The sequence below is a fragment of the Bos grunniens genome, chromosome 18 (genome assembly GCF_055505025.1).
Source record: "Bos grunniens cultivar Pamir isolate PY7600 chromosome 18, Bosgru_T2T1.0, whole genome shotgun sequence".
Classification (NCBI taxonomy): Eukaryota; Metazoa; Chordata; class Mammalia; order Artiodactyla; family Bovidae; genus Bos; species Bos grunniens.
The window spans coordinates 16,573,097-16,704,449 of NC_141182.1; the positions used below are offsets into that span (position 1 = coordinate 16,573,097).

The 131,353-nt window shown below is 45.5% G+C and overlaps 1 protein-coding gene across 1 annotated transcript; it reads right to left on the reverse strand.

Moving 5' to 3' along the window:
* Positions 1 to 55,270: 55,270 nt before the first annotated feature.
* Positions 55,271 to 116,937, reverse strand: ABCC12 (ATP binding cassette subfamily C member 12). Its single transcript, XM_086349466.1, has 29 exons — positions 116,775 to 116,937; positions 113,226 to 113,381; positions 108,536 to 108,683; positions 108,023 to 108,256; positions 106,545 to 106,718; positions 105,981 to 106,128; positions 101,341 to 101,489; positions 98,599 to 98,706; positions 94,184 to 94,459; positions 90,269 to 90,340; positions 88,511 to 88,635; positions 86,590 to 86,662; positions 84,710 to 84,913; positions 81,366 to 81,500; positions 81,181 to 81,256; positions 81,026 to 81,121; positions 78,086 to 78,175; positions 77,285 to 77,388; positions 75,039 to 75,236; positions 74,173 to 74,399; positions 71,299 to 71,436; positions 67,639 to 67,825; positions 63,598 to 63,687; positions 61,768 to 61,957; positions 61,154 to 61,313; positions 59,833 to 59,911; positions 58,768 to 58,881; positions 56,166 to 56,330; positions 55,271 to 56,064 (listed from the first exon to the last, which is right to left on the reverse strand). Exons 1-29 carry the CDS (start codon positions 116,891 to 116,893, stop codon positions 55,972 to 55,974), a joined length of 4,128 nt encoding a protein of 1,375 aa, XP_086205592.1. The 5' UTR covers positions 116,894 to 116,937; the 3' UTR covers positions 55,271 to 55,971.
* Between the last annotated feature and the right edge of the window lie 14,416 nt (positions 116,938 to 131,353).

Here is a 131,353-nt window from a genome sequence, read left to right on the forward strand (position 1 = left end):
CAAGTCACTGTGTTTCCTTGCCCCAGTACTCCCGATCCAGAGTCCAGGCCTGGCCTAAGAATGTGGCCCCTTGTGGTCCTACGCGTAGAATGGGCAGACACCAGCCAGGATGCACTGTTCCCTCTTTGGGAGAGGAGGTAGGCTCTGTCCCTGGCTTCACTGGGACTTCATCATCTTCTCCAGGGCCCCCATCCTGTGCCTTCCTGCACAGAACAATCCAGAACCCTGGTATAATCCTGCAGAGTTCAAGTGCTAACTGTACTGCTCCTGAGCAATGTAACCCCGGGCACCTCCCTCCAGCTCTCTCTGACTCAGCTTTCTCATCGCTAAAGGGGAGACGATCATAATGATAATGTTCTGAGGTTCTGATAATGAATGTGCTGAGGGTTTAGTAAGCTGATACGTGTCAAGTCTTAGAATAGTGTCCAGCACACAGCAAGAGTTCAGTGTGTGTTAGCTTTATAGTTGTTGTTATGATTGCCTCTTACCGTGGTGATCTTACTATGCAAGAAGTAGAACAAGTTTTTACTTGGCTGCAGTGGCTTGAGCTATTATTATCATCCAGTAAATCTGCCCTCAGAGTTGAATGTCTCAAACCCAGAAGGCCTTAGAAATATACAACCCAACTTCCCACTTTACAGATAGAACCACTCAGGCCCAGACAGGCCAGATCTCAGGTCCTGAAACTCACTGGGAGTATGGATTCACCCCTCTGCCCCTGTGTTAAAGAGTGTGTAGGCACAAAGGCGAGCTCTGAGGGTGTGCTAACTTGATTTGTACTAAAATTTCCCTGCTTTTCTCCTGTGGGTATGACTGGATGTAAATTTCTTGCTGTCACGTGTACCTTCATCTTGGACCACTGTCGCAGTTAATTTTCTGTGCCAGCTTGGGCGGATCACAGGGAACCCAGATATTTGGCTAAACGTTATTTCTGGATATGTTTGAGTGTTTCCAGATTAGATTGGCATTTGAATTGGTAGAGTCAGTAAAGTAGATGGCCCTCCCCAACGTGGGTGGGTGGCATCCCATCCACGGAGGGCATGAGTAGAACAAAAGGAAGAGGAAAGGAGGATTTTTCCTTCCCTGCCTGACTGCTTGAACTGAGACTTTGGTCTTCTCCTGACTTTAAAATGAGAATTATACCATCAGGTCCCCTGGTTTTCAGCCCTTCCAACTCAATCTGAATTACACCAACAACTTTCCTAGGTTTCTGGTTTATAGACAGCAGGTCATAGGATGGTTCAACCTCATAATTATGTGAGCCATATATAGCCAATCTACATATGTGTGTATATGTAGATATTTATATAACCATGTATTTTTTTTAAACTTTTATTTTGAAATAATTTTAGACATAGAATTGCAATGATAGCATAATGTTTCCATATATATACCTTTCATCCAATCTCCCCCAATTTTAGTGTCTTATATAACCATATACAGTTGTCAAAACTAGGAAATTAATATTGATGTAATCAGTTCAGTTCAGTTCAGTCGCTCAGTCGTGTCCGACTCTTTGCGACCCCATGAATCGCAGCACACCAGGCCTCCCTGTCCATCACCAACTCCCGGAGTTCACTCAGACTCACATCCATCGAGTCAGTGATGCCATCCAGCCATCTCATCCTCTGTCGTCCCCTTCTCCTCCTGCCCCCAATCCCTCCCAGCATCAGAGTCTTTTCCAATGAGTCAACTCTTCGCATGAGGTGGCCAAAGTACTGGAGTTTCAGCTTCAGCATCATTCCTTCCAAAGAACACCCAGGACTGATCTCCTTCAGAATGGACTGGTTGGATCTCCTTGCAGTCCAAGGAACTCTCAAGTCTTCTCCAACACCACAGTTCAAAAGCATCAATTCTTTGGTGCTCAGCCTTCTTCACAGTCCAACTCTCGCATCCATACATGACCACAGGAAAAACCATAGCCTTGACTAGATGGACCTTTGTTGGCAAAGTAATGTCTCTGCTTTTCAATATGCTATCTAGGTTGGTCATAACTTTCCTTCCAAGGAGTAAGTGTCTTTTAATTTCATGGCTGCAGTCTCCATCTGCTGTTAACTAAACTATAGGCTCTATTTGGATGCCCTTTTTCTGTTCCAGAATCCAATCCAGGCCATCACATAGCATTCAGTCATCATCTGCTTAGTCTTTTCTAATCTGTGACAGTTCCTCAGTCTTTTCTTTTCCTGCATGACCTTGACTTTTGAAGAATACCACAGGCTATTTGAATTTGGCTGAAGATCTCTTGTGATTAGATGAGGCTGTAGATTTGGGGACATATACCACAAAGACGAGGAGTTCTTCTCATCCCATCATGTCAGGGGAGACCAACATGTCTTATTGCTGGTAATGTTAACTTTCATCGGTTGGTGAAATTGGTGTCAATTGTGTTTCTCCCTATAAAGTTACTGTTTTCCCCTTTCCATACTCTGTGAATTAGATGTGACTCACGGAACCCAGCTCACACTCAAGGATACAGGAGATAAGCTCACCCTCCTGGAGCAAAGCCTATCAAAGAGCTGGTATTCAGTTCAGTTCAGTTCAGTCCCTCAGTCGTGTCCAACTCTTTGCGACCCCATGGACTTCAGCACACCAGGCCTCCCTGTCCATCACCAACTCCCGGAGTTTACTCAAACTCATGTCCATTGAGTTGGTGATGCCATCCAACCATCTCATCCTCTGTCGTCCCCTTCTCCTCCCGCCTTCAATCTTTCCCAGCATCAGGGGCTTCGGCTCTTCACATCAGGTAGCCAAAGTATTAGAGTTTCAGCTTCAACATCAGTCCTTCCAATGAATATTCAGGACTGATTTCCTTTAGGATGGACTGGTTGGATCTCCTTGCAGTCCAAGGGATTCTCAAGAGTCTTCTCCAACACCACAGTTCAAAAGCATCAGTTCTTCAGTGCTCAGCTTTATAGTCCAACTCTCACATCCATACATGACCACAGGAAAAACCATAGCCTTGACTAGACGGACCTTTGTTGGCAAAGTAATGTCTCTGCTTTTCAATGTGCTGTCTAGGTTGGTTATAACTTTTCTTTCAATGATCAAGTGTCTTTTAATTTCATGGTTGCAGTCACCATGTGCAGTGAAAGCTTGTATTAATAGGCATATATTAAATCCACCACAGTAATTAATTAATATTTGAAATGAGATACTTTAAGGCAAATATCCTATTTCTTCTTAAATTTTCCCCATGAATTTTAGCATATATTGGTGGATTTTGCCTGCAGCAATGAGTACTGCAGTGCCCTAATAGTGATTTTCTATTCCCCTCACTCCTTCTCCAATTATTAATTGGAATTCTTCTTAAGGGAGAGTCAGCCTTTCCCCTCCATTCATTTATTTATTCAATCATTTTTATACAGGATGGGCTCATGACTATGTATTTTCCTTTTTGGGTTAAAATGCAAGGCCATTATTATTTATTTTGTTGCTGAAAGTGTTTTAGTTCGTTCACTGGGAGCTATTTCAGGTTGATGTCTGTGGCTTTTTAATATGATCCCAGCCTTTAGGGGTTTGGTTTTGGTTTGGTTTTGTTGTTTTGTTTTTCTTTCTTCCTGCGAACAGAAATATCTTGACTATTAATCCTACTGTTATTATTATTATTGAGCCATATATTAAAAAAATTTTTTTTTCCTTGCAATGAGAACTTTTTAAGGGTTTACTCTCTGTTTTTTAAAAAACTGTATTTATTTTTGGCTGTGCTGGGTCTTCATTGCTGCACATGGGCTTTTTTTGTGGTGGGCGAGGGCTACTCTTCAGCGCACAGGTTCAGTAGCTGTGGTGCACCAGCTTAGTTGCAGGTGGCACATGGAATCTTCCCAGACCAGGAATTGAACATGTGTCCCCTTCATTGACAGTGAACTCCTATCCACTGTACCACCAGGGAAGTCCTGAGCCATGTATTTTCAAAGCATCAATTAGACATGTTAGTCTTCAGCTCCAAACCTTCTAGTGGTTCCCATTGTACTCAGACTAAACCCAGAGATTTCCCTCAGCACATGCTGCTGCTGCTAAGTCACTTCAGTCATGTTCGACTCTGTGAGACCCCATAGACGGCAGCCCACCAGGCTCCCCCATCCCTGGGATTCTCCAGGCAAGAATACTGGAGTGGGTTGCCATTTCCTTCTCCAATGCATGAAAGTGAAAAGTGAAAGTGAAGTCGCTCAGTCGTGTCCGACCCTCAGCGACCCCATGGACTGCAGCCTACCAGGCTCCTCCATCCATGGGATTTTCCAGGCAAGAGTACTGGAGTGGGGTGCCATCGCCTTCTCCCTCAGCACATGAGCCCCTGTGTAATCTGACCTCACTTTTCTTGCTCTCGTTTCTTGCTGAACTTAGCTCCCTCTGGGTTTCTTCTTACACCTGTGACATACCTAGTTTGTTATCTGCAAGTCCTTTGCTCCTGGGGCCCCTCTGCCTGGAGTATCCTTGTCACCTTGGCTAGCTCCTTGTCATTCAAGCCGAAGCCCAAGGAGGCCTCCCTGACCATGAGTGAAGTGATAGGAATACCTAGAGGAGTGACTGAAGAAAATTTAATGAAGGCTTATTTTACAGAGGTACGGATGGACTTATGGGAACCAAGAAAGAAAAGTGAAGCATCAGGGATGAGCCAGATGGGGGACATTACTGGTCCCTGGCTTGAAGGGGCAAGAGGAGGAAAGAATGCCAACAGTGCTTGGCAAGAGTTGGGACCACAGGTTCAGGAACTCAACCACTGCCCAACCCATGGTCCGGCTGGGTCAGAGGTGGGTCCTGGAATGAACTGACCTTTGCCTCCCACTCTTTAATCTCCTGTGAGTGTCCTCCATTGGCCAGACCCAACAGGGAGAACAAAGAGAGGACATGTCTGCTACTGTACCCCACAGAGTTCAGCCTCCTGTTATACAGGGCAGGGGAGAGAACGGATCTGCAGGGGACGATGGAGAATATCACCATTCTGACCACCCAACCAGACCATGCCCATCATTTCACCTGGTTCGTTCCCCACCCTTCCGTGTATTTATCGCTATCAGAAATTGTTCCATTTATTTACTGCTTGTTTCCTCTATCCCCACCTCCAACATAATGTGATTTCTGTGGAGAAGAGGCCATCTTGTTCACCACCATATTCACAATCTCTGGCACGTTGTAGGTGTTCCAAAAAGAAAGGAAAGTGAAAGTCACTCAGTCGTGTCCGATTCTTTAGGATCCCATGAACTATACAGTCCATGAAATTCTCCAGGCCAGAATTCTGGAGTGGGTAGTCTTTCCCTTCTCCAGGGGATCTTCCCAACCCAGGGATCAAACTCAGGTCAACCACATTGCGGGTGGATTCTTTACCAGCTGAACCACAAAGGAAGCCCAAGAATACTGGAGTGGGTAGCCTATCCCTTCTCCAGGGGATCTTCCCAACCCAGGAATCAAATCGGGGTCTCCTGCACTGCAGGTGGATTCTTTACCAACTGAGCTATCAGGGAAGCCCATAAATAAATTCCATAAATAGTTGTTCGTAAATAAAAAGTGAACCCATGTTCAAAGGCCAAACCTCACGTTTGGGCCCATGGTACTACCAGCTGGCTCTTCTCCCTTCAGAATGCTTCTGTGGTAGGAATGATCTGTGTTGGAATTCCTCCAACACGTCTGCTCCACCCTCTCCTCACACAGTCCTCATCAGCACACAGAGCTGACTTTTGGTGCAGCATTGACATGCCATCTCTCTCCCCCTTCTTTCTCTGAGTCCCAGCTCCACTTTCCTCCTAACCTCACCATTCCTGTTTGAATGCAAGTGCCCTTCACCTTCCACTGCTAGCCAGTTTCTGTAGGCCTGTGCTGTCCTCTGAAGCAGCCACTAGCCATGTTTACCCAGCACTTGAACCGTGGCAGCCAAACTGAGATGTGCTAAGTGTAAAGCCAGATTCCAAAGAGTTAGCATGAATAAGAGAATGTGGATATCTCAGTTACATGTAAATGATAACATATTGCACATATTGGGTTAGATAAAATACATTATGAAAATTAATTTCACCTAATTTCACTTTTTAAATCTAGCTACTAGGAAATTTGAAATTACATATGCAGCTCACAGGGCTTTCCTGGTGGCTCAGTGGTAAAGAATCTGCCTGCAATGCAGGAGACCAGGGTTCGAGCCCTAGGTTGGGAAGATCCCCTGCAGGAGGGCATGGCAACCCACTCCAGTATTCTTGCCCAGAGAATCTCCATGGACAGAGGAACCTGGTGGGCTACAGTTCATAGGGTCACAAAGAGTCGGACACGACTGAAGTGACTGAGCACGCATGCATGTGGCTCATATTCTATTTCTATTGGACAGAGCTGCCCCAGATGAAATGTTTCCAAGAGGCATCGTTTCATTTGCTGCAGCATTCCTGGCACGGAGCATGGCGTCTTAATAGAGATAATAAATACCTGTTGGGACATAGAAATAAAATTTGTGATTACCAAAGAAGACCTCAGCCAATTGTCCCGATCCAGAGATCAAACCCAAGACTTGTCTGCTGCATTGGCAGATGGACTCTTTACCACTGTGCCACCTGGGAGCCTCAAACAGAGGGACCTATATTCAATATCTTGTAATAACCTATAGTGGAAAAGAATCTGAAAAATAATATATATATACATACATATGATAGATAGAGATAGATAGATAGATAGAGTGCCTGATGAACTATGGATGGAGGTTCATGACATTGTACAGGAGACAGGGATCAAGACCATCCCCATGGAAAAGAAATGCAAAAAAGCAAAATGGCTGTCTGGGGAGGCCTTACAAATAGCTTTGAAAAGAAGAGACGTGAAAAGCAAAGGAGAAAAGGAAAGATATAAGCATCTGAATGCAGAGTTCCAAAGAATAGCAAGAAGAGATAAGAAAGCCTTCCTCGGGGATCAATGCAAAGAAATAGAGGAAAACAACAGAATGGGAAAGACTAGAGATCTCTTCAAGAAAATTAGAGATACCAAGGAAACATTTCATGCAAAGATGGGCTCGATAAAGGACAGAAATGGTATGGACCTAATAGAAGCAGAAGATATTAAGAGGTGGCAAGAATACACAGAAGAACTGTACAAAAAAGATCTTCACCACCCAGATAATAACAATGGTGTGATCACTCACCTAGAGCCAGACATCCTGGAATGTGAAGTCAAGTGGGCCTTAGAAAGCATCACTACGAACAAAGCTAGTGGAGGTGATGGAATTCCAGTTGAGCTATTTCAAATCCTGAAAGATGATGCTGTGAAAGTGCTGCACTCAATATGCCAGCAAATTTGGAAAACTCAGCAGTGGCCACAGGACTGGAAAAGGTCAGTTTTCATTCCAATCCCAAAGAAAGGCAATGCCAAAGAATGCTCAAAGTATCGCACAATGGCACTCATCTCACACGCTAGTAAAGTAATGCTCAAAATTCTCCAAGCCAGGCTTCAGAAGTATGTGAACCGTGAACTTCCAGATGTTCAAGCTGGTTTTAGAAAAGGCAGAGGAACCGAGATCAAATTGCCAACAGCCGCTGGACCATGGAAAAAGCAAGAGAGTTCCAGAAAAACATTTATTTCTGCTTTATTGACTATGCCAAAGCCTTTGACTGTGTGGATCACAATAAACTGTGGAAAATTCTGAAAGAGATGGGAATACCAGACCACCTGACCTGCCTCTTGAGAAACCTATATGCAGGTCAGGAAGCAACAGTTAGAACTGGACATGGAACAACAGACTGGTTCCAAATAGGAAAAGGAGTGTGTCAGTCAAGGCTGTATATTGTCACCCTGCGTATTTAACTTCTATGCAGAGTACATCATGAGAAATGCTGGGCTGGAGAAAGCACAAGCTGGAATCAAGATCGCCGGGAGAAATATCAATAACCTCAGATATGTGGATGAAACCACCCTTATGGCAGAAAGTGAAGAGGAACTAAAAAGCCTCTTGATGAAAGTGAAGGAGGAGAGTGAAAAGGCTGGCTTAAAGCTCAACATTCAGAAAACGAAGAACATGGCATCTGGTCCCATCACTTCATGGGAAATAGATGGGGAAATAGTGGAAACAGTGTCAGACTTTATTTTGGGGGGCTCCAAAATCACTGCAGATGGTGACTGCAGCCATGAAATTAAAAGACCCTTAACTCCTTGGAAGGAAAGTTATGACCAACCTAGATAGCATATTAAAAAGTAGAGACAGTACTTTGCCAACAAAGGTCCATCTAGTCAAGGCTATGATTTTTCCAGTGGTCATGTATGGATGTGAGAGTTGGACTGTGAAGAAAGCTGAGCACAAAGAATTGATGCTTTTGAACTGTGGTGTTGGAGAAGACTCTTGAGAGTCCCTTGGACTGCAAGGAGATCCAACCAGTCCATCTTGAAGGAAATCAGTCCTGAATATTCATTGGAAGGACTGATGTTGAAGCTGAAACTCCGATACTTTGGCCACCTGATGCGAAGAGCTGACTCACTGGAAAAGACCCTGATGCTGGGAGGGATTGGGGGCAGGAGGAAAAGGGGACGACAGAGGATGAGATGGCTGGATGGCATCACCGACTCAATGGACGTGAGTTTGTGTGAACTCCGGGAGTTGGTGATGGACAGGGAGGCCTGGTGTGCTGTGATTCATGGGGTCACAAAGAGTCAGACACGACTGAGAGACTGAACTGAACATACATATGATTGTGTGTGTGTGTGTGTGTAACTGAAACTAACTGTACTTCACTATATACCTGAAACTAACACAACATTGTAAATCAACTATATTTCAATTTTAAAGATAGAAAAAAAAAAAAAAAACCTCTTGGATACAGGAACATTCCCCACTAGAAGTCTTCTTCAAAGGGATTATGAACTTTTGGAGGACGAATCAGGGCCAAATGCCTGGGAGATAGGGAGGGTATCCAAATCTCAAATAGACTGAGAGTGGCATGCATTTGCTGATTGAAGTTTATTGGGGCGAGATTGAAAGCTGACTGCAGCTCCAGTAACCGAACCTGGTAGGGACTGATGTGTGAAACAGGAAGTAAAGTCAAAAGACCAGATTGGAGTATATGAGGTGTTACCTTTCTACTAAGAATGGCCCACTCAGGGATTCCAGGAAACACATGGCTCTTACAGAAAGAGCTCAAGACCCTAGAGACCTGTTTTGCTCTGCAGGAAGGCTGCCACGTGCCAGTTTTGTTGACAGGAAGATACTTGTGGGTGCTGGCTCTGCACATGTTTACCTGACAGACGGGGAAAATATGTAACCTTTTCTGCTGCAGGAGGTTGTAAAAGGAAGAGCTATCGGCCTCTCCCCAGAGGCAGAGCTTGAGCCAGACGTTGTCGTGAACACTTTAGAATTGTTATTTCATAAATCCCTTCAATGCCTCTGTGAGGCAGGTCGTATTACCAGCTCTGCTTTACTGATGAGGAAAATGAAGCTCCAAGAAGTGAAGTAACTTAGCCCAAGTCTCAGAGAGGCAGTGGCAGAGTCAGCAGCAGAATGAAGTTTCTTGCTTCTTTATCCAGTGTACTGTCAGCTGCTCCATACTGCATCCATCCCTAAATTGAAAGAGAGGGAGAGAGAAAGAGAAGGAGAGAGGTAGACAGAGAGTTTGAGGAGTCTGTAATTCATTGGTTTCTTCCTTCAATGATAGAATTTTTCAATGATTAAGTTTTTCCATTTTTCGATTTCTTCAATTTTTCAATTCCTTCCATGATAAGTCTTCAATGATAGAATTTTTCAAAGCAATACAGGTGAGCTTTCTTTCAGAGCACAGCTATGTGACAAGAGCCCAGCTCTAGAATTCTAGAAACAGCCAAAGTTACCTCTTTCTCCATCCAACCACTGGTGTTCTGAATCCTCAAAAACAGTATTTCCCAGTTGCCCATGCCCCTCCTTCCCCTGAGATGCTGTGAATCTCCAAGTTTCCTGTACATACACATACAAGAGGCCTTGGGCAGGCAGGGCCCTTGTATCAGTCAGTTACTGCTGTGTTACAGAATACTCCCAAGTGGACGTGTGTGTGGATCTCTGGCGGCATCTTTGCTTCACAGATCTCAGCTCAGGGCCCAGACCGAAGGGGCAATGACTATTCAAGGAACGTTCTTCTCAAGTCAAGGGCAGAAGCACAAGTGGGTAACAGCAATCCTCTAGCACACTTTGAGCCTCGGTTTATATGCCCATCTGCTAACATCTAATTGGTCAAAGCAAGTCACATGGCCCAGCTCAAAGTCAAGGCAGGGAAATTCACTTCTCCCACGGAGACTGGATGAGATCGGTGGGAGGAAATTTTGTTTGTTTGAGGATAATCCAATCTACTATGTCCCTTCATTGATCTGAGCCATATGACTATTGGTGTCAATGACTATTTGGCCAAGGAATAGAAACACACATCATAGTTCAAAGATAATAGTGGGTGTATTCTTGGTTTGTAAAATAATCCTACAAGAGATTTCTATTACATTCTGGTTCATTATTTCCTAGATTTCAATATTTCACAGGTTAAATCCCATCTCTTAAACTGAACTACATCTGATTTGATGTAATTTGCCAATATATAAATCTCATTTTTCATTACCAAGGTGGTGACATTTCCATTGCAATAACATAGAAATTTACCATAGCATTGGAAGAGAGCACTATTCTCCAATAGTAGTTTTCTCCCTCCATGAATTATTAATGACAAAGACTCCCCTCATAAATCTACTCACTTTTCCATGGCCTTTCCAGACTTTAGAGCTTGCTACTTTTCTAAGAGCTTTCTGTGAAGATTTGCTGTGTGTAAAGGCAAATAGGTTGGGTGTGTTTATTAGCAAGTAATCATAGATATGTGGGTACCAGTTACACTCAGGGCACTGCATAGGAAAGTAAAGAGACTGAGTGGAAAGGAGACAGTGCCTACCCTCAAGGAGCTTAGAATCTGGTTGGGAAGATGATATGCTCCCTGTGCTAACACAGGCCAGCCACGTTAGTACTGCAGTGTATGTGTGGTCCAGGTCAAATCGTCACTGGAAATATCACCTTAAATTCCAGAGTTGAGGCCATGGAATAGCATGTTTTTCCACATGTTCTCAAATCTGACCTTTGTAACTTGAATCTCAGAAGCAAATATGAAACTTAAAAAAATAATTCAGTTTCCTGAAATGATGATTTCAAATCTCTTATCAGCAGTGCTTAGGCTTCTCCAGCATTCCTTTCAGCTAAATTTCTCATCTCATCAAGAATGCTTTTATGAACTGATGGAAAAAAACTAATTTTATTTGATAAAAGAAAAATAGAGACACTAGATGGTAGGCATTCATCTTGCTTTTGGTTCATGTTTTGTTATGCATGTCCATTGCATCTGACACTCTTGTGTTAACAAATCCTTGGATGCATCATGTTGGAGTTAAGACAGTAATTTGCCTGCAAATTTGACCAAAAATTCAGTAATGCTGGAGATCCATCATACAGATATAATTTGTTACTGCTGTGATCATTTTCAGTAAAATGATCCAATTACACTCCACATAACTTATTATTAGTTTCTCTCCCTCAACCAGCTGGAAAAGGGAAAAGAGTGTCATGCCATTAGTAAATGGATAAGGTTTGTTCTGTGCAACTCAAAGTCTGATTTTAGTAGTGAATTTTGAGGATGTTAAGCTCCAAGCCTTGTGATCACTTATTTGCTTAATACATACCTTACTAGACACTGTGCTGGGTATAAAGAGGAAGAAGAGGAGTAATACAAAAAAGTAAGACAGGAGGGCCCCAGATTCAGGGTTTGCAGTTGCCAGGGTGATGACATAAATGACCCATGTGGGCACAAGGCACTCAGCAAACGGGAGACCACACATCCCTGACTTCTCAGCTCTATCACTTCATGCAAATGTGAAAGGGAGAGGTGTGGCCAGATCATCTACATTTTTAAAAGAAGCCATGAACTCGGGTATTTGGTAAAATGTTCTAATTTGAAAACTGTCTGTTGGCCTATGGCTGCTAATTGGGATGCCCCACTGGAGACAGGACTCCTGTCCTCAAGAACAAGAGGCAGCAGTGGATACAGGTCACTTGCTACAGAGTAGAGTGAGGTTAGTGGTGGGATAGATGTATCCACAAAGTGCTGGCAAAGCAATAAGGAGAGGGAGAGCCTTCCAAGCATGAGGTTCAGCAGGGGTCTTCCCAGTGAGACATCTGTAAAACCTCACATACTTTTTCCTTTGAAGTTCCCGCCCAAGATATGGTAATCATACTAAAACGCACCCAGTTCTCATGTTAAATTTAATATTTTTTTGTCAACATTTATCTTGAAAATACTTGAATTTTGCAGTATTCATATTTTGGAACTCATGCTTTCTTTCTGAGAGGAACCTCCACTGTGGGTCTCAAAGCTTGTCACAGGCTCACGAATGCCCTATGGGTCCTGATGGATAAATCCTCTTGGGGTCAGGAATGATGGCATAGATCTTGAAAGAGGAGAGTGTTCCAGCAGTAGACAGGGAGCTGAAGAGCTTTCTAGAAAGAGGAAAATGGTGGGATAATGTTCAGGAACATTCTGGAAGGGATGAAGTGTTCAGCCTTTGCCAGAGGCAGTATAGAGAGAAGTCTGAAAAGATAAGGAGGAAAAAAAATTTTGGAGACTAGATGTGGATTTCAGTTAATTAGTTAGTTCAGTTGCTCAGTCATGTCCGACTCTTTGTGACCCCATGAATTCCCGGAGTTCACTCAAACTCACATCCATTGAGTCGGTGATGCCATCCAGCCATCTCATCCTCTGTCGTCCCCTTTTTCTCCTGCTCCCAATCCCTCCCAGCATCAGAGTCTTTTCCATAGAGTCAACTCTTCACATGAGGTGGCCAAAGTACTGGAGTTTCAGCTTCAGCATCATTCCTTCCAAAGAACACCCAGGACTGATCTCCTTTACAGTGGATTTTAGACTCCACTTTTTAGGCTGTGAAGGACCACTGATGGTCCTGAGAGAAGTCTGTCCCTTCATTGCCTCAAATTTATAGTATGGAAAACTGGCTTAGGCAGGAAAAAATGATTTGCCTAAAGTCACCAGAATGAGAACCAGAGTTGGGACAAGAATCTGTGTCATTTGGTTCAGATAAGCTTTCTTCTCTGTACCTGGTCACCTCCTGGGGGTATAACTTGGAGATTAAATTGACAAAGTGTGAGACATAACACTGTCTGAATTGAAATTAGTATCCTCTCTGAGACAAGCTAGAAATACTTTTGGTCCTGGGTCGCTGGGATTTGTAACCAGACCATGTTACCTTGCAGTTGATTAGACTGAACCCGGGAGGCACTGAACCTGGATGCACATGGATTCTTCAAGTCAGTCTCTGATTTATTCCTTTTTTTACCTGTTCAAATTAGAGTAAACTAAATGTTGGGACTGATCAGCCACCCTTTTCCTGATCCTCCATTTTTTAAGGCTGCTGTCTACCCTTGGAAAAATAGTGATTTCAAAAATAACCATGAGTTGCCTTAGTCATTTAACCCACCTTCTCCAACCATTTCAACAGAGAGGGCTTCCCAGGTATCATGAACTCATGAAATCTTCATTTGTCTATAAAGAAGATTTAGTGTTGAAACTTTCCACAACAGTCTGTAAATGTCAGTATTACTCATGGTGTTGCGGAGGAAGTGAAAGTGGGCAAAATAGCTGTGAAATCACCCTCAACTATTAAGAACCTATGTTATAACTCAGAGAACTCTACTCAATGGCCTGTGATACCATAAATAGGAAGGAAATCCAACAAAAGAGGGGATATATGTGTATGAATAGCTGATTCACTTTGCTGGACAGCAGAAACTAGCACAACATTGCAAAGCAACTCTACTCCAGTAAACATTAACAGAAAATAAAGAACCTGTCCCACTCCCTCTCCTGGAGCTGTCTTCAGGGAGCTATCACATCGTTCCCTAAAAATCTCCAAGAAGGGACATGCTGTGCCCTGACTCCACAGCGTCTACCTGGTGTATTATCATTAGACTTGCACAAAGCTGATTCTCTGATCAAAACTGCAACCCCTTCAACATCCTTTTAACTTCTTCCTTTCTCAGTGGTGTTTGAAACACAGAAATTGACACTCAACTTGTTCTTCCCCTTCTTATTCTTCACATGACATCATTTCTGATGAGACTGGCACCAAGGGCTCTCGGGGGTACAAGCAGTTCACAGGGAGGCTTCCTTGGACTCATGACCCCACGTTCTCACTCTGGGCTGCATTTCAGATAGGCTGTCTTGGAGAAGTTGGTAGCTCACTTCTCCGCTGTCTCTTCATTTCTTTAGGATCCAGCAAACATACTGCCTGCAGAATGAGAGTTCTTCCCTTGTCTGAATCTGTGCTCACAGCTCCTAATTAAATAATAACTTTCACAGCACTCTGCTGCTCTAATCCTGAACAGAATTTTCATTCCCTCTACAACTGAAATCAAAATTACAGGCCTGTCATTTCCTGGATTCTCTCATAAAAGCAAGCATTAAATTATACCTACACTCACCCATTAGTAACTTCTCTTTGTGGTGGGTGTTTGATGTAACATGAATTTGATTTCATAAAGTTCTTTTTTCCTTCTCTTTGGGAGAGGAAAAGAGAAATGTCTTTCTTATGTAGCTACCATTCTTTAAAGAGTGAGAAGCTGCTTGGAAGAAGAATCATCTTTCAACTTCCAAATTATTCTTGGAGAACTACCGCTTGGGTCCTTTTGAAGACAGATTGGGTTCTTCCCTCTGGGGTTTTTTGCCACTTCATCATACTTCAATGACAACACATGTTCTGGGTGCTTTATGGGGACTGACTGTTTTAATCTTTCCAATCACCCCATGTTCCCATTTTACAGATGAGGAAACTGAGGCGATGAGGTTAATAAACTTTCTCAAGCCCACACAGCTAGCAAGTGTCAGATGAGACTGAATGGAACTCTAGTTCAGAGTTTTTTGAGTGACAAGTGACAGAAGCTTCACTCAAATTAGCTAGGCAAAAAGGAGGGCTTGTTTCCTCACAAAACCGGTCCTTGAAAAGAACAGGAAGGGAGTGGCTTTCTGAGACGATGGAGACTGAGAATTTGACTGCTGTCAGGACTCTCTACTTCTGATCTCCAGGTGTTCCTTCAAACTGGCTTCTTTCGCAAGGCTGGAGTCTTTTTTCTTAACTGACACTCTCCTAGCTTCACAATGAAAAGAAGGCTCTTTGCCCAAATCTCCAATTGTTTAAAAAAGAGAGAGAGAGAAGAAGAAACAGGAAGGGATACTGATTGACCAAGTTGGGCCCCAGGCCCATGACCTGGACCAATCACGGTGGCCGTGGCCAGCAGCCCAAGGTACCAGGATCATTCAGGCTGAGTTAGTTGCCTATCCTTGGAGAGGTTATTGCAGAGAGAGAGAGAGAAAGTAGCTTCTGGTAAATCACATTTTTGTGTTATTTTTTTTTATTTTAAATAACAAAAAGTGTTTTTATCTTTTTTTTAAAAGAGTACAGAATAGGAGAAAAACAAAACAATTCCCTGAAAGATGGAGAAAGCAGATTTGCCAGTGGAAAAATTACTGCAAGCTGAACAGCTTCAGGAAAAACAGTTTGTGTTAACCTTTATGTTTCTCTGGGTTTTACTGTTGTTCCTGAAGTGGATGGGACAGATCAGGAGGTCTGGCAACAGTAGCCTTGCAGGTCAACAGTCAGCTGGAGTGGAGGACCAGGTCCTCAGGTGGGAAGGGGACAGTCCACTTTGTCAAAGCTGCCATCAGTTCTGCTTGCTCATTTATGTGGCCTGGCTGGCTCCTGTAGGCATTAGAGTTTGAAGCAAGTGGTTTAATGTATCACCAAATAGTCCATTCAATCATCGGGATGACCAAGGAGAGCATCCGTCTCCTCCATCATCTTTGGCCAACAGCCCATGAAGAAGGTTAATGCTCTGAAGAAGAAAGAGGCAAGGCAAAGGATCTGGCAGTTAAAAACAAGAGTTTTCTTGACAGAATGGCTTATGGCATTTGACAGAATTTTTCAAGGTGCAGAAAAACAAGTTTGACAGCATGGGTTTTAAGTAGAGATTCGTTCATGGCACTTCCAAAGTCAGTCACTGCCAGCCAGTGAGGAGGGGGGAAGATGGGAGGGAGGGGGACTTTATTTCTCTCTCCTTTCTTCTTTCCACCCAGAGCCTCAGTCTGCCCTCTTTAGACGGTTGTGTAAATAGGCAAAACCACTTTCCTCTCATTCCCACTAATTTCCAAGTCACTCTCTGCTTTGGTATTCCCTTTGTGATGATACTTAGAAGCTCCTGGAGAACCATGGACCCCAGGGCATCATATAATACTGAGCTTTTCAAACTGTCGTCTAGGAGATGCTTTGCTGCATAAACCAGGAGATGTTTTCTGGCAAGATGCCTGCCAAAAGCCCTCTAGAGCTTAGAGGAAAGATTTTGTTTGCCCTGATGGGCTGGGACAGAGAGGGCTGATAGTGGAACCAAGATGAAAGTTTCATGCTACGCATTCAGTCTTCATATTTTCCACATCTTGCAGCTGTAACGATGTCGGGAGGGGAGGGCAGGGACCCTGTGGTGGGAAGTGAAAAGAGAGGAAGAAGGTGCTCATTTAGGAAAAGACATGGCATCACTCTGGTCAAGCAGCCTTCCCTGAGTGCCTGTGAGAAGACGCGTCTCTTGCTTCCTTTGATGCGACTATTGGTTCCATTGTATTTGTGGTGGAGCAGACACGCGGCTGCCAGTGACTGTCTGTCCCTTTCTATTGTCCCTTTTGGAATACAACCCATATTTGTGCAGTGGATTCGGTTTTCCTGACTGCTTTGCAGCACCTCTGGGCACGGTTGTCCTCTCTCGTAACTTGTGTAATCACCCTGCCACATTTCTAAATGGTTTTGGTGTTCATTTGTATGTTTTCCTCTCATTTCACAGAGAGAGGAGAAACAGTTTACTGCTCCCTGGTTGCACACCAGAAGTCTCAGCTTCAGCTTTACTATTAGATTTAGAACATCTTGTCCAACCACTCATTTTGCTGATTTTTTTAAGTTAAGAAACACTGTCTTTATCAAATTCAGCTCTTAACCGAAGTAAATGAGAATGTGTTTTAACCACATTTTTTGTTTCAAATTTATAAACTGTGCTCAAGGTCATCTTTACTCTAACAAATGATTATCTTTCACACCACATGAGTCATTTATTCATCCAGCCAGTAATCCATCCACTCATCCAGCCAGCCAGACAACTAGCCATTTTAACAAGCATTTTGTTGAGTGAATACTGTGTTCCATTCACGAACAAGTTCATGAATTTGCACATGAATTTTGCAACTTCCCAGTTGCAAATAATATTTATTCATGTATAAACACCAGATAACAAACATCTTTTTATATTTTAATTCATCCCAGTGATGTTATGGAATCAACTGTATCAAAAAACATAGGTACCATGCAGATATCAGTTTTTTTTTTCAATTTGTTTATGTTTTAATCGGAGGATAATTGCTTTACAATATCGTGTTGGTTTCTGCCATGCATCAGTATGAATTAACCATAGGTATACACCAAACAACTAGTAAGAAGGAACATAGTCCCACCCGTCAAAAAAAGAAAAAATTAAACAACAGATATCAGTTTTTAAAACAAAGACTCACTTTGACTAGGCAGTAATTAAGTTTATAACTGAACTTCCTGGAGAGTTGTTTTTCATTTTTGTTCAGTCACTCAATCATGTCCGACTCTTTGTTACCCCATGAACTGCAGCATGCCAGGCTTCCCTGTCCTTCACCATCTCCTGGAGCTTGCTCAAACTCATGTCCATCAAGTCAGTGATGCCATCCAACCATCTCATCCTCTGTCACCCCATTCTCCTCCTGCCTTCAGTCTTTTCTAGCATTAGGGTCTTTTCCAGTGAGTTGGCTCTTCGCATCAGGTGACCAAAGTATTGGAGCGTCAGCTTCAGCATTAGTCCTTCCAGTGAATATTCAGGGTTGATTTCCTTTAGGATTGACTGGTTTGCTCTCCTTGCAGTCCAAGGAACTCTCAGAAATCTTCTCCAACACCGCAGTTCAAAAGCATCAACTCTTCCTTCGGTGCCCAGCCTTTTTTATGGCCCAACTTTCACATCTGTACATGACTACTGGAAAAACCATAGCTTCAACTGTATGGACCTTTCTGGGCAAAGTGATATCTGCTTTTGAATACACTATCTAGGTTTGTCATAGCTTTTCTTCCAAGGAGCAAGCATCTTTCAGTCACACAGTCACACTCTGCAGTGATTTTGAAGAGTATTACTCCTAAATTCTTAAAAGTAATTTTCAGTTGTGGAAGTAAAGTATGTTCCTATTTCTTAAAAAAAGAAAAAAGAGAGAAAAGGGAGAAAAGGAGAGAATGTTACACATGTCCCTTAGTTCAGGTCTCTTTCCTCCCTATGGCCCACCTTGGTCCCCTCCCTTGTCCCTAAAGGCCACCTTTGTTATGAGATTTGCAGAACTTTTTAGATGCATTTATAGAACTATTATATCATACTGTGTATTTAATATATATTTTATTTCATTATATTTTACATATGTTATATTTATATCAAAATGCACACAAAATAATGCCACATATTTCTCCATGTTTAAATAAAAATGCATATACTCCCTTATTTCTTTATGGCAAATGATTTCAAAGATTTCCCATAGTTTCAGTAGAAATAGACTTCAATCATTTATTTCTTGTTTTGGGGCATAAATCTGGAAGGCCCTAGTTAAACATCAGTGCTTTGCGGGGCAGCAATGTCTGGGCTTGGGTCAGAAGACTGGTGTAAATTTGGAGAAATGTAATTTGCCTAGGTCAGTTGAAAAATTGGTGGCTCAGAGGTTAAAGCATCTGCCTCCAATGTGGGAGACCTGGGTTCGATCCCTGGGTCGGGAAGATCCCCTGGAGAAGGAAATGGTAACCCACTCCAGTATTCTTGCCTGGAGAATCCCATAGACGGAGAAGCCTGGTAGGCCACAGTCCACGGGGTCGCAAAGAGTCAGACACGACTGAGCAACCTCACTTTCAATTGAAAAATGAACCCACCCACTTTTACAGAGGGCACTATGTGATCAACTTCACCTAGGGCATCTCCTCAATAGGTGCTGGGGATTGGAATAGGTGCTGGGGATTGGAAGAGCAGCTTGCAGCGCCCTGTTTTCCCAGGCTAGCCCTCTCCCACCAACCCATGTGCTCTCAGTTCACTCTCCCTGAACTGAGAGCAGAAAAGATGCCACCCAACAAAAATTAACTCGAAGAAGAGAAAGTCTAAAAGCATGGGGCTGTCATGATAATCAAGCCCAAACTGGAGGTGGTAGAAACGCAAAACAGGGCTTTAGGTCTTAAAGGCTAAGCTTGCTGTCATTGACAGGAGTCTTCCAGCTCTTCCTTCACAACATAACTCTGCTGTACATTCACTTTTTGCTTCACTCTGGTAGGACTGATCAAAATAAATTCATTTGCCTTTACCACAAGAGCTCATTCCTCACCCTCTGCCCCAAACTTATCAACCAGCTCTGAACATGGATAAAGAAAGCATGGTGTCATGCTTCAACAGCACCATTGCTGTTAACATACAGAGAAATTTCTAAACTGGAAGTCTTCTTAGAATTTCTTTTAAAATATGTATTTATTTATTTAGCTGCCTAGGGTCTTGGCTGTGGCACACGGGCTCTAGAACGTACGGGCTCAGCAGTTGCGTCACAAGCTTAGTTGCCCCGGCACGTGGGATCTTAGTTCCCCAACCAGGGATTGAACTTGTATTCCTTACGTTGCAAAGCGGATTCTTTTGTTTGTCTGTTTTTTTAATTGGCAGAAGTCTTTATGCTTAAAAAGCAGGTATCTTAAGTTATAAATCACCAGGATTTATAGACATAGTCAAATAGTCTGGGTATGAAAAATCACATATGTTATCCTAAGAATCCACTTTAAATTATTTATCTCTACAGCGGATTTTCCAATTAACCCAGGGTTCTTTTCCTCAAGATGCTTTTTTTTGAGAGTAATTTTTATACAGGGCTTTTTGTTTTTAACAGTTTGTGTTCATTATAAATAATTTAGGCAATGCCAAATCTATACAGAATGAAGTTAAAGATTTATCCCAAATCTAACCCCTAGAAATAGATACCAGTAAAATAGTGTGAATATTTTTTAAATTATAAAAATATTATTCCTAATACCTCTTTCTCTTTTACATATATATGAATTGAAAGCCACATAAATCATGTAAACTATATTTCTGTGAAGTGGATGATACTATACATGCTGTGTTTTAAATTTAATTTTACTTAAACTTAGTAGGAAAAGTGACGTTAACCTAAAAGAATTTATAAATTTGAAGTAAAAATTATAGTACCACTAGAGGTATTAATTCCTTTAAAAAGCCTTCTTAGATTAAGATAATAATAATAATTAAAACGTGAAAATGTCATTTTTAACTTTATATATCAATTTTAAATAATATTTATTTACTCCATTCTGTGGAAGATATGAAAATCAGCATTACCCTCCCTTCTTTTGCTAGTTGTTAACAAAAATTTTTAAGGTTTATGACACTCATAGGCTAGTCTATAATTATGATTCCCAATTTATTTCGTCTTGATTTCTATTGAGGCGACTCTTGCTCGGAATCTGCCCTTTCCCTGGTGCTTCTTTACTATGCTGGTGGGTGTTCTTTTCAAGAGGACTCAATATTGTTTTTCCATGGTTCTTTCCAGTGAAAGTTTGGGTCTGCTACTGTTACAGCCAAATGACACCTCGTTGGAGTAGAATAGATTAGAAAACTGCTACATTCAGAGCCTCTGACAGAGATGCCGGCAACTTGGCACTCAGTCTGTTGGGTTTCAGTGGTCCAAACATCATCATGCTTAGAAGAAGAACGAACTGGGGAAAGAGGAGGAGGCCGAGGAAAACGTGCAAGAGCGGCAGGGGCTGGAATGACTAGATTCTGCTTCAGCCCAGATGAGGGGAGGGCACCCTGGTCTTCTGCGGGTGCCAAGGAAGGGGCCCCCCCATCACAGGGTGACTCCCACACTTGTTCCAGCTCTCCCACCAGCTGACATGGAATCCAATGGGAGGGCAGAAGCACCATAAAATCCCAGAGGACTGGATACGAGCCTGCCAGGGAACGAAGGAGGAGTTCTGCCACCTGAGAGCTGAACCCTCTGAGGCAAAAGCAGAGTGAAACTAACTCAATCAGAGCAAAGGCAAATGAAAGGGGAGTGAGACTAGGAGGGAATGAAAAGCTGGTGATCAGGCACAGCTGGCCCATTCACAGCAAGCTGAATACCTCTCAATTACAGGATGAGCTCTGCTCTTCGAGAATGTTCACACTCATTTCCTCATTCACAGCCACCCTGCAAAGTTGACAGAACTCGCCCCATTTTATCGCAAGGATGCCAAGCCTGGAGATGCGGGGCTGGGCCTAGGGCCCCACGTGCTAATACAGGTCAAGGTCCTCATGTGCTGCCTCCAGTATATTCAAAAGACAATAAAAAGCAAAGACTTTGCATTGTAATTTTTTTCATTGCCTTTTGCAAGATGGAGGTTGGGCCAGCTACCTAGTGGACATTCATCAGCTTTGACTACCCACCATAGTCCCTTCCCTGATGGCCCACCACTTTCCTACTGCAGAATCATCTTCAGCCCCTCTCCACTGGTGATGGTCTTGGTGAAAAATAATTCTAGGTGATCACCTTTCGCTACAAAAACTGAGTCAATCCCACCCCAGGATAATGAGAGCACATGTTCTCTCCCCAGACCTTCAGTCTTGAAAAATGCTGAAAAGAAAAGGGTTAATGGTCAGAGGTCAATCATTGTGGCCATGGCAGATGGAGCAGCTCCTGCCTGTTATATCTTTCCATAAATCTCCATTTGTACAAGGAAGCCAAAGTTGCTTGCTGTTGCAGGCAACCCAGAACCCTAACCAATACGAAGTGCTGGCAGGATGAAAAATCTTTCCTAAACTACAGCCCCCTCCTTGGTCACTGGGGCCCTCACGGAACAACCAAGAAAATGGGAAGGGAGCAGAGAGGATTAAGTCCTCACTGGGCCAAGCAGCTACACATAAGCAGGTCCGGAGTTTGGTGGATGGTCAGCAGCATCACTGGGCCATAGTGAGGAGCTCCTAGAGCCTCCACGATGGTGGATTCCTGGCCAACCAGAGGAGTTCCTGTCTCAAGGGGGACTCTGGGACCAAAGGCTGCATTAAGCTGGGGTTGCCTGTACACAGGCTTTGCAAGGAACATCTCAGAAGTGCCTCTCCATCACAAAGCCTTTTCAAAGTGTTATTTCCTCCTACAACTGATTCCCTGCACCAGTAGAATGGCAGGCATCCTATACAAAGGCTTTTCTGGATTCTGACTGCTGTTTGCAGTAGAGATGCTTGAGAGAGCTTGACCAGGAAATGTCAGTGAGTCATCTGGAGTGCTCCACTCTGGATCTGCACTGAGGCAGCATCCACCCCCTTGGCTGCCCCTGAATATACATTTTGCATTTTATAGCAGACCTGTGTTTCCAGAGCACTTACTCGGGGAGTGGATGGGCATAAGACCCTCTGTAAATCATACCCCGGAGCCCACTTCCTTCAGGCTCTTTCTTGCTGCCCTTGGGGTGGAAAATGCTGCTTACTTGGTGCTATGGGACCTCTGCTTCTCCCGTTTCCTCCTCTTGCTGCCCAGGAAAAGCGATGTAGTTGCTCCTTGTGGGAGTCAGTGTTGAATGAAAGAGTGGGTTTAGGCCCAAACAAAAAGCTTTTCTTTTGCTTTATTCATTCTCTCATTCTTAAGAGGGCTGCTGACAAAACAGAGATAAGGAATAACTGATGGGCCTACAGTTATAGCAGCAAATCCTGCTCTCTGGCCTCCCCCATCTGAGTTGCAGAGTGTGGGCTGGAGAGCCACTAGATGGGTGCCGCTCTCCTGGCTCCTTGGTTCTGTCGTTCCTTCTTAGAAAGGAAGCTCCGTGAAGGCTGAGGTGCTGTGCTCTGCATCTCCAGGGCCTAGTAACATGCCTGGAGGGTGGGCTGAAAAGAAGTAGGGTGCCCCAATGGTGCCATGTGGTGGCGGGGAGTCTTTTTCCTTCCAGTCAGAGCCCAGAATAATAATATAGAACACGCAGGGAACTGGTGATGTGTCCCAAAGACCTCACTTTATTTTAAAAAAAAGAAAAATACTTTTAATTAACAGCTTTACTGAGATATAATTCAAATACCACACAGTTCACCCATTTAAACATGTACAATTCAATGGTTTTAATGTATTTACAGAGTTGTGCAACCATCACCACCATCAATTTTAGAATATTTTCATCAAGGCCAAAGAGAAACCCCATATGCCTTGAGTCACTCCACATTCCCCCGAATTCATTTAACTCTAAAACACTTTATTTTTAAAGACTTTTTTAAAGCGATGCGTTAAAGCAATTACTGCCTAAATACAATTCAGTGCCTTTCTTATTAGCACCACTCTTATCTAAACGCATCTATGCCAACGGCCTGATTTTAGACGAAGATGCCCAAAGAAGTGAAAGGATTTACCCCCTCCCCCACAGGACTCCCTGACACTTCTGTCCAGACCACAAAAGTGTAAGTCCCTCTAAACCACTATTTCTTCAGGCTACATTGGAAATACATGATTTTTTAAATATACTTGTATTGTGGTAAGGACATTGAACATGAGATCTACCCTCTTAAATTTTTAAGTTTGGTTAGTGATAGGTACAATGTTCCACACAGATTTCTATAACTTCTTCACCTTGCCTAACTGAAATTTTATGCCTTTCGATTTGTAACTTCCCAGTTCTCTCTTTCACCAGCCCCTGAAAACTGCCATTTCACTCTTTGATTCTATGAATTTGACTGTTTAAATACTTCATGTAAGTTGTATCATGCAGTATTTGACCGAGACTAGTTTATTTCATTCATGTAATGCACTCAAGGTTCATCCATGTCTTTGCATGTTGTAGAACTTCCCTTCTTTCTAAAATTGAGTAATATTCTGTTATGTGTATATGTTATGTTATGTATATGTTATGTGTGTATACTACAGTTTCCTTATCCATTCACCCACTATGCTATGCTATGCTAAGTCGCTTCAGTCGTGTCTGACTCTGTGTGACCCCATAGACGGCAGCCCACCAGGCTTCCCTGTCCCTGGGATTCTCCAGGCAAGAACACTGGAGTTGGTTGCCATTTCCTTCTCCAATGCAGGAAAGTGAAAAGTGAAAGTGAAGTCGCTCAGTCGTGTCCGACTCTTCTCGACCCCATGGACTGCAGCCTCCCAGGCTCCTCTGTCCATGGGATTTTCCAGGCAAGAGTACTGGAGTGGGGTGCCATTGCCTTCTCTGATTCACCCACTCATGGAAATTTAAGTTCCTTCCACATCCTGGCTGTTGTGAACAGTGCTGAAATGAACATTACAGTGATAGTACCTCTTCAAGATCCTGATTTCAGTTCTTTTGGGTAAATAAACTTTTTTTGGAAATATTTACATTTTGTATCTGCTTCCACTTGTGGTAAATATACTTCTCTGAGCCTAAATATGGGCCTCCCAGTTGGCACTAGAGGTAAAGAACCTGCCTGCCAATGCAGGAGACATGAGACTTGGATTGGATCCCTGGGTTGGGAAGATCCCCTAGAGGAGGAAACGGCAACCTACTGCAGTATTTTTGCCTGGAGAATCCCAGGGAGAGAGGAGCCTGGCGGGCTACAGTCCATAGGGTCACAAAGAGGCAAACACATCAGAAGTGACTTAGCATGCATGAGCCCAAATACAGAATATTCTATTGAATTAGTAAGATAGAAACTACCAGGTGTCATCTTCATTTCATCTTAACAAGTGGTTAGTCCATGAATACCCCAAATCGAGATTACTGGATCATATGATTTAAAAGGAAAAAAAAAAATATGGTTTTAGTTGGTGGTTTAGTTGCTAAGTCGTGTCCAACTCTTACAACCCTGTAGACTGTAGCCTTCAGGGCTCCTCTGTCCATGGGATTTTCCAGGCAAGAATACTGGAGTGGATTGCCATTTCCTTCTCCAGAGGATCTTCCCGACCCAGGAATCGAACCCAAGTCTCCTGCATTGCAGGCAAATTCTTTACCAACTGAGCTATGAGGGTCTTGGTTAAGTGCCAATTTTTAAGAGGGATAATTCTTTGGAAAGAATTACTTTGACAACTTGGATGAACCAAAGAAGAATGGGAAAGGGGTCTGAGAGCCATATTGTTTGAATACATTGGGAGTCTGGAGAAGAGAAAGCCATGGGATGAAGACCTGTTATCTTCACATACACATCTTTCCTACTGTGCAAACACTTAGCACAGAGTGGGCTCACCAGAAATATTTGTTGGGTGAGTGATTTAATTGCTTTACTTGGAAAAGAAGGGGATGACGTACTGCATGCCGCTTCAGAAAGCCCGATGATAGCTAATAAGTAAAAAGTTTTGAAGAGCTGTCTGACTTTGGGGGAGGTGGGTGGCATCTGTCAGAGCTGAAGAACCGTGCTTCTCAAATTTCAGCATGCTCCAGAATCACCTGGAGCTCTTTCTAAAATGCAGATCCTGACTCTTTAGGTCTGGGGTGGAGCTGCGATTCTGCATTGTCAACAAGCTTCCAGGTGATGCTGCTAATTGTGGAGCATCCTTTGTGCAGGAAGGATATAGGTGAACTTCCTCAGCGACGTTAACGTTAATCATCACTTTAGATCACTTCCTTCGCTAAGAATCCCTGAGTGCTGAACCTTCTACAAAAAAAGACAAAGTTGAGAAATCTGGTATGGTGTGATTTCCAGACATACAAATGCATCTTTATATTTATGTAAATCCAGAGATCTCTATGCTGGGAACTGTGATCAAAGGATGGAGGAGGTATTTATTTGTCTTTGTGTTTTCACACCAGGAGAAAAGCAGTCCCGGTGGCTATGATTCTAAAATACTCAGCATATGTGTACCACACTTCACAACGAATCTGCTTGGTTTGATGCATTTAAGACCTGTCAAATGCTTTACAAGCAGAAAATACATAACCCATGCAGAACCCATGAGACAGTTAAGGCCCTTTGCTGTTACTCTCAGCAAAATGGGGTCTCTCATACTCCCACAGCGTCTCCATTGAGTCTGTTTCTCTGGGTTACCAGCTTTGCATCCAGATTTTCACCCTTATGCTGTTCCTCCACTTGGCCCTGGAGAGCCCAGGAAATGGCCCTCCAGGCCCTTGAGCTGAGGACACCGGCCATTCCTAAACTGCTGGCCATTCCTTCCTCAGTAGAGATCACTGAATTGACAGCTTCCCTTTGGAGTGGGGGTAGCAAGTTGAGAGGAAAGGAAGAAGGGGAGGAGGAATCACATCACTGTGCACAAGTTGCATGCCAGACAATGGACCAGGCTTATTCACACATTTTTCCCTAATGCACATTGCACAATGTTTAGAGGGCAGTGAAGGATACAGATAGAACAAGAAGCTTCCTGACTATGCGTTAGTGTCAGGAGTGAGCTAACAGCTATCAGACTGCTCTCCTGTCCCGCCACACAGGTTCCAACTTTGACTATATCCAGAAACCTCCTACTGTCTCTGGGGGCCACAACAGACACCAGAGTGTGCCCAGATCAAGGCTGCCTGACTGCACAATGAGAATCGAACGAGGCTGGCTCCAAATTATTTCCTCCTTGGGCTGTCTGCTCCCAGGGGTGGCTGCAGATAGCAAATGCAGAAGTCCTGCCCAGATTCTACCCTCACCAAAATTACAGATCCTCTGCTGGAGCCTGAAATGCCAATCCATAGAGTGCCAGAGCCCAGACCAAAATGTTGTTGCCCAAACACCTTGCTATCAATGCTGCTGGTTTCAGATCTATTGTCAATAGGGGAGGAATGGGTTTGTCTTTTTTTTTTTTTTTTTCAAATTAAAAAGGGCTAAATTAATAAGCAACAATAGGTATTCTCTATGGACAATTGCTCACACTGGCAAAAAATGTTCCAGGTAAGAAGGACGATAATAATAAAAACAGCAATGACAATGCCACCATGCTTTTTTAGCACATGGAGGAAATCTCTCTTCAGCAGGGAACCATTTTCAAAACCACAGGAAATAAAGAAAGCAGTGCATGTTACTCTAATTCACTGTTTCTCCCGTCCAGTGTCTATTTCCTGATAAATAAATAGGTGCAGTTTACAGGCTTTTCTTACTTTCCTTGCTCCTGTGAGCTCTGTTTTCAAAAGCCTCTTAACTCTCCCCCATCCCTCCCTCCAAATTTCTAACATGGCTCTTCTGAATAGAGTTTATGTAAATATTGTTAAACTAGAGTAAGGTATCTTGCATGTAGTAGGTGCTTAATAAAGGCTACCCTGGATAACACTGAAGCACCAATAGTTCCTTATCTTGGCCTCAGCCTGATAGGGAACTACAGAATCTGGGGGAAAGATACCTTGCCTCCCTAATCTAGTTTGCCCTCTTCCATGTTTATTACTTGAGGTTTGTCACTGACAGTCCAGCTCTGCTCAGCCCCCTCGGAGAAGCTCTTCCTCCCTAAGCCGTGTGATACAGATGAAGCCTGAAGCCCAGCCCAGCCCATGTCAGCCACAGCAGCCTGCACCTGTCAACACAAGGCCCTGATCAGCCAGAGGAGACCTTCAGATGGGACTGCCCTGGCAGGGCCACGCTGTAAGAAAGGACCCACGTACTCGCTAAATGGGGGCAGAGGGCAATCACCCAGATCCTCGGAAATCACAAGGATATTCACAAGCTGAAATAACCTCGGCTTTGTCTTTCTTCTTTCTCCCTCTGAGTAAACAGCGCTCCGTTCTGTCTACTCCCTGCCCACAGCAGCCCCTAGTGGCGGCCAGCTGGGCCATGCACTCCTGCACAGGATCCCAGGCACCCAGACAGTTCCAAGCACGCCCTCCCTGCTCACCTTCATCCATCTGCTTTTTATTTCTTGCGGGCAGAGGTTAACCTTTTGGTTTTTCAATGCATGCAAATCCACACAAATAAATGTTCACTCACACTGACTCTGTGTAGGGTGGGGGCATCCAGATCAAGAAGCCTTGTGGGTAGAGGGGGTGCAGAGCTGGAGATCAGTGAGGAGGGAGGGTGTCTTAGCAAAACCCAGTGTTCACTGGTACAGCGTGGCCTGGGAAACTGGGGCCTGGCTCTGACTTGATCTTTTTCCAGCAGAATCTGCTGTTGAAGAGTGAGGGCTGGGCGGGGCAGGCCTCACCCAGAGGCTCATAATGTCTGCTTTTATCCTCACACCCCGACAGGCAGCTGCCAGCAGCCGAGGTGAGAAAGGCACAACGGCACCCCTGAGAGAGAGAGAGCCCCTCATTAAGCAACAGAATGCCTTCTCTTTTCCCAGGAAATGACTTCATAAAACCTCAAACTTCTACCTTGGATGACAGTTTAAACAACTTTTCTTAAAGAAAACCTAAACGCAGATGTTTATTCAAACAGCATCCCAGGGGAGTCTTTGGATCCCTAACTCGGGTGATGAATTGATGCAAAGACTACTTTTTCTTACGGGAATTTAAGTAGTCAATCCCTTCACAATCCCCCTTCCTGGAATCAGAGACTGTGGAAATACTAGGCTGCTCCCAGGCCCATTTTGGAGGGGCTGGGAAGGGAAGAGAAATGGATCTGTGGATGCCTACTGGGGGCTGAGGCTCTACTGAATGCTTCCTTCACTAAATTTAGCTCACTTCAGACTCTACACAGAGAGCCCAGCATGAGGAGAGTTCTTCTGGGAGGGAACTGATGCTTGGGGGAATGGAACTGTTGATCCTGCCTTTAATGGACCCTGAAGTTTAAATGGATTCAAATGCAACTGAAACTGAGTTGGTTGATTTTGACATCAATTAGTATACTCCAATGAAGTTAGCAGAAGGGGTCTCTGAATTAAGCTCAAAAAAAAAAAAAAAAAAAAAGATAAGAATAAACAGCCCTTATACTTTCTGCTTGAAATTAAAACAGTGCACAGAGGGCAATTCCCCTAGGGCTTATTTCAAAGTCTCAGAAGATGTTTAACCCATGAGGAAAAGTCTGGAGCTCTGGATCTTGGAGAGAAATATGAGTTAGACAGTAAGTGGATGGCAGATCCTTCCAGCCATGTGTGGTCTTGGACTTGGTATGGCTTGCTTCTCAGTTGTTTGGAGGATGGATGTCAGAGCAGGAAGGCTGGGCATTCAGGGATTAACTTCTAAGCCAAGACCAGGAGAGAAGGAAACCTTCCCAAGGGATCCAGGCAGTTTAAGAACATGAGCCTCCTTCTCGAAAGGCCTGCTCTCAGCTTTCTGTGGGTGACTTGGGGTTATTGAATATTTCTAAGCTCCTCCCAAATCTCAAAATATGACACACACGAACTGTTTCCACCTGTCCATCTACCTTCAGCTGGCTGCCTCGCTAAAGCAGCTTTGGGGAAGGGCACCATGTGGAGAGGGCTTCCCTGGTGGCTCAGCGGTAAAGAATCTGCCTGCAAGGCAGGAGATGTGGGTTCAGTTCCTGGGTTGGCAAGATCCCCTGGAGAAGGAAAAGGCAACCCTCTCCAGTATTCTTGCCTGGGAAATCCCATGGACAGAGGAACCTGGCAGGTTACAGTCCATGGGGTCCCAAAGAGTCAGGCGCGATCTAGCCACGAAACAACAGCAACAGTACCTCATTGCGCACCCTCTCCCCATGCAGACCCAAGAATCTCCTCCAGCCCTTCCTGCAGCTCACCTGCCTCTCTGAGCCACGCTTCTCGTGGAGCTCCTGAGACATCCGCTGTTCTTCCTCATGCTCAGGTCACCCTTGGTGATGCTGTCTTGGCACGCATCATTTTGCTGATGCTATCTGTGGTTTGGTGGTGGGCATCCACTCTTTGTACAAAGCCAATCACCTCTCCCCTTTCATCCATTTATTCATTAAATGCCTACATGTTCATTAAATGCCTACACCGTCTGTCAGGCACTCTTCCAACCCTGAGGATGCAACAGTGAATACAACAGACAAAAGTCCCTGGACCTTAGATTCTCATGCAAGGATTGACCAACTTTTCAGCTCTGTTTTTATAGCTCAAAAGCAGCCATAGGCAATGCATAAGCACATATGGCTGTGTTCTAATAAAACTTTATTTACAAAATGGGTTGCAGGAGGGAGGGATTTGACCTGTGGACTTCAGTTTTAGTGGATTAACAGCATCTCCAATTTTTCTTTGGAAATACACTCTCCTCTTCTTTCATTTCATGTTTGGATAGGTCTGAGTCCACTCCTCAGGGCTAGGGGTGGTCACGTGACCCAGGCTCAGACAAAGTCTTAGCGATTGTCTCAGGAATGGGTCCAAAGCCAGCAAACAGATGAGAAGTAATCTTGGTCCTTTTTCTGTGAGTGAGGAAAAAGATATACTCCTCTTCTGTTGGTATTTCTAAGCAAATAGGGTAAGTCCTCAGGGTCATCTTTGTCACAACACAGGGAGAGCATGCATGAGAATGAAGCGATCTGGAAGGAAGGCAGAAGGAAGAATCCTCATGTGATCTCTGAGCACCCAGGATCAACCACGCAGCCATGAATGAGGCCATTTGGGCCTTCCCTTGCACCTTTGGTTACAGGAGTCAGTAAACATTCCTCCCTTCTCCATTTTTTTCTTAATCCAATTGAATTGGGGTTCTGTCTTTTGGAACCAGAGTCTTGACTGATACAAAACCCAAACCCATTCTTGAACACCCTTTCTCTCTATTCTGCGTACTTTCTCTGGTCAGTCTTATCTACGTCCCTGAGGTTCTGCTGTCACCTTTATGCAGATGACCTTCCTATATTTCAGGCCCTAACTTCACCACTGAATTCATACTATCTACTGCCCACTGAATGTTCCTACTGAGAAATCTTGCAAATATAACGTCTAAAACTCAACTCATTATATAGCCTCACTCCTCCAAACATTTTCTCCTGTTTCATAATACTACTAAAAACAATAGCACCAAATGAGCTATATCACTCTGTGCAAGGCCCTCTAGTAGCCAATATATAATCATTGGTAGTCTTCCCAACTAACATGCAAGGCAGATAGTATAAGCCCTACTATCAGATGAGGTAACTAAATCTCACAGAGTCTAAGCTCATTTGATTAGTAAGTGACTGAGTCACAATTTAACTTCAGACCCAACCCTTGCTGCCTGCCTTCAACTCTTACTATGTCAGGCTTGATGTCTTCTTGTTTGGTTAAGAGCACCCACCATTCGATCAGTCACACAAGTCAGTAACTCATACCCCTTTGGTCATTAGGGCCCGCTGACTCTTCTAGGCACCTCTCTGTCTTTCTCTCTCTACACAGCCTTTATCTTGGTCCAGGTTTTTATTCCTGAGGAAACACAGTCTTCTAAATACTCCATCTCTCCATTCCACTCCAGTGTACATTTCATTACAGCATAAAGCCAAACCTAAAAGAACAAAAATAACAAGTCTCTACCTCTTGAGACTCCTCTGCTCAGAATAAAAACCAAGCACCTTAGCTTGAAGCCAAGTGCATTTTCTTTTCTTTTTGTTTTCTGTTAGTAGCTTCATTGATATAAATTGTATACAAAAAGTTACACACAATCATTGTGTATAATTTTACACATAATCATATACATTTACACACACATATACACATACGCATATACATACACAACTTGGTAAGTTTGGACATAAGCATACACATATGAAACCATCACCACAATCAAGGTAGCAGACATACCTGTCACCTCCAAAAATTTTCTTGCGTCCTTTTGTATGTCTGAAGTAAAAATATTTAATGTGAGGTCTACCCTCTTACCCCGTGGCTCAGTGGTAAAGAATCTGACTGCAAGGCAGGAGATGTGGGCTTGATCCCTGGGTCTTGAAGATCCCCTGGAGGAGGAAATGGCAGCCCACTCCAGTATTCTTGCCTGGGAGATCCCATGGACAGAGCAGCCTGGTGGGCTACAGTCTGTGGGGTCCCAAAGAGTCAGACATGACTGAATACAGCAACAGCAACAAATAACTACCCTCTTAACAAATTTAAAAATTTTTAGCACAGTACAGTAGTGTTAACTATGATCAACTGGTAGAAAGTTTCAGTTAAACACAATGAATAAGTTCTAGAAATCTGTTGTGTAACATAATCAAGGCTGTGGTCTTTCCAGCAGTCATGTACGGACGTGAGAGTTGGACCATAAAAGAAGGCAGAGGGCTGAAGAAATGATGCTTTTGAACTTCGGTGCTGGAGAAGGCTCTTGAGAGTCCCTTGGACTGCAAAGAAATAAAACCAGTCCATCCTAAAGGGAATCGATCTTGAATACGTATTGGAAGAACTGATGCTGAAGCTGAAGTGCCGATACTTTGGCCACCTGATGGGAAGAGCCAACTCACTGGCAAAGACTTTGATGCTGGGAAAGATTGAAGGCAGAAGGAGAAGAGAGCAACAGAGGAGGAGATGGTTGGGTGGCATCACCGATTCAATGGACGTGAACTTGGGCAGACTCCAAAAGATGGTGGGAGCCAGGGAGGCCTGGCGTGCCGCAGTCTGTGGGGTCACGAAGAGTCAGACACGACTTGGTGATTGAACAACAACAACACAAGGACATTTCAACCCAGCCCGTGCCCTACCTTTTTAATCTTCTTTCTGACCCACCACTGAATATATTCTTGAGCTAAAGACTACTTTCAGGAAATAACAAGTTCAATCTGCTTTTCTAGAACTATTGAGACCACTTCAACTTGGAATGATACTTCTGTTGTCTAATTCTCCTAAATCCCTTCTCAAGCTCCAATTCTCCTGCAAAGTCCTCCTGAACACTTAAACTTACTCTCATCTCCTGAACTTCATTTTTTCTTTCCTCTCATATGGAAAGTTCTCTCTCTCTCTCTCTACTTTGAAACATCTTTGGAGTCTTGTCTTAGGTCACTTGCTAATACGTACATCATTTTTTAACTACATCTTATTTCCCTAACTAGGCAGTAGGTAGCAAATATTTAGAGTCCAGGATTGTTTTTTTCCTTTAATCTGGACATGATTCCAAACACATTTCTTATTATAATTCTTCTCAATGTTGGCTTTACTTTAGAGTCTCCAACAGAGCTTTGCAAAAAAAATATAAACACCAGGTCCCATGACCAGAGATTTGAATTTAACTGATCTCAGGTTTTATTGTAAAGCTTTCCAGGTGATTCTACTATGCAGACAGGATCGAAGACTAATGGCTCAGCACATCACAGATACTCAGAAAACAGTCAATGGTTATTTGATTGATTGAATTGAGACCAGACGAGAACCCAAATTTAATAATTGATTACCCCACATTTACTTGGTTATCATCACAAGGTGCCTATCCTGCAGACTTAATAAACACTGTCTAAGGATGAGGATGATAATGTCATTGATGATGATAATGATAGTGATGGTGATAAAAACCTCCTGAAACATATTCACTCTTGTGTTTCTAGTCTCATCAGCGGGACAGTTCCCCCGTAAGAAATCAGGTCAGCCCCAGCTTGATCTCTGCAAATTCTTTTCTTCTCTAATAGGTACCTTGTGCCTTCCTGGTCACTCCATACAGGACTCTTTGCAAGACAACATCAGTGGAGCAGACTCACTGGGAATAACCCAGTTCCTTCTCATCTCCAAGGCCACATTTTATAAAAAGCTTAGTTAATTTGTCGTTTTGAGGAACTTTTGGGTACAACTAGTTCTTTTCTTAATAAGGTCTGGTTCCTAGGGAATGGAGAGGGACACAGACTTTTAGTCCAAGACCTAAAATGTGTTTGGAAGAAAAGGCATTTGCATCAGTTGTTGTCACCAGTTGTTCAGAGATGTTTGCTAATGAGGCTAGTGTCAGGGCTCCACCCCCATACAGAGTAACAAACTTTGCTCGTCCTGTTAGCGAAGTCCTCTCCTAACCTCACCCAGCATCTGACAACTGTCCTTGGAGCGTTCATACAGATGGTATGAGGGTGTAGAGGATGGCTCATTACTGCTGGATTGGAGGGAGCATCTTTTTTTTAATTGAAGGATAATTGCTTTACAATGTTGTGTTGGTTTCTGCCATACAACAACACGAATCAGCTGTAAGTATATATATGTCCCCTCCTTCTTGAGCCTCTCTCCCACCCCACCCCCACCCCACCCCTCTAGGTCGTCACTGAGCACAGGGCTGGGCTCCCTGTTTAATACAGCAGTTTCCCACTAGCTAGCTATTTTACACACGGTAGTGTATGTACATCAGGGCTACTCTCCCAACCCATCCAACCCTCTTCCCCTGCTGTGTCCACAGTTACATTCTCTACATCTGCATCTCTATTCCTGCCCTGCAAATAGCTTTGTCAGTACCATTTTTCTAGCTTCCATATATATGCAATGCTATGCTAAGTCACTTCAGTCGTGTCCGACTCTGTGTGACCCCATAGACGGCAGCCACCAGGCTCCCCCGTCCCTGGGATTCTCCAGGCAAGAACACTGGAGTGGGTTGCCATGTCCTTCTCCAATGCATGAAAGTGAAAAGTGAAAGTGAAGTCGCTCAGTCGTATCCGACTCTTAGTGACCCCATGGACTGCAGCCTACCAGGCTCCTCCATCCATGGGATTTTCCAGGCAAAAGTACTGGAGTGGGGTGCCATTGCCTTCTCCGATATATGCAATAATATGCAATATTTGCTTTTCTCTTTCTGACTTACTTCACTCTGTATTACAGGCTCTAGGTTCATAAACCTCAGTTCAACTAACTTACATTCATTCCCCTTCATGGCTGGGTAATACTTCATTGCATATGTGTACCACAACTTCTTTATCCATTCATATGTCAGCAGACATCTAGGTTTCTTCCATGTCCTGGCTATTGTAAATAGTGCTGCAATGAACACTGGGGTACATGTGTCATTTTGAATTATCGTTTTTCAGGGTATTTGCACAGCAATGAGGTTGTTGGATCATATGGTAATTTTACTCTGAGTTTTTTAAGGAACCTCCATACTGTTCTCTATCTGTGAGGCAGCCCCGCAGTTACAGCTAAGCATTCAGGACCTGGGGGCTACTTTGACTGTTTTATAGCATAATTGATTAAGGACTTTTATCTTTGTGAGAAGTCAAATAAGATTTAAGAGGCAAAAATCAGGCATATGCTTTCTTTTTGTCTAGTCCAATTTCCACTTAAAGTCAAAAGAAACCAAAGCAGGTCTGAGCAGATCAGAAACAGGGGGCCTTGGGTAACACTTATTTGGGAGACCATGAGGACAAGAGGTCAGGGGATCAGTGTAGTATGGTGGTCAGGAACATGAACTCTGGAGTCAGCCTTCCTGTGTTCAAACCCCACACTGACCTTTGGCATTTAACTTCACTTCTCTAGGCTTCAATTTCCGTATTTGTAAAATAGGACAGTAATAGTAATGGTAACAATCTTGGAATGTTCTAGGTCAGGTAGAGATGAATTGTGAGAACTAGAGCATTGAGGGAGCCTCTGTGACTGTTGTGTGCTAATGATGTTGACCCAGATCCTTGCTTCTTGCAGCCTGGCCTTTGTTCATCATAGTCCTCAATTAGGGGAATCAGCTTCCCACCTCATTGGCCAGTGGAGGTCTTACCAGTCCCCAACCCATAAGATAGACCATTTTAACCAGGATCCAGTCAAAAGTGTAGAAATCACACCAGGTCTTCCAAACAGAATCAGGTTTATTATGGAGAACTGGTGACACCGGTAATGCAAGAGCCAAGAAGCCAAACAAAGGACAGTGAGGTGAGCCAGAAATCAGCATCGGCAAGAAGTCACTATCGTCTGAGGACTGGAAGGACATGAGAAAATACAGCTCTACAGATCCCAGAGGCCAGGCTTCCAGGTAGGTGCTGAAACCATAAGGTGCTGCTAGGATGTACCTGGGACACTGGAGGGAGGGACAGTTTGGTGGAAGCCATGGATGCCTGCCAATGCAGGAGATGCGAGTTCAATCCCTAGGTCAGGAAGATCTCCTGGAGAAGGAAATGGCAACCCACTCTGATATTCTTGCCTGGGAAATCCCATGGACAGAGGAGTCTGGAGGACTATAGTCCATGGGATCACGAAAGAGCCAGACATGATTTTGAGACTGGAAAACAACAAAGCCTTGAAAGAGACAGAGCCACTGCTGTGTATGCTATAAAACAGCATAGTAAACAGAGGGAGACGGGGAAAAAACTGGATTTTCTCCCCATCTCTTTCCATCCAGTGATCAAGGGAGTCTGGGAAATGTAGTTTCTTATGACACCAATTTGGGATACAAAATGCAGGCAATGGTTGAGAGAGATGGGTAGTCGACAGGTGTAGCCTCCTCTCCGAGTTGCTAAGGCACTCATCTCCCCTGGAGCCAGCACTGAATTTTGTCTCTTGAGTGAATTAAAATGCAAAGGGGCATTTCTCACCTGAGAAGCATCAGAGGGTCCTGGAACCACACTCCACCCCCAGAGCAGTTCTGTTGGGATGGAATGTTGTAGACAGCAGGAAGGAAAATGAGGCTGGGATTGAGGGAATTAAGTTTCCTTGTTTTCTTTAAATTTTTTCTGACAAGTGCTTTCGTTCTTTTTATTATTAATTTGAAATTTTTCTTTCATGTTCTCCATACATCTTTGGAAGATTAATTTAAACCAAATCTGTCAGTTCCCAAAGGGCTAATCCATTTCTCTGACTGAACAAAGGACAATTATTATTTTCTTATCAACAGAAAAGCACAGCTGTTTGAGTGAAAACCCCAAGAAGCTCCCTGCCTCCTTGGCAATCTGAAGGCTTGAGACTTGGTTGAGGATCTCAGCACAGAATGTCTTGTGGGATTTTTAACATAGTTGGAAGGGAAGGAAGAAAGAGGATGGCTTTTGCCACACCAGGCAAAGACTTTAGGACCTTGGACACTGCTTTCCCTTCACTGCCTCCCACTCCAGTTGTGTGAAAAGGGCAGTTTGCCCTCAACCCAAGGGTAAATGCCTATTGAGGGAGAGGATTCGACTGCAAGCAGAAGTGAGCCTTCCATCTTTGGTACAAAGTTCACAAGCTGGGGTTTCTGGCAGAAATGAAGCCATGGCAGAGACTGCCTAGGGGCACTGACAGACCCAGCTAGTGCTAGGCTACACCAGGATTTGTGCTCAGTCGTGCCTGAGTCTTTGCAACCTCATGGACTGCAGTCTGCCAAGCTCCTCTGTCCACGGAATTTTCCAGGCAGGAATACTGGAGTGGGTAGCCATTTCCTACTCCAGTGGATCTTGCAGACTTAAGGATCAAACCCGCGTCTCTTGCATCTCCTGCATTGGCATCTAGCTAGTGCTAGAGATGCCAAATAAGCAGAGAGACTGGGAAATAGTGCCCTGGCTTTCCCCTCTTCCTGCCCTCCAATCCTGGCTGGCTTGTGTCCATGTTCAGTCGTGCCTGACTCTTCGCAACCCCATAGACTGTGACCCACCAGTCTCCTCTGTCCATGGGATTTCCCAGACAGGCATACTGGAGTGGGTTGTCATTTCCTCCTCCAGGGGATCTTCCCAACGCAGGGATCCAGTCCATGTTCCCTGTGTCTCCTGAATTGGCAGGCAGATTCTTTACCACTGAGCTACCTGGGAAGCCTCCTCCAATTTTGGAGCTAGCATCAAAATGAAGATGTGAAAATGACACAGTCTCAGAGCTAGAATGTCAGCCTTCTGACAAATGTCTCCTCCCTTACACGTCCCGCCCCCGCCCCTCCCCTCTCACAGACCTAGATGCTGTTAGGATCTGCCCGGTGCCAGGAAGCTCGCAGTCCTTGAGTCCCCACCGTGTCTGGCCCGAGTGCACCACTTCTTCCTGCCTCTGAGCCAGATCTGTGCACTGACTCCCAGGGGAAGAAGGACTCAGTCTGCCTCCCTGAAAACCCCTCAGGCCTCCCCCATCTCTCAAGTGTTGCCTCTTCTGGATAGAGAGCCTGTTATTCTTATACCAAAGCACTACTTTCAGCTTTTGGCTTTATGTTTGCCTGCTAACTATCTGAGCCAGGTTTATCCAATATGTGTCACAGTGTAGGAACTGGTATTCCCTGAAGGGAAATAGAAGTCTGTGGTCAAATAAGCTTGAAAATGCTGGATTAATCAACTGTGGCGGTCACTGTTGGTGCCACGTCCCTGACTCTTCAGTGAACGTGGTCCAAGTTTCATGGTCGGAACCTGCATTTCTGTTCCTAAAGACTTTGTTTGACCCTGGGAGTCCACCCTGCTCACCCAAGACAAGCAAGAAGTGCCAAGGCCTGGGCACACCTGCGGAGCAGCCCTCCAGCCAAAGAGCCATGGAGGTGGTGTGTGCCCACCCAGATCTCCCACCCCGCCCTTTCATGGGGGCAGCAGACCCGTGCTCTCACTGCTGCAAAGCTCCCCAGTAGGACCAAGCTTCAGTCACAGGGTCGCTGGCCCTGAAACTCATCCTTAGCTGTCTCACTTCCCTGCCTTCATTCCCTATCTATTAGGAATCAGGAAACTTCTTTTTTTGAGCACTTTACAAAACAACAACAATAAAAAAAAACAACTTGTTCTTTCCTCCCCCCTCTTTTTTTTTTTTTTGGTTGTGTTGGGTCTTTGTCGTGACGTGGAGGACCTTTGTTGCATCGTGTGGCATCTTCGTTGTGGTGAATGGGTTTCAGTAGTTGCAGCACGCCAGCTCTCTAGTTGTGGCACATGGGCTCCAGAGTGCACAGGCTCAGCAGCTGTGGCTCACAGGCTTAGCTGCCCGCGCCTCCCCCCAGCATGTGGGCTCTTAGTTCCCTGGCCAGAGATGGAACGCATGTACCCTGCATTGGAAGGCAGATTCTGAACACTGGATCACCAGGGAAGTCTCTGGAATCAGAAAACTTTATCTCAGTCAGTGCTCTTGGGAAATGGAGACGAAGACACACCCAAGACGCATGTTAAGTCTGCAACCAAGGCCCAGAGTCCGAGGCCTTCTTAAATATATTTGACTGAGGAACCCTTCTCTCACAGTTTATCTTGAAGAGCGAGGGTTCTAGAGAACAGTCTTTGGGAAGCCCTGTGGTAGCTCCTGGGCAGGATGTGCACTTGTCACAGAGTTGTGTCAAGGGAAGAAGTCAGGGATGGGTTGGATGATCAGTATGTGAGGCAGGAGAGATGTTGGTGAGGGAATATTCAGCCTCCCAGAAGTACCTGGGCTTAGGACTCCTCAGGGACAGAGCCCTCCCAAAGGCCCAGGCTGCCCAGAAGTTCTGATGTGGGTGTTAAACAGGTTCATCTGCTGTTACAGGGCCTGCTTTGAATTCCTGCTCTCCTATATCAAGGACAGGGTGTGGATTAGGCTAATTCCTAGAGGATTCACACTTCACAAACAAAGAATATTTTGCTGCCTGGGAGGGAACAAACCGTCCTGCCATGTTCCTACCTGTAAGGAAACGGTACCAATCTCCTTCCAGCTGTGAGATGGAGAGGCAGAGACACCCCGGACTGGGCAATTATGTCAGGAAACTCAACATTTGAGATGAATGGAAAATAGCTGGGGAGGAATTTTTCCAACTTGGCTTGAGCAGGATTGAGTCCGGGTCTGAGAGGCATTCAAGTGAAGCAGAACCTGCAGTGTTATAAAATAGGATCATTTTATAGTTGGAAAATCTAAGGTGTGCCCTACCAGGAAAGCACAGGCATTTAACAATGTTAGTGGAAGATGCGGAAGGTGGGAGGAGGGAAATCAACCATGAAACGCTGGGTCGAACCTATGTTTGGAGTCCAGAGCATCACCGAGGCACAGGGAGACCCTCCAAGTTTCGGCAAGGACTGGGAAATTTTACTTTGCCCTAGAAGGACATGGGATGTCCTCTCTGGGACACCCCACAGTACTGTCCCAGGAAATCCCTGTGATGATCCACAGCAGACAGGAAACTCTGTCTGAACCTGCACACAGATCCTTAGCCTTCCGCTTGGCAATTGCTTCACGTTTGGCATTTGGTGGTCTGTTATATATGTGATGGGATACAATTTTAGAAGAGAATGTTCCGAATCTTTCCTGATCCCCTACCCACTCCTGAACATTGTGGCCGGGCCTGCTTCCCACCCTCCAAGAAGGGCATTGCTTAGCAGACCAGCTCTTCAGAATTGGAAGCACAGAATCTAGAGAAAGGAAAAGGGAGAGAAGCACAAGGGGTCTGGGAGGCAGAGTTGAGAGGGGGAGTTTTCCGGTGTGGCTTGGGAAAAATAAGATCAGAGCTGCTGCAGCGCATGAGCAAAATGGATGAGAGAGAAAACAGGAAAGGGTTAAGAATGGCTGAAGATTTTTGTGCCCTCTTTGGTGTCTGAAATATATAAACTAAGCATAGGAGTGCTTACTTTGAAATTACTCTTGATTGTGGAGCCTCTTGAACTCTAAACCCACCTTGGGACAGGCACTGCATAGATGCACATCCAGACCCCGAGACTTTAAACAAATCCACTCACCCACAAAATGTATGGCTAACAATCAATAAAAAGAGGCATCGGGACTTCCAGCCCAGTTCTCAGCAGAGTGTCAGGAAATCTTTTCTTCCAGTCCTGTTCCTCACCGTTTACCAGTTTTTTTTCTCGACTTCTGACTTTCCAGTAGTTCTCCCCTTTTTGGCCCGAGCATCCCCCTTGAACTTGAGCACAGAAGTTGACATCCCCGGTGTTGATCCTTGCTGTCCTTAGGAAACAGTTTTTTCTCTTTCTGGTTCTCTCCTGTCCTAAGCCTCCAGCCTGAGCACAGCCCAGCCTTCCTCAAGGCCCTAGACCACCCAGATGCCTGATGTTAACTGGGCTGGCTCTGCACCCCACCACCACTTGTGATCGTGTAGAACATGTCCATTTCCCCTTAAACGGTACCTTCGCATTTATGTCCTGTCTACATGCTGTGCTCCCCACTGCCAGGCCTCCAGCTCTTCCAGAGCAAGGGCTCAACAACTCCCCATCCCAGAACCAGCTTCAGTTCTCAGCCTGGGAGAAACATCAATAGGAACAGAGGTATTTGGAATTTACCATGGTGACACATGAGTTAACAGAAATCCCAGAACACCTGCGAGGCTCCTGGATAAATTAGAAATCATAGGAAACAGGGATGCTATTTTCTGGCCAATAGCCAAGCATTGATGATTTAACAAGAGCAGTTCACAGCGCCTCCATGACTTTCCCACACTGAGTCATGGTCCGTCTTTGCTCATAAAGATCAGACCTCTCCTGGCTCAGCTGATTTCTCCCAGGTGGACTGCATTTTTCCCAGGCCCCTAGAATCCTGCCTTGTGTAGCCCTCTCTGCCCCCTTCCTCCTCCTCATTAAACCTAGAATCTGGAATCTGATAGAACCCAAACTTCTGTAGGTCTGTGATGGAATCTTGAGTTGTTTTTTAATTAGACTGTGTTTTTTTCCTGTTTTTATTTACTTTTTTTTTTTTTTTTTTCGTATCTACTATGGGACAAGCCCTCTGCTGGGCTCTTGGGAATACAGGGACAGTCCTGACATTAAGCAGTCCCAAAGCAATCAGGAAGACAGTCAGGAAATTACAAAATGCTGTTGTGATGGGGCTGGTATATTGCACATGTAGAGGAGGGCTGCCCAACCTCACCTCTACAGGTAGAAGCTAAAATTCCCACTGCTTTTTCTTCATCAGAGGAGGGAGACGGGCACCACTGTGGGAAAGTCACCAACCTACACGGCACAGCCTGAGATCCCGTTGCCCAGCTCCCAGTAACACACAGGAAATTGTGAAGCTTGAAGCCTTAGAAACACTCCTGTTACATCCATCTTTCCTTGGAAAAGCTGCCCAAATCTGACTGGTCCCTGGCCTTCTTCCCCAGTGTGGTTACCAACACCTCCAAGAGAGCTCCATCTTCAGGCAGGTGCCAGGAGCCCATGGAGCAATGATTCTCCGCTGCACCCCTCAACACCCCTGCCTTCCTCTGGTGGAAGCCTGCCCCCAGGGACTCCACTCTGCCCACAGTTGCAAAATGTAATTTTATAGCATCATGCTCTTCACGTTCTTGACTTCCAACTTTTCCTCTGCTCTCACCCTCATCCTCCTTTCTGGTGCCAATCTCTTGAATCCTGCCATGCCTTCATGTTTCCGTTTAATCAGATAGCTCGTCTCTGGGGCTGCTGTCACCAAGGGCTTCCACCAAGGTGCTTTTGGTAATCATTTTCTGTGTCTTCCCACATCCCTGCCCCCCAGCACCTCTGACTGTGCTCTGCATCTTTTTGTTGTTGTTCCTCACTTGGACTCATTCATGAAAGCCATTTTAATTTGTTTTCTGCTTGAGTCTATTAATACAAGGCATTTCCATTCTATTGCCCTCATTAATTTTGTTTGTGCTGCTGACTTCGACCCAGTAGATATACATCAGTCCAGACGTGGTAGCTTTGCAGAAGGGAGAGTGGAAAGGCTCCGCTTAGCGGTTAGAGTTTGCATTGTTTCTGGTGATCTGCATTCTTCACGACCTCTCTAGTGTGGGTGATGGGTTTCTCTTCCCAACTATGAGCTCCTCCCAGCTGCAGCCTCCTTCTGTGTCTTCTCTGTATTAGTGACAGCCCACAGGCTTGCCTGCCTGGCTGGTCAAGCCCTCCACTCCCACCTTCTCCCTGTTCGCTTTCCCAGACATTCACAGTCTGGGCAGAGAAAGACCAGAGTCCTCAAAGCAACCCTGTTGCACACAGGAGCTCTGACCACTGCTCCCCACCCCCAGGATGGTGGTCCCTCCATCATGTACTTGCCTCCCCCTTCAGCTCAGAAAAAATCAGGGAAACCTTAAACTCCCTTGGACAATGAGGATATTTCCAGGGGCGGGGGGAATAAAGTCATCTGGGTTTGAGCTGAAATGCTACCTAGCTCATCAGAGGGGTGGTGGCTAGCACAGACCTTCTGCTCCTCCTAACGTCAGAGGGAGAGAGAAGGGGTTGGAGGGTGAGGGTGAGGATGAGCAGTTCTGAGAGGCTGGGCAGGTGCCATATGCGTTCATGTGTGCCTGTGTGTGTGTGAGACAGAGTTGCAGAGAGACAGAAACATACCCCTCCAGGGAGCATGGTAGAGTAAAAGAGCTGAGAAGATTAAGCCACCAGACCTCAAGTTGCTTTCAGGCAAACTTCTCTTTCTTCTGAGTCTCCATCTCCCCTGCAGTTAGATGAACAGCTGGAACTGTGTGGTTTCCAAAGACAGCAAAAGAGACACAGATGTATATAACAGTCTTTTGGACTCTGTGGGAGAGGGAGAGGGTGGGCTGATTTGGGAGAATGGCATTGAAACATGTATAATATCATATAAGAAACAAATCGCCGGTCCAGGTTCAATGGTACTTTTAAAATGTAGGATCCTTGAGCAAGTAACTTCATTTCCCTAGGCCCTAGTGAAGCATGGATCCCAAGGTTGGGATCACAACATCTCTTATGAGAAGTGTGTAGGGTCATCCCGAAAAAGTTGCAAAACAGGGTTTGGCACATGGCAGGCTCTAAACAAATCTGTTCTTAGTTCTGTGCTTCCAGATGCTTGTGGAACAGTGTAATAGTGCAGGGGACCCCCTGGGATTGGCTTGGAGGAGGAGGCTTTGTGCAGGGCAGGCTTGGGCCTGAAAGAACATCTGGCTCCCCACCTAGCCTTCTTGTGAGGGCCCTTCTCCCCATTCAAGGCACGACACAGTGTGGCTCTTCCAGAATAGGGAAATTTGGGTACTTTGGGGTCAACACCCCATCAACAGCAAAGCCCCAACAGGCACAGTGCTGTCTAAAAGAGATTAGAAACACCCAGGGTACATGGTAACATCTTCCCCATCTCTCAGTTCTTCTTTCTTCTGTATTGGCTTCATTCTCAGGCAGACGCTCTCCCTGGGATATTAAAATTGACATCTGGAAGCAGGAAGTTAAAGAGGTCTGTGGCTCCCTCACCTCCATTCAAGGAGAGTTCCCTGGTTCCCCCTCGAAAAAGTGAAAGTGTTAGTCATTCATTCATGTCCAACTCTCTTCGACCCCACGGATTGTAGCCTGCCAGGCTCCTCTGTCCATGGAATTCTCCAGGCAAGGATACTGGAATGGATTTGCCTTTCCTTTCTTCAGGGGATCTTCCCACCTCAGAGATCAAACCCAGGTCTCCTGCATTGTAGGCAGATTCTTTATTGTCTGACCCACCTTAGTTCTAGCTCAAGCCCTGGGTTTGACTCTCACTGGCCTGGGGTCACATGTCCACCCTAGACCTCTCATAACACCACAGAGGTGAGACTCACTGGTTAGCCCACCCTGAGACACAGTTGGTGAGTCAGCATCATCTGAACTGCCTAGGATCTGGCTTAAGAATAAAGTGGGTAGTGGTCCCCCAAGAAGTGCTGAGATCTTGGAAATGATGGGTTTGGGTTTCAGTTGAGCTTTCCTTGATCTTCTGTCTCAGTTAGGCTTTCCCAGAAATAGACCCAGAGATAAGGATTTGTATGAGAGTCATTTATCAAGGAAGACTATACTGGCCTTCCCTGGTGGCTCAGTGATAAAGAACTCAGCTACCAAAGCAGGAGATGTGTGTTCAGTCCCTGGGTTGGGAAGATGCCCTGGAGAAGGAAATGGGTACCCACTCCAGTATTCTTGCCTGGAAAATCCCATGGACTGAGGAGCCTGGTGGGCTACAGTACATGGGGTCGTGAAGAGTCAGACACGACTTGGCGACTCAGCACACACACACACAGTTTATCAAGGAAGTGCCCCCAGGGAACATCTGTAAGGGCAGAGGGAAAGCAGGACAACGAAGAGGAGAGGTCAGATTCTGGCCATGTCCTGGGCAGACTCCCTGATCCCGCATGGGACCCTGCCAGTGTGAGTTTCACTTCCAAAGAGCCCCAGCCTGAGACTAGGGGGCTGGCCTCCTTTAACCTGGAAGACTGTAAACTTCCAGGTTCTTCTGCATTTCCTTTTGTGAACTCAGTGACTCCAGCAGCCCAGGGTAGTCCTCGGGAGAAGAGGAAATGGTAGAGCCCTGGGGAAGCAAGAGCTGGCTGGAGCATCCCCTGACCAGAGGGATCCAGGCAAGTCACCAACAGCGTTTCCTAGAAGGCCAGGGTCCAGGCTCATTTTTCTCCCTTCACACCATGTCCTCCACTTTGTCAGTCCAGATAGTAACATGTTGCCTTCGCTGAGAATGAGGACACTTGGCTCTAAAATCCCTACATCAGAGAACACTGAGGAATTTGATTAGTGTTGAAGCACCATGATGACCACTTCAGTTGCCAAGCCAAGTGTGCTCTCTGCACAGAGCAGTCTCATCATTTCCTAAATGATCCTGCTGTGCAGATCACCTCAGACTGACCCATTGCAGGAGCAAAGAGACATGCAGTGGAAACGGGTGTGCCAGAGGAAACTTGACTTCCCTTCTACCACGTGCCGGGGAGAGAGCTTCCGGTGGGCGGGCAGCCTGCTCGTTGCCGGCTGGTGAATGTGAGCCTTGCATGTCACTGGCAGTTTGTCCTCAGGACACGCCTCCTGCCCTGGGGAGGGGGTGATGTGGTGGAACCAAACCACTCTGTCCCCCATGGCTTGTTGGCTCCACAGCAGTGGGATTGTCCAAGGCCTGCTCTCCTTGGCCAGACTCCCTGGATTGCTAATGAGCTATTTCCAGCAGCTGCCCTAATTGTTCCCACAACAAACTGTTCTCCACCACCAATTATATCCCAGCCGTTGGTGGTCTCCAACTGTGTTTGGAGATACAGACAGTGAAGTACCTGACAATTTTTCAACCAGTCCTCAGCCCTAGTTAGGCAGTCACCTGCCATCATCCGACAAGGTGAATGCTCACCTCGTGTGTTTGAATGACTTTCCCAAACAGGAACACCCTTCCCAATCCCCCGCCTTCATGGACCCTACTTGTCCTGCCGGGCCTGTTAATCATCCTCACCTCTTCTGACATTCACTTAACTCCTCCTTTTTATATAGAAAGTGAAAGGGTTAGTCTCTCAGTCTTTTGCGACTCCTTGAAACCCCACGCACTGTAGCCCACCATGCTTCTGTCCATGGGATATTTTTTCAGGCAAGAATACTGGAGTGGGTTGCCACTTCCTCCTCCAGGGGATCTTGACCCAGGGATCAAACTCACTCCTACATCTCCTGCATTGCAGGTGGATTCTTTACCACTGAGCCCCTGGTACAAATTTCTCATTAAAAGAAATGCAAGGCCAATGTGTGTTACTTGCTCAGTCGTGTCTGACTCTTTGCAACCCCATGGGGTGTAGCCCACCAGGCTCCTCCGTCCGTGGGATTTTGAGTTGCCATTTCCTTCTCCAGGGGATGTTCCTGACCCACAGATTGAACTCGAGTCTCCTGCATTGCAGGCAGATTCTTTACCATCTGAGCCACCAGGGAAGCCTTCACACTTACTAGGTTGGCCTTTAAAAGGAATGAAATTCTGACACATGCCTTGGAGACATTATGCTAAAAGAAATGATCCAGTCACAAAAAGACAAACACTATATAAATCTGCTTACATGAGATGTCCAGAGTAGTGAAATTCATGGAGACAGAAAGTAGAATGGTGATTACCAGGGGCTAGGGTGGAATTGGGGGTATTATTAATGGGTATGGAGTTTCAGTTTGGAAGGATGAAAAAGATCTGAGGCTATGTGGGTGGTGATGGTTGCAGAACAATGTAAGTGTATTTAATGCTACTGAATTGTTCACTTGAAAATGGTTAAAGTGGTAGATTTTACATTATATATACTCTAACATAATAAAAATATTTAATGAAATATAAAACAATTGCCATAAACCAAATTTGCCAGAGGCTCCTGGAGCTGAGGGTAAAGATCAGCTTGGCTGCCTCCATGCTTCGTGCAGAAACCGTGGCAACAACCCGGGTCTGGCCCTTTAATGCCAGTCCCACAGAGGGCAAGCCTTTCAGCGGAAGCTGTGAACATGCACACTGGGAAGTCAGGCAGACCCTCTCTGTGGAAATCAGCATGTATTTGAAGGTTTTAGTGCCCGATTTAGCCTCATCCAGAGGTGACCTTCTACACAAGGCCAAAAGAAAAGTGATTTCTTTGATCGTCCATCTGACCACAAACTGACCTCCTGCGCTTTTCAATTCATTTTAAATCACACGGTTCTGGCCAAAGTGATTCCACCTCTTAGCAAAGAATATTTCACATTTTGACCAGTAATTCTGGGCCAATTTCAGACTTGTTCACTTGAATAGCAAGAATAAAATCTGTGAGTTCTTTCTGGGTCTTTCTGATCTCAGGCAGCAGGGAAGGAAATAGTCATAAGTGGCATGAGTCTAGGGCAGAAGATGAGAATTGGAAAGTCCTCCTTGCTTAGATGTGAACTAGGGTTCATTTGGGCCACATCCAAGGTTAGAGGAAGACTGGTGTGCCTCCAGGGCAGGGACCTGAATTCGCTTTCCTTGGGTCAGACTCAGCGTCTTCCCAGAAAGAAAGACCACATTTTCTTCTGCATCATTTATGATGTTTTTGGCGGCAAGTAACAGCAACTCATCTCTAGCTGGAGAGAATTCAGCCTCTCACATGACAAAGAGGAGGGAATGACTTTAGAGTCAGCAAACCATCTGCTCAGCGTCATAAGCAAAGACTTATTCTCTGTCCATCTCTCCACTTCCTCCACAGGCACGAGATGGCTGCTGCAGCTCCAGACGCCGTGCTCACACCAGGCCATGGGAAAGAATAATTTCCAGAACCCAGCCCCGCCCCAGCTGACTTTTCATTGGCCTGAATTGCATCACACACCAATGCGTAAACCAGGAGTCAGCAAAGTTTTTCTGTAAAAGGCCAAGAGAATAAATATTTCTGGCTTTGAAGACATGTGTTTGGTTGTACTCAGGTCTACCAAAAAGGAGCCATCAGTAATGCATTAACAAATGACAATGGCTCTGTTATGAAAAAAGTTTATTGATAAAAACAGACAGACTGGACTTTCCTGGTGGCCCAGTGGTTAAGCCTTCATGCTTCCACTGTGGGGTGCATGAGTTTGATCCCTAGTCAGGGAAACTAAGATCCTGTATGCCACATGGCAAGGCCGAAAAAAACAAAACCTTAAAACAAAAAACAGGCAAGTTGGATTTGGCCTATGGGCTGCAGTTTACCCATCCATGCTCTAGATCGACCATTCTGAAATATATCATAGGCAATTTGTTGTTATTTTATACTACTACTTGTAAGTGGCTTATTCTATTTTTTGCTGGCATCTAAAAAAGATATTGGAGAAGTTCTAATTCATAATATGGAATGTATGATCATCTAATAGGCATTTTAACAGAACACAGCAAAACTGGGACACCAAATGAAATAAAAATTTCCAAGAATTTCTTACGTTCTAATGAGCATCAAAGTAGACGCTAAGGGAAGACTCAGAATTCAGCTAAACCTTGTTCCGTACTTACTTTGTAGCTTTACAAATTAACATTTGCAAAACATCTAGGGCTCACTATAATCCCCCTGGAAGTCCAAATTCTATTCTCTAGAAGCTATTTTCATATCTCCTTTTTATTCTTCCTGTATTGAAAGTCAAAACTGAAAAGAACTCATTCCAAACCTCCAAATTTTATAGATGAAGGAATGGAGGCTCAAAAAGGACAAGCCACTTTCCCCAGATCACACAGCCACACAGAGCCAAAATTAAGACCCAAAGCCAGGCTGTGGTAGGTTGTAATATCGTTCAAAATATCTGCTGCCCCTCCCAAGAGGTGGAATCTACAAATTCCTGCAAGGAAAAATTTGACATTTGCCTTGGCACACCCCTCCCTGGAGCCAGAGTATATAACCCACCTCCTTGCTGAACTCCGGAGTGGCCAAGTGACTTGTTGTCCATGAAGTGTGGTGAAGTGGGCACGTGGCCCTTCTGATTACTCCTCCAGCCTGGGCTACAGGGTGAAGGAGATAAGCAGCACCAATACAGCTGACCTGTGATAGACACGTCATGTGAATGTGAAATAAACCCCTGAAATGTGAGGCTGTTTGTTACAACAGCTTGACTGAGCCTAATCCTGACCAATACACAGGCTTTACAACTCTGAACACTGGGCTCTTTCTCACCTGGAGAGTCTCAGGTTTCCCGTGGTGCTACTCAGAACTGTTGTTGTTCAGTCACTCAGTCATGTCCAACTCTGTGACCCCCATGGACTGCAGCACCTCAGGCTTCCTTGTCCTTCACTATCTCCCAGAGTTTGCTCAAACTCATGTCCATTGAGTCAGTGATGCCATCCTACCATCTAATCCTCTGTCACCTGCTTCTCCTCCTGTCTTCAATCTTTCCCAGCATCAGGGTCTTTTCAAATGAGTCAGTTCTTCATATCAGGCAGCCAATGTATTGGAGCTTCAGCTTCAGCATCAGTCCTTCCAATGAATATTCAGGGTTGATTTTGTCAAGGATTGACCGGTTTAATATCCTTGCAGTCCAAGGGACTCTCAAGAGTCTTCTCCAACACCACAATTCATAAGCATCAATTCTTTGGCACTCAGCCTTCTTTATGGTTCAACTCTCACTTCCATACATGACTACTGGAAAAACCATAGTTTTGACTATACTGAACTTTGTTGGCAAAGTGATGCCTCTGCTTTTTGATATGCTAAGTTCGTCACAGCTTTCCTCCCAAGCAGCAAGCGTCTTTTAATTTCACGGCTGTAGTCACTATCTGCAGTGATTTTGGAGCCCAAGAAAAGAAAGTCTGTCACTGTTTCCATTGTTTCCATGTCTATTTGCCATGAAGATATAGGACCAGGTGCCATAATCTTGGTTTTTTGAAAGCTGAGTTTTAAGTCAACTTTTTCACTCTCCTTTTTCATCTTCATTAAGAAGATCTCTAGTTCCTCTTTGCTTTCTGCCATTACTGTGATACCATCTGCATATCAGAGGTTATTGATATTTCTCCTGGCAATCTTGATTCCAGCTTGAACTTCATCAAGCCAGGCATTTCGCAGATGTACTCTGCATAGAATTTAAACAAACAGGGTGACAATGTACAGCCCTGATGTATTCCTTTCCAAATTTTGAACCAGTCCATTTTTCTATGTCTGGTTCTAACTGTTGCTTCTTGACCTGCACACAGGTTTCTCAAGAGGCAGGTAAGGTGGTCTGGTATTCTGATTTCTTTAATATTTTTCACAATTTGTTGTGATCTATACAGTCATAGGCTTTAGCATAGTCAATGAGGCATAAGTAGAGGTTTTTCTGGAATTCCCTTGTTTTTTCTATGATCCAATGGATGTTGGTAATTTGGTCTCTGATTCCTCTACCTACAAGCTCTAAAATCCAGCTTGTATATCTGTAAGTTCTTGGTTCATGTACTGTTGAAGCCTGTTTTGAAGGATTTTGAGCATTACCTTGCTAGCATTTGGAATGAGTGCAACTGCGTGGTAGTTTGAACATTCTTTGGCATTTCCCTTCTTTGGAACTGGAAAGAAAACTAACCTTTTCTAGTCCTGTGGCCACTGCTGAGTTTTTCAAATTTGCTGCCATATTGAATACAGAACTTTTACAGCATCATCTTTTAGGATTTGACGTAGCTCAGCTGGAATTCCATCATCTCCACTAGCTTTGTTTGTAGTAATGCTTCTTAAGGCCCACTTAACTTGACATTCCAGGATGTCTGGCTCTAAGTGAGTGATCACACCATCATGGTTATCAAGGCATTAAGACCTTTTTTGTACAGTTCTTCTGTGTATTCTTTCCACCTCTTCTTGATATTTTCTGCTTCTGTTAGGTCCATATCATTTCTGTCCTTTATTGTGCCCATCTTTGCATGAAATGTTCCCTTGATACCTCTAATTTTCTTGAAGGAATCTCTGTTCTTTTCCATTCTATTGTTTTACTCTATTTCTTTGCATTTTTCATTAAGAAGGCTTTCCTATCTCTTCTTGCTTTTCTTTGGAATTCTACATTCAGATAGGTATATCTTTCCTTTTCTTCTCTGACTTTCACTTCTTTTCTTTTCTCAGCTTTTTGTAAGCCTTCCACAGACAACTATTTTGCCTTGTTGCATTTCTTTTTCTTGGGGATGGTTTTGATCACCACTTCCTGTATAATGTTATGAACCTCTGTCCATAGTTCTTCAGACACTCTCGTCTATCAGATGTAACCCCTTGAATTTAATTGTCACTTCCACTGTATAATCATAAGGGATTTGATTTAGGTCTTACCTGAATGGCCTAGTGGTTTTCCCAACTTTCTTCAATTTAAGTCTGAATTTTGCAATAAGGAGTTCATGATCATGATCTGCGCCATAGTGAGCTTCCGGTCCTGTTTTTACTGACTGTGTAGAGCTTCTTCTCCATCTTTGGCTGCAAAGAAAATAATCTGATTTCAGTATTGATCATTTGGTGATGTCCATGTGTAGAGTCATCTCTTGTGTTGTTGGAAGAAGGTGTTTGCTATGACCAGTTTCTTCTCTTGGCAAAACTCTGTTAGCCTTTGCCCTGCTTCATTTTGTAGTCCAAGGCCAAACTTGCCTGTTACTCCAGGTGTCTCTTGACTTCCTACTTTTGCAGTCCAGTCCCCTATGATGAAAAGGACATCTTTTGGGGGTGTTAGTTCTAGTAGTCTTGTAGGTCTTCACTGAACTCAACCTCATCTTCTTTGACATTACTGGTTGGGGCATAGACCTGGATTACTGTGATATTGAATGGTTTGACTTGGAAATGAACAGAGATCATTCAGTCGTTTTTGAGATTGCACCCAAGTACTGCATTTCAGACTCTTTTGTTGACTATGAGGGCTACTCCATTTCTCCTAAGGGATTCTTGCCCACAGTAGTAGACATAATGGTCATCTGAATTAAATTCACCCATTCCAGTCCATTTTAGTTCATTGATTCCTAAAATGTCGATGCTCACTCTTGCCATCTCCTGTTTGACCACTTTGAATTACCTTGATTCTTGAATCTAACATTCCAGGTTCCTATGCAATATTGTTCTTTAAGCATCGGGCTTTGCTTTCACCACCAGACACATCCATAACTGAGCATTGTTTCTGCTTTGGCTCAGCCTCTTCATTCCTTATGGAGCTATTTCTCCACTCTTTTCCAGCAGCATATCGAACACCTATTGACCTGGGGGGTTCATCTTTCAGTGTCATATCTTTTTGATTTTTCATTCTGTTCGTGGGGTTCTCAAGGCAAGAATACTGAAGTGGTTTGCCATTCCCTCCTCCAGTGGACCACGTTTTGTCAGGACTCTCCACCATGACCCATCCGTCTTGGGTGGCCCCACACCGTGTGGCTCATAGTTCCATTGAGTTACACAGAACTGTGATCCATGTGATCATTTTGCTTAGTTTTCTGTAACTGTGGTTTTCATTCTCTCTGTCCTCTGATGGATGAGGATAAGAAGCTTGTGTAAGCTTCCTGATGGGAGGGACTGGCTGTGGGGGAAACTGGGTCTTGCTCTGGTAGGCAAGACTATGTTCAGTAAATCTTTAATCCAATTTTCTGCTGATGGGTGGGGCTGTGCTCCCTCTCTATAGTTTGGCCTCAGGTCAGACTATCATAGGGGTAATAGAAACTGCTCCAAAAGGACTTATGCTGAGCCTCCCAGGACCGCTGCTCCCAGTGCCCCTGACCCCACAGCAATCTACCATGGACCCACACATCTGCCAGAGACTCCCAAACACTCACAGGCAAGTCTGGCTCAGTCTCTTGTGAGGTCACTGCTCTTTTCTCATGGATCCTGTGCACTGGATTTTGTTTGTGCCCTTCAGGAGTCTCTGTTTCCCCAGTCCTGTGGAATTTCTATGATCCCACTGACCTTCAATGTCAGATTCCCTGGGGATTCTCAGTCTCTTTGCTGGATCCCCAGGTTGGAAAGTTGGTTGTGGTGCCTAGAACTTTCAAAACAGTGCAAGACCTTCTTTGGTATAATTGTTCTCCAGTTTGTGGGTCACCTGCCTGGCAGCTCTGTGGTGGGGCTAGTGGCAATCTCTTCCAAGAGGATTTATGCCACAGGCTGTGTGTGAGGAGCACACATTCCAGCGTCCCATCTGCCTGGGTTTAGATTTCAGCTGTGTGATGGGCCAGGGGCTCTTTTGCCTCAGCATCCTCATCAGTAACATGAAGATCAGTACCTTCTCTACCGTGATCTGGTGAGGATTCAACAAACTAATCTGTGTTGTAAGGACTATAATCCACCTCACTTGATGGCTCTTTGCTTTGTTGCACTTTGTACATACTGAGTGTTTTACAAACCGAAGGTTTATGCCAACCCTGCATCGAGCAAGTCTATCGGTATCATTTATCCAACAGCATCTCCTCTCTTCTTGTATCTTTGTCACATTTTGGTAATTCTCAAGATGTTTCAAATTTTTCATTATTGTTGTATTTCTTATGGTGATCTGTGATCAGTGATCTTTAATGCTAATAAAAGAATAATGATGATGCCAATAAGAAATAACTCACTGAAGGCTCAGATAACAGTTACCATTTTTTAGCAATATTTTTAATTAAGATATGTATGTTGCTTTTTAGACATAATACTCTTGCACGCTTAGTGGACTACAGTATAGTATAGCAAATATAAATTGAATGCACACTGGGAAACCCTCCCCCAAATTGTCTGACTCACCTGTTTGCAATATTTGCTTTATTGCTGTGATCTGGAACCAAACACTATTTCTGGGAGGTCTGCCTGTACTGGCTAAACATTGGTTATTATTATTCCACATACTTTCCTCCTGGCTGACATTTCAACAACAGTAGGGGTTGAGAGGTGAGGGCTCTCTGAGACTGTTCCATGTCATTGCATATGCGAACAACAGTCTTCCCATCAGAAGTCAGTCTCTGCTGTGTGCCGTGCTGACAACCATCATTGTCCCTGCTCAGGACAAGGGGAAGGGACAGGAAGGGCTCTTGTGGAGGGATTACATGCAGGGTCCTAGAGTCAGACTGGCTAGGGTTCAAGTCCTGCCTCTGTTTTTCCCTTCTTACACATCTATAGCTCAGTTAGTAACCTGAATGAGCCTCAGTTTCCACCTCTGTAAAATGGGAATAATAAAAGTGTCCATTTCATGGACTGGAGTGAAGACTCAATGAAATTATTCACATAAAAATGCTTCCCACAGTGCCTGGCACATGGCGGGGCTCACTAGGTGTCAGGCAGGTATTCTATTGTAGATGGTACCAGCCAAGGGAAGCGGGGGCAGAAGCAGGTGGCAGGAGGTGATTCATCTTTCAATGCACCTGAACAAGCCGCAGGGATCTTTGTCGCCTTGGCTCCCCTCTGCCCTCCTGAGATCATAGCCTGATTGTCTGGCTAGTGCTGAGTTGGTAGAAAACAAAGCATCCTCCCCACATCACGCAGCTGGCATGGATCCCCATGACCAGCACAAACTGCCTGGTCTGCTTGCCACATGGGGGAGTCACTGGGCATCCATCAAGGTGGAGGCTACACTCAGCGTGCGGCAGCTGGCCAGTGCATGTGGGTTTAATGACCCCAGATCAAGGTCACATACCATGATGGAGGAAGAATCAGATTGGGGCAGTGGAGCATTCTAAGATGCACTGTGCCCTTTCACAGGGGGATCTGAACGGCATGGAGCTGCCCACGAAAGGAGCCCCCTCACTCCTGGACTTTTCAACCACATCCTTTTTGCTGTGTACCCTTTTGCTGTGGCAGAGTTGCTGCCCAGCTACCTTAGCCAGGACCCTGATGCTCACCAGATGGGGAGCTCTACCTGCAGCTGGTTGTACTTACTTCACCTCCTGTCCTGCAGATACCTGCCCAGGCCTGGTCAGAGAGCTGGAGAGTGACTTGGTGAAGACACATCCCGCAAGCCTAGCCTTTGAAATGCTTGCCCATAGCCTGTCTGCCCTAAACCTCAGTCTCTCCAGGTTAAACCCGCAACATGCAAATATACCCAAGGAGTAGGGAGATGCGGGGTACCTGCCAGGATGAGCTTCCTCATGGTGTCAAGCACTCCTGTTACTCACTTTTGACCACCATGTGCCAGGCTTGTCTTCCTCATTGTTTGGAAGGGTAGGGTGAAGTACGGGACCAAGATTAAGAAGGGTTTGGGGTGGGGAGTTCATGGGCCATGGCTGCCCCATGCCACATCTAGAGCTCAGCCTGGGGACCGGGAGGAGAGTCCAAGAAACCTCACTGAAACACCGCCAGGGACTTCAGTCCTAAGGAAGAAGAAGCAGACAGACTATGGAAAATACTGCAGAAGAGCCCTTTGGATTTCCTTTTTTTTTTTTTTCCTTATCAAATGTTATTGTGAATTAGCAGCACTCACTCCTGAGCCACTGGGACTATGTCTTTACAGCCTCCGTCGTAGCAAACCTTAAGGCTGGAAAGAAAAGCCTTTTATTTGAGAAACGCTGTGGGGGTTTATTACTGAGTCAATGGAGAAAGCAAAAGGAGTCTGTGAGAGGAAATAGTACAAAGAATAGAATATCTTCAGCAAAATAATTGCAAGGCAACATTTCAGGGTAGTTTAATTTCCTACTGCATTTTAATGACCAATATAGAAGATATAAAAATGTCGTTTACAGACAAACTCCAACATTTTGTTTCTCTGGTTGTTCTAATAGATCAAATGGGATGTACAATATGATTTTTTTTAAATTTTTTCACCAAACACTGTAATCAATCTTTCAAGCTACAGATCTGTGTAGTTACCTCTTGTCACACACTCAAAATAGATGTGCCTAGGAAGTGGGAAGAAAAGTCTTCTTTTTCCTTCTGATAACCAGGCAGGAAACCTTTACAAAGTACATCCTTAGGCATTCTCCCATTCTGTTCGTAACCTTTTTTGGAAGTTACAATGTTTTCATTCCCAGGCTCTGAGGTGTACTGATGAGAACACAGGAGGGATGATGAGGGATTTAGGAACTGAGGGTCAGTTTTCTAATCCATGAGCTTCTTCTGCCTCTGCTCATCACTGAGAGCCAGACCCAAGCCCTCCAGGAGGCATGTGCTGGGCAAAGCAGGGAAGCAACCTTCACCCTGGCTCTTCCTGTGTTCCAGGCTCTGGGACAGGGCAGGGCAGGGCGGAGTAGGGGGTGGGATGGTGGACCAGATCTAACCCCTGAGATGACAGTTCCTGACCCCATAGGCGCATCTGACTCGTCTCACATAGCCTCCTCTTCCTCTAAAATCAGCTGATGGCATCCTTTGGAAGTCTTATATTCGGACTTTGTTTTCTGCGGCTAGTAACATCGAAAAGGCAGAACCTGGCTTCTCAGCAAGGACTTCAGGCTTATCAAACTCGACTACCTGGAAGTCAGAGAAGAAGAGCTGAAATTGTCAGAAAAAAGCTACCCACCATAGAGCCCAAACCACTGAAACCTCTGGAGAGGTGACACAAGTTTCTGTACCTTCCCGTTTTCCATGACCAGGACACGGTCACAGTTGAGGACTGTGTTGAGCCGGTGGGCAATGGTCAACACAGTGCAGTCTTTGAAGGCATCTTTGATGGTGTTCTGAACAAGAGTGTCAGTCTTAGAGTCCATGGAGGCAGTGGCTTCATCCAGGAGAATGATCTGTTGGGGAAGGAATGTTGTGAAAGTCACACCAAGCCAAAGCTGTACCTAGAGGGAAACTTACAGTCTTAGCTCAATTCATTAAAAAACAAAAGAAGAAGGGCTGAAAAATAAGGAGCTACGTATCCATCTCAGAAAGTTAGAAAAAGAGCAAGAGAAAAAAGTCATGTCACACAACCTTTATCTTTCTCAGAGGGAATTGACTTGGTGGAGTAACAAGACTGTACATTCTTTACTTACCTTTTTATAAATGGTTTATTCTAATCCCACAAACTAGTAGGAAGAAATGCCCCATGATCTTTATCTACTGCGCTTATGAGTCAGCATGAGGCATAATAACAGCTCTTGTATTCGTTTCCGGTTTCTGCTGTAACAGAGTCACACAAATCAGAGGCTCAAAACAACACACACTATCTTACACTTACTTCTAGAGGTCAGAAGTCCTAAAGCTAAGGTAGTGTCAGCACTGCATTCCTTCTGCAGGCTCAGAAGGAGAAACGTTTTTCTTGCCTTTTCCAGCTTCTAGAGGTTGTCTGCATTCCTTAGCTCGTGACCCCTTCCTGGTATCACTCTGACCTCTACTACTTCCATCGTCACTTTCTTTCTGACTCTCTTGCCTCTCTCTTACAAAGACTTGCGTAATTACACTGGGCCCACCAAGGTAACCCAGTGTAATCTCCCCATCTCAAGATCCTTGACCTAATCACATTTGCAAAGCCCTTTTCCCCAGATAAGGTAACACGTTCACAGATTCTGAGTATCAGGACACGAGCATCTTTGGTGGGGGGGGTGGGGGGGGGCATTATTATGCCTGCCATAGCTGCTGCTGTTGCTATGTCACTTCAGTTGTGTCCGACTCTGTGCGACCCCATAGACGGCAGCCCACCAGGCTCCCCCGTCCCTGGGATTCTCCAGGCAAGAACACTGGAGTGGGTTGCCATTTCCTTCTCCAATGCAGGAAAGTGAAAAAGTGAAAGTGAAGTCGCTCAGTCGTGTCCGACTCTTAGCGACCCCATGGACTGCAGCCTACCAGGCTCCTCCATCCATGGGATTTTCCAGGCAAGAGTACTGGAGTGGGGTGCCATTGCCTTCTCCAGCCTTCCACAGTGCTGGTTTGCAAATCAGAGGACTTGATCAGCTCAGCTCTAACTCTTCTTGACTTTGGCTAAATTGTATAACTTTCCCAAACCTCTATTTCATTGTCTGTAAAAGGACACCTTATTATGTATGTAAAATGCAAGGACAACCCATCAACCACTCAGCACCCTGTAGGGCCACAGTCAGCAGTGAATGTATATTGGCCCCCTTCTCTGCCGTTAGCATGCTAGAGAGCCCATGTGATGGGTTACGCTTTGATCAGGGTTCAGAGGACATGATTTCTTTTTTTTTCCACTTCAAATTATTGATTTTACTATAAAGTTAAAATTTTACCAAAATATTCTTTAATATAGTAAATAAAAGCCATGTCAATTACCATGTCTAAGGCTGTTCACCTCTACCTATCACAGTTTTGTAGTATATCATAAGATACAATTTGGTGGTGATGCTTTAGTCACTTAAGTCGTGTCTGACTCTTCCAACCTCATGGACTGCAGCCCACCAGGCTCCTCTGTCCACGGGATTTCCCAGGCAAGAATACTGGAATGAGTTGCCATTTCCTTCTTCAGAGGACCTTCCAGACCCAGGGATCGAACCCAGGTCTTCTGCATTGCAGGCGGATTCTTTACCACTGAGCCACCAGGGAAGCTCAAATACAACTTAACATTATGGAATAGCCTGAATTTCTTATGGCAGAATTTTCTCTGGGTCACTGAATTTAATTGGAAGATTGTAACAAACTTACACTTAAACACACAGAATACGCTTACAATTATCTACCTAATGTTTAAATACCTTCTTAAGAGTGGACAAAATAGGCAACCACTTATTTGTTTTCATGGTATTTTTTACAGTCTGGTTGATTGGAGAATGGGATTTCTAAAGCAGCAGCAATCCTTTCCTTGAAATCAGTAAGCAAAGATGAGTAAGTCACTAAGAAAAATGAGCATAATTTTATAGTCCTCATAGACTGGCATACTGAAGCCCTTTTTCAGTATCCTGGGTACTGTTTATCAGGCCTCAGACTTGTTCAGGGACAAAGGGGAAACGTTGAGAGGCTGATTTCTCAAACCCAAACCACTTAGGAGGACAGAAAGAATAGCTAAGCAAGCCCTCCGGGGAGAGGCCCAGGGGAGGCAGGTGTTATTGCTGTAAATAGCTGTTATTTTTCAATTTTTACCCTTCACAACTTTGTCTTAAGAAAAGTGATCGGTTTTTAAATGGACCAATTCCTCTCTCTTTGCTGAAAGACAAACACGTGGCTCTGTCCCCTGGATTGAGCGGCGCTGCAGGGAATATCAAAAATGTGACCGATCCATTTCCTGTGCTGCTTCCTTACTTTTGAATCACGGAGAAGCGCTCGGGCCATACAAAGCAGCTGACGTTCCCCTACTGAGAAGTTTTCTCCATTTTCTGTGACTTCTGCCTGTAATTTTTCCGGGAGTTTCATTATCTATAAAACACAGAGAATGCCATATCTGTACTGATGATCTATAAAATTGTCCTGCATCCGCTATATTGATGGCCCCCTTCTCTTGCATTTATCAGCTGGCTTTATTTTACTGCAGAAAAGAAAGCGCAAGACAACAATCATTTCAATATTGCAAACAGGCACCAGGGAGAGACCAAGGAGTAGGCAGACATTAATAATTTAAAATCACAGCGTGATTCATAGAACCCCGTAGACACCTTGCCAAAAGAGTACAAATGATGCACAGATGGCTCCAGAGAAACACAAACAACCGCAAATGGCTTTCAGCGTCCCTGTTTCCACGGATAAAACAGAGATGGGGTGGGTGTTTTCTGGTCATCAAGGAAAGGTAAGACAGGGTCTGACTTATTTAGCATTTTAAGTCAAAGCGGCTTTGGGAGATGCTCACCTTGGTCCCAAGTCCCAGGGAAAAATTCCCTCTGGGCTGCAGAAGTGCGCATGCTCACCTGCTGACCCAGCCGCAGCTCATACAGGACAGGGCCACGTCTCACAGATGGTTCATTCCATACCATACCCCTCACCTTCCCAGAGCTTATCTGTTTCAGTAAGCAAATGAGGCTACTGGCACTTCCTCTGCTCTGGAGTCAGATGGCCTTAAGTTCAAGTCTCCATTCTGCCACTCAGAGCTTACTACCCCGAGTCTTAAGTGCTGCATCTCTAAAAGTGAGGGTAAGAGTACCAAGCTCAGAGGGTTGTGATCAGGACCAACTGAGATACTGCAGGTAGAGCTCTTGACTCTATTTAGGCCATTGAACTGGCCTAATAAATAGTCTATTGCAACTCTTAACAAGGAGTGATAAGGATCAACATATGTGGTGCCAGCAAACAACTAGCCAAATTTAAACCCGGACCAGGTATTTGGGGCACTGGGGCTAGGAAATGGATGTGTCCTGGACAGCCCCAGTGACCTACTGTGTCTCTCATGAATGTTCTCTCCAGAACCTGCCAGAGCATCTCATCACTGTGACTCTCAAACGGGTCCAAGTTGTACCTGCAGTGAAGGAAAGGAGAGGAAACTGAGTTTCTGAGGATGAGCGGATGGAAGAGCATATTTTCCACAGCACGAGGGGAAGAGCAGAGGAGGTAAGTGATGACGCCGTGGCAACAAGGGCAGTGCTTAGCCTGGGACAGTGGTCCATGAAACACAAACCTCAGGCCGAGAGACCACAGACCCATGACTCTGGGAGGGAGCAGAGACCACACCAAGGTGGGCAGACCACCGCCAAGCGAGGCACCAAGGAGACACATTCAGTCCTCTCGGTGGCTGTGTGCAGAACAGCAGGTCTGACCTCGTGCAGAGTCTTGGCAGAGAGAGGGAGCAAGCAATTCCACTCACTGGTGCATTCACTCTGCCTTGAGAGGCAAAGCTTTGTCAGCAGCTTCAGGGCCTCGCAGAGGGTGAGCGCCTCACGTGCAGGGTGTGAGTCTGGTGTTTCAAGACACGGAATGTCCTTCTTTTCATACAACTCTCAATATGGCCCCCTACTTCAGCTGGAACCCAGTCGGCGAAAGGTCCCTCTTGTTAGAAGGGCAACCGCTGCACTGGGCTAAATGAGAAACCGTGGATTTCCCCCGTGCCTTGCCAACAGATCCTGAACCCTGTAGAGGTTGCGATGGCCCTACTTTTCTTGGACTTGAGCAGCTTCTGATTACTTCTCTCTCTCTTTTAATATTTATTTGTTCATTTGGCTGTGTCAGGTCTTCTCTCTAGTTGTGGCTCACAGGCCCCAGAGCAAGTGGGCTTAGTGGCTCTGCAGCCTGTGGGATCTTAGTTCCCCAACCGGGGATGTAACCTGAGTCCCCTGCATTGCAAGGCACAGTCTTAACCGCTGGACCACCAGGTGAGTGCCTCTGTTCACTTCTCAGTGGGAATGAATTGACGTGCTTCCAAAGGACGGCTGCATATGTAGAATAACCGTTTATTGTATTGTGCAAACTGGGGTGATTTAGGCCACAGCTAAACCTGATAGAATCCTGGACAGGCATCCCAGAGGCAACCAGGATGTCTGCTCACCCTGCACACAGCATCTTGCTTATTTGTAACGCAGTGTATGAAACACAGGTTTCAGGGCCTTGGTCCTCAGCTCCCCCAAAGCTTGTGAACATCTCAGGACATGACTTCCCTCAGATAGAACAACCCCAGGCCAGCCACCGTGTGATAACTTCTCAAAGCTCTTGTTACTCTGATTTCACTATCCAAAAATAGGGATGCACAGCGATCAAAAACAGCTACCTTACTGTACCTACAAACAGGACAGGATCCTGGGGGATCACAGTCAGCTTGGTTCTGAGGTCTTCCAAATCAACAGTGCAGATATCCACGCCATCAATGAGGATCGTGCCACCAGCGGGCTCCACCAGACGAAACAAAGCCATTCCTAAGGATGACTTGCCTGGGAACAATAAATGTAGAAGCAGCAAATCTCACATAAGTTTGCATTGTATCATATCTGAGTATCTGTCTAATCAAGTGAATTTTTAATGCAGTGAAAATGGCTCTGTGCGGATGAGTGTACAGACAGAAGTCCCACTCTGCAGGGGTGATTGGCTGCCCTAACACTATTACCCTCCCATCCCTGCAGGGCTGTTAGCGCGTGACTCATCCTCTGGGCCTCGTCTCACCAGAATGATTCTCACTTAATTAATTCAAAAACTGATGTGTGTTTACTTCCAACTGCATACACACCCATTCAACCTGAAATCCCAATTTACAATAAAGACATTTCAGGAAAAAAACAGCCAATCCGCCACACACACACATCACCCTCTGGTGTGATGTAACTAGCACACCCAGTGGAAATGCAAAGAAAACAACCTGCAAAAGACGCAATCAGAGCTGGTCCTCACCAGAACCTGTTCTTCCAACGATCCCAACTGTCTGCCCACTTTGGATGTTCAAGTTCAGCCCGTTGAGAACAAGGGGAGAATCGTCTCTGTATCTCATCTGATAGTCTCTGAATGTTATCTCCCCGTGGCTGGGCCAGTCGTGAGGACAGGTCCCCACCTTGAGGCGGTGAGTGCGTTCGGGAACACAGGTCTGAAAAGCAGAATGACAAACGGCAGGTTAGTAGTCATTTGCTTTCCCATTCATTTCACTCATTCGTTCATGCATCCATTCACACAGTTCTAGGTACTGGTATTCAAGATGGTGAACTAGACCAAAAAGGATACTGCACTGCAGAAACTCACATTGCAATGGGGAACTCAGATAACAAAACAAGAAAAGAAGTGAGAAATGAAGACACTTAAAGAGACTATTGCTGTAGAATACAGAGTATGTGTGGTGAAAAGGGTAGAAGAAGTGAAAGTAACGGTGTTGAGGAAGGCGTCTGTGAGGATGTGACATTCAAGCCAAGACCTGGAATGCTGAGACAATGCCAACTATGAGAAGATTCGTTCCAGACAGAGAGCTGCTAGTGCAAAGGCCCTGAGGCCAGAACAAGCTCGAGGACTTGGAGAAATAGAAAGAAAAGTTGTATGGCCAGGGCTTAGTGAATAGAGGGATGAATAAATATAAGGAGCAGTGCATACTGGTCCTTGTGAGCCTCAGCACGTGTCAGCATTATAAGCAATCCGGACCAAGCCTTGAGAGATTAGCAGAATTCAGTCAGACACAATTTCATTATCTGCTAGAGTCACTGCGGTGTTAGAAGTAGGAAGCACAGCATGTCAAGTTCAGAGTTACATGGAAAAGGAATTAAAGTTTCTTAAGAGCCCAAGAAATGCAAAGTCTAATTAAGCAGTGAAGCAACGTGACTGCATTACAAGACTAACCCCTCCTCTGAATTATAAAGTCCCTGTTAACCAGGGAGAAATAAGACTCCCATGATCCTCATTAGGGTGGCTGACCAGCTCAAATTGCTGGTCGATAGGCAACCACAATTAGCTGAGAAAATAATAGTATTCCTAGACAGTGAATATTTTTAACCCCTAGAAGATTTAGAATTAGTAATAATAGTATTTAAAAGAAGCAAAATTATAATGGTAATATTTTTAGTTTATGAACTCTGCATACTTGGTGTTTTAACTATTCATAATGTTAACAACATTCAGACTGTGATTCTAAATTAAAATGTATAATTGAATAACTTATTTTAACATGGTTTTAGGTTTAAAAACTTACTGTTTATATACTGCATTGGGATTGTTATGAGAACTTAAAGCTCTCCATATTTATAAGTTTAATTTATTAGATTTATATAACCTCAGGAAGGTTTGTTTGTTGAATCAGATTATCGAGGTACTTAAAAAGGAAACGGAATACATTAAATTTTAAAATGCAGTTTAAAATGTTTTAAAGTGTTTAATTAAGTTTGCAAATGGAGCCAAATGCTGTTCAAAGGCCCTTAAAAGTGATTGCTTGAATTGGTGAGACTGCTTTTCAAAGAACAGCAGGATTTGTAAGGGGAACAGAAAAAGCTTTTAAAGAAGTTAGACTAGATTTTTAAATTTAGTCAGCCAAATATTAATTTTTAGAAACTAAAGTAAGCCACTGAATTCTCTTTTCTGGGTACAGAAACCCCTTGAGGAAATATTTTTAAAAAGAACCTCTCCCTCAGCATTAAGGACTTTAGACTATATAAATACGGATTTTAAGAAAATCCACACGTGAAAAAGGAGCAAATGCCTAAATTCTGCCAGAGTTAACTGGCTCCTCCTCTGGCCCCAATTTCTTACCGAAATGTACTCCCTGAGCAGCTCCACGGAGGTGAACTTGGCCTGGGTCTCGGTCCCCGTTCGCACGCACACTTGGAGCAGCCCGCTTAGCTATGGAGGGGGAACAAGCGACCGCAGTCAGAGACCCTTTCTGCCTTCAGGGGCAGCTGTGAGTCACCCTCCGGTCTCACTCAGGACCACACAAAAATAGGCCTCCGCTCCCAGCCAAGGGTCCAGATGTAAAGACACTCCTGTTGGGGTGTTTTGCCTTAAACACTTCCTTTGTGTGTAGAAACAAATGGTAATTACATCCTCCCTGGCACTCCAGATGGTCAGAGTCAACCCACCACAGCATCGCTCCAGCACAGATCTCTTGGTTGGAGCGGTGGGGAATTCCTGTAAGCAGAAGTTCTCCAGGGGGCCTCTGCACTGCTGGGTGCCCACCCGTTGAAGCCACTTTGTGGGGTCCTGTACCTCTGTGCCCTCCCCGATTACCCCGCCTGCAGCCGGAAAGCCCCAATCACCACAGATGGCAGAAGAGGAAGAAAACCATCAAGCCCTCAGCCTGCTTCAAACATGAGAGAATCTAGCCTTAGACCATGGTCTGCTAAGGACACCCGCCTTAGGCCAGGATCCCCCAGAAGCCAACCTGAGATTTGAGGACAGGTGTGTACTGGGCAGGTTGGATGGTGGTTCCCCCACAGATATGCCCTAGCCAAATCCTTGGTCCTTCAGCCTGAAACTCTCTTCCCTCTGTCTTCCCTTGGCTCCTTCTTTGTCAAGTTCAGATATCAGCCCTCAAGTCACCTCCTGGCAGAGACCTTCCTTGACTCTATGGGGTCTCATGCAGCTTCCTCACTGACAGCCAGTTACCCTGCTTCATTATCTTCATAACAGTTCAACAGTTTCTGAAGTCTTATTTCTTTACTTGCACACTTATTTATCCCATCCCACTAGAATGTAAGCTCATGAGTGCATGGACTTGCCCAGCTTGTTCACGGCTGAACCCACAGCAGCCAGCATGGTCCCAGCTCCTGGCAGGTGCTCAGTGGACATCTGGTGAGTGAGTGAACGAATCCTGCTCCTGAGAAAGGCACGTACATTTTTGTTGTTGTTGTTGTTCAATTTAAGGGTATCAGCAAATGAACTCAGGTACAACAGAAAGAGACGAGCTCATGGTTGCCGAGGGCGAAGGAAGTGGGGAAGGGATAGTTAGAGAGCTGGAATGGACATGTACATACTGCTATATTCAAAATGGACAGTCAACAAGGATCCACTGTATAGCACATGGAACTCTGCTCAATGTTACGTGGCAACCTCGATGGGAGGCGAGTTTGGGGAAGAATGGATGCATGCATATATATGGCTAAGTCCCTTCGCTGTTCACCTGTAAAGATCTCAACATTGTTAATTGTCTATACTCCAATACAAAATAAAAAGTTAAAAAAAAAAAATCAAGGGTATCAGCTCTTCAAGGCCCCAGGCAGCCTTCCACAGGGTAAGAATCCCCTTGTCAGCACAGTGCTGGCCCCAGGAAGGGTTTGTTCTCTCCATGATGTTATGTGATATTACTTTGCATTTGCTTTCTGCTCTGTGGGACTTCACAACAAATTCTCATCCATCTAGGAGTCGCCTCTGTTCTCAAGGGAAGCTCTGTAAGCTGGATTTTCTGTATTCTCCAAAGGGGGCTAATGCTCAAGAAAACCAGTTGCAAGAAACATATCCCCTAGATCTTTTTGTGGGCAAGTTCTCCAGCCTTACAGGCATGTTTGAAAACAGTCTCACAGAAAGCTGGTGATATCTCTCAAGAGCATGACCTCAGTTGAGGAAAGCTGAGACAAGTACAGGAATCTAGTCGACATCATCTGTTTAATACTTTACTAGGCAACAACAAATAAGATCAGCCATCAATGAGGGAAACTGCCTACCCAAGGAAAATCCATTTTCCTCGCTTAACATAGTGTCCTGAGCATATGTTTTTGTTCCTCCTCTTTTCCAAAGTATTATTAAAATGATGGTAGAGAGACTTCAAAAAAGGAATGGACCGTGAACAGCAGGGGCTTGGGAAGAGGTATTGAATGAGAGTTACAAGTTTCTGGAAGATGGAAAAAGAATGAAAGCCTTTTGATAGGATAGAGGCAGAGTGTGCTGCAGGGGCTTCCAGAGTGTTCTCTGTAGCAGAATTCAGAGAGGGTCCAGGTATGAGGGGCCCTCAAAGACTGACTGAGCGATGGTGCCTTGACAAAACTCCTGTTGGACCCGTTTCTTCCCCTTCCTCATCTTCCTCCCAGCTGGACACTACCCCTAGGCCAACATACACACACACACACACACACACACACACACACACACACACAAAGGCTTCTTTAAAGAAACTGAATAAATTATTTTGGGATAAATGGGGCTCCTAGATAAAGCCCCTTTAAAACTAGCTTTTGTGTGCCTGGAGGCCTGCTCCCTGGCTGCTTTCCTGAAGTGAAGCAGCCTGTGGACAAGTCCAACTCACCTATCCACAGTCATAAAACCTCCTATCAGGAGAGACCTAGTGAAGCATACACAAAGACAGAGGAAACCCTGAAAACCCAACATAGATTCTCATACTTAAACACAAAAGGATGAAGGGACATATGAACAAAACCAATGCAGGGAAGAGCAAGAACCAGATAACAAACAGAACCAGATAAACAAACAAACAAAAAGCCTGACCCTGGAAAACAGCAGATATCAGTCAAAGAAGAGAGGAGAGTTTAAGAAAGGCAGAGTTTAATCTGATCAATATCCTCAGAGAGCTATAAAATACATGTTTAAAGATGATTCTTTTAAAAACTCAGAGGCTAAGAAAGAGTATGTGAAAATTAAGTATGCAAAGAATGGCTGAATGACAAAGCAAAGGAAAATTCCCAGAATAAAAATAAAAAGGCAAGAACAGGGAGACTTTGAGATGAAAGAAAGGAAACACGGAGTGCTGATGCAAGAAATCCAATATTCAAGCAATGTGAGTCACAGACGAGAAAACAAAGGGAAAGGAGACAAAGACAGTATCAACAGGAGGCAAAGAGTCAGGGAGGGAAAGGAGGAATTTTTCCACTTGAAGAGAGACTTGACTTTATTCTCTTCCCAGCCTGAACAGAATCAATGGAAATAGACCACCACTCAGATTCGTCGTCCTAGAATGCCAGAGCACTGGGGATAAGGACTGCATAGGAATGGCTTCCAAAGAGAGAAACGTGAAGCACGTAGCCTGCGTCTACTCTATGCAAACTCAGATGGGTATCAGACCCAGATGGGGGTTCAAATCCTGACTCTCACACATGCAGGTGTGTGATCCTGGCAAGTCTTCCTGGGCCTAGGTCTCCTCACCTGTAAAATGGGGATTATGGCATGCCTGCCTCATGGATTATTGTGAAGATAAATGAGTTAATTTATGCAAAGGATTTAAAACAGTGCCGAAAATAGCGTATGTTTCCCTATTATCATTATCATTCCTTATTACTATTATTTCCATATTGTTGTTATTTTTCAAAAGAAAAACACCAAAGCAACTTAAAAGAGAAGTCAGTAATTATTTGTCATGGACATCATGGCTGCCTCTCCAGTATTTCCTTCCCTCTTCCCATTGTGGGGCAGCTGTGTGACTTGGGGCAGGATGGAGTGTGACTCCCTCCCTTGGCCTAAGCCAATCATCTCAATCCCATCAGTTCACGAATTATCAGTAGTTCTGGGATGCCTAAATTAATCCAGTAAGAGTAGAGCAAGGGCTTTTGTTCAGTGGCTGGAGCAGGAAAGACTTTGCTCCCGCTTTCTTCCTGCTAGAGCCCCTAGAGGCTGCCAGCCACCATTGTACAACCATGAAGGAAGTCATTATGGGAGGATAAAGCCAGGGGCCATGACCCAACTGTGCCTGAAGCCCATACAGCGGCCAGACCTTTTAACCATGTGAGCTGCTGTGAGCCTTCTTTATTATTTAAGCCCATTCGAGTTAGGTTTTCTGTTATGTCCACCCTCCCTGATACACTCCATGCCAGAGCCTCCAGGCCAAGCCAGCCTTACATTAGGTGTTACCTGGATGATGTAAGACAATGACAAGCCTTTGGAAGAAGCACTGATTGAGGAGAAACTCAGGGTCACCAACAAGGCCACAATGAAGGTGACGATGTTCATGAGGACATCCATTCTTAGAGCAAACCACCTGAGAGCGCAGTTAAAGTACAGCAGATGGCTGCAGTTTTCATCATTCAGCATCTTGAACCTAACATTAAGAGATGAGACAAAGCAGGACGTCGGGTTGTAATTCCATAGACTTATGGTTAGGGCTACCAGAGAAGTAGGGCAAGAGGAATTTTTAATCAAAGGCCAACACATTAGTACATAGGAATCTCTTACAAAGATTAGTATAGATCCAGACTCTAAAATCTGCCACCGTAAGCATCTTTGATTTGCACGTATTTTGAGAAATCCCAGGTGGCAACAGAGTATGGTGCTGAGTGGGCTCTTCTGTCTTTCCCAGAACTGGCAGCTGGAACCCATAGCTGAGAACAAAAGGGGCTGGGAACCTCATGTTCAACCTTCAAAGGACCCTTGTCTTCAGGGTAGCCGTCCCCCAAAGGCCCAGTGGAAACGACTGTTGACCCCTTTGATCTATAAAGGGGGTGGGGGGAGGCAGAGGGAATCTCAGTGTTTGTGATGGTAGGGAAAGGAAGAGAGAGTGCTGGACTGGTTCTCCTCCCCATTTCAGGGAAAGAAGATTTGAGGCAATTGCTTATAAAGCTGGAGGGAAAAAGAGTAAGCTGACATCTTGCACTCCTGCTGCGTGTCTCCTGGGCCAAAGAGGAGAAGGGGCACCGGGCAGAGCGACAGAGCAATGACACAGCTAGGGGATGGGGAAGACCCATCCCTGGAGTTGCTCATTCCCCAGATGTGTGGAAGATGGTCCTGCCCATTCCTGCAGTACCTACAGTGGGGGTTCAGAGGGAAGGTGGCATGTGGGGCTACAATCTTGATGCCACACTAATTGACATGAAGCTAGAGGCCCCACATCAAAGGAAAGCAGTGAGGCTGCCAGGTGGAGCTCACAGAAGAACAAAGTAGAGCCCATGGGCAGTGTCCAGCAGAGTGGCTGGGGACCTGGGTCCTGGTGGGGGCTCTCCCGTGCTATGCCACATCTGCATGAGGAGCTGGATCAGCAGAAATGAGCAGCAGAAATAGACAGTGGTCACCTGAGAGTGTTCCTTCCCCTACTCCCCGACTCCATCTCCTTGCACCAGCCTCAGATAACCAGGCTCAGAGAAAAGGGAGGGGGTGTTTAATACAACAGACCAGGTGCTTCCTAACAGCTACCCTGCCCCCTTGCCCGAGACATATGGCAACACAGCACGACTGCTCCAATTCTCTGAGCAGATGCCCAGGGGGCGGGGGTGTGTGCTATGACTTGTGTACATTTAAGAGCGTAATTTTAACTGAACTGAGCTAAACAGACCAGAAGGGACATCAATCACAATTGCCACTAAAGGTTCCCCTGACCTCCTGGGAAAGGGGCTTCTTCAGAACAACTGGTAAAAGAAATTATTGGTAAAACTGAAAACCATTCGATGTTTAAACCCCTAAGAGTTGAGATTCCTCCACTGGCACAGTCATGACGTGCTCAGGCACTGCTGCTCCATCCTGTTCTAAACCTCCTCCAAGGATTCTGGCCTGAAACACCTCTGAGCACCCAGGCTGGCCCTCTCTGTTTCCACTCTAACTTACTTTCCTCAGTTAAAATAGTCTTCCAAACACCATGATGTTTTTAACCATGTCGCTGTAAAGCCTACAAATTCAACTGACTGCTTGAGTGACTTAGGAGTCATCTGTGGTCTTCTCTGTGTGCTTGGTTAGGTTGTGCAGAAACAGAACCACTGGCTGGGGTCAAATTGGAATTTGACCTCAAACCTTTTTTTAGTGCTGCAGCATTTTTGTCTGGTTGCAAAAGCAACTCAGGTCAGAAGCCCAAGCCCTCTGGGCAAGTCCATGACTGGAAAGAATGGATAAAGACGGCAGAGCCCATCAATACTGTGGGGGCTCAGCTCGCCTATAGGATCTTTCTGGAAACCTTGGAGGACAATCTGCTGGAAGACAAGGCTTGATTCTGTTGCTTGTTGAGAGTTGATGAATGGCCCATGACCAAGACACTGGAAGGAGGGTTGACAGATGATGTTCAGGTCAAACCAGTAGCAAGGCTAACTGCTGACTGAAGTAAAGACAAGCTGGACTGCCAGGTGTACACTGAGGTCGTGGGTGGCAGGGAGAAAGAGATGCAACCTTTGAAGTGTACATTAAACTTTTAAGAAAGAAAAGGATGGGGGTGGAATAAGAACATCTGTGCGGCAGAGACACTATGCTGCTGCTGCTACTGCTGCTAAGTCGCTTCAGTCGTGTCCGACTCTGTGCGACTCCATCGACGGCAGCCCACCAGGCTCCCCCGTCCCTGGGATTCTCCAGGCAAGAACACTGGAGTGGGTTGCCGTTTCCTTCTCCAATGCAGGAAAGTGAAGAGTGAAAGTGAAGTTGCTCAGTCGTAACCGACTCTTAGCGACCACATGGACTGCAGCCCACCAGGCTCCTCCGTCCATGGGATTTTCCAGGCGAGAGGACTGGAGTGGGGTGCCGTTGCCTTCTCCAGAGACACTGTGCCGCACCCATGTGACTGAAATCTGGCCAGTGAATGTACATAAATGATAAGCACCTTCATTGGGGTCCTCCACTCACATCTCTGCTCTTACCTTCCAATTAGACCAGAGGAGCTGTGAGATGGAGAGAGACTGTGTGCTTGAGTATGGAGCAGAATCGCCGACCCCTGCCCCATGGACCCTTGTTCACTTACGACTTGAGGAAGAATAAACATGTGTTGGGTTAGTCCCTAAAATTTAGAGCTGTTTGTTACCACAGTGAGCCTACTGTGACTGATAACACAGTGATAACATATGATTATATGATGTTTTAGAAGTTTGGAGCTGGACGACTCCAGAGAAATGTATTAACCTAGCCCTGGCATCTTCAAAAGAAGAAAACTGGTCCATCTATTAAATGAGATGTAATGTGGCCTTGTGGGCTTCCCTGGTGGCTCAGCTGGTAAAGAATCCACCTGCAATGTGGGAGACCTGGGTTCGATCCCTGGGTTGGGAAGATCCCCTGGAGAAGGGAAAGGCTACCCACTCCAGTATTCTGGCCTGGAGAATTCCATGGACTGTACAGTCCACGGGGTTGCAAAGAGTCAGACACAACTGAGCGACTTTCACTTTCAGAATGACCTTTACAAGGAATATGTAATAACATGAAAAAACTGCTATTTAAAAATAAAACAAGAAAAAATGACTCTAAATGCTTCAGAGATAGAAAAACAGAAAAGATTGGAAGGAAATACACAAAAATATGACCAGGATTTGGGTTGCAGGCCTATGGGTGATTCTTGTTGTCGTCATTATTTTCTCCTATTTTCCTGACCTAAAAACATTCTACTTTTAGAGAGGAAAAATAAAACACGTAAAGCACCATGGTAAGCTTGTCATTGGATGAGGTTGAGTGTTTGGGGGCCTCGGACACTGGGGGAAAAGGCTTAGTGCATGAGGGGCTCCCCCTCCATTCTACCGGCTCTCCATCTGGCCTGTCCACATCCCTCAGACTTCCCTCCTCAGAGCCGGGCCAGCGGGGAGCAGAAGCCCCGGGGCAGCCCAGCCCAGGACTCACTTGCTAACGCAGTCTTCCCTCCTGTTGTAGGCGTGGATGGTTCCCAGGCCCTGCATGGATGAGGTGATGTGGGAGAACCAGGGGGACCGGCTGATGTTCTCCACCTTCTTGAGCTCCTGGATTCCTCTGTGGAAGACGCTGCAGGGAGACCACGAGAGCCCCAGATAGGGTTTCCCAAGGCTCCCCTTGGCTCACTCAAACCCAACTGGGCGCTCAAGACAGATGTTCGGTGCCAGCGCAGCTGAACGAGGGAGGAGGGGCTGGCCCGCCTTTCTCCTCTGGGAGCAGCCATCCCTGTGTGCCAGGGAGGGAGGGAGGGTCTCGGAAAATCGAGCCACTCCTTCCTGCATTCTCAGTTCTGAAGGCTTCCTGTAGCAAGAGAGTCTCACTGCACACGCTGTGACTCTAGTCTTTTCAAAGACTAGAGATTTTCACACACTGCAACTCCTAAATACAATCCAACCAAACAAAAAGGGCTTCCCCGATGGCTCAGTGGGTAAAGAATTCTCCTACAACGCAGGACGAGACTCCTGGGTTGGGAAGATCCCCAGGAGAAGGGCATGGAAACCCACTCCAGTATTTTTGTCTGGGAAATCCCATGGACTGAGCAGCCTGGTCGGCTACAGTCCAAAGGGTCACAAAGAGTCGGACACACCTGAGTGCCTATACACACAACCAAATAAAAAGGGATCTCTTCCAATTCTGGAGGAAAATCTGAATCTGGCATATCAACTGCCAGCGTGAGGTCTTCTAAAGGCAGTTTCAAAGGTAATTTTGAGCAATATACAAACATCATCTCCTTAGGAACTGACTTTAAAACCAGACTCTTCACAGTATGTAACTCCCCCTGGGCCCCAGTGAGTGCGAGACCACTGCCCTCAGCATGCACAGTGGCAGCTGATCCATGACAGTGAATCTGACCCAGGGCAGAGGAAGGGAAACCTCATTTGTTCAGAGTTCAAGTGAGTTAGTTAGAAACATCGAATAATTCAGTCTGGATCAGCCTGATCTGGCCTGTCTTACAGCAAATAAGAATGCAGTGCAGAGAAAAACCTTTTGCAAAGTAAATAAAAAACACAGAGAGGAGAACAGACAGGAACGACCGTCAGACAAATACGTGGATTGTAAAAACTAACACTAGCCCAAGGAATCACTTTTCTTAATAAGACGTGGCACCCACCACGTGGGAGATTCTCCAGTGGCTCAGTGGTAAAGAAGCTGCCTGCCAATGTAGATGTGGGAGACATGGGTTTGATTCCTGGATTGGGAAGATCCCCTGGAGGAGGAAATGGCAATCCACTCCAGTACTCTTGCCTGGAATATCCCACGGACTGAGGAGCCTGGCAGGCTACAGTCCATGGGGTCACAGAGTCAGACACTGAGCAACTAAGCAGGCACGCACCGTTTATATTTGTAAAAAAGACCTGCAGACATCATTTTTATTAGATCATCACCATAAACCCTTGAGGCCAGACACGGAGGCCCACGTGTCCTCTCCCGGAGTCACCAAGGGGGCAGTGGGAGACGGAAGTGAGAGCCCAGCTCCCCCAACTCCCAGGGCGCACATGCTAGTTCCCACGGTGATGCCAGCTTCAGCCGAGGATGCAGAGACTACGTCTCCCCCCATGCGTCCCTGCACTCATAGTTCCCACTGTCGGCTGGCTCATCCGTGGACTTGATCCACAGCCTTGAACTATCCAAAAACAAACCCGTAATCTTGATCACCCTCAACTGCGTCTCCTCCTGTGTCACTCACATCTGTCTTCACATTGCTCCCCATCTTGGACGCATCCTTGGCCTCTCCCATCCCATAACCTCAGTGAACTATCCTGGAAATGGCTTTAGGATCTACCTGTTTTCTGCCCAGACTGCTGCTGCCTATGTCTCATCTCTCAGTCAGACTCTGCCCTGCAAGAGTCTCCAATCCTATAGCCCTTCTCCCATCTTTCTGAAGCTTCATCCACCCTCCACACTGTGGTCAAAGCAATATTTTGCAAGCTCAGCTCTGAGTGTGGTGTCCCTGTTTATGGGTGGATGTGGGTCCAGGATTTGTGGGCTGAATCCTTTGCAATCTGGGGGACCCTCTTCGAGATGCTGTGTGTCCAGTCCAAGGCAATTTTGTTGAGTTTTATTGAAACTCAAAGTTCGTATAACATTTAGGCAGCCTAGTCTCATCTGATCCTTGCGAGAACCCCTTTGGAAGAGGGCAGGCGCGTGTTTTGATGATTACCATTTTAGAGATGAGGAAACCGAGGCTTGCGGCATTCCTTTGACTTCTCCAAGTTCCTCCAGCTAGTTGTGAAGCAGAGCTGGGATTCTAGTGCAAATTTCATCTCATCTCCAATCCTTAGCCCTCACACAATACCACCAGCTGCCGGCTGAGAACTCCAGCTCATCCAGGACAGGGCGGAGCTGGGTTTCCTGGAAAGCTGGGACAGATGCTACCCTCCCGCTTTTCCCCAGGGTGGGTGAGAAGGTGGGCACAGGGACCCCCCTCCCAGTGCCAAACAGATGACCACATCAGTGGTCAGGTGGGGCTATTTCTCAAAGTTCAGAGAGATTGAGTACTGGTCTCCTCTCTCCTGCAGCAGCAGAAACCGCAGAGCCCCATGGTTAAGAACATAACATCAGTCAGAGAGCAACCACGGTTGCTACTTTCCTGACCTGGGACCAGTGACTTAATCTCCCAACCCTACCCACCTCTCAGCATGGCTCTGAGGATCAAATGCCTGATGTACGCCGAGCACTTAGCACAGCGCCCAAGTCAACATGCTCCGGCATTCAGAGAAGACAGCAAGGACTCAGCACCACCGGACACCACCCGGTCCCTGCTCAGGTTTTGCACGCTCTGCTTTAAACAGCGCATGGACCTACCGTAACAGAATGAAGAAGCCTACAGCCAGGATGGCCAGGACTAAAAGGACAGCAGGGAACACGGCGGCCAGTATCAGGAGAATAAACAGCACCATAAAAAACTGCTGCAGGAAGTTCTCGGCGTGAAACGGCAGCCTCACGTCCAGCTCGTCCATATCCTTGGAGAAGCGGTTCATTAGCCTGCCAGTGGGCGTCCTGTCAAAGAAGCTCATGGGGCTCTCCAGGATCTGCGGGTGACCATGGAGAGTCAGCATCGAGGTGCACGTTTGGTGGCCCCCACCCCCCCGCCGCCAACACCCCGGGAGGCCTGCCCGGTGCCTGGGATCGCGAACCAGGCCTGAGTTTCCCTCTGGGGCCCGACATCCTGGGAAAGGGAGGCTGCGGCCACCATGGAGGAGTGTGACAGGGGAGTGATTCAGCCTCCATGAAGGATGGGGGGATTTTGTGCCCCAGGGCAATAAAAAGTCAAATCCCACTGTCTCTATGCGGGCCTCCCTCGTGCGCTCCAGCCAGGGACCTCCCTGGCCGCCGGGGAATGAGGAGGGGATCCCAGGGACTCAAGAGATGCTCTCTGGGCCTGCGCTCACCGGCTCCATGGCAGTGTCCTCAGGAAGAAAACTTCCTGACCACCCTCACCTTCACCCCCAGCCCCGTCGGGCCCATGACACGCCTGCAGCTCCCCAGAGTTTACCTTTGTGGTTGATAATTAGATATGGGAGACTCAACGGTAAGCTCAGTGAACAACTGTGTCTACCCCAGAGCCCAGCACAGCGTCTGGCGCATCGCAGGTGATCTGTATAAACCCCACTGACTGATGTACCGGGATATGTATGCAGCCCCCAGGGCGAGGGGCAGGGGGACTGTACCTTGTCAAACACTCGGTCATGCAGGGAGGAGGAGGCCATCAGTGTGGTCTTGGTGAACATGAAGCCTTTGGTGATGCCAAACACCAGTATGGACACCATGCTCCCTGGGTACACCCACTGGTACACCCTCAGCCCGGAGTCTGCCAGCACCATGCCCACCTCGCACGTGCTCATGTTGCTGTGAGGCCCACACTTCATCTTGGGAGGAAAACAAGAAGCACCAAGAACTGATCAACTGTCGAAAGAATGGGAATTTTCCAGAGAATGTTCCCAGGGAAAAGAAACTAAACGGATGAGCATAAAAGTTAAGAATGAATCAGGCGGTAAAGTCAAGTCAGTTCCCTGCGGGGCTCTTGAACTTTGCATGGGTCCTCCTGCTGGGCTCTCTGGGATGCCAAGAGCCCCTGGCCGACGAGGCTCAGCACAGTCAGTGGAAAAGCACAACAGACAGACCAGACCTGTACAGGGCAGTCATCTTGGAAACCAACAGTGCCTCAGGGGACCAGAGGTGATGCCGGGCCAGGAAAGTTACAGAAGCAACAACATATGGATTCCACAGGCTGGCTGTGCAACCCTCAGGCGGCCCCGACAGGGACCTGAAGGCAGAAGCCACCGGGCCTTTGGGGAGACTCAGGAGCATCTCTGTAGGACAGGTCAGCCCCAGGGCCCTCTTTCTTTCCTTTTCTGGGGGCGCACCTAGGAGGGCACTGGTTCACTGCCCTGGAGTCCCCAGGGGTAGGAGGGAGTCTGATGAACCAAAGACTCTGGGAGGATCCAAAGTGACCCCACTTGGCTCCATCCTGCCCCAGGAGAACACGTTTTTGCCTCCATTTCTGGGGAGAGGCCATCTCCTCCTCCTGAGAAATTGGCAGTTTCATTCTTTTCTGGGCTGTGTGCTAAAAGTCAAGACTGCCTTTGGGGAGCAAACAAGCATCTTCCTTCTAAATGCCATTTTGCTGATTACAGCCCTAGAGGAAATGTAAACCAGAGGTGGTGGCTGATGGATGCACATCCATAAAAGCAAGAGCATCCCTGGGGAGCTAATCGACCAAAAGACCAGCTTGAAGAGGAGGCTTCACTGTGCTGTGGGCTGTGTCCACGGTGTCTGGGGGTGGAGCCAACACATGGGTAGGCCGTCATGGCTGCTGCCCAGCTAGCATAGCACTGACCTACTGGGGAGGCTTCAGTCTGGCTAACACCCTGGGTTCTCCAAGGAAAGGGCTCTTCAGGAGCAAGCAAGGATCTGGGGGAATGTTCCAGAGGTGCCTCTCTTTCTGCAAAGTGCAGGCCATCCCCCTGAGACTGGTCTCAGGGAGCTGTGCTGAACTCCAGGAGAGCAATCCCATCCTCTCCTCTGCCTGTGTCTTCCCAAGGCCTCCCCACTTTGGTTGTCATAGCAACAGAACTATACCAAAATGTAATCTTGGAGGATGGGGAGGCAACCTCACAGCATTTCCTGGGGGCTCCAGGAAAGCTTTGAAACCATGGGCCAAAAGCTGGGAGAGTTTCCAGCAGGCCTGAGGGAGAGTAGACTTATCAGTCCTCAAGAGGGGCCTGGCCTGGATGCAAGTTTGGGAGGCAGGGAGAGGCCTGCAGGGGCCCTGCAGCAGATCCAGGTTGACTTTCTTTTTTTTTTTTTTAATTTTATTTTATTTTTAAACTTTACATAATTGTGTTAGTTTTGCCAAATATCAAAATGAATCCGCCACAGGTATACATGTGTTCCCCATCCTGAACCCTCCTCCCTCCTCCCTCCCCATACCATCCCTCTGGGTCGTCCCAGTGCACCAGCCCCAAGCATGTCCTCTTCCTTTAGAGGGACTTTGGGGAGCCAAGCCAAGTGGAACCCACTGACATCAGACACTGTCCGTGATGAGATGTCAGTTTCTCTTCAGAGGCAAGAAGATGGAAATCTGCCTTAGGCTTTGCCAGTCCCTCCCAGACTCTCCTCGGAGGTCCCTTACAACAGAGGCTGCAAAAAACTGACCCTATCCTGCCTGTGTGTGACTCCAGACAGGCTGCATTTGCCTGGCACAAGCTTTTTAGCCAATCCTTTAAAATTCGAAAGTGGCACATACAAATTCAGATGCCCTGCTTGTCTTGAAAGATCAAAGCGGATTGCGGGAGTCAAGTTGCGTAGTTGTAAGCCGCTGACCTCGGCCTTGTGGCGGGGGCTGTGGGAGGCTCATTGTGTTCAGACTCTTAGCAACTGACTCAACATTTGCCAGAGCCAAAGGGGAACTCACCTGTGAGCCCTTGTCTAACCAGACACCCAGCCACCAGCTGCTGAAGGCAGAGCTGCCGATCATCAAGAGGAAGAGGGACACCACGAAGAGAGAGAGCAAGTACCCTGCAGGGGAAGAGAGAGGGCCCGGGGTTACAGAGGCCGCGCGGCAGCGTGGGCTCCTCTTCCTCGGGGTCCAACCCTGGCGGGGAAAATCGAAGCCTACAGGGAAAGGGCTTCCACCCTGGGAACCACTTTCTAGGCTGACGTGACAACTCTGAGCATTAGGTCCCAGAAACCCCAATGGGGACATCTATTCCACCTGGTTGGAAAACGGACCCAAATGTCAACATATCTAAAAACAAAAAAACACCACTATTCACTGTAATAGAAGTGACTCAATGTTTTCAAAACAAACAAATTTTAAAAAACCCAGTCTTGCTAGAGAGTGGCAAGAAGTGGAACTATAGGTATCTTCGGCACATGGCAGTGATTCTTGCCCTGAAGGCAGGCAACGAGCGGATGGCACGGCACTCAGAGATTAGAGTGCAAGGTTACACATGCACCACAGCCAGGTCATGCTGCTACTCATTCAGTTTCAATAAATAGTGTCTGGCAGCTTTAATGGAGATAAAGGATGATTCCATTTAAAAGGCTGCTTTATCAGACTTTGGATTATAAGGGGAAAAAAATAAAAGCACTGATAAACGACCCTAGCATAAACAGAGCAATTGTTAGAGAAATCATAAAACATGAACCCAACAGTTTAAGAAAGAATTTTTAATGCAAATTAAACCAAGAAACCCGTTGTTTTCTACCAAACCTCCAGAAGCCTTAATGTACGTGTGATACGTTTTCCAGGTCACAGTTCCTTCCCGGGGGGACTCAGTCTGGATGAGCTGGTGCGGAGGAACTGTGGAGACAAACACAAGTCCTGTGACACCCCCAGTGGTGCGGCCCCCTCCCGCCCATCTCCCCACCCCCACCACTAAGGCGGGTTGTCATCCTTCCTTCCACTAGCCCTGTGCTTTGAAATTCCCAACACACTTTTGCTCATTTTATTCTGCTTGGTCCTCATGACAGCCTAGTAAGGCAGGGGGCTTTCAGTCTCCTGAGACATATTTATTAAGCAGCTACCATGTGCTCAGAGTGCTGCAGTCCATGAGGTCGCAAAGAGTCTGACACGACTGAGCGACTGAACTTGAACTGATGTGCTCAGCTCTGGGGAGACAAGGCTTGTCTTTGTCTAGCTCTACAGAAGCAGATCCTAAGATGTGAACACATGCAGTTTACTCTGGAGCTAAAGGGTACGGGGAAAGGAAGCCAACAGTAAAAGGTGTCTCATCAAGGCAGCGCTCCCTGCTCCCCCTCCCTACCCACTTCCATGGGCAATGGTAGCTTACCCCAGCACAGAGAACTCTCAGACTGGGGCACAACTACATCTCAGAGGTTTTTTGCATGATCAGTGAGACCTGGGATGTTTCTACACCAACTCCCATTGGCATCGGGTGAGGGCTCCCCCCAGGGGGTTAATTCCCCTACACTTCAGGCTTGACCTGTGTCTGGCAGCTCCCAGAGAGCTCCAGGCAAAGAGCTGCAGGTGTGAAATGCCAGCTGGGAGTTGGGCTGGGTGGTGCAGAAGTGCTGAGGGTACCCACGCCATCTACTACAGGGCCAACAAGGTCTTCACCACGGAGACCACACCATGAGAAGAAACCAGGGCATCCTCCCAGGTGTGTTCCTGGATCCCGCCACGTGGCTCCCCCACGTCCTTTCCATTTTCCAAGGTGTAAGGGCAAAGGACCACAAGCTCCCACTGGAGCAACGTCCAGAGGTGCAGGCATGAGCTCCCAGCAGCCAGGAGTGAATGCACATCTCTCCCTCTCCAGCATGAGAGGTACGAGAATGTTGGCTCCGAAGCAGCATTCTATGCTTATACCTGGCTCTTGTAAACAGAGATGACTGGAGCCCCCTGCGCAGGGCTCTTGGTACCCTGCCCTGGCAAGGAGAGCTTGCATCTCAAAGGTGCCTTTGTGAACAGAGCTGCCATTATCCCCTCTGCCTGGGAACGCTCGCTCGAGCTTCTTTAAAATGTTCAGCCTGACTTTCGCTCATCATCGTGTCTCCCTCTGGGGCTGCAGCATGCAGGGGTCACCTTGATGGGTCAGCAGAGCCTAATGAACAGCATCCTGGAACGTTAAAGGACCTGTCAGACCCCCTTGCAGTCCCAGCCCAGTCAGCTCTGCTGCTGACACTGCGGGCTGTACCATCTTCAACCCTTCCATTCCTACAGCTCTCGGAGAACTTAGCTTCACACCTTCCCTTTCCTCTCCAGAGAAGAGGGTGGGGTGAGGAGGAGAAGAGGAGCAGGGTTTACTCTCCCCATGAGACCCCAAATCCTTAGTAGCCTGGAGCTTTCCTAGGAAAGCACGGAAGAGACTACAAGGGCCCCACTTCAGCCTTGGCCGCCTCCAGAGCGATAAAAATATATTGTCCAAATGGGCATGCGTTTGTCACAAGCACCATTAATGGTGCCAACTTCCATCGATGTGAAGACTCACATTTTTTCCCACATTCTAACATCTCTGAAATCAGGATGTGCCCCGTTCGGTAGCATGCCATATCATTTAATTGGCAGAGACTTTTCTTAGTGGTACATAAAATGACGCTGCTCTTAAAATAGATGGCATCTTAAATGTGATGAAATATACTAAGGTTTTTTTTTTTTTCTCAGCCACATATTATTGAGGGGCCTCGCTGTGGGCATTTTTAGGAAGGTGCATTTTGATTCCTGTCTTCTCAGTGCCCATGGAGGGGCAGGGCATACAGCAGGTGCTCAACAAATGCTGAATGGATGAAGGGATGAAAGGCACCAGAGTCTAAGAAGGAGGAGGAGTTTGACCAGCCTGGTCCTTGCCAGGTTTCTCTCCCATATCTCTTCTCTCTGCATTCCTGGAATTACCTGTTACCCTCAACTCCCAAATCCCCCCGCTTTCCCCACCTTTTCACCAGAGTGTCCTGGGCAAACTCCTACATATGCTTAAAGGACCAATTCAAAGGTCGCCTCTTCTGTGACGCCCTTCCTGATTTCTTACTCCCACTTCAGCTCCTTATTACTCTTATCACAGCTGCCCATGATTATCCTTATACCTATGGCCACCACCAGACCAAAAGATTCTGAAGACAGGGGCAGTCTAGCTTAGTGACTGGCATATAGTAGAATGCTGAGTCCTTATTTGTGGGAAGAATGAATACCCTTATTCCACCTCGACCTCTTCTCTGCTGTACAATTCTTTTGCAACACTCAGCATAAAGAGTGGGAAGCATCTCATCTCCTGTGCGTGCACTGTTTTGATTATGCACATAATCTCTCTGCATTGTTTTGATCTTTCCAAATAACAATAACAACAACAATTAACAACAATAACAACTATATGTCAGGCACTGTGCTAGTCATTCTATGTAGAGTTTCTCTTGCAATCTTTGCAAGAATCTATGAAGTTGGTACTCTTATTTCCCCCGTTTTTTGGATTAAGAAACTAAGGTTCAGCATGGCCAAGTATCTTGCTTCAAAGTCCTAAAACTAATAAGTGGTTGAGCCAGGATTCAAACTCAGGGAGTTGAACCCCAAGGCTCACAGTGCAGTAAACCACACAATTCCAGCTGCCCACAAAGGACAGCATGCCTGTACTTCTCTATCCCAAATGGTAGATGCCCAGCAAATACTTAAGAGTATGTAACTGAGGGAAGGAACAGTAAATACCTTTTATGTCTACAAATTCTGATTCTGTTTCAGATTCTTTTCCTTCACGTTTCTCATCTCCTGGAGCCAAAACTAGGGTGAGAAATAAAGAAAGATCTGTGTCCGCTCATGAGCCATGAATGATAAGGGAGGTGTGATGGGAACTCTGATTGTACCAGCGTCTTCATTTCTCTCAAAAGGGCTCTCCTTAAGGGCTTCCACCGCTGCTGCATCGTACATGTGCTCAGGATCCTAGGGACAAAATGAAATTCCTCTGAAAACGAAATGACAGAACTTCTCCAGGCCAGAAATTATAAGGGAAGGCACCCAGTCTCTTGCACCCAAGTAGGGAGAGACTGACCTTGAATTGCAACCCACGGAGATTGTGAATCAGTTTTGCATAGCGTCCCCTCTCCTCCATTAACTCCTTGTGGGTTCCCTTTTCACAAATCTCCCCGTCTTCCAACAAGATGACTTCATCACAAGACTCTAAGAACTGCAGGGATAGTAAAGCAATACAGTGAGCTTCTATCTTGGAAGAGATGGACTCCTATCCAGTAGCGTCCTGGGCTCATGTGATCCAGGGGTTCCCAATATTGGCAACACTGATATTGAGGGCCAGATAATTCTTAGTTGGGGGTGAGGTGGGGACTGACCTGTGCATTGCAGGATATTTTGCAGCCTCTCTGGCTTCTATCCACTAGATGTTAGGAACACCCCCAATCCCAGGTTGTGACAAGTAAAAGTGTTTCCAGACATTACCCGATGTCCCCTAGGAGATAAAGCGGCCCCCAGTTGAGAAACACTGACTCAGTGCCTATGTGTCTCATGAGAGCACATGAGGGGCCTTTGGTTGTTACTGTGAAGCACGTTGAAACGTCCTCTGCTATTGGTCCCTATATGAGCCTCCTTGCTAAGAAATCTGATCACCGGAACTTGGGCGTATGAAATTAACAAGGTCACTGAAGCCGTGATTTGGTGGAGAAGGGAAGTATGATCTCAGCGATGGCTCCCCTCTGTTGTAACATTACAACCCCTCCTCACCATCCTTATCCAGCCCAGGAGATGCAGCCCATGGCACAGGCCCTGGCCTCCAGGCCACATTACCTGGCTTGAGGAGTTTACACCAGTCTTATCTGTACCTTCAATGATAGCATCCTACATTTGGTCCAAAGCACTTCTGTTTTTCTAATTTGAGTTCCTTTCATTTCTGTATCATGTCTGAGATCAAAGAGCTGCTAAGAGGACTTTCCTTTCATTTTGGAATGAGACTAAGCTCTCTCCATAGGATGAGCCCATCTAGAGGCAGGAAGACCCTCCTAGAGGTGGACAAGATGCTATGAGATCTAAGACAGTTCGGGCTGAACAGGGCTTTGCAATTCATGTGAGAGGTCTTCCCTTGTACTTTGGGGTTCACACAAGGGCTCACCTGATGCTCTTGATTGAAACCCTGAAAGAAGTAGCTGCACTTGGTAACTCTGCATCTTGGGTTTGTGGGGAAGAAGCCAAATGACAGCAGTTTCTCTTGGCCTTGGACAGCTCCAGCCTTTCTGGCTTCTTTGGACTAACTGCCTGGTTCCATGTCCACTTTCCCAAACGGCCCAAGGAGGAACAGCTGGGTCTTAATATCCAGTTGAGACACTTTCTGACAGAAAGTCTCTTCTCATCTTTGCACAGCATCTTCTAATTTTCAAAGCCTGATTTCATCTCCTCTCTGTCTCCCACAATCCAATCAAGAAAGCAAGCAGCATGATTATCAGCCCATTTCCCAGATGGGGAGACTAAGGCACAAGTGTGAGAGCACACATCCCAGCCCCTGACGCTCCTGGTGAAGCCCCTCTGGCCAGTGGGCTCCCAGTTCTCTCCAGTGAGACGGAGCGTGATCTGTGCAGCTTTGTTCTCCAAACACAAAATCTGGTCCTGGGTTGGATGTCAGCAGTCGGCCGCTGGCCTCATTTCATTTGTTTCCTCAAGTTTCAGAAGAGCAATTGTCCAGTCTGAGCACCCAAAAGCATCCAGATTGCCTGTGGACCCCCGAATGAAAGTAGCCGGAGAAACGTTCTGGAAAAGCCCAGGGGCTTCAGGTCCGCCTCTGAGCCCCTCCTTCCCATAATGGATGACCGGATTGAGACTCCAGCGCCATCTAGTGGCTGCCTGTGTTTTCAACACGCAAAAAGTAAGATGAAATGACCTTGGTGAAAAATAGAGTCTCTGAGGAGGCTGAGCCTCCTGCGATCTAGTTTGAGGTCATTCTGCTGGTAAGCAAGGTTCAGAGACTGGGCCAGGGCCAAGGTCACGTTATGCCCCTTGAGGACTCCTGCAAAGACAGCTCTGATCCACATCCATCGGACCCTGCAGGAGGATAGCCCTTCCCACTGCCTGTGGTCTCCAGGGAGAGCTGGTCACCACATTTAGCTCCTGGGCTGGGCAAGAGCCTGTTCTGAGTCACCTCACGGGGGCCCAGAAGAAACCCAGCCTTGTCCACACCCTGCCCCTGCCTAGCAGAGGAACAAGGAGCTCTTATCTCACCCGCCCAGCTAAGATGCTTCCTGGAGGTGATGGACACCACTCGGGTAAACCCCATACGCTAAATTCAGATGCTTGGTGCTTCTTCTGAGACCTCTAACCCTCAGCACAGAGAGGCAGAGGTTGGGGCAACACCACAGGTATAGGAAGGCCTAGTTTTCCTGATCCTTGTAAACCCGGCCTTCTTTTGGCCACTGACAGAGGAGCCTAAAGATGCTGGGTACTGCATCCTGTAACCATGGCAACTTCACATGCTGACATCTTGGAGCCCTCCCCCAGCTTGTCTTACCCTTGCAAAGGCCAGGAGTCCCATCTCTTACTCCTAGTTTAACTTTTCCCACTGGGTGGCCGAAGAGTCAGAAGATAGGACTTCTGCTGCCGCTGCTCCAACTGACTTCTCATTACAGTCCAACGCGGGGGCTCTCTCCTCCGGCAACACACACACACACAGATGCACAGAACACACCTCTGGGGATTCACTCACTTACTCACTGTAGATAAGTCAGGACCAACCCAACTTATCTCGGGGTGGAGGGGGTCCTGAGCCCTTTCCGTGGGGCTGACACAGGAAGTATTGTGGCCACTTTGCCAAATTCCCAAGCTTATTCAGGGAGTTCAGTCAGTCCCTTTCCTGGGCGACATTCATGTTCCTAAGCCTGAGAGTGGCTCCGAGTGGGGAAAAGCTTCTTGCCTCAGCCCTGAAGTCCTAGTCTCCAGCCCCTTTCCCCTAGGGAGTAATACAGGGGCATCTGAACCCCGATCAAGCGTTCATCGTCTCCTGTCACCCCCTGCCCCTGGCCTTGGGCCTGCTCAGCCCCTGATGGAGAAGAAGGCTGTTCCTACCTGGCTTCCCACCTCCCCACCATCAGTGATCCAGAGCTGGAGGAGGTGCCCTGTGTCGACCCCACAGGTAGGAGTCAGGTGTTCCTGGAGAATTTCCCTCTGATGGTTGGTCTTGGCTCCACTGAGCCCAAAGCTAGGGTAATGGAGGCCGAGCCCAGAAAGGACTGGGCAGGGCTCCATACAAGCCTGGATGGCTGGGGACCATCACAGCGTCCTCTGTCCCTTCCCTGACCTGGCCCAGGTGAGGACTGCAGGTTTAGGCAGAAGAGGAGTCTTTGCGAGCATCAGATGACACACGCATTACATGACCTCATGGGTCCTGCTGGTCCCAGTCACCTGCAGCTGGTGGGTCACCAGGACAACGGTCTTCCCCCTGAGCGCCTTCTTAATGCACTCCTCAAAGACATGCTTCCCCACGTGGGCATCCACGGCCGACAGCGGGTCGTCCAGCAGGTAGATCTCATGATTCGAGTAGATGGCGCGGGCCAGGCTGATCCTCTGCCTCTGCCCCCCAGAGAGGTTGAGGCCCCGCTCCCCGATCTGTGGACAAGGGCAATGCTACGGTCCATCATCAGGCCCCATCTCCCACCCCGCAGTGCTTGGGGACCAGGAGCTTCCTGGAGACTCTTCAGCAGATGGCTCACCACCATGATCCATTCCTCCACCCCCTTCCAGGAACACCCTGGCCACACCAGGTACCCTGGGCAGTGGGAGGCTCCACTTCTGCAGGAAGCCTGGTAGGCAGTGGCAACTAGTGAAATGCTCCTTCCAGTGTTGAGTGAGGGGTACCTGGCTCACAATACCACCACCCCAGTGCAACCCCATAGGGAGGGCTTCATCTTGACCAGTAGCACCAGAGGGCATTGTTGAGCAGGAATCTCTCATTGTGGAGCAGGAAAGCCAGTGGACAAGTGAACAGGGGGGAGAAGTGGCTGGGAGCAGAGGGTCAAGGAGGGGGTGTCTCTATTTGTCCACATGTGGATCAACTTTTCACTCCCACTAAGCAACTCTAAGCTCTGTGAAGAAAAGAGACATGTTTGCTTTGTTCACCATCACATTCCTAAGGCCTGGCACCATGCCTGGACCAGAACAGGTGCTCAGCAAACATTTGTTGAAAAGGTGAAAAGCCTAGGTTGCCTGCTTGAGGTGATTCTATCCAACTGACCCCAACGCGAGCCTCCAGGACTTCAGCCAGGCGTTGACTGAGCACTAGGGCAGGACACATGAAGTCAGACAAGGAAAGTCCCCTCTCTACCGGGAGCTCACATCTTAGCAGGGGTGGGTAGTTTTAGTTTTACGCATAGTGATGGCACAAAGGAGATTTTAACAAGTGCCGACTGAGAAGCATAAACTAAGTACTTTGGGGCATATTACTTTAGACGCTGGGACTCAGGAAAGTCTTCCTCAAGGGGATGGATTTGGAGTGGGATCTCGAATGGTGGTAATTGGCAGAAGCAGAGGTCTAGACCCTGGAAAGCGAGGGCAGAGCTAGGTAAGCACGCAGGGGTGGGTGAACGCAGACACTGGCAGTGCCTAGGGCTTCAGTGGTTATGGTGGCCATTCCCTTAATGCAGGCACGTTGCGACACCAGCAGAGAATGACAGTGTGCTCTGAACTGGGCTTTCGTCAGGATGCCTTCCTTCTCTGGGCTCCTGGCAGATTGGGAAGACTGCAGAGGGCCCACTGGGATGGGGAGACAGAAGGTGGCCCGGGGGCTCCCCTCAGCCACCTGAGTTGGCAGGCTCAGCCCCCGCCCTTTAAATGAACACCCTTCAGGGGAGATATTTGGAGATGACTCTTACACTCCTGGGCGGGTAGGGCCAGCAAAGCACGAAGGGGCCCGTGAGCATCAGCCACAGTGCTGTACCCCCAACCTCTGTCTTTGGAGGACAAGCCAGCCTGGGAGGTGGGGAAGCAGCTTTTGCCAGAAACCATCCCTGAGATGGCAGACAAACTGGAAGTGACCCCAGGAGTGACCAGGCGGCGCCCAACCCAGGTGGAGCTGGTGTCACATCCATTGTGATATCTCCCAGGAAAGGACCCAGGTGGAGAATACAGGATGGTAGAGCCTGACTTTCCCCACATTTCCTGGGACCCTTCGGTCTTCTGGGGCACCTGGATATGATGGAGCCAGAGCCTGCGGAGCTTCAGCCCAGTGGACCTGGCGTTTGGGCGGCTGTGTACTGCTATGGGGCTGAGCTCTGGGTTCTACTCACCTCGGTCAGGTCTCCATAAGGAAGGCTGCTCAGGTCCTCCTGGAGGGCACAGACGCGAACTGCATGCTGATACCTGTGGGAGCAAAGCTTGAGGTCAGCACAGTGAGAAAGACCCCATGTCCATGCAGCCCAGGGTGGCTCAAAAGGCACACTGGTGTAATAGGCAGGCAAGGAGATGGCTGGTTGTTTGATCTTTGATGTCCAAGGGCAACTCCCTCTTACTTCTTCCCACCTATCTGATGCAGAGTTGACTTGGGAGGGTCCCTCCCCTTACAGGCTTCCCAACATTTGAGACAGATGAAATCAGTGCACGCAAGACCTCTGAAGAGAAAATTACTCATGGGGGTCAGATCAGGGAGTCACCAGTGAAGGCTGAGGTCGCTGGAGGAGATGTCCCAGAGGATGCAAGACCACTGATGGACAAGAAGATGCGTGTGGGTGGCACCAGCAGAGAGTGAGCAGGCAGATCACAGGTCTGCACCAGGTTCTGAAAGCACTTGATGCCCTGAGCATTGAGCCCATGTGTCAGCTTCAGGGCTGCTATGCCTGGTGGCTGAGACCATTAGCTTTGGAATCAGAACAACGTGGGTTTGAATCCAGCTGGGTAACCTTGAACAAATGACTATACCTCCCTGATTCTCACTCTCCACCCTGTACATTAGGTTAATAACTCATTGGGTTGGGAGAAGTGGGAACGCTGTCTGATGCTCAAATTCTCCATCAGCAGTAGTTACAACTAATGTTATCACCTTGGCCAATCTTTGACTATGAGACTCAGGCTGCTCGGGGCATCTTCATCTTGCCACCTCCACTCCCATCTTAAACTTCCTCCCACCCTCCTGCTTCCCTTGGTCCTAAGAGTCTCAATATCCATCCCAAGAGCAAAACCTGTGCTAGAGATGCCACACACAAAGGGTGCTCAGTCCATCCTTCAAGGCCCAATTCAAGTGCCACTCTCTCTTCCCTCTTGTGGCCTCTGCTGCCTCTGAACAGTCCGGCACAGTCTCCTGCCCTTGGCATATTCCTTCTTGGCCCATTGTCATCTCTGTGCATCTCCTACCACGCATTCCAGACTTGAGCACTTGAAGGCCAAAGATACATCTGAGCCACCCCGGTGGCCCCCATGGTCATACACAGTCCTGTGTCTTGCAGGTATTTGGTAAATACTTGCATTCTGATGCCCTAAGAAATACAGACAAGAATCCCTTCCTTTAGTCTGCCTCTGCAGAGAGAAGCCGTTCCAGACAGGGCTGGGAGGAGGCAGGTCAGCTCTCCTCTCTGGGCCTTAGTCTCTTCTTCTGTAAAATGGGGATATGATGCCAGAGTCCCCCTAAATGGTTGGTTATGGGACTCTAATAAGAGAATGTACATGGCAACAGATCAAACTTGGCAAAGAACCTTAAGAATGTGTTTCCAGAGCTTAAATATAATGGCCCTATATGTGGATTCAAAAATTATGAATTTTGTTTTCATTCCTTTCATGTTGAGGACATCAACAGCAACATACCCTGACAGCTCTGGTGTCAGTTCATAGTTTCAGGGTTGATTAATTGCATACCTGCTGCACACAGTTTCAAGGAAAGTTCCTGTTACTTGGCCTAAAGCAAAATTGTCAGATTCCTCTTGCTGCAGTCAGACACCATATGCACTGTTACAGAAAACCTCAGAACATATGCTACTCTGCATTGGGAAGGAGTGCTGATTCCATTCATTTCTGGGAGTGTGATCTCAGGTCTGCAGAAGGCACCTCTCCTGAACTCTGGGATCAGGAAGAGAAAAACCAACACCTTTCCATGTATGATGAATGTTTAATCAGAACTCATTAAAGAAACCCACTTAGCAATCATTACCAATGACATCAGCCTCTGTAGCAGAGTGTACCAAACACAGAAGTACTTCACACTTTTAAAATTAATATTACCTTTGGTGATCATACTTTTCTCCAAATAGTATGTTTTCTCTCACATTTCCATGAAAGATCCATGCTTGCTGGGAAACATAGGCCAGAGTCCCATTGACGGCCACGATCCCTTGTTGTAACTGCATCTGAAGCAACAACACCAGAGAACCCTCAGGAGCCAGGCCTCCCTGTCTTCTCCTCTGGGCCCAACAGGGCACGTCTGTGTGTGTGCATGAGTGTATGCTAAGTCGTTTCAGTCATGTCCGAGTCTTTGCAACCCTATGGACTGTAACCCACCAGGCTCCTCTGTCCATGGGATTCTCCAGGCCAGAATACTGGAATGGGTCACCATGCCCATCTCAATCCCTGGGTAGGATCTTCCCTACCCAGGGATCGAACCCACATCTCCTGTGGCTCCTGCGTTACAAGTGGATTCTTTACCACTGGGCCACCAGGGAAGCCCCGCTGGACCTTTGCCACATGCTTATTCCATGAGCACAAATTCTGAAGGCATGGAGGGTGACATGATGTCTCGCCACACACAAAGCCCAGCTTTGCTGACCAAGGCACTCAAACACGTTTGAGAGGCCAGGTGGGAATGTTCCAGAAGGGGCAGAGGTAGCCCTGCATGCTGGAGAACACAGGCTGTGGGGCTGCTGTGGATACCATGCACCTGTCACGCGGCAGCTGGATTCTGTTTTCTCTGGGACGTTCCAAAGGAGCAGGCCAAGAGTAGAAGTTAGAAGGAGGTAAATTTCACTCCCAATACAGCTCAAAATTCCCCAAAGAGGGATCAGGGTGAGGTCATGAGTCCCCCATCACTGGAGGTATCTGAGTAGAGGCTGGCTCGTCTCTTACAGGATTTCGTGGAAAGGATTCCAGGTGGAGAATTAGGTTGGGTCACCTGTCATGCACCTGCCGACTCCAGGGTTGTCACAGAGACACATGCCAAATCCCAGAGCACAAGGGGCTGAGCAGCTCACCTGCCTCAGTCCCCACCTCTGCCTTCAAGCAGGGAAGGAGCTGTCACTCTTCCTACAAACGAGCCAGCTGAGGCCAGCAGAAGTCACCCCGTTTGGAGAGGCTCTTTTGAGCCTGGCATTCCCCTGTCTCCACTGCAGGCAAAGGCAGTCACAGGTCTCAAGCTCTTTTGGAGCGCAGAGTGAGGGGGAAAGGGACTTAATATTTTTCCCTGAATGTTTCTCTTTCACTTGGGAAGTCTTGGTAACTGTGAACGGTTCATTGACTGTGGATACAGTGGACGGCTTGGCCATCTCCCTGGGGTCACGCAGCTAGAAATGGCAGGCAAGGGACAAGAGCCCCCCATTCCTACCACGAGGTGTGCTTTGGTTCGTGCATTCATTCAGCCCCTCCTCCAAGGACCAGCACCTCCTCTGGGCAGACGGGGGGGAAATGGAGGTGGATCTAAAGTTCCCGTGATTTGCAGGTTCTCAGGTGCTTCCCTGCCAAGCCACCTGGCTGGCCTTTCTAATCGGCGCAGGCCAAGCATGTCATGAGAAAACCGTGGGTTTAATGACCCGTCTCTCCCTTTGACCAAGATGGAGCTCCAGGCAAGAAAGCTCTCACTGCTTAACTCAGTGGGCAAAGCAGAGAGAGTGTGGAAGGTCCGGCCCCTCAGGCCTGGAGCTGCCAAACGCATGGACTGCCTGGGACTCACTGTTCACTCTGAGGACAGCATCCCGTGCGGCTGAGGCCAGGACCCTGGACAAGGTGGGCAGGGAACCACTGCACCGTCACCGCGCTGCGCACGCAGCTCACCTGTCCTAGCAGAGCTGCGATAAGGGAGCTCTTCCCACTCCCGACATTCCCGCAGATGCCCAAGATCTTCCCCTATCAGAAAAACAGAAAAAAGACCGTCAGTCTCCCAGCTCTTAGAGGGTCATCCGCAAATTGTGCTGGCCAGGCCAGGCAGGGGCCAATGGGTCACTGCTGGCTCTGTGAGGTGACAGCCGCAGCTACACACCCCAACCCTGATACACAGCCTGGGAGGATGCTGGAACCTCAGCCCTAATTGGGTGCCTCCCCTGCACAGCCCAGCAGAGTGCCCGGAGGACTTCTAGAAATCACGTATAAGCACTGATGCGAAACAGCCTGTGCTGGTCTGGGACACACAGGCCCTGAATATGAGAGTTGTCCTGTGCCCAGACTCCAGGAAAGCAAATTCAATGGATGCTAAAGGCTGCACAGCCCAGAGGGACGGGGCAGCCTTGAAGTGCAGAGGCCTGGGAGCTTTCTAAAAGTCCTCTTAAAGCACCCTCCCACCATAACATCTCAGTCTGAAATTACTGAGCAGTTATGTTGTTCCAGCATGTTGGGTTCATGGATTTTTCTATGGCTGCAGATATATTAATTCAACTAGTAAATCATTGTTAAAGCCTGCTTTGTGCCAGGTGCTGTTCTGAATCCCAGCAACAGCACAGTACAGCAAAGAACACAACAGTCCAGTCTGGGTCTACCCTAATGGAGCTTATGCTTTAGCTGGGCAGACAGTAAATAAGATAGTTAAATAAAATATGAAGTGTGACAGATGCATGCTGTGGAAACAAATAAAGCAGGCAGGAAATGGGGGTGGAGGCCTTACCGGGAAGGTGGACATCTTAGCTTGAGTTCTCCCAGAAAGAGGACCCAAAGCAAGGAGTTGAGTGACGGAAGCTTGTTGGGGAGGTGCAGGAAATACCAACTGGGAGGAGGGGGATGGGACAGGAGAAGGAGGGTGGCCCATCAAGGGTGTGCTGTTGGGTCAGCTCCCACAGCAGGCAAATGAAGCTCAGTGCTGCTGGGAAACTCAAGGAATCGCAGAAACTGAGTCTTTCTCCTCCCAGTGGTTGAAGGAATCGGGATAAATATCCCACAGCCAGTGTCTGAGAGCTGCTCCCTCGACTGTTGATGTCTTGGCTCATTGAGCGTGGTGGGGAGGGCACCAGGCACACAAATGCTGATCTGGCCACTGGAAGGTGGCCAGGACACACGGATGGGTCAGTGGTAGTACCTGCTACTGGTGATGTCTGAGCAAGACCCAGGGGAGGTGAGGGGGTGAGCTGTGTAGCAATCAGCAGGGAGCCACCACTGGCAGAGGAGGAGTCCATGTGGAGACTCTGAGGTTGGCACAGACCCACTCGAGTTCAAGCAGCTATTGCAATGCTGTGGTTGCAACATCTGGAACATTCTCATTAAGACCTGCTCCCAGGGCTTCCCTGGTGGCTCAGTGGTAAAGAATCTGCCTGCCAATGCAGGAGACACGGGTTCGACCCCTGATCTGGGAAGATCCCACATGCACAACAAAGCCCATGTGCCACAACTGTTGAGCCTGCGCTCGAGAGCCCAGGAACCGCAAGTACTGAGACACCATGCTGCAGCGACCAAAGCCTGCACAGCCAACACCCATGCTCTGCAACAAGACAAGCCACTGCAGTGAGAAGCCTTCGCATGCCAACGAAGAGTGGCCCCTGCTCTCCTGAACTAGAGAAAAGCCTGCACAGCATCAAAGACCCAGCACAGCCATAAAAATGAATAAATAAAAAAATTTTTTTAAAAAAAGACCTGCAGCAATCCCTCGGAGCAAAGATGCCCAGCATGGGACCAAATATGACTCCTTTTCCACCGGAGCTAGATCAGAAGGGCCTCGTGCTGGCCTGCTACCCCAGCACATGAGGGTTGCTGCCTGTCCTCACTCATCCCTTGGGTAAGTCTTCACAGAACACCAGGCACAGCAGTAGGCACTAGCAATAAAACAGTGATTGAGGCAGATGCCTTGTAGTCATCGGAGCTGCACATAAATAAAACTGATCATTTTAATTCCACTAAAAGAACTACAAGGAAAGGGGTCATTATGGAGACTTTGAGACAAAGAAACACAAGGATGGATCCAACCAGCCTAGGCATTTGGCTTTTCATTGAGTCCTGTCTGCTACTCGCAGCCAGGTCTGAGCCTTGTTTCAGCCTAGATTTATCCTTGTTTTCAGCAAGAAATCCATGAGGCCTCACCCCTGAGTTTCTGATCATTCATTTGTTCATTCAGAAAACATTACTGGGAATCTATTCTGTGCCAGGCACTGGGCCCAGTGTGAGGTCACAGCTGTGTAGAAGATATGGGCCCTGACCTTGAAGAAGTTACAGTCTAATAGAATCTTGGAACTAAATTTGGGAAAACATGGATGTCTTGAATTTAGGACACTTAAGGGCAGCACTTAAGCTGGATATGATTATTGGAGGAAAAAGGCAACAACCATAGCTCATGTCCACAGGGACTTAGCATTTGTGTGAGGTCTTTCTGTCCTCACACCCACCTTGGAAAGTCAGTACTATTGTTAAAATACCCATGGAGCAGGTAAAGAAGCTGACTTCAAGAGGTTAGAGAGTATATTCAGGTACACAGCTGACCAGTGGCAGGGACCGGAGCCCAGGTCCACTAGGCTGGAGAGGAAGAGCCCGAACCCCCAGGACAGTGTGCTGCCGCTTTGACTTCACCTTACTTCACAAAACATTGACCATGTTGTTGATGACAAGTCAGGAGCAACCAGTGTACTGAAAAGGAGGAAAGCAAGTGCAGAGATCAGAGGCAGCTTCTTTACAACCCAAAAGCAGTTCACTGAGGCCTCTTGGGAGCAACTCTGAAGGCATGGTTGAAGTAATCTGGGTGCTGCACGTCATAGGCGGGGTAAAGCGATGAGCAAGCAAGTGCACACAGCAGGACTTAACTGAGAGCCAAGCTCGACTGCACTCAGCCAACCAAATAGCATTTCCAGTGAATGCGTGCAGACAGCCTTGTTAACTACAAGAAGTACCACTCTACACCAGCTATTGAGTTTAGCGTCACATAATACATAAGAACCTCTCCCTCTATAGTGCTCACATGGGGAAAAGGTGAGTCAACAAGATGGGAGATTAAAATATTAGGCACAAGATTAATGCTGAGCCCTTTGCAACAAAATCAACACTGCCATCCAGGGAGCACGGCTGCTGAGTTCCCAGGGCAAGAAAACCACACGCAGGAGAAGGTCAGACATTCCCCAAATGCAGAGCTTCTCTAAACACTCTACCCCACCCGCAATCCCGAGGGGGGCAGGCAGCAGACTCTGGCTGGCTTCTGTTGCTGGGCCGCTTATTGCTCTCATTTCGTTTTTTCACAAGAGCAGCGTCTCATAATGGTTAAGTGCAGACTGTGGGGCCAGGCGCCCAGGGTGTGAAGCCCTCTTCTGTCACTTTCGAGCTGCGTGGGTTGAACAAGGTATTTAACCTGCTGTGCCTCTGGTTCCTCAGTCATCAAGTGGGGTGGCTATAGACCCATCTCATAGGGCCACTGGGGTGGTTAAATGAGTTCATTTAGTACCTGGTAAATAGAAATTGCTCGTAATTGTCAGCTATTACAATCTATCATAGGACTCCAATGTGAAATTAACAACAAATCCAAAAAGATTTATGAAGGCTAGTCAGTTTGAGTCTAGCCACCTGAAATGGAGTGTCCGTTCAACCCTGGAACTGGTTGCCAACTCCTCTGAAATTTGAAGATCAGCACAAAGAACCACTAAGACCACGGTATTCTCTCAGCTTGGAGCGATAACTCCATGGCTGATTTACTAGCTTTAAAATTTAGGGAGAAATGGAGACATCCCACCACCACCTCCTGCTCAAACTGAACCATATTCAGGCCACACCTTTGGAACACATACCCACCTTTCTCACCACAAAGCTTATATTGTGTAGAACTGATTTGGGGCTGTCATATCGCTCCTCCTCGTCAGGGGCTCCCTGAGCTGATGGACTCAAGTTGTACGCCTCTGGCCTCTGTTTCTTGAGAAAATGCTTTTTCTGGTTCTGCATCTTCTTTAGGCCACTTTTCCTGCTGGTTTCTTGCTCCCATGTCAGGGTGGCATTTGCTAAAAGCAAGACAGTATCTGGGTCTTCTGGTTGGGTGATGTAAGATGGGGGGCTTTTAGCTATGAGAATTTTCTAAGATTAAAGAAACAAAATTAACTTGGCAGATGTCATCCATTTGCAAGAATCATCCCAATATATCCTCTAATGACCCCAAATCACAATCTTGGCAATTCTACCTGGGACATCCAGGAAAGGTATTCTGAAAATATTCCCCCCAGGAAAAGCTGAAACAAAAATAGTCCACTAGCTCATACTATCCAGGACAGACAACTCTTTAACCACAAGGCCTATCTGGGTCACCCACATTGGAGAATGCTGATTCCAACTACATTTTTACCCTCACGCCCACGAGGGCCAGTTTATGCCATTCTGGGCAGTGGGCTTTATTGCTTGGCACTGATGCTTATGAAACTAAGGTCACATGTTCAGCCTCTACTGTGTCGCCTTCCTAAGTCCCCACTCAGCTCAGTTCAACAAAACACCTGCCAAGTGCTTATTCTATGCTAGATTCTGGAGTAAGCAACAGAAATGCAAGTATCAATAAAGCACTCTTCCTGTCCTTGAAGAGACTGCGGTCTCGTAGGAGACAGGAACACCCATGGGTCATTTCCGTGAAATGTAATAGGGACTGCACCCTATAACTGTCAGAGGTGGGATCCTTGATCCCCATCCTGGAGACCCATGTAACATGCCCGAGCTGAGTCCTTAGAGTGTTGTATAGGCCGTGATGAGGGAGGGGAGGGGAGGAGAGCTTTATCTTATAGTAGAGGGCACAGCGCAAGCAAATGCAAGGAAACATGCAATAGTGTGGTTTTCAGCAAGAAGGGTTATGAAGCAAGAAATTCAGGATCACCAGGCCCAGAGCCCAAGGTAGAAAGGAAATGAGGTGGAGATATAACTGAGGACCCGCTGATCAAGGGCTCAGCCCTGGAGGGTGAAGGACAAGGATTTCAAGCAGGTTAATATCAGTGATCAGACAAATCATTTAACAGCTCAATTAACAGTGCAGCATGGATTTGAAAAGGACAACTGTGGAAAAAGATGATTGGTTCTTAAGTCACTGTGGTACTTCAGGTGAGAGACTATGAGGCCTTAAATGAAGGTGATCCCCATGCCTAGTGGGTGATTCCCACTAGGGACAGAGTGGAGGTTGAGGAGTCAAGACATAGAGTTTTTCCTCTAGCCTAAGACAAATAATGTGATGAGATCGACTTGGGTCTTATTCAAAAAGTAATAATGATGCAATCTTCCAATTGAGTCTTACAAATGGTACCTCTTAAACTTGAAGGAATTCAGTAATCACGAGGTGAGTCAGCAAGATTCATGACTGGTTGGATATGGATGGAAGGGGAGAAGAGGGATGCAGGCACCCACGTGCACGCACTCAGTTGCGTCCGACTCTTTTTGACCCCACAGACTGTAGCCCACCAGGCTGCTCTGTCCATGGGATTTCCCAAGCAAGAATACTGGAGTGGGTTGCCAGGCCCTCCTCCAGGGGATCTTCCCGACCCAGGGATTGAACCCATGTGTCTTACATCTCCTGCATTGGCAGGCAGGTTCTTTACCCCTAGCGCCACCCTAAGACATTTAAAACAACCTCTACATTTCAGGCCTGAGTGAATAAGATCTTTCCATCAATTCACAGACATCTGAACATGTTGCTGTCTTGACTGAAATCCTCTCCTTCTTTCCTTTTCTTGCCTCAACTTCAAAGCCACTTAATCTGTCTTTCCTGCACATCACATCCTTACTGCATATAGCAGTTACTGGGGTACCTGGTCCTATACTAGATTGGAGGCTTTTCAGAGTAAAAACCCTCTTCTTTGTATTTGCATTTTCCACAATGCTGTGTATATGGAAGCACACAGGAAATCTTTTTTTAAAATCAGAGTATAATTGATTTACAATATTATATTAGTCTCACATGTACAATATAGAGATTGCAAATTTTTATAGATTATATGCCATTTAAATTTATTATAAAATATTGGCTATATTCCCTGTTCCCTGTGCTGTATAATATATCCTTGTACCTTATCTATTTTATACACAGTAGTTTGTAGCTCTTAATTCCCTTACCCCTATCTTGCCCCTTCCCCTTTCCATCTTCCCACTGATGACCACTAATTTTTTCTCTGTATCTGTGAATCTGTTTCTTTTTTGTTATAGTCAGGGTTTTATGTGGTTTTCTTTAGATTCCACATATAAGTGATATTGTTCAGTATTTGTATTTCTTTGACTTATTTCACTTAGCGTAATGCCCTCCAAATCTATCCATGTTGATGCAAATGTCAAAATTCCATTCTTTTTATGGCTGAGTGGTATTCCACTGTATATATGTACCACAATCTTATTTATTCATTCATCTATAAATGGACACTTAGGTTCCTTCCATATTTTGGCTTTTATAAACAACACTGCTATGAACAATGGGGTACACGTGCATGTATCTTTTCAAATTAATGTTTTTGTTTTCTTCACATATTTACTCCAGACTTCCTGGTCATATGGCAGTTCTGTTTTTAATTTTTTGAGAAAAAAAACTTCCTCTCTTCTTTTGTTCTCTTCCTTTGTGATTTGACAACTATCTTTAGTGTTATGTTTGGGTTCCTTTCTCTTGTGTGTGTATCTCTTATAGACGTTTGATTTGTGATTACTATGAGGTTTATATCTAGCAATCTATATATGAACACATGATTATTTTAATCATTTCATTTCAAATGCATTTTAAGAACCCTGTGTTTTTATTCTCCTCCCCTCATAAGTGCTGTTTTGTGTATTTTACATCTTTTTGTTTTGTTATCCCTTAACTGTTTATTGTGCATTTAGATTAGTTTAATACTTTTGTCTTTCAACCTTCCTCCTAACTTTGTACCTCTTTGACTTACTACCTTTACTGTATATTTGCCTTTATTGATGAGCTTGTTTTGTTTGTAATTTTCATGTTTCTAGTTGTAGCCTTTTCTTTCCAGCTTAGAAAAGTCCCTTTAACATTTCTTATAAAACGTTTTATGGTTCTGAACTCTTTTAGTTTTGCTTATCTGTAAAGCTTTTGATCTCTCCAACAAATCTGAATGAGAACCTTGCTGTGTAGATTATTCTTGGTTGTAGACTTTTCCCTTTCATCGCTTTAAATATACTGTGCCACTCCCTTCTGGCCTGCAGAGTTTCTGTGGAAGTCAGCTGTTAGCCTTATGGGAGTTCCCTTGTATATAACTTGTTGCTTTCCCCTTGCTGCTTTTAATGTGCATGCTGAGTCCCTCAGTTGTGTCTGACTCGTTGCGACCCTGTGGACTGTAGTCCGCCAGGCTCCTCTCTCCATGTAAATTCTCCAAGCAAGAATACTAAAGTTGGTTGCCATTTCCTACTCCAGAGGATCTTCCCAACCCAGGGACTGAATCTGCATCTCTTGCATATCCTGCATTGGCAAGTGAATTCTCTACCACTGCTCCACTTGGGAAGTCCCTGCTGCCTTTTACCACTTTAACTGCAAAGTGTCTTGGTGCGGTCCTCTTTTGGTTTATCCTGTTTGGCACTCATAAATCTTTGGTGAATGGGTAAGTTAAAAAAAAATAGAGTGGCTAAATGGGTGTATAAATATGGTGCCCCCAGGCTATCATCACTCTGTCACCATCATAGGACAAACTAGATAGGCAAGGGGGGATGGCTCAGTGCAGACTGAACTCCACTCCTGGAACAACTCAAGATTTATAGCTTGGAAAAAGAGTAGAGGGTCAGGAACATCATCTCCCTGAGCGGAGACTCCATCTTACTTTTACTAAAAGAACAGGCCACCTATAATATTCTGCCTCTATCCTGCTTGATGCATATTTATGTATCCAACACTAAATGGAGGGTCTTCTCCCAGTATCCACCAAACCAATGACCCAGCCTTCCAAAGGGTTGACACGTGCATGCATGCTAAGTTGCTCCAGTTGTGTCCGACTCTTTGAGACCCCCTGGACTGTAGCCCACCAGAGTCCTCTGTCCATGGGATTCTCCAGGCAAGAATACTGGAGTAGGTTGCCATGTCCTCCTCCAGGGACTCTTCCTGACCCAAGGATCGAACGAGCCTCTCCTGTCTCTCCTGCATTGGCAGGCGGGTTCTTTACCACTAGCGCCACCTGGGAAGCCCCAGCCTCCCCTTCCCTGAGAATTTTCCCACCCAAAAATGAGATCTCTCTTCCCTACTCACCCAGTGTTAGTTATACCTTCATTCTCCTTAGAGAGACATTGGCTTCAGCCGCTGCTTTGACCGAGAAAGGTAAGATTGCAATTGAAAACTTCATTACGTTAAACATGGCAATCACACTAAATGCCTGAAGAACAAGAGAGGTATAGAGTTTAAGATGGGATGCTGCCTTGCCTTTGAACCATTAAGTCCATGGGGATTAAACTTGCTGGAATGAGAAACAGTAGCACAGTTGGGATTCTCAGAGGAACAATTTTCTCATTTCATGGCTCAGAAATCATGGGTTGGCAAATTAAAGATATCAACATCTTAATCTATTTTGGTTTTGGATTTTCATCAACATGGTGGGAAACTTATCCCCTTATCTCTGTCAGTCCAGAGGATAAAGTCCGAGAAGGGCCTCTAATTGAGTGCACTTGGAAAGCCCCATCCATCTCACATGCTTATTTGGCCTAGACAATTCACTGAAACCTTATGCAGATTTTCCTAAATCGTCCCCTTCTCTCAGAGACATCTGACCCTTCAGAGATAGAGCATCCTTTTATACACCACACAGGCCAGTGTTGAAGGTGGAAGCTCCCTGCAATGATGTGCCTGGCCTAGGCTGGTTGCTCGTTCTCCTGCGCTCAGGGGCTGGCCTCCATGTTCTACCTCCACACACTCATAAGGGACTGATTTGAGGGCCTTTGTTCCACCGCCATTTCCAAAAAAATCCTCCTCTTCACTAGGGCCTTCCCCACTGAGCCCTGCCTAGTGGGTGGCTAATATCATACGGCTTCAGTGAAGACAAGTTTCCTTGCTCTGTGAGTGCCCCAGGGGGGACATGATCTCATCTCTCAGATTTCATCTTCTCATCTGCCCGACTTGTAATTAGCAGCCTCTCCCTAACCACCCATCTAAGAAATTAAAAACACAACTTCCTTCAACAAATCTGGAGTAATCCTTCCTGCTGCTGAATGGGCCCTGTGGACAGGGCTCCCAGGTGTCAACTAATCCCACTTAGTTCATTAAGAGCATGATGAAGGATGCTCCCTTCATCACGAGCGAGTTCAGTCGCTTCAGTCATGTCAGACGTTTTGCGACCCCATGGACTATAGCCCACCAGGCTCCTCTGTCCATGGGATTCTCCAGGCAAGAATACTGGAGTGGGTTGCCATGCCCTCCTCTAGGGGATCTTCCCGACTCAGGGATCAAACATGCATCTCCTGTGGCTCCTGCCTTTCAGGCAGATTCTTTACCACTGAGCCCCTGGGGAAGCCTGCCCTCCGCCACCTTCATCACATCTGATCCTAAATACATCCCCAAAGAGAACTCAGCTCTTCCAGGTTCCAAAGCACCTCTTGGCTAAGGAAACCCGGAGCCCCCAGGCTGCCTGATGTGACAGCACCTCAGGGCTGACCTCCTACTGATGTGACTCTGGCAGAGAAGCAGACTGCAAGGATTATTAGTCTAAAGAAATACAAGCCTAGCATTCAGGCAAATTGCTCTGGATCTAGATTTCTTCTAAATCATTGTTTTAGAAAATACTAACTACATGCACTCAATTTGGCTTCAAATTAATTTGCTTGGTGTGTTCTGGGGGAAAAAAAAGATTTTGGCTTGGGATCATAGACAGCAGTTACAAGAACCAGGTAGCATTCATTCAGGCTCCAGTACAATCATCATTGACATTCATACCGGCTTTGGGTTTGTGGCTAGGTTCAAGCTCCCAGAGTGTGTGTGTGTGTGTGTGGTGGGGGGGGGGTGTGTGTGTGTGTGTGTGTGTGTGACAGAAAACTGTGCAAAAAAGTACCTTCTAAAGAAACATGGGCAGTAATGGGACTGACAGCCTTACAACGGATGCACCAGAAGAGATCCTGCTTTCTCAAATGTCCCCCCCACCTTCCCTCCAGATCCCTGATTTTGGTGCAATTCTTCCCCTGTGAGCATACTTCTCCTAGTTTATTTACTTTTCTCTCTCTCTTTTTCTTGCCTCTGTGTTTTTTCCTCCAACCACTTGCCCTTCAGACACTTGTTCAATATCTGTTTGTTTATTTCAGTTCGGAGCCATTCCCCCTCTAGCTCAGGTTTACCTTTGAATGCACAACCCCCTTGTAATTCAAGACCCCCCGCAACTTCAATCCAATTCTCCCTCTGAGGCTTTCAACTCAGTTATGCCTGGCCTGGGTGAGCATCAGGGTAATAAGAAGAGCAAACATGTCTGCAGAATTTGCTGCATTCCAGGCGCTGGCCCATGTGCTTTGTGTAAAAGAACTTCTGTCTTCACAGCCATAGAGAGTGTCATCACCCCATTTACAGATGATAAAGCTGAAGCAAGAGAGTCTCCATGAACTGCTATAGGTCACAGCAAAGAGGGATTCAAACAAGGGGAACTCTGATCTAGACACCATACTGCTTCTTCCAACACCAACACCTCCTCCCACCCAGAGAACTTCCACAAACTCTGCTCCTGTCATATGTATGTATACATATGAACAAAGGGCTCCTTTGGCTTCAGTTTTGTTTTCCAAATGTAAAACTGTGTTCCAACATTAACTACTATCCCTATCCTGTAGACTAAACAAGAATTGCTACTAAGCTCTCCTCTTCTCCCTGTTAGCCCAAGTACTGGTTTTAGAAGTTGGGATGGAATTCTGGTGTCACCTGGCTCACCGTGATAAGGTGTTCTGGTGCCAGGGCTGGGCAAAGGTGGGGAGGAGCTACCCATCTGGCACTTGGCAGAGTTTGGTTCAGAAGAGGCCAGTTCTAGAGAGGCACTTACCACAGGGGCGGTGAGCTTGCGTCTCAGGAGGATGTGGCAGGTGAATGTCAGCACAATGGCAATGGTCGATGCAATGGGGGCCAATGCTGAGTTTCCACTCTGGACAAATCCAGCTTTTTCCAGTAACTTCCTTTCCTTCTTCCTTATACCTAGTAAATAGAAATGGTCCATAGTGGTCTTAATTTGCATGTCAAGCACCAGCATTAAGAAACATATTACTCAATGGAATATTGAAAGTGTTAATCACTCAGTAGTGTCCAACTTTTTGCAGTCCCATAGACTGTTGCCTGCCAGGCTCCTCTGTCCATTGAATTCTCCAGGCAAGCATACTGGAGAGGGTAACCACTCCCTTTTCTGAGGGATCTTCCTAACCCAGGGATCAAATCCGATCTACTGCATTGCAGGCAGATTCTTTATCATCTGAGCCACCAGGGAAATCCAATGGAATATTACTCAGTCATAAAAAAGAATGAAACATTGCCATTTGCAACAACATGGATGATTATCATAATATAAAATTTTAAGTAAAGTCAGAAACGACAAATATATGACATCACTTATATGTGGAATCTTAAAAAATAATACAAGTGAATTTATTTATGAAGTAGAAACAGACTTACAGACATATAAAACAAAGTTACGGTTACCAAAGAGGAAGAGGTAGGGAGATGGATAAATTGTGAGTTTGGTCTTAACAGATACTTGGGCTTCCCAGGTGGCTCACTGGCAAAGGATCCACCCAGTTCCTTTAGGTGATGGTTGGATCCCTGAGTTGGGAAGATCCCCTGGAGAAAGGCACAGGAACCCACTTCAGTATTCTTATCTGGGAAATCAGACACGACTTGGTCAGACATGACTCGGTCAGACACGACTCGGTCAGACACGACTTAGCAACTAAACACAAGAGTCGGACATGACTTAGCCACTAAACTACCATAAACCATACTGGAAAAGAAGCTGAAAAATATCAGATTCTTTTCCATGTCATCCACACATGAATATATACATATACATGTGTGCTGAGTCACTTCAGTCATGTCCGACTCTTTGTCACCCTATGGACCGTAGTAGCCCACTTAGGCTCCTCTTTCCATGGAATTCTCCAAGCATGAATACTGGAGTGGATTGCCATGCCCTCCTCCAGGGGATCTTCCCAACTCAGGGATCGAACCCACATCTCTTGTGTCCTGCATTGGCAGGTAGGTTCTTTACCACTGAGCCCCCTGGGAAACCTATATGTATATATATACATAACTGAATCACTTTGCTGTATACCCCAAACTAACACACCGCTGTAAATCAAATCAACTGTGTGTGAGCATGCTGAGTCACTTCAGTCATGCCCGACTCTTCGCAACCCTAGGGACTGTAGCCCACCAGGCTTCTCTGTCCATGAGATTCCCCAGGCAAGAATACTGGAATGGGTTGCCGTGCCCTTCTCCCAACCCAGTGATTCAACTTGCATCTCTTACAGCTCTTGCCTTGGCAGGCATGTTCTTTACCACTAGCGCCACCTGCTTCAATTTAAAAAAAAAAAAAAAAGGCATAACTTCTGCTGGATCCTTCTGCAAATTAGTGTTAAGGGCTCCTGCTGAGAACTTTAAATGAGAGGAAACACAGACAGCCCTGAGTACAATGCCGGCATGCACTGGGGCTCAGTGCTTGTCAGCTGCCATTGCTGGATGACTTCCAAGGTCCTTTCCGATCTGATTCCCTGTGTGTCAGGAATCATACGCTCAGATGCCCACAGGTACGTGATGTAAATGAAGGGAGTGGGCAGAGAGCAAGACCAGAGCAAGGGTGTCCCAGGCTCGCTAGGCTGTTCTGAAGTCTGAGATCTGGAATTTTGTAAGACATGGCCCTACGTTTAAATCTTGGGAACTAATAGAAAAAGTTAAAGTACTGTAGGAGCCAAACAAAACACATATGCCAGCCTGAAGACTGCCAGATTGAGGCCCCTGCCCTGTGTCTCAGGAACAGCTACAAAACCCGAAGAACGTGTCTGCCTTCCGTAGTCCAGATGATACCAAGACTCTGTACTGCTTTCGGATAGAATTCAAGCGCTCCTCCCCTGGTGTTTAAAGTCCTCAACAGCAACACTAGCCTCCTCCACAAAAACACTTCCACGTTAGCAGCATGCTGCCACAGCCCTGCTCGGGGAGTGTGGCCTATGGACCAGGTGCTGGGCTGAGCCCTGCACAGGCAGGCTTTCATTAACCCGCTCTCCCCACCACGTGACACAGGAGAAGCCATCACTATGCCCCCCTGACAGTAGAGGAAAGTCTTCCTGGGCTAAGGGACTTGCTCCTTAAGAGGTCAGGGCAGAATTAGAATCCAGTTCTCCTGGGATTCAACACTTGCTGTCCACACACCCTTCCCCTCGAGAACAGCAGCCACCTCCTCTCCAAGCACAGCCTCTAGGCCTTTGCTCCTGCCCAGTGGGGCTTCCCCAGCTCCTGCGGTGTCCACATCCGTCCTGTCCTTCAGGGCCTCTGCCAGGAGGCTTTTCCTCATCTCTCATGCCCATGGATCTCCTCTCAGTTTCTTTTGTGGCCTTTTACCCATTTCATTCTATAATTAATTCACGTTTGCCTATTATTTTTAATAAATTTTAACCTGATGTCTACTATATGCCAGGGGCTGTGCCTGGTTCCAGGGAATATAGGGGTAAAGAGGGTCTAAGCTTTTCCAGGAGGAGCAATAGACAAGAAACAAACAAGTAAATAAGATCATTACAAACTGTGTTGCTGCTGCTGCTGCTGCTAAGTCACTTCAGTCATGTCTGACTCTGTGTGACCCCATAGACGGCAGCCCACCAGGCTTCCCCGTCCCTGGGATTCTCCAGGCAAGAACACTGGAGTGGGTTTCCATTTCCTTCTCCAGTGCATGAAAGTGAAAAGTGAAAGTGAAGTCACTCAGTCGTGTCTGACCCTCAGCAACCCCATGGATTGCAGCCTACCAGGCTCCTCCATCCATGGGATTTTCCAGGCAGGAGTACTGGAGTGGGGTGCCATTGCCTTCTCTGACAAACTGTGTTGGGTGATATGAAAGAAATGAACAGGGTGACAAGACCAAGAGTTAAAGACGGAGTGGACCTGCTTGGGACTGTGGTGAAGAAGGCCTCGTGCATCACTGTCATTACTTTAGGAGACCCACAGTTAAGATAAAGTCAGCACGAACATCTAGCAGAAGACATTCGAGGCAGAGGGAACAGCAACTGCAGAGCTCCCGAGCCATGAATGGATGTGGATGCTGTTTTAAAAACAGAAGATTCGAGTGGCTCGTGCAGAGTTATCAAGGCCTGGGATAAGATGTGATGAGGTCAGGAGGTCAGCAGGGGTCAGATGGTGCTGGATCCAATAGGCAGTTGGAAGGAATCTGGACTTCATTCAGAAGTCCTAAATTTGAAAACATTTAAGTGTGAAAAGAAGTCACTAAAGATTTTTCAGCAGGGGAGAGACAGGATCTGACTGACATTTTTAAAAGGTCATTCTGGCTGTTGAGTGCATCATGGATTTTACGGGGCAGGCAGAAAGCAGAGGTTGCATCTAGAAGTTCTTTCCATAAATGGGAAGGGAGAGGATATTGGCTTGGACTGCGGTGGCTATGGAATGAAGAGAAGTAGACAGATTCTGGATATATTCTAGAAGTAGAGCCAACAAACTGATAGCTATTTTTGAACTTAGCTCATCCTTCCTCCATTTTAAAAATAGAGATCCTTTCTAATTATTTTGTGTGACTCCCATGGCCTTGTACATAGTAGAAACTTGGTACATATTTATTGAATTAAATTGAGTTACACTGAATTACATAAAATGGAATCAAATATAATCACATCAAATAAACTGTATTAAAGTGAGTTCAATGTGCACGGAAGTATTTCTGGCTCTTGAAAGATGGTACATAAGGCTGCCAGTGTCCCAACCTGGGACACTTCCTTCGGCAAGCTCAAAAGCAGATTTTCTAAAGCCACTTTCAAAACTGTGGATACACAACTTTGGGTCCAATTACAGGCTGGTCTACAAGTGTAATTGTAGATCCAGAGAGTCGGCTGTAACAGTGGTTCGGATCATTAACCGGTCAACCACCTGAGTCTATGTCAGCAATTATGTAAATGTTCCTGCAATTAGATTTGCATTTTTATTTGATTGAGAGTTTTAAATATCATCTTTAAAACAAAACAGCTATATATGCATTCTCCTATCTGCCTAAAGCACGTCAAGTCAGTGGGACATCCAATCCTGATGAGGCTGCTGCCAGCAAGGAGGGGACACGTGTATAAGTGTGAGTGCGTGCATGTGCCCATATGGATAGCTTCCAAGTCAACGAAGTAGCCTGAGCCAGCTCTTCTACTCATAACGCTTTAGTGGATTATTTTTGTGAAGGGTAGCTGGCCAGTATAAGCACTCACCAGCCTCAGTATGGCTAAACCATATGCCATTCACCTACTAAGCTTTGGTTTCCCTAGAAGAGATGCCTGGGTCTATTCCAAAATCTCTATACTCTTTTGAAAAGCCTGTAGACCAGCTTGGAGGTCCCCTCAGTCCATTTCCAGAATTCCCAAACCCAGAATCTTAAGAATCCATTGGAAAAGCACACTCTACGGGTCAAGTGGTTCCTTCAGCAGTTGCTCATCCTACCTCGGATGGTGTTGGTAAAAGATTTCTCCCAGGCATACATTTTAATCAGCTTGATGCAGGTCAGAAACTCATTCATTGTCTGAACTCGCTTGTCTGTCACTGAAATTGCTGATCGTCGGAAAGCTGAATTGAGCTTAGCCAGAAACATCTGAAATCAAGGTACAGTGTTCAGAGAGAATTGTTGAGTTGCTGTTGGCCTAAAAATCCAGGGATCGGAGTGTAAGTGCCAGGAAAAGTTCTAAGGGAGAGATTCTCAGCTGAATCCTTCCACTGAGTTGTGGTCAATGTTCTCTGGGGACACAACCTGAGTCTGGCCAGGTGATACAAATGCAGGAATCACCAGGATACGAGGGAAGCACTGGGGATTTTGACAAATTGAAGAAGCATGCCCCCTTCCCCAGGGCATTCAAATTCAAGTTCTTTAAATTCAAGTTCTTTAAAAATTATGCTGTCCATGAGCCCAAAGTAAGGGCTCAGGTTTCAGGGCCAGGCCCTGGAAGCAAAGCCTTCTACCCACTTAAGTGAGAGTGTGCGTGAAATACAACTGCAAAGACTTGCTATTACCTGGATGGGGATGAATAGCAAATACACGGATATCCCGATGAGAGCTGTGGGCCCCAGAATGAAAAAGGCGTACACTGCACAGACAGCCATTAGGATAGGGATGGTGGCTGGCAAGGGACAAAACAAGGCAGCTTCAAACAAGGAATAGCTATCACTCGATAGTATATTGAGCACCTGGAAAGAAAGCACACAGGTTCAGGCTTTGGAAGGGCCACCCGAGCATTTCCCCAACTGACGACTTTTGGAAGGGCTGGGGCATCTGCGGAAGGAAAGGGAAAACTGCCTTAAAGGGGCTGGAGGTCATCAGAGAACCAACACAGTGAGTCTTGTGAGTTTCATTCTATGACTCTGGAGAAGCCAGTCTTTTAGGACTGAGAATCCCAGTGAAGAAAGGCGTAAATACCACCTGGGAGTACATCGGCAAAGCCCACTGTCTTCCTGACAGCTCTCTCTCCTTCTTCCTTGTTAGCACAACCCTGCTGAATCAGGGCATCTGTGGGCCCAGGAAAAAGACCACATTTCCAAGCCTGTTTTGTGGAAGTGTTGTGACCATACAGCTATGCTCAGGGCAATGAGATACAAGCCAAGGTATCCAGTGGAGCTTTGGGGGTGCATTCTGACAGGGAGCCAACTCAACCTGGAAGACATACCCCTTTCTCTTCTCTGCTTCCTCCTACCAGTTCTCTGAAACATGACCAGGATGTCTGGACCTGCAGTTTCCATCCTGAACAATTATGGAAACCATGTACTAAGGTAGTGATAAAGAAAGATAGAAGAGCCTGGAAGCCCCCATTCCAGCCCTCCATCACCCTCTTTCAGACTCAGGTAGACTGAAATAAATTCATCCTGTTTAACCCACTGTTATTTGGGGGTTTTGGTTTTACACAAGTGAATCTAATCATAATTGATACCGGATGCTTTAAACAAAGTGAAAGAGCAACTGAAAGAAACAGTCTCTTCCCTTACCTCCCTTACCTGGGGTTCCCTTGGCCAGGGAAATATTCTCAAGTAAAAGGTGAAGATTTTATTGCTAAGGATTAAGGGCTTAAGGAAATGTCAACTCTAAAGTCCAACAGGCATGGTCTTTGTTGTGACTTGACATCCAAAATATTACACGGTTGGAATCATCAGATCCGTTAGTCAGTCGATTTTATTAAATGCCATAGCATGCTCTGTATTGCTTCGATGTCCTCCCTGACAATCAGAGGGACTGAATGAGGTCACCCCTAAGCCCTGTTCCAACTGGAACAGGGAAGCTTTTCCAAATTCTCCAGCTCGAATGGAGTCCTCCTTTCTCTGAATTCTTCTGGTGTTTTGAGTGTCCACCACTTCACTTAGCAGGAAGAAGGGAAATGATGGACAGGACACAGACAACCAACAGAGGGGGCAGATATTCCATCCAGGAAGCACAGCTCACACATATTCAGAAAACTCAGAATGCAGTTTCCTAAAGTTAGACTCCATCTGGACCAGCTTACCTCACCAACAGAGATGTGTGTCAGCATCTTGAAGGACACCAGGTTTTCAAAAACCAAGGTGGAGACGGCCACCTTCAACCGGATTGCCGTGCGGTAATTTATGGCCCAGGCGAGGGCCCAAAAGAGGACTTTGGTAATCTCCGTGGTGAAAAGGGCTGCGCACAGGCCAACGCCAATCCAGACCTTCCTGGAGACGCTTTCGGTCTGCTGCAGGATTTGGTGAATGATAACTGTCTGTAAAACAGTGCAGTGGGGAGAGGAGAGTGCCGCTGGGGTTCGAGGGAGGTACAGAAGGCTTCAGATAATGTCAGCAAGCAGACTTTATGAGGCAAACCTTTTAATTAATTTCAGTGGTAGCTGCCATGCTTGACAAGGATTAGCTTTATGAAAATTCTCCCCCAAGGAGTGCAACAATGTACTAAACCCACCAGCTCGTAGAGAAAGTAACTAATAACATTCTTTGCCAGTCTGGGGACCTGGGAGACAAGGCCAGAGAAGGGCCACTGCACTCACCGGCCCTATGGCTGCCATGATAATGCACAGGATGTTGACCACGATATCCATCAAAACACGCGTCCTCTGGAATTTCCAGACCACTCGGCCCAGAGAGGCTTTCTCGGGACCCATCCTTTCTACCTCTTCATCCCAAAGGATTCGAAATCTGTGACAAAAGAACAGGAAGAAGGAAAGGGACTTATACTCCCACTTGCTGTTGAAAGCTATGCTGATGGATAAAACATTGCAAGAATCCACAACCCACATCCCTGGCAGTGGCAGCTTCAGAACAGCATTAGTTCTCTCTTCTTTTACAGCAGGGGTCCCCAACCCCTGGGCCATGAACTGATAACAGTCTGTGGCCCGCTAGGAACTGGGCTGCACAGCAGGAGGTGAGCAGCAGGTTTCATCTGTATTTACAACTGTTCCCCATCACTCACGTTACTGCCTGAACTTTGCCTCCTGTCACACCAGTGATGGCAGTGGATTCTCATAGGAGCATGAACCCTACTGCGAACTGGGCATGCAAGGGATCTAGGCTACACGCTCCTTATGAGAACCTAATGCCTGATGATCTGAGGTGGAGCTGAGGTGGCGATGCTAGTGCTGGGGAGTGCCTGCAAACACAGATTATCATTAGCAGAGAGATTTGACTGCAGAGACCACAATAAATCAATTGCTTCCAGACTCATATCAAAACCCTATCAGTGAGTGGCAAGGGACAATTAAGCTGCATCTGGTGGGCTCCTGGGGTTGCAAAGAGTTGGACACAACTGAGAGACTGAACTGAACTGAACTGGTGGGCTCCTACTGATTCTGCATTAAGGTGAGTTCTATAAGTATCTAATTATATACCACAATGTAATAATAATACAAATAAAGTTCACAATAAATGTGACATGCTTATTATATGTAATATGAAACCAATCCCTCACCCCTGATCCGTGGAAAAACTGTCTTCCACAAAACTGGTCCTTGATGCCAAAATAACTGGGGACCATTGTTTTACAGGGTGGATGGGACATGGGAGTGGCAGGGGCCAGAGCCCTGACACAGAACAAGCTGGGATCTGGCATTTGGGCTCTTTCCAGGCCCTAATTTCCTTCTCCTGCCTGTCCCTGGCACAATACCAGTTGTGACAGAAACACGGAGGTGACAGAGAAATCAAGAAGAAAATATCCAGGGCAAGAAGGAGTTTGTCCATGTCAAAAATCAGAACGGAGGCCAGTGTGCCAGGCATGTAGGGGCACAGGGAGGCAAAGCAGGGCCAGATCTCATGGGACCTCATAGTCCTCAGGAAGGAGATTAGATTTCATTCCAAGTGCAAAGGAAGGCATTGCAGGTTTTTAAGCTGATGTGACAAGATCACTTTACATATCTAAAAGAACATCTGGCTGCTGTGAGAATAGTGGGTTATGAGGGTCGGGAGCAGGGAGACCACCGTGGAAGACCATGGGCATCCAGGTGGGAGGTGGCTGAGAATTTACAGAAAGGTAGACAGTGGAGACATTAGGACTTACAGATGAATTAGATACGGGAGAAAAGGAGAACTGTGGGAATGGAGTTAACAGAGATGGATATCATCAGGTAGGGCTGAGGATCAAGAACTTGGCTTTTGATGTAGGATACTTGTGAATCACCCAAGTCCTGTTGGATGGTGGGTGTATGAACTCAGAGTCCAAAAGAGAGGCATGGACTGAAGATCACATGTTATTAAGGTTGTTAAGCATGTGTTTGGAAAACGATCTGAGCTGATGTTGGGTAGATGGAAGGCAACGTTAAAAACAGAGAGAGAGGTAGAAGGAAAACCTGGTACTCCACAGACACTGGTCCAGCCCATTTCTCTCTGTGTCCCTGGACTGTAGGAAACCACCACTGACTGAGATTCCTTCAGGACATGGATAAGGGGACGCGAAGGCACAATTGCAGGAGCACGATTGGAACTCACAGCCCTTCAAGCATATAGACCAAAAAGAAGGAGAATTCCAGAAGAAACAAATGCAGAGAGACGACTTTGAGAGCTTCCCCACTGCTTAAAACAATGCAGCCATTAGAAACATGAAGGAGCTGGGCTACACAGCAGGAGGTTTTTGTGCTGTGGAAAAATATAAACTCTTAACTGAAAATAGCAAAATGGCTAACCATGAAATACTATGCTTCATTTTTCCTTCAAAGGAAAAAAGATGACCTGTGAGTAGGAAAGAAGAAGAGGTATTGATCTGCAGAAGATGGTAGCACCGGGTATGTTTAATCAGAGTAGAAAACATTCCAGACGGATGCAAACCAGCATTTAACAGTGTTGACCTCTGGGGAGTGGGGTGGGCGTATGGTGGGGGTACTTCCACTGCTTAAACTTCTGTTGCTTTAACATTTCTGTAATGAATCTGAATTAGGTTGAACCACTGAAATGTATGTTTTGGCAAGTCAAAATTATCAAATATTTCATTCGGTTCAACCGAAACATATTTTGTAATATGAAAGTCCACAATGTTCTGTAATAACCTAAATGGGAAAAGAATTTGAAAAACAATGATACATGTGTGTGTATATCTGAATCACTTTGCTGTAACACCTGGAACTAATACAACATTGTTAACCAAGTGTGCTGCTGCTGCTAAGTCACTTCAGTCATGTCTGACTCTGTGCAACCCCACAGACGGCAGCCCACCAGGCTCGCCCGTCCCTGGGATTCTCCAGGCAAGAACACTGGAGTGGGTTGCCATTTCCTTCTCCAATGCATGAAAGTGAAAGGTGAAAGTGAAGTCGCTCAGTCGTGTCGGACCCTCAGCGACCCCATGGACTGCAGCCTACCAGGCTCCTCCGTCCATGGGATTTTCCAGGGAAGAGTACTGCAGTGGGGTGCCATTACCTTCTCTGTAACCAAGTATACTCCAATATAAAATAAAAAACTTTCTAACACCATACACAAAAATAAACTCAAAATGGATTAAAGATCTAAACGTAAGACCAGAAACTATAAAACTTTTAGAGGAGAACATAGGCAAAACACTCTCCGACATAAATCACAGCAGGATCCTCTATGACCCACCTCCTAGAATATTGGAAACAAAAGCAAAAGTAAACAAATGGGATCTAATTAAAATTAAAAGCTTCTGCACAACAAAAGAAACTATAAGCAAGGTGAAAAGACAACCTTCAGAATGGTAGAAAATAATAGCAAATGAAGCAACTGACAAACAACTAATCTCAAAAATATACAAGCAACTCCTGCAGCTCAATTCCAGAAAAATAAATGACCCAATCAATAAATGGGCCAAAGAACTAAATAGACATTTCTCCAAAGACATACAGATGGCTAACAAACACATGAAAAGATGCTCGACGTCACTCATTATCAGAGAAATGCAAATCAAAACCACAATGAGGTACTATCTCACGCCAGTCAGAATGGCTGTGATCCAAAAGTCTACAAGCAATAAATGCTGGAGAGGGTGTGGAGAAAAGGGAATCCTCTTACACTGTTGGTGGGAATGGAAACTAGTACAGCCACTATGGAGAACAGTGTGGAGATTCCTTAAAAAACTGGAAATAGAACTGCCATACGACCCAGCAATCCCACTGCTGGGCATACATACCGAGGAAACCAGAATTGAAAGAGACACGTGTACCCCAATGTTCATTGCAGCACTGTTTATAATAGCCAGGACATGGAAGCAAACTAGATATCCATCAACAGACGAATGGATAAGAAAGCTGTGGTACATATACACAATGGAGTATTACTCAGCCATTAAAAAGAACACATCTGAATCAGTTCTAATGAGGTGGACGAAACTGGAGCCAATTATACAGAGTGAAGTAAGCCAGAAAGAAAAACACCAATACAGTATACTAACGCATATATATGGAATTTAAAAAGATGGTAATGATAACCCTGTATGCGAGACAGCAAAAGAGACACAGATGTATAGAACAGTCTTTTGGATTCTGTGGGAGAGGCGGGGGGGATGATTTGGGAGAATGGCATTGAAACATGTATAATATCATATAAGAAACAAATCGCCAGTCCAGATTCGATGCAGGATACAGGATGCTTGGGGCTGGTGCACTGGGATGACCCAGAGGGATGGTATGGGGAGGGAGGTGGGAGGGGGGTTCAGAATTGGGAACACGTGTACACCCGTGGCGGATTCATGTTGATGTATGGCAAAACCAATACAATATTGTAAAGTAACTAGCCTCTAATTAAAATACATAAATTTTAAAAAAATAAATAAAATAAAAAAACTTTTAAGTCCAATGACAACTTTTAAAGTGAAATAAAACACCATGCCTGGCATAGCAGACAGCAGCCCAGGTGGAGTCCAGCCAGCACAGAGCGAAGTGAGATTCCAGCCACTCCTGTCCTGATGCGGTGATCCTACAAACCAGCTGACAGCTGCACCCGAGTGGTCCTGAATCCTCAAGCTCTCAAGAAGCTCTTTCTCCCCACCAATTCTGCCCAGTATTCACCTCCCCAGAGACTAGGCCAGGAACCAATGAAAAGTATGATTTTGCCAGTCAAAATTGTGAAATATTAGCCCAGTCAGCCCAGCCCACATCTCAGAGAGAAGCCGGGGGGAGTGGCCACCGAGACCGGTGGATGTAGATTTCCCGGTGGGGAAACGGGAGCACGTAAAAGGGCTCTCAGGTCCCTTCCCAAGGTGGGCTCCTCTCTAGATGAAACAGACCAAACAGACCCTCGTACCTTTTGGCATTGGTGTCGGATGAGTCGTACAGCGACAGCGGGGGCAGGGTGTCCACAGTCAGCGTGTGCTGGTAGCCTCGCACCATCACGGGTGTGAGCCAGGAGAATGTAGCAAACGAGAGGAGCCCTGCATCATCCACAGGGTTGGGCGCCAACCTGAAAGGGCAAAACGCTCGGTGTCCCAGGGTGTTGGGGTCCTTGCCTTGAGTCCCTGGCTAGAATTCTTAACTACAGGGATAACCACAGCCTCTCTCAGGTGGTGACTCACATCACAGCCCTGTGAGCAGTGGTGTGCTGGGCCAGCTCCTTCTAGCTTGTAAGAGCTGATTGTTCAATTTTTAGGAATTCTGCAAGGCAGTTCTTAAACATAGCCAGTATTAAAAATTAAATTACATAAAAGTAAGTAAATTGTCTTAGAGACAAATGCAGTCAATATGCAAAACTCATAGCTTCCTAGATTATTTTACTGGATTTTACTCATATCTGTTCTTTCGATTATGTAAGTCTATGACCTCTGTGGTGGAAATAGCGCAGATAATAGGACTGTTACCATGCACCCCTTCTCAACTTTGCTGTCAGTGACAACATGTTGAAATCAGCCATGGTGGGAGAATTTACACCATAAAAAACGAGAAGTGCTACAAACAAGGGAATTCTTTTAGTGAGCCAGTTGTTAAACATTTAGCAATGACCACCCCATGGGAAAGAAGGTACCTGCTTCATTTGGCATGAAGAAATGGAGACCAGGTAGCTGATCATCAGAGGAGTTGGGTGCCTGGCTTTTGCTCTTGGGAGGACGGGGAGGCTCAGAGCAGGGTGTGGGGGTGAGCCTGCCCAAGGAGGCAAGAGCTAAAGTCAAACTCATGGTTTATCGTGTGGATGGAATGGATTAATGTACGTAAGCTAGTACACAATACTGGGCTACCCTGGTGGCGCTAGTGGCAAAGAACCTGCCTGCCAGTGCAGGAGACGTCGAGAAGATCCCTGGAGGAGGAAATGGCAATCCACTCCAGCATTCTTGCCTGGGAAATCCCATGGACAGAGGAGCCTACAGAGCCTACAGAGCCTACAGAGGTGGGCTATGGTCCATGAGTCGCAAGAGCTGGACACAACTTAGCTACTAAACAACTATGATATAAATATTAGCTAGCAGATAAAGGAGGACAGGGGAGGTAGAGGAAGTGGAAAAGAAAAGCAATAAGGGAGGAGGAAGAGATGTGTTTCTGCCCTTGAGGAATTAACCATATAAGATGGAATAAGAGTCTACTTGCTGAGTGTTCACTATATTCCAGGCCCTGGAAGAGCTTTGTACTTGTAGCAGATGCTGTCAAGATGCTCTGAGTCACAGACTTTGTGTAGACTTGGTCACATTTACCTCCAATCTCAGCCGTGGAGGACAACGCTGTGCAGCTTGGGCTCTGCTGACAGTGTCCCATCTCACAGGTGTGTTGTGCCTCTTTTCACTACCTTCGGGGTCTTCTCAGAGCATAAGTGTAGCCCAGAATTGCAGGGGGCTAATGATGGCTCAGACGGTAAAGCGTCTGCCTACAATGCAGGAGACCCAGGTTCAATCCCTGGGTCAGGAAGATCCTCTGGAGAAGGAAATGGCAACCCACTCCAGTACTCTTGCCTGGAAAACCCCATGGATGGAGGAGCGTGATAGGCTACAGTCCATGGGGTTGCAGAGTCAGTCACGACTTCACTTTCATTTTCCATGCCCCCAAAAAGAAAACCTAACTAATGGAATATAAGAGCCCACAGACAAATGCCCCCACCTCCCATCCTATGGGTAGAAAATTGTATACTTCTGGAGAGGGCCTAGTAGAATCCAGTCCCCATGTCTACAAGCAGTGACACTGACAACACACACGTTCTCCTTCCCTGCCTCACTCTCCCTAAATCTTTCCTCCTGCTCCTTGATGTCACCTCCCAAATGAGCTACCTGCATCCAAGTTTTTGACTCATGCTCTGCTTTTGGGAGAACCCAAGCTAAAATAATACTAATAAGGTATTAATGCTATGTGCCTGGTACATAGTAAACATTTCCTAAAGGGTAACTTTAATGCATTATATCATATAATCCTAACAACAGCCCAAGTATTTGGGTGACATTATGATCCCATTTCATAGACAAGAACATCAAGGCAAAAAGAGGTTATAGTACTTACCCAAGTCTTATAGCTAGTGAGTGGTGAAGCAAGAAATCAAGACCAACACTTGCTGACTCCCATCTTTCTCTTAAGCACTATATCACACTGCCTTTCCACAAAATTGTGAGCAGAGCCAAAACAGTGGGTACTTAGAGCTCTCCTGCCTGGAACTAAAGATGGTAGCCCATGCCATGACCCTTCAACCTTCACCTCTCACCTTAGAGGGCTCACAGGTTTATCTTTGGTCTACGTATTCTGGAAGGACAGCAGGGCTATATCATCTCACCATGGAGATGTCACTTGGCCTTCTGCTGCTCAGAGGACAGGTTATAGGGCACTTCTCATGTAGAAAAGGTGTGTGTGTTTGCATGCATGTGCATTCAGCTGCCCAGTCATGTCCGACTCTTTGTGACCCCATAGACTTTAGCCCCCCAGGCTCCTCTGTCCATGGGATTCAAACTCTCATCTCCTGTGCTCCTGCATTGGCAGGCAGATTCTTTACCACTGAGAAAAAGCAGCTTTTTAAAATATTATAGTTAATGTAATGTTAAGAATACACATATAGTAATATAATATCACATTATAGTTAAGCATGTGAGCTTGGAAATCAGACTTCCCGAGTTCCTATTCTGCAGTTCAACCCAATTCTCTCTCTCCATCTGTGTTCCAGACCCTTGCAGCTTCTTCCTTCAAGACGTCAGATCTGTTTCTCCACACCTTGAATCTGGGCTTACATGTGACTTGATTTGGCCAAGAGAAGGCAGTGAAAGAAATGGTGAACCTAATGCAGGCTAGCCTGCTGGAAGTTCATAGTCCATGGGGCCCGCCTTCCCCCAGCCCATCACCCCCAGAAGCACAGCCATCTTGCTGACCAGCAATGCATAAGAAAATCTGGTCATGCCTAAAACAATCACCGTTTATTTAGCTCAAGTTGCTGAACCACTTATAAAATTTCAAGCTAAAGAAATGGTAATTGTTTTAGGCTACTAAGCACAGAGGCAGTTTGTTACCAAGTAATATCTACGTGATTAACTTTGTGCATGTTATTTATTTATTTGTGCCTCACTTATTCACACATCAGATAAATATAATCACAACACCTCCAGGGTGGTTGTGAGGAATGAATGAGAAGATAGTTGTAAAGCACCCAAACAGGTCCTGGCACATGGCAAGCTCTCCTTAAACATTGGCTGTTGCCTCCTTTCCACCAAAGGAAAGGAGGATTCTTGAAGTGAATGGTCAATAAATTTTAAAAATGGATGGGTGGATGGAAGGCCAAAACTACAAGCATACAGAGCAGCAATGTGGGAAGCAGGGGCAGTGTTCACTGTCCTGATGGGCTGGAAATGATTCCTGGACGTTCTGCCCAGACCTCCCTTCAATCCTCTTCCTGACTTACCTTGCATAGGGTCTCACGGGGATCATGGTCTTCAGGCTGGGGTCATATCTCTCTGTGAATGATCTCCGCTGGCCTCGCCGGTCCAGGTCAGAGATAAGGTAGGGGCCATCACCCACCATCTTGATGGCAGTCTAGAGCCCTGGGCTCTTGGTCTAGCGACCTTCACTCTGCAGCAGAAAGATGAGGAGATGAGGACACTCTGAAATGGGGTTAGGCAGCCCCTACTCCACCCAGATCAGTGCCAATATGGTTTCACCAATTAACCTTTCACACCATGGGTGAGAGTGGTCAGACGCCCCATAATTCCCTCCACTCCCCTAAGAGCCTTCCTTATTAGCAGACATTCTGTCCCTCTTTTTTCCCATTTTGGGCTGACCAGGAGAAAAGCCTATTGCAGGTTTTCTACCAGGAGCCAGCCGATAACAAAGCCTAAGTACCAGCCCAGCAAAAGAACCCAAGAAGATGTGTCTGCTGCCTTAATGTGACCCAGATTGAAGTTTGTTACACATACAAACCCCCTTTTCTCCCTAATTCTTTCAGATACACACATTCCTATGCCTCCATACTTAAGGATCAGAGAACTTCAAAGAGACCACCTCTCAGGACCAGGCACATCTGATCAAGTCTGCATCCTTCCCCCCACTTCTGTGACAACTGTCCCAAAGAGAAATCAAAAATTTAGGTTGAGAGGACACTTTTGGGAGTGCCTGTCCAGTCCACAAACCAACCACACCATTCACCAATCACCTAATCCTAAGTAATAGAGAACAATTCCTGAAGGTTTTCTATGCCCAGTTCAAACTCTTTCCTGGTACATAGCTCTATTCTGGCCCTAAAGTTCCATGACATTCTGCTCCTCATATTCTATCAATAAACTCTCTTTTTTAACCTAAACTATCCCAAGTTAGTTTCTGTCACTAGCAACCAGAAGCCTTGCCATTATAAATACACAAATCCTATGAGTTCACTATGGAATTTTTCACGACTAGAAACATAAAATTAATCAATCCCTATTGAGGTTTTAACGGCTGATTAACCTATGGCATTTCAGAGTTGGAAGTAACTTCAAATACGATCTTTACAAGCTCCTCATTGTTCAGAAAAGAAAACAGAGGTCCAGAGAAGAGAAAGGATTTACTCAAGAGTATATGTAGTTGTGACATCAGATTCATGGCTAATATATACCTCATTTATGCTTCTCTGCCTCCTGTCCAACAAAAGCAATTTGTAGGTGAATCCACAGAACATCTGAGAAAACCTCAGAGTCCCTAGAAGGACTAACAGAAGGTGTTTCTCTCTCAAAGGCAGTTAGTAAAGACTAGAAGACATGACTAGTACTTTAAATGCAAATGAGAAATTTATCAAAGAGATGGAATCATTAAAAAGAACCCAAAAAAGCATGCTGGATCTGAAAAATGCAACAAATAAAATGAAAATTGTAATAAAGAGTATCAACAGCAAGAAAAACATAAAAGTTGGAAGATAGGAACTTCGAAATTATCCAGACAGAGAACAACAAAGGAAAAGAAGTGAAGAAAGCCTACATTATCTATCGAACACAACCAAAGGAAACAATGTGCAAATTATTAGAGTTTCAGAAAAAGAGAGGAAGAAGGGGATAGAAATCTAATTTAAAGGAATAATGACTGAGAACTTCTCAAATTTGGGTAGAGATTTTCATATCCCATTTCATGAAGTTAATAGGTCACCAAACAAACTGAACTTAATGAGATCCTCTCCAAGACACATTTTAAGAAAACTGTCAAAAATCAAACTAAACCAGAATCTAAAAAGCAGCAAGAGAGAAGAAGCTCATTACTTACAAAGGAATCCCCGTAAAGGTATTGGTAGATTTCTCAGCAGAAATCTCACAGGTCAGGAGAGAGTGGGCTGGTATATTCAAAAGAAAAAACTGCCAACCAAGAATGCTGTATCTGACAAAGATACTATTCAGAAATAAAGGAGAGATAAATATTTTCCAGATAAAAGTGGAAGGCTTCATTACCTCTAAACCTACATGAAAGAAATGCTAAAATGAGTTATTCAGGCTGAAATTTAGATCTGTGATCTGAAAACATATGAAAATATACAGCATATTGGTAAAGTAAGTACATAATCAAATTCAGAATGCCCTACTACTATAATATGTAGTGTGTTAGCCATGATGGGTGAAGCTGTGTTCCCTCCCTGCTGTTTACCTGGGACCAAACTATGGTGGAGGTAATGAAGATAATGGCGACCTCCTTCAAAAGGTCCCCTTGCATGTATTGCTACACTCAGTGCCCCCAACCCTGCAGCAGGCCACCATGGACCCACGCCTCCGCTGGAGACTCCTGGACACCCACAGGCAAGTCTGGGTCAGTCTCTTGCGGGTTCACTGCTCCTTTCTCCTAGGTCCTGGTGCACAAGGTTCTGCTTCTGCCCTCCAAGAGTCTGTTTCCCAGTCCTGTGTAAGTTCTGGCAGCTCTATGGTAGGGTTAATGGTGACCTCCTCAAAGAAGGCTTATGCCATACCCAAGTCTGCTGCATCCAGAGACCCTGTCCCTGGGGCAGTCCACTGCTGACCTGTACCTCCACAGGAGACACTCAAACGCAGTTCTGCCTCAGTCTCTGAGAGGTACTTGGGTCCTGGTACACACAAAGTTTGTTTGAGCCCCCTGAGCATCTCTGGTGGGAATGGGGTTTGATTCTAAATGTGAATTAACCCCTCCTACCATCTTGCTGGGGCTTCTTCTTTGCCCTTGGATGTGGGGTATCTCCTCACAGCCACTCCAGCGCCTACGCTCTTACTGGGGTTTCTCTGACCTTGGACGTGGGGTATCTCTTCACGGCTGCTCCAGCAAAGCACAGAATCCCTTAGAAGAAATGGAATAACCGTCATAGTCAACAAAAGAGTCTGAAATGCAGTACTTGGATGCAATCTCAAAAATGACAGAATAATCTCTGTTTGTTTCCAAGGCAAATCATTCAATATCATGGTAATCCAAGTCTATGCCCCGACCAGTAATGCTGAAGAAGTTGAAGCTGAATGGTTCTATGAAGACCTACAAGACCTTCTAGAACTAACACCCAAAAAAGATGTTGTTTTCATTACAGGGGACTGTAATACAAAAGTAGGAAGTCAAGAAACACCTGGAGTAACAGGCAAATTTGATCTTTGAGTATAGAATGAAGTGGGGCAAAGGCTAATAGAGTTTTGCTAAGAGAACACACTAGTCATAGCAAACACCCTCTTCCAACAACACAAAAGAAGACTCTACACATGGACATCACCAGATGGTCAACACTGAAATCAGATTGATTATATTCTTTGCAGCCAAAGATGGAGAAGCTCTATACAGTCAGCAAAAACAAGACCAGGAGCTGACTCTGGCTCAGATCATGAACTCCTTATTGCCAAATTCAGACTTAAATTGAAGAAAGTAGGGAAAACCACTAGACCACTCAGGTATGACCTAAATCAAATCCCTTATGATTATACAGTAGAAGTGAGAAATAGATTTAAGGGACTAGCTCTGATAGATAGAGTGCCTGATGAACTATGGACAGAGGTTTGTGACATTGTACAGGAGAGAGAGATCAAGATCATCTCCAGGAAAAAGAAATGCAAAAAGGCAAAATGACTATCTGAGGAGGCCTTACAAATAGCAGTGAAAATGAAGAGAAGTGAAAAGCATAGGAGAAAAGGAAAGATATACCCATTTGAATGCAGAGTTCCAAAGAATAGCAAGGAGAGATAAGAAAGCCTACCTCAGTGATCAGTGCAAAGGAATAGAGGAAAGCTCTATTCCTGTATCTATTACATTTAACCTTTCTGTGCCTCACTTATTCACACATCCAATAAATATAATCACACCCAGGGTGGTTGTGAGGAGTGAATGAGAAGATGTCTGTAAAGCACCCAAACAGGTCCTCGCACATGGCAAATTCTCCTTAAACATTTGCTGTTACCTCACCATTTGGCCCCAAGTAAACAGCAGGGAGGGAACACAGCTTCACCCATCATGGCTAACACACTACATATTACAGTAGTAGGGCATTCTGAATTTGATTATATACTTACTTTACCAATATGCTGTATATTTTCATATGTTTTCAGATCAGAGATCTAAATTTCAGCCCAAAGAACTCATTTTAGCATTTCTGTAATGTATGTTTAGAGGTAATGAAGCTTTCTGCTTTTATCTGGAAAATATTTATCTCTCCATTATTTCTGAATAGTATCTTTGTCAGATACAGGAAAGAATGGGAAAGACTAGAGATCGCTTCAAGAAAATTAGAGATACCAAGGGAACATTTCATGCAAAGATGGGCTTGATAAAGGACAGAAATTGTATGGACCTAACAGAAGCAGAAGATATTAAGAGGTGGCAAGAATACACAGAAGAACTGTACAAAAAAGATCTTCACAACCCAGGTAATCATGATGGTATGATCACTCACCTAGAGCCAGACATCCTGGAATGTGAAGTCAAATGAGCCTTAGAGAGCATCACTATGAACAAAGCTAGTGGAGGTGATGGAATTCCAATTGAACTATTTCAAATCCTGAAAGATGATGCTGTGAAAGTGCTGCACTCAATATGCCAGCAAATTTGGAAAACTCAGCAGTGGCCACAGGACTGGAAAAGGTCAGTTTTCATTCCAATCCCAAAGAAAGGCAATGCCAAAGAATGCTCAAACTACTGCAATTTGCACTCATCTCACACGCTAGTAAAGTGATACTCAAAATTCTCCAAGCCAGGCTTCAGCAATACGTGAACTGTGAACTTCCAGATGTTCAAGCTGGTTTTAGAAAAAGCAGAGGAACCAGAGATCAAATTTCCAACAGCCACTGGATCATGGAAAAAGCAAGAGAGTTCCAGAAAAACATCTATTTCTGCTTTATTGACTATGCCAAAGCCTTTGACTGTATGGATCACAATAACCTGTGAAAAATTCTGAAAGAGATGGGAATACCAGACCACCTGACCTGCCTCTTGAGAAACTATACAGAAACTATGCAGGTCAGAAAACAACACTTAGAACTGGACATGGAACAACAGACTGGTTTCAGATAGGAAAAGGAATACGTCAAGGCTGTATATTGTCACCATGCTTATTTAATTTATATGCAGAGTACATCCTGAGAAATGCTGGGCTGGATGCACAAGCTGGAATCAAGACTGCTGGGAGAAATATCAATAACCTCAGATGTGAAGATGACACCACCCTTATGGCAGAAAGTGAAGAAGAACTAAACAGCCTCTTGATGAAAGTGAAAGAAGAGAGTGAAAAAGTTGGCTTAAACCTCAACATTCAGAAAACTAAGATCATGGCATCCAGTCCCATCACTTCATGTCAAATAGATGGGGAAACAGTGGAAACAGTGGCAGATTTTACTTTTTTTGGCTCCAAAATCACTGCAGATGGTGATTGCTGCCATGAAATAAAAAGATGCTTACTCCTTGGAAGGAAAGTTATAACCAACCTAGACAGCATATAAAAAGCAGAGACATTACTTTGCCAACAAAGGTCCATCTAGTCAAGTCTATGGTTTTTCTAGTGGTCATGTATGGATGTGAGAGTTGGACTGTGAAGAAAACTGAGCACCGAAGAACTGGTGCTTTTGAACTGTGGTGTTGGAGAAGACTCTTGAGAGTCCCTTGGACATCAAGGAGATCCAACCAGTCCATCCTAAAGGAAATCAGTCCTGAGTGTTCATTCAGAGGACTGATATTGAAGCTGAACCTCCAATACTTTGGCCACCTGATGCGAAGAGCTGACTCATTGGAAAAGACCCTGATGCTGGGAAAGATTGAAGACAGGAGGAGAAGGGGACGACAGAGGATGAGACGGTTGGATGGCATCACTGACTCAATGGACATGAGTTTGAGTAAACTCCGGGAGTTGGTGATGGACAGGGAGGCCTGGCATGTTGCAATCCATGGGCTCACAAAGAGTCACACATGACTCAGCAACTGAACTGAACTGAACTGATATCTATAAAATGTTTTGTGTAAGCTCATGGTAACCACAAAGCAAAATTCTACAAAAGATTTGCAAAAGATAAAGAAAAGGGAATCAAATCATAATACTACAGAGAATCATCAATTCACAAAGGAAGGCAGAAAGAGAGGAAAAAAGAAACAAGGGAACTACAAAACAGTCAGAAGACAATAAGATGGCACTAGAAAGTCCATATGTATTAGCAACTACTCGTGTAAATGCATTAAGTTCTCCAATCAAAAAGCATAGAGTGTCTGAATGGATTTGAAAAAACAAGACACAACTCTATGTACCTAAAAGAGATTCATTTCAGCTCTAAGAATATACAAAGGTTCAAAGTGAAGGGATGTAAAATGATATTCCATGACAGTGGAGACCAAAAGAGCAGGGTAGTTACACTTATATCAGAGAAAACATCAGTTCAGTTCAGTTCAGTCGCTCAGTCGTATCTGACTCTTTGCGACCCTATCGCAGCATGCCAGTCCTCCTTGTCCATCACCAACTCACAGAGTTCACTGAGACTCACATCCATCGAGTCAGTGATGCCATCCAGCCATCTCATCCTCTGTCGTCCCCTTCTCCTCTTGCCCCCAATCCCTCCGAGCATCAGAGTCTTTTCCAATGAGTCAACTCTTTCCATGAGGTAGCCAAAGTACTGGAGTTTCAGCTTTAGCATCAGTCCTTCCAAAGAACACCCAGGACTGATATCCTTTAGGATGGACTGGTTGGATCTCCTTGTAGTCCAAGGGACTCTCAAGAGTCTTCTCCAACACCACAGTTCAAAAGCATCAATTCTTTGGCACTCAGCTTTCTTCACAGTCCAATTCTCACATCCGTACATGACCACAGGAAAAACCATAGCCTTGACTAGACGGACCTTTGTTGGCAAAGTAATGTCTCTGCTTTTCAATATTCTATCTAGGTTGGTCATAATTTTCCTTCTAAGGAGTAAGCATCTTTTAATTTCATGGCTGCAGTCACCATCTGCAGTGATTTTGGAGCCCAAAAAAATAAAGTCTGACACTGTTTTCACTGTTTCCCCATTTATTTCCCATGAAGTGATGGGACCAGATGCCATGATCTTCGTTTTCTGAATGTTGAGCTTTAAGCCAACTTTTTCACTCTCCTCTTTCACTTGCATCAAGAGGCTTTTGAGTTCCTCTTCACTTTCTGCCATAAGGGTGGTGTCATCTGCATATCTGAGGTTATTGATATTTCTCCCAGCAATCTTGATTCCAGCTTGTGCTTCTTCAGGCCCAGAGAAAACATACCTTTAGCCAAAAACTGTATGAAGAGACAAAAGTTATTACATAATAGTAAAGGTGTCATTTTATTAAGAAGATATGATAATTTTATTGGTGATATATATATATATATCCCTAATATTAGAGCATCTAAATATATTAAGTTAATACTAACAGATTAGGAAGAGAGAAATAGATAATAATATAATATTATAAGGAACTTCAGTACTTCACTTTCAACATTAAATAGATCATCCAGATAAATAGATCATACAGATCATCAATAAGGAAACATTGGGCTTGAAATATCCTTTAGATCAAATGGACCTAACAAACATATATAGAACATTCCATCCAACTGAATAGAATACACATTCTTCTCAAGTGCACATGGAATACTCTCCAGGATAGAGGATATGTCACAAAACAAGACTTAGCAATCTGAGAAGGTTAACATAGTATCAAGTATCTTTTCTTACCACGATGGTATGAAACTAGAAATCAATAGCAGAAGGAAAGCTGAAAAAAATCACAAGTATGTGGAAATAAACAGCACACTTCTGAGCAACCAAGGGGTCAAAGAAAAAATCAAAAGGGAAATAAAATAATCTTGAAACAAATGAAAACAAAACATACCCACACCTATTGGATGCAGCAAAAATAGTTCCAAGATAAAAGTTTATACTGATAAATGCTCATTAAGAAAAAAGAGAGATCTCAAGCAATAACTTTATACTTCAAGGAACAAACTAAGTCTACCAAAGCAGAATGAAGGAAATAAGTATCAGAGAAGAAATACGTGAAATACAATATTTAAAAACAATTGAAAGGACCAATGAAACAAAAAGCTGGGAGGGGGATGTTAAAGATAAAATTGACAAGCATTTAACTAGTCTAAGGGAAAAAAAAGAAATGAAAGAAAGAGTAGGCAGAAATTCAAAAAATCTTAAGAGACTATGAACAATTATATACCAACAAATTCTGTAACAGAGAACATGGAGAAATTCATTGAAATATACAGTTTATTAAGATTGAATTATGAAGGAACAGAAAATCTTAACAAACCAGTTATGAGTAAGGAGATTTAATCATTAATTGTAAATCTCTTAACAAAGAAAAGCCCAGAACCAGATGGTTTCAGTAGTAAATTCTAGCAAATAAGTAAAGAAGAGTTAAACGACAGTCTTTCTCAAACTCTTCCAAAAAATTAAAGAGTAGGAAATATTCCCAAATTCATTTTATGAGGCCAGCATTACCTGATACCAATGCCAGATAAGGATGCTACAAGGAAAAAAAAGAGAAAACTACAGGCCAATTTCCCTAATAAATATCAATGTAATAATATTAACAAAATATTAGCAAGTTTAATTCAATGACACATTAAAAGGATTATATGCCATGATCAAGTGGGACTTATCCCTGGGATGCAAGGATGGTTCAACAACACTAAATAAATACTCCATACTTACAGAATAAAAGACAAAATCATGCAATCATCTCAACAGATACAGAAAAACATTTTTTAAAAAAATACAACATCCATTCATGATAATAAAAAGAAAAATCTTAGGTATAGAAGAAAAGTACCCGAAAATAATAAAGGCCATATTTGACAAACCCATACATAATATCACACTCAGTGGTGAAAGGTTGAAAGCTTTTCATCTAAGATCAGAAAGACAATGATGCCTACTCTCACTGCTTCTATTCAACACAGTATTGGAAGTCAAAACCATAACAATTGACAAGAAAAGGAAATAAAAGGCATCCAGATTGGAAAGAAATAAGTAAAATTATCTGTATAGATGATATGACCTTATATATAGAAAAATTTTAAGGCTCCACCAAAAGAACCATTATCACTAATCAACAAATTTAATAATGTTGTAGGATAAAATATCAGCACATATAAACCAGTTGTATTTCCATACACTAAAATAAAATATCTGAAAAAGAAATAATCCCACTCACAGTAGCATCAAAAACAAATACTTGTGAATAAATTTAACCAAGGAAGTAAAAGATCTGTACACTGAAAACTACAAGGCTTGGAGGAAAGAAATTGAAGAGATGCAAACAAATGGAAAGATATCTTGTGTTCATGGATCAGAAAAATCAATACTGTTAAAATGTCCATGCTACCCAAAACTACCTATAGATTCAATGCAATGCTTATCAAAATTCCAATGGCATTTTTCACAGAAATAGAAAAAACAATCCTAAAATTTGTATGAAACTGCAGAAGACCCTGAATAACCAAAGCGATCCTGAGAAAGAATAAGAAAATTAGAGGCATAATACTTCCTAATTTCAAAGTATGCTGCAAAGCTTTATTAATCAAAACAGTATGATATTGGCATAAGAAAAGATTCATAGACCAATAAAACATAGTTAAGAGCCAGAACTAAACCCTCACATACACAGTCACCCAATATTTGACAATAGAGTCAAGAACACTCAATGAAGAAAGGATAAACTCTTCCATAAAAGGTATTGGGAAAAACCATATAATCACATACAGAATAAAATTGCACTCCTATCACACACAACCCACACTTTTAAATCAAAGACTTAAAATATGGGACATGAAACCATAAAAATCCTAGAAGAAAACATAGGGAAACAGTCTCAGCAGGTATTTTTTTAATATGATGTCAAAAGCACAAGCAAAATAAAAAGTAAAAACAATTAAGTAGGGCTACATCAAACTAAAAAACATCTACACAGCAAATAAACAATCAATAAAATGAAAAGGTAACCTATGGAAGAGGAGAAAAAATTGAAAATTGTGTGTCTGATAGGTGGTTAATATCCAAAATATATAAGCAACTCAGTAACAAAACAAAAAAAAAATTCAATTAAAAAATGGATAGAGGAACTGAATACAAGACACAGAAATAGTCATAAAGTACATGAAAAGGTGCTTACCATAAAAATTAAAATCAAAATCATAAGGACATAACACCTCTCACCTATGAGAACGGTGATCATCAAAAAGAGAAGACATAACCAAGTGTTGAAAGTGAAGTGAAAGTGTTAGTCACTCAGTCAAGTCCATTTCTTCGCGACCTCATGAACTGTAGCCCACCAGGCTCCCCTGTCCATGGGATTCTCCAGGGAAGAATACTGGAGTGGATAGCCATTCCCGTCTCCAGGGGATCTTCCTGACCCAAGGGTCAAACCCAGGTCTCCTGCATTGCAGGCAGATTCTTTACCATCTGATTCACTGAGAACCAAGTGTTGACAAAGATACATAAAACATAGTAGAAATATAAAGTGGTACAGCCACTATAGAAACAGTCTGAAGGTTCCTCAATAAATTAAAAATAGAACTACCATATGATCCAACCATCCCATTTCTGGGTATATGTCCTAGGGAAATGAAATCAGTATCTCAAAGAAATATCTGCACCCCCATGTACATGGCAGCTTTATTTACAATAACCAAGAACGGAAGAGCTTCCCTTGTGGCTGAAAGTGGTGAAAGAAAAAGATCAAGAATTCACTGTTCAGTAAAATTATCCTTTGAGAATGAAAGTAAAATACAGCATGATAAAGCAATCTTGGGTTTCCCAGGTGGCGCTAGTGGTAAAGAACCTGCCTGCCAATGCAGGAGACCTAAGAGATGCAGATTCGATCCCTGGGTCAGGAAGATCCCCTGGAGAAGGAAAAGGCTATCCACTCCAGTATTCTTGCCTGGAGAATCCCATGGACAGAGGAGCCTAGTGGGCCACAGTCCATAGGGTCACAAAGACTCAGACACGACTGAGTGATTATCACTGTCAAGATATGGAAACAATCTAAGTAATGGATAAAGAAGATGAAGTGTATATATAATTTACCATTGAATAAAACCAGTTTGAACTGTGTGGGTCTATTTATATACAGTTCTTTTCAATAACTGTAGTACTATATGATCCAGGGTTGTTGAATCCATTGATGCAGAACCACAAATGCAGAAGGCTGACCATGGGACTTGGGCATCTTCAGATTTGAATATCTGTGCCAGGTCCTGGAACCAGCTCTCCTTGGATCCCATTGGTATCCAAGTTTACAGTTGTCCATTGGTATCTGTACATGAGTTTACACTGCACTGGGGGGTCAGCAGAAATAACCTCTGCTTTGTTCAAGGGTCAGTTGTATAGACAGTAGAATATTATCCAACCATGAGAAAGAAGGAAACCCTGCCATTTGTGATAACATGGGCAGACCTTGGGGACATTATGCCAAGTGAAACAAGTCAGACAGAGAAAGACAAATACTGTATGATATCACTTATGTGTGAAAGCTAAAAATACCTAACTCGGGACTCCCATAGCGGTCCAATGGTTAAGAATCCACCTTGCAATGCAGAGGATAGAGGTTCTATCCCTGGTCAGGGAACTAAGACCTACATGCTGTGAAGCAACAGAGCCTGTGCACAGCAACAACTGAATGTGCGTATTCCAGAGCCCACGTGCCACAACTGCTGACGCCCGTGCCCTTGGCGCCGTCACACCACAACTATAAAGTCCAATGCACCGCAACGGAAGACCTCGCATGATGTGATACAGATCCCGCGGGCTGCAGCTAAGACCTGATGCAGCCAAGTAAATATACATGTTTAATGCCCAACTCACAGAAACTCATAGGAACAGAGAGTACGATAGCGATCGTCAGGGGTTAGGGTTTTGATGTCAGGAGAAATAGGGAGCTATTGGTCAAAATATGAAAAACCTCCAGTGATAAGATGAATAAGTTTTGGGGATCTAATGTACATTATGGCGATTATAGTTTACAATACTGTATTATACACTTGAAAGTTGCTAACAGTGGACTTGTTAAGTGTTCTCACCATAAAAAAGAACTGGTAATTATGTGAAAAATAGAGGACTTAACTAATGCTACTGTGGTAATCACTTTGTAATATATACATGTGTCAAACTGACACATTGCTTGATGCTCTCTGACAACCTAGAGGGGTGGTATGGAGGGGAGGTGGAAGGGGGGTTGAAGAGGGAAGGGACATATGTATACCTTGGCTGATTTACATTGATGTATGGCAGAAACTAACACAATATTGCAAAGCAATTATCGTCCAATTAAAAATAAATTAAAAAAACAGAAAAATAACACATTGTACACCTAAAAATTACACAATGTTATAGAGCGATTATATCCCAATAAAGCTGGGCAGGGGAAGGATATATGTAAAATGAGGAACGCTTTCTCATCTGAGGCAATCTAGGTGTAGGTAAACGGATGCACACTCTCTTCTGCAATAACCTTGGAAAATCCCTTGCTTATGTTATGTTACAGAAAGCACTCCTCTGGAATAATATATTCTTCTTTTATAATAGGATTTGAAAATCAAAATGTCTTCACCTCCAAAAGACAAATCTCCCAAAGTGAAAACAGGCGTTATAGACAACTGGATGAGGCACATGGTTTATAGGCAACAATTCTGTGCAAAATCTCTTCAGTCATTCAATTAGTGAACATTAATAACATGAATATCATGGATATAGCTCTAGATTCCTGAAAAAATTAAAAGTTATCATAGGGACTCCTTAAACTTCTTGCCAACCTATTCCATACTCCACATTCCACCCCATTTGCTCCAACACTGAGCTCCAGCCATGCTGCATGTCTTACCACTCCCTGAGCAAATCATCAGTTGCTCCTGTTTCTGGGTCTTTGAAATCACTATTGCCACAACCTGAAACAATCTAATATTATTCCCTTCACTTGAAGAAAATTGAACTTCACCGTTGAGGCTTCAAGGCTTAGTTCAGATGTTTCCTCCTTTGGGCAAACTTTCCTACTTACTTACCTACTTCCAAGCAGACTGTTGGCTTCATATCTGTGTGGATCACAATTGTATTTCTAACACTTAGAAGTCCTTGGTACACAGTATATGTTTGATAACAATATGTTGAATGAATAAATGAATTGAATGAATGAATAATGATGATATGAGAGAAGTCTAAGACAAAATCCCTTTCCTTAAAAAGGGAAAAATGATCACACAATGACACACATGAAAATATAAAACCATAGCGTAGTCTCGTGTGTGCTTAGTCGCTCAGTTGTGTCCGACTCTTTACAACTCCATGGACTATAGCCTACCAGGCTCCTCTATCCATGGGGATTCTCGAGGGAAGATTACTGGAATGGGTTGCCATTTCCTTCTCCAGGGGATCTTCCTGACCCAGGAATCAAACCCAGGTCTCCCACATTGCAGGCGGATTCTTTACTTTCTGAGCTGCCAGGGAAGCATAGTGTTAGCCCTAGAAAACACACACACACACACATGCACACACAAATAAGGGCTTAGAGCTAAGAAGTCAATCAAGGAAATAAAATGGAGCACTGAGTTGCAGATTAACCCCAAAAAAATACCGGCAAGGAGGAACAGAGGAAAAGCAAATAGAAGATAATATCAAGCTGACAGACACAAAGCTAAATCAATAATTACATTAAATATAAATGGAGTTAATACTTCAATTAAAAAGCAGAGATTGTCAGATTGCATATAAAAGTAATACCCAGTGATATGCTGCTTATGAGAGATCCATTCAATATAAAGACACAAATGGGCTGAAAAATAAAAGGATGCAAAAAACCATGCTAACAGTATCAGAATTGTCAACCCAAAAGCACTGTGATAAACAGCTTAATCAAGTGGAATAAAGTGCTTTCAAGAGTACAGTAAATATGAAAAGGGAAAATATGTCATTAATCAAAAGATACTTTTTAAAAAATGTAAATTAAAAATAAATTAAGATTCCAGCTAGGCCCACCCAAGCCCCACTCCTGTCACCCTAGGATCTTTCTAACCAACCAGCAGGCCAGCACCAGCCTTGGGACCTTCTGGGCCCCACCCATCAGTGGGCCAGCACCAGCCTTAGGACCTTCTGGGACTCACAGCCAGCTGCTTTGAGACCTGAATGTGCCCACAGTGAGATCACATATGAGGCAGAGCCTAGGAACCAACAGGGCTGGAGGCACGCCCAGCCACCAACACACCCACAGTAGTTGGCCCTACCACAACGGGAGCATGCAGTCTGCATAGGGTGTACCCTTAGAACACATAGATGTGGTGGCCAGAAGACAGTGTCCTGCTGGCCCCACAGGACATCTCCTACACAAGCCTACTTCTTCAAGATCAAAAAACTAACCCGTCTACCTAATATGTAAAAATAAAAACAAAATCAGACAAAAAAAAGCGACAGAGGAATATGTTTCAAATGAAGGAACAAGATAAATCCCCCGAAAAAGACAAAATGAAGTGGAGGTAATTTACCCCAATAAAGAGTTCAAAGTAATGATTATAGATATGAACTCAGGAGAAGAATGGATAACACA

Bases quoted from the DNA above. Each gene is read 5' to 3' on its own strand.
- ABCC12 (XM_086349466.1), bottom strand. From the start codon at position 116,893: ATGGTGGGTGATGGCCCCTACCTTATCTCTGACCTGGACCGGCGAGGC. The intron at 101,490-105,980 runs GTAGGATGAGCA...TCTATTTACTAG, and splicing joins TTTTACCAACACCATCCGAG to GTATAAGGAAGAAGGAAAGG. The intron at 59,912-61,153 runs GTAGCTGTTTTT...CCTTCACTGCAG, and splicing joins CTGTTTGTAGGTACAGTAAG to GTACAACTTGGACCCGTTTG.